We start from the raw sequence: 144,179 nt of genomic DNA, 5'->3' as shown, positions 1-144,179 counted from the left end.
CATTAGACGAGGACAAAGAGGTAGGGAAATAACTAAGTTACACAGTTCAATATATGCAGTTCTCATTCATTATAGATGATTACATGAAGTTGTACAGCCAGTTTTAATTAACAGTCTACAATCAAGGCAAAATCGATCTGGGGATAATAATGTCCCCAATGTTGTTGTGCCATGGATCAGCCAAGTGGGTTGCCAGATTCTCCAATGGTCCCGTTCCTGGGTAAGCCAACTGTTGGACGCAGAAGCCCACAAAGGCCAATAAAGCAAGACGTCCTGAGATAAGCGAACAAATAGAATGGTTAATAAAAAGTAAATGAAGATGTAGTATTCAATAAGGTAAGCTAAAGAGTCCAAGAACAGAACCATTTTTGATTTCCTTGATTTTGTATTCCTTGAATTTGACTGGGTCCTTGGAGTAGCCCAGTGGGTCAAAGGCACCACCAGGGTACTTCTTCTTCTCGGGGTCTTTCTCCATGCTGCGTTGGTGCTCCACAAAGGCGATCGCAAGGAACTCAATGACCAGGATGGTTGGGAGAGTGCCCCAAGGGACCGGGTTGCCCAGGTAAGTTGCTTGCCCACCAGGCACTGCAGCCCACTCCTGTGCCTTCACCCAGTTTCCTAATCCAAGTGCCTCTGGCACCAAGATCCCTGGCTGTAATCAGAACTCAGAAGGGCCAACAAATTAGTCTCTGGACTTCAAATTTTTTTTTTTTATTTCTAATGTTTAAAAAGAAAGAACAAACATAGACATGCAGAGAGCAAATTAACATGCATTGTTTGAGTTAACTAATCTGTTTTACGTATTTTCACTTACATTTGAAATTTTCATCATTTCTTTTATGCTGTGTTTGGTTTAAAGGAAAAAGTAGGAAAGGAAGGGAAATGTAGGGAATTACAAAACTTGTATAGGTTTCCTTACATTTTCCTTCAAACCAAACATAACCTTGTGTTGTATTTTTTCCCTCTTTGACGAAGGAAGATCGGACCAGACCAGATCTTTCAGGAAGGGGGAAAAACGAAAGAAAGTCGGCAATTGAAGTAAATAAACATCCTTTCTTTCTTTCTCATTTCCCCCTAGTTAATTTCCTCGGTTGGCTAAATGTTTTGTCTGTTAACAACCAGAAAGTTGCTGGGGAAAAAGGAAAGGAGCACATCTAATCTAGTAGAGTTAAAATTGAGTTTCTAGTATAAATCAACTTACCACTGCAAGCATTGCCCATCTGCAGTGAATGAGTTCAGATTCCTTGAATCTCTCGAGGTTTTCAGGGACTGCACCAAGTCGAAGAGGATCGAACCCATAGTCACTGAAACATAAAACGGGCAAAACATATGGAGATATCCACAGTTAATGTTTTATTACAAACTGCTAGCTAATTGGTTCAAATCCATTATCTCAAGCCAAAAAGAAAAGATCAATAGGAACTTAATATAAAAGAATCACGCTTTACTGAGTTTGTCTATCCACATTACCCTGGTGCGGAGCCATCGAGGTAGGGCGGGCGAGGCTGACCGGGCATCCATTCGGCAGACATGGTGAACCGCGAGGAGGCATTGGAGCAGGCACCTGGGAGGGAAACTGCAGTAGCGAACTTCGATTTAGAAGAAGAGAGGACAGACGGGAAAATGGCTGCAACACCGCAGCTCCTCAACGCGGTTGACGCCATTGCCGGAATTGAAGCTGCTTGTGGAGGATGACTAGAGGAAGCGGATGAAAGAATAGACCGTGCGAGTCTAGGGCTAAGCCACCGGTGGTAGTAGTAGAAGAAGAAGAAGATATAGGCGAATCTGGATATTGATTCTCATTGGCCAATAGAATTTGGTTCCTCCTTTGTCATTGGGCCAACTATGAACTCTCAATCCGTTCGACGTTCCACGTGGAATATTTACTGGATTAGGTTTCATTTATGCGGCCGAGGATGATTGCATGGCCTAAAAATCGGACAGGATTATATATCTGTTGGATATATTGGTTGGTTCTTACCCAAGATGCCCCTGTATCGGATATTTTATTATTTCAGACGTTTTGGTAATTTAGTATTGATAAATTGTCTAAAACTCATCTCATCATTTCTTTTAAATTCACCATAATATTTCAAAATATTTAAAATTTACTATATCACTAATTTAACCTTAAAGAGACTAATGGGTGTTAATTTATTATCATTTTAACCTTCATAAAAAATATAAAATATATACATATATTTTAATATTTAGACATGAGGAAAAAAGAAAAAAGTTTAAAAAATATTTTCAAATATAAAATACATAAAAATACAGAAATTATAAAAAAAATATAAAAATACAGAAATTGTACACAAAATAAAAAATTATTTTCAAATTATAGAAACTATAGAAATTGAAAAATAAAATCAGAAAATAAAAATTATAGAAAAAACACCAAAAATTATAAAAAACACAGAAATTGCAAAATAACAAAAAATATAGGAAATTTTATAGATTGTAGAAAATAGAAAAATGTAAAAAAAAAAACAGATTATAAAAAACATTGGATATTATAACAAAACACTAGAAATGAAAAAAACAAGAAAATTGAAAATTGAAAAAGACCCTTTTCCTCTAACTCCTGTTCAATAGTGATTTGGTCATAAAAATTGTTATTTATGATAACGTGGACGCCTCTATTAAGAAGCATTAACGGTATACTAACGGAATGTAAGTTTTGGAAAATAAAAACTTACTGACATGGTGAATTTTTCATATTTTGAAAAATTATGATGAGTTTAAGAGAAATGCCGAAAACTCATGATGAGTTTTAGACAATTTTCTTTTAGTATTTATGTTTAGGATAAATTTTTTAACTATTTATATTGTTTTAAAATATCCTACTGTTTATATATTATTTTAAAGTATCGGACTCTTTCTAATAATTGACTAATTTTTCCCCTACCAGGGTTCGTCACAATATGTCATAATTCGCTCAACGTGATTGTTATATTTTAAAAAATGACAATAATATTCCTTTCTTCACTCCTATGCCCAATGTTTGTTATCTGAAACGTGGGGGTGCCGGTGCCTACCGTCTGAACTTGCAGAGTTGCTCTTCTTCTCAATATCTTTGATTTAAGGAGAAAAATGGCGGTTTTCGTCCAAACTAAGCATGTAACTGATCCCCTCAACGACGAGGTGGGAGATTGTCAGAGATTGTGCCGGCCGAAAATGCCACCGACGCCGAGACCTGATTTCTCTCGTACGGTCCTCAGACGCGGTCAAGGCTCGGTGGGTCAAGAGCTACTTCCATGAGCTCGTTTGGGAGTGAACGCCAGTCTTCCTCGCAAGCCATTAATCTAGGTCAAGTTCAGCCCAAGCGCCCACTCATCGCACGATCTACTGTAATGATCGAGAGAAGACAAGAAAGTCGTCGGAGGGTCGCCATGTCCTCTAACGCGGTCATCGCACGATCTCTTTCACTTTCGTCGTGTTGTGTCCATCTCCACCATGTCCTTAGACTCTCTCTCTCTCTCTCTCCAATCTGCAACTACCGAGTTCTCAACCAAAATGGTTAATTTCGCCCAACGATTTCCCTGTGCCGTGTCCTCAACATCGTCGTCATCATCCATTGACCGACAAATCAGAAGGCAAGGGTTTAAGGAGTTCTCGCACCTGCTGGTGTCAACCGTGGAAACCCGACTTGGGTTGCAACTCCTGCCGGATCCCCTACCCCCAAGACGCGTGCAGTATTACTAGAACGCCGCCGGAACTTCTCAAAGTGTGTTTCACATTAGAGTTTATCAACCAAATTCCGACATTACAACCCCAGCCATATCCTGGATTGAGGGGAAGAGGGGGAGAGGAAGAAGAAAAAACAAAACTCGGGAGAAGGAACTACTGCTAAGTTTAAGGTGGTGATGAAACAGGGGAAGTAAAGGAACGAAGGAGAAGAAGGAGAGAGATCCTTCCAACCCACCAGCCATTGTTGTGGAAGGCGCAACTTCGTCAAAACAGGGAAATCAGACTTAACGTCAGGAGGGGCGGGTGGTTTTATCTTGGAGAGAATGCCAAAGGGAAATCATCAATCATTTGAACACGGCCACATTCTCACTATTCCTTAAATTTGCTGCTGTAGAGAGAGAGACTATTACTTAAATTTGCTGCTGTAGAGAGAGAGAGAGAGTACCTCAGGTACCACCGTTGTTTTGGTTGGATAATTTTTATTGCGCAGATGAGTAGCGGAAGAGGATCCTGACGCGGTTGATTGAGAGAGAAACTCAAATGGGTTGTAGGGGAGAGGTTGATTGAGAGGTTGGGGTCTAATACGGCTGAAGGTCATGCGTGTAAGATTCTTTCCAACCCATACCTATTTCAATGCAAAATCTTAACTGAAGCGTTCTTCAAGATTCAATGGCTACCGATAACGACAGTGAAAGCGTAGTGGTCGTCCTTCAGAGCCTCCTGCTTGGCCTCCTCGGTAACTTGAGCAGCAATTGAATCCTTTTTCTCTTGTTTCTTCCATTTCTTATCGGATACAGTGGACCCGAAAACAATCTATGGTCAAGTATTGGAGAACGGGTTGTAGGGGAATGTTAGCATTTTCCGGCCGGCTATGCCGGTGTTCGCCATGCAGTGCAGGTCCATCGGGTTCGACGTTGTGTCTGATGGTACTGGTGGCATTTTATCCGGCCGATGACAATTTCTAAAATGGTTTAGCTTTAGTTTTTTTTTTTTTTTTTCATTTGAATTAAAATAAAGGGCAAATTTGATATTTCATTTTTTACTTTAGCATTCAATAATAATAATAATTGTCAAAAAAAAATAGGGATACTTTATGAAAATATATACACAATAAGGATTGAATTTGTCAATTAGATAAATAATAGAGATAGTTTAAGAAATTTGTCCCTTATTTTTATGATTTCAAGCTGAAGCGGGTTATACTATTGAATTTCTTAACTTTTAGCCTAGCTGTTACAAGTTCGGAAGTTATTATTCATTTGGGCGATGTTAGAGCTGTCAATGGGTCGGGTATATCCAATAGTTCCGAACCAATTACGTCAGTTTTGGTTTAAAATTCTACCCCGTTGGATCGGTTTTGGTTCTTTATTGTGTATTCCGATTATTATTGGTTTGGGATTGATTTTGACTGTCCCAAATCGATTAAATATTCAATAATAAGACAAGTACTTGTTATTATCTTCATAGCTTTCATGGCATTCTTGAACTTGTATATAGTAATGTCTATAATTGTAGCAGTTTTTATCAGTTTTTACAAAAAACTACAGATTTCAACAGTTTTTAAATATTCTTTATTTACAGGTCATTGAATAAATTGTTCTTTGTTTATAAAAAAAAAATTACAGATTTTAACAGTTTTTAAATTTAATCAGTAATAGGGTCTGGTTCGGTGCTGGGTCTATTGATTTAACAATCAGTTCAGAACGGTTCTACCTTGTTCTAAACCAGACCCAAACTGTTGACAACCCTAGTAACCCTTCAAACCCCTTCTAAGTAGAGATTCGATATTAATCAGTTATTAATGACCCCCTTGAAGTTTTTAGTTGTTGCTGAAACCTTTAATGAAGTTTGGTAATTGTAATTATCTCCCCTGAACATTCTGACATAATAGTTGTATGTAAACGCCATCTGTTTCCTCTCAAAAGATGGATGAAAATATCCAAAAATACTCATTCAGTTAATTATCACCAAAATGTTTAGTTTCCAAATTTTTTCATATGAGTCCACGGCTCAAATCCTTCCAATCTTTTTGTCTGAAATTGATTTTTTTTTTAAATTTGCCCTTCATATCAATTGCTCAACATAAAGCTGCAACTTTGAATTCTATACTTTTTTTGTTCTTTATCATGTTTGTTTTGCTTTTTATTAGAAGTCGGCCTCAATTGTAATTATCACATGGGTATTTTAGACATTTCTATGCCTCTTGTTAGAGGATTTCTAACGGAAGGGCTGAAGGGGTCTACTTGCAACCATGTCAGGAAGTTCAAGGGAGGTAGATGCAATTACCAAACTTCAAGGGAGGTTTTAGCAATAACTAGTAACTTCAGGGGAGGTTTCAACAACAATCAAAAACTTTAGGGGAGGTTTTAGCGATTTACCCTTGGTTTTTAAATGTTAATTCTAATTTGCAGCATATATGGAAATCACCTTGGAAATACCAAAATAGGGAGGGCAATTTTCCCCATCCCTAGCAAGTCCCAACTTCCCCGACCTGATGGGATTAGGGATGGGGATTGCTTTGGCGAGGTGGGGACGGGGATAAGGATTAATAGGGATCCCTGACTGGGGTGGGGGTTAGGGATGGGGAATGAGATCGCCACCTCACCCCAACCCCAAATATATATATTAAATATTATTCATAATAAATATATTATTTATATATCAAAATATATTTAAAATAATAATTATATTTTAAAAAATATATTTATTTTTAGTAAATTTAGAAATATTGTTAACTAAAAATTTGGGGATTTGGGAATTGGGGTCAAGAATGGGGAATATGATCCCTGCCCAGTTGCCATTCCTACTTGGAAATTGAAACCAACCTAAAGCAATGACATTGGACCCAATTTAGGAAAATAGGGCTGCAATTTGGGTGGGCTTAGATTGGCCATTTGGAAAATTTTTGAATGTGTCTAGGTGTAAATTCATCCAATCAGATAACCGACTTTCATCCCTGAAAACTACTATTTTTCTCTGTTCTTGGGGATTGACAAGGAAATTGAGACAAAAAGTCGTGATTGTAGCTTTTCTACAATCCCAATTCCTATCCAAGGAGACTGTTTAGTTTAGCATTAGAGAGTAACCTTAGTTCTTTTTAGGGTCATTTACTAGAACACTCCTATGGTTTCTAACCAAAGATTTACTTAAACCTTATTTATAGTTTTTATTTGGGCAAATTTCTTAAACTACCCTTATGGTTTAGCTAATTAACTAACTATTTACATATTTTCTTTAAAGTACCCCTACTATTTCTGATAATTGTCTAAAACCTCCATTTTCGTTACCTTTCGGTCATACTTTGTTTACATGTGATATCACGTGACTAATAATTTTTTTTAAATTCCTAAAATACCCTTCCTATCATGTGTTCATCATCCTCAACCTTGAGATGAAGAGCAGAGCCACAAGGTGTGGTGGACCCACTTATGTTCTCTGCTACGTACAGCGGCCCAGATACTACTCCCCTGCAAACCCAAACCCGGTTCCTATAGTAGACATCGTCCTGACCGTCATTGGGCCTTTCATCGTTGGTCCAATTCCATTTCCAGAAAAAGGTGAGCATTTCTCCACCACCTCTTCCTCTTCTTCTTCTTACTCTTTTCGAGTCCTTAGATGGGCTTCTGTAGTTTGAAATGCAGAGCATCCACGAATCTGAAACTATCCCACTTGTTCTTCTGGCCTTCTTTCTTCTTCTTTTTTTAATGAAAATTTGGTCTTTACTATAAAAAATTTCAAGATACAGTTGCCTCCATCTCTACAAAATGTTCATATTTGATGAGGGCGGATTTGGCCCTCCAATGATATTGTGGCACATGGCACCTCAGAACAACTAGGTGACACCCAGAACCACTTTGGCAACAACTTGCCTTAGCCAAGTTGATGGTGTTCCACCTAGCAGCCTGGCACAAGCGCAGCTTGGCCCTGGCACGACCTGGCCCTGGCACGAGCTGGCAGCTTGGCCCTGGCACGACCTGGCCCTAGCACGAGCTGGTAGCCTGGCACTGGCGCGACCTGGCGGCCTGGCCCTGGCGCGAGCTGGCAGCCTGGCACAGGCGTGACCTGGCGGCCTGGCCCTGGCAGGACCTGGCCTTGGCACGACCTGGTAGCCTGGCCCAAGCGCGACCTGGCGACCTGCAATACGTGCTCACCGACAAATTCGGCATGCATATCCTAACACTCCCACAATCCTTGGAAGTTGGCCCACGTGTCGAACGATCCGGAGGGTGGTCAACGTGCATGACGGTTACCTCCAGGAATCTCGAACCACTTAGATGACCTCGCAGAAATCTCGGATGTGGTGCGTGAAGCCCACGCCAAACAATGCCTATATAAAGGTACCAACCCCAATGGCAAGGGGCAAGCGAGCAAGTAAGCAAGTAGGCATATCCTAGCTCTCATACTTTATGATTTTTTAGCTCGTAGTCTACTATGAGAGTACTGACTTAAGCATCGGAGCGACCTCACTGGGTTAGCCACTCCGGGTCCTCTGACATTTGGTTCCTTATAGGTCTCTAAAGAGCAAGGAAGCTCGTCAATCTAGCTCGTCACCAGATAGCTCGACACCTGGTCAGCCCGGCACCTCATCAAGGTAGCTCGCCACTAGGCAGCTTGCCACCAGGCAACTTGGCACCATGCAGCTCACCACCAGGCAGCTCGGCACTAGGAAGCTCGCCACTAGGCAGCTCGGCACTAGGAAGCTCGCCACCAGGCAGCTTGCCCCTAGGTAGCTCACCACCAAGCAGCTCATCAAGGTAGCTCACCACTAGGCAGTTCGCCACCAGATAGCTCACCACCAAGTAGCTCATCAATGTAGTTCGCCACCAGGCAGTTCACCACCAGGGAGCTCACCACCAGGCAGTTCACCACTAGGTAGCTCGCCACCAGATAGCTCGCTACTAGGGAGCTCCACTTCAGCCTATGAGTCACAGGCCACTTGGGAGCATACATCACTAACAAGGTACTTAGCCAAAAAATTTGATACATCACGAAAAAATTGATACATGACCAGAAACGGTTACATCATTTGGCGCCGTCTGTGGGAAACGCTACAAAAAGCTAAGTTCTCCTCCTCTAAAAAGCTAAGTCCTCATTTCTTAGAAACTAAAAGCTCTCGCTTTATACTTTCCATTTTTTATGAACTCAAAGACTATGCTGGGAGCTAACAGACTAAGCAGCTCTACCAACTTTACTTTCAATCCAGATAAAACCTCATCAGTCCTCTTCATGAGGTCCCCTCTACAAAGATGAGCTCTTCGTGGCTTCCGCGGGAGTTGGCGGCCAACAGACTACATGGGGGCCTTTGCTGGTCGAGCCTTCCAAGGCTCCTGTGTGAGTTGGCGACCTAAAGTTAGTAGTGTTACCCCCGAAGGTCGAGCTCCTACTAGCTTCTTGTAGGGGTGGGTGACTGGCATTATGAGGCTGATGTAGCACAATCATAGCTCTAAGGCGCCCACCTGGCGGCTAGGTGCAGCCTACGCACGACCTGGCGCGGCCTGGCAGCCTGGCACCTGCGCCGACCTGGCGCGACATGGCACGGGAGCGACCTGGCGGCCTGGCCCAGGCGCGAACTGACGAACTGATAAAAGACTTCCTCATCACATAAGACCCAGTCGCCTCTTCGGAATGGACAAAATCAAAGATCAAGGAGAGTGGACTACGAGTCGCTCCTAGAGCCTAAAGGCTAAAATACCATATAAGACCCAGTTGCCTCTTCGGCATGGGCAAAATCAAGGAGCGGACTGCGAGTTGTTCCCAGAGCCTAAGGAATTGAATCGATGCTTACGAGCTCATCGAATTATTCATTCCGGGCCAAAAGGAGAAATCTACTCCCTTCGCCGAGTTACTTTCGGCTCGGGAGGGGGCCAAATGATGAGGGCAGATTTGACCCTCCAATGATATTGTAACACATGGCACCTCAGAACAATTAGGTGACACCCATAACCACTTTGGCAACAACTTGCGTTAGCCAAGTTGATGGTATCCCACCTGGCGGCTTGGCCCTGGCACGAGTTGGCAGCCTGGCCCAAGCGCGACCTGGCGGCCTAGCACAGGCGCCGACCTGGCGACCTGCAAGACGTGCTCACCGACAAATTCGGCATGCATATCCTAACACTCCCACAATCCTTGGAAGTTGGCCCACGTGCCGAACGATCCGGAGGGTGGTCAACGTGCATGACGGTTACCTCCCGGAATCTCAAACCACTTAGATGACCTCGCTGAAATCTCGGATGTGGTGTGTGATGCCCACGCCAAACAATGCCTATATAAAGGCACCAACCCCAATGGCAAGGGGCAAGCGAGCAAGTAAGCAAGTAGGCATATCCTAGCTCTCATACTTTATGATTTTTTATCTCGCAGTCTACTATGAAAGTATTGACTTAAGCATCGGAGCGACCTCGCCGGGTTAGCCACTCCAGGTCCTCTGACATTTGGTTCCTTGCAGGTCTCTAAAGAGTAAGGAAGCTCGTCAATCTAGCTTGTCACCAGGTAGCTCGACACTTGGTCAGCCCGGCACCTCATCAAGGTAGCTCGGCACTAGGCAGCTCGCCACCAAGCAGCTTGGCACCATGCAGCTCGCCACCAGGTAGCTCGCCCCTAGGCAGCTCACCACCAAGCAGCTCACCAAGGTAGCTCACCACCAGGCAGTTCGCCCCCAGATAGCTCACCACCAAGCAGCTCATTAATGTAGTTCGCCACCAGGGAGCTCACCACTAGGCAGTTCGCCACTAGGTAGCTCGCCACCAGATAGCTCGCTACTAGGGAGCTCCACTTCAGCCTTTGAGTCATAGGCCACTTGGGAGCATACGTCACTGACGAGGTACTTAGCCAAAAAATTTGATACCTCACGAAAAAATTGATACATGACGAGAAACGGTTATATCAGTATTGTTTGTCATTCCAACATATTAAACCCATGGATTCTAATCACAAGATTTACTTATTATGCGTTTTAAACCCACCACTCTTTGATCGTCTCCGTTTTTCTTTTTTGATGGATACAAAAACATATTCAATGGACACGGCACACATTCTCTTCTTATCCTAACCCAACTGATTTTTGCGCATTTGAGATGCCTTCAATATCAAAGAACTGGTAAAAATATGAGTGAAAAAGCTCAAGTTGCAGGAAACATTGTAAGCTAATGCAGGAGGAAGAGGTTTCACAATGGTGTCAATGCTGAACACCCTTTAAAGAAACTGAAAGTTCCTCTGGTAGCTGTATCTAAGCTATGGATCAATTTCCGGAAGCAACTTGTCATCATCTTCGGTAGATTTCTTATGAGGGACGACATACATGGTAGGAGTCATCACAGGCTGGTTTGTGGCTCTAGATTAGCATCTTACAACTTTTCAGACTTTCTTTCCCTCCATGCCGCAGAGGTAAAGAGCTCTTTCTTCATCTTCAACAACAAGAGACCCATTTTTCAAGCATTTAAATTAGATAAGTTCTTTGGTCCCTGGTCTCTCTTAATTCATGGCTACTCCGCTGCTCAAATGTCAGCAGATTCTACTCCATTCACTTTTTAAAGAATAAACGAATAATTGGTGCTCAAATGTCAACAGACTCTACTCCTTCACCTTTTAAAGAACAAAAGAATCATCGGCGCTCTCCATCTCTATTTTCAATACATCGCTTGCTATCATCCTGCTGCATCTACGTCCGGCGATCCGGCGCGAGCAAGTAAATGAAGAGAGGGGTCTTCCGAGCTTCTTTCTAAGAAACCAGTACGGGATGAAATGGGCTGGTGACAGCTACATTTTGCTCTCTCTCTCTCTTGTTCAGGAAAACTGGGAATTGCTTTTTGGTATGTCCAAACAAAAATGATTTAATAGAAGTCCATTTGATGGCAGGAGAAATCTCTTCAATTCCTGGCTCCTCACCGCTATTACTGCCCAAAATCGTCTCCTTCTGGTTATTCTTCCTCGACAAACTCGCCAAACTCTACATGTTTTTGCTTTCCTTAATCCCTTCCTCCACACCACTTTTCCACTCAGCCACCGATTCCCATAACTCGAGCCGGTCACCTTCTTGGAGTGAAAGGTGAAGGATGGATCAAACAGCAAAAAAGGAAGATGGAAGGGAAGAGGAGGGAAAATATTTTATCAATTGAGTTTTATTTTGAAAATTTAAAAAATAGTGGAAGATAAATTCAACATTTTGTTTCTTTCCATTAGTACTTGCTCATAATATCAATTGTCAGAAACAATAGGGGTGCTTTAAGATAATATGTAAACAATAAGGGTAGAGTTAGTTAATTTGCTAAACTACAAGGGTAGTTTAAGAAATTTGCCCTTTTTATTTTACTAAAATACCCTTTATAGTTTGCAACCTATTTACTTAATTGACCTTTCATTAAGAACTATTTATTTTGCCATTTTAAAATAATAACAGGATCACCTAAAATGAGTGGAAAATGTTCAAGGGCATGGGACTATTGTTTATTCCAAAAGTGCCCCTAACACATTTTGTAAAGAAAATAAAATTTACCAAAACAAAGCAAAATAGAGTGATTGCCCATGTTTTTATTAGAGGCAAAATGATATTTCATTTTTATTTTTATTTTTATTGAATTTATTTGAATGGATGTTAGCACCAAAACTGTCATTTTCCGCTTTCATCTAATTGAAAGGAAATTGGCTGCAAAATATATGGGATGTTTTAATAAAATGCAAAGTATAAAGTAGATTTTAATAAATCTATGAAGGTATAAGAGAGTGTTTTAGTAAATGACCCTTCTTTTTATATTAGGGTTTCCAGATTTCAACAGGATATTGTAATGTGTATTGTATGCATATTGACATTTTTCTAAAGAAAAAAAAAATAGAAGGTGCCAACTAGCATATTGGTGAAATCTTTGACTAGTTAGAGTGAAAGAGATGGGATCGGGTCCCACCTTCACCCTCAATAGGGGGTATAGGCCTATATGGGTTTGGGGAGGGCTATCCGAGGTTGTGATCTTTCAAAAATATATAACATATACAAAAAATTTAGAGGAAACAATAACTCTGATTTCGAAAACACATCACTAAAAAATTAGGAACTTGTAGGAGGCGTTCTACAATATGAATGTTTTTGTATTCATTTGTTTTTGGAATCGCTACATCAGCAAAAAAACAAAATATGTTCTTAAACTATGTTTTTGTTTTCAAAGGGAAAGACAAATTGATTTTGTTTCAAAAAACAATACATGTTTTTTAAATCAATCAAAAATTGGTTTTTAAAATAAAAACAAAATTTCTAATATATATATATAGAGAGAGAGAGAGAGATTATATGATTTATGGATCATGATGTTGAATAATCAAATGAAAACATGTTTTTGAAACCAGATTCAAAAACATGTTTTTGACTTCAGTTTTGAAAACAAAAAACATGTTTCTTGTGTTTTTGTTTTAAGAACAATATGTTTTCAAACAAGATGGTTTTGATTTGTCTTTAAAATTATTAACTAATGTTTTTGAACTACCGTTGATTCGGACAATTAGACCGTTCGATTTACTCCAAACCCAGTCCCTGGCCAAAAACCATTGAACTGGTCAATGACTTGTTGACCCAGGCAGTTGAACCATCAACCAATTCAACCCATTGAATGGCTTTTTGACTGTTTTTTATTTTTTTTCATCAAAATGAATCATCTGTTTGAATCGAACAATCAAACCATCGATTTAGAAACTGATAATTAGAACGGTTCCAATTCCGAGTCAGTTTTTAAAATTTAATTCTTTTTCAAAGCCGAAAGAAGGTTCATTCACCAATCCTCGATTGAAATGTACGTTACAATAGAATTACAAAGGAAATCTATAATACAAGACCAAGTAAAAATAGAAGTAAGAGGGACCCATAAGAGCTATAATATGGGTAGTAGCGTTAGCTCATTTTAGCACATTTTTCATCGAGAATGACAAAGGCAAGCAAATAAACTTCTGCAGTCGGCTAAGTATGCCTGTGTGTGAAGCGTCCGCAATACATAGTTCCTCTATAACCATCAACGAAAGTCAAACAATTACAAAAGCATCAGCTTCAAGAATTACTTGAGAAAACTTCATGTAATGAGCAAAAGAATAGAAAATTTTATTTGCATTATTGCTTATTCATAAATATATTATATACATATTTTATATAAAAAAGTATGTCAAAATTTTTACTTTAAGCCATTTAAAAATGTTTTCAAAATCAGACTGGACTGAAAAAACCGGGAATCAGTTCCGTTTTATCCTAGAATCATTATTTCCTCAAAAACCATTGATTTGGTAACAAACCGCTGACTTGGGCGTTCAACCGTTCAATGGTTTGGCCATTTTTTTAATTTTTTTAATTTTTTGTTAGAATGGGCCATCCCTTTGATTCAAACGGTTAGACCGTTCTACCCGGGAGGTGGGAACCAGACCCCTGACCGGTTTGTTGTCTGCTTCGGCTTTAAAAACTTTGATTTAAAAGAAAATGCATTAAACATAAATGTGTATTTGACGCCTATTTGGGAGGGTTTTTAGGATATGACTTCTGGCATTCTGAGTTGGGTCTCACACGGGGACACTGCATTAGGGCTGTCAATGGATAAGGTCCAATATGACGGATCCAATGAACTCAAACCAATTGGGCCAGTTCTGGTTTCAGAAATCAAAACCGATGAATCGATTATGGATCTTAATATAGTGTTCCGATTATTCGGAATCAGTTCCACCCAGTCCCAAACTAATTCAGATCCAATATTAACTATACTAATATTATATATATATATATATATATATATATTTAAGACTAATTCAATAGGTCTGATCTTCGACATTGGTGCATCAACTTTCAGTTGCCATTAATGAATAAATGTAGGGGTGGCAATTCTTCACCCAACCCACCCAGTATATAACCCGCCCATTTACTTGGCGGGTTGTGTGATCAACCCGTCACCCAACTTGCCCATTTAAATGGGTTGGGTTGGGTTGGGTTGTGAATAACCGTTGGGTTAACCATTAAAACATTAGTATTAATTTCTTAGCCTTTTTTTTTCATTTGAATTAAATAATTTATAATTAATGCATTAATTTTCTATTAATTATTGACTAAATTTAGTTTTGTCTTGAATCAACACACTTCACCCAACATAAATCCAAATCAATTTGACCCAAGTCCAGACCAGTTCAACACGGTCTGACCCGATCCAGCATATATCGATTCGGGTCGACCCAAATCCGAAATGGATATTATTGCTTATTCATAAATATATTATATATATTTTATATAAAAAAGTATGTCAAAGTTTTTATTTTAAGCCATTTAAAAATGGTTTTTAAAATCAGACCAGATTGGAAAAACTGGGAACCGGTTCCGTTTTACCCCAGAACTGTTATTTCCTCAAAAACCATTGATTTGGTCAACAAACCGCTGACTTAGGCGTTCGAACCATTCAATGGTTTGGCCATTTTTTTTTATTTTTTTATTTGTTGTCAGAATGGGCCATCCGTTTGGTTCAAACGATTGGACCGTTCAACCCAGGAGACAAGAACCGGACTCCTGACCGGTTCATTGTTTGGTTCGATTTTTAAAACCTTGATTTAAAAGAAAATGCATTAAACATAAATGTGTGTTTGACGCTGTTTGAGAGGGTTTTTAGGATACAACTTCTGGCATTCTGAGTTGGATCTCACACGGGGACACTACATTAGGGCTGTCAATGGATCAGATCCAATACGACAGATCCAATAAACTCAAACCAATTGGGCCAGTTCTGGTTTTAGAAACCAAAACCAATAAATCGATTCTAGATCTTGATATAGTGTTCCGGTTATTATTAATTCGGAATCGGTTCCACCCAGTCCCGAACTAATTCAGATCCAACCTTAACTATATTAATATAATATGTATTATATATAGTACATTGTATAATATATATATTATATATAATATATAATATTGAAAACTAATTCAACAGGTCTGATCTCCGACATTGGTGCATCAGCTTCCGGCTGCCATCAATGAATAAATGTAGGAGTGGCAACTTTTCACCCAACCCAGCCAGTATCTAACCCGCGTTGGATTGGGTTGGGTTGTGAATAACCGTTGAGTTATTTCAGACTTGGTGAAATTTGATTTATTTCAGACCTTGACTTGAAGATTTGTGATATGTACACGTGGAGATCAAAGGATGAGAAGAGGGTAACCTGGAGCATATCATAGCATGATATGGTAGTAGTCATTTGGAGAATAAGAGTTAGTAGTAAGTTATGTGGCTGCTAGTTAGTTTGTTATACGTGTTAGGAGTTTGTGGTAAATGCTTGTAATTAGTAGGAATTGTTATTTAAACTAAGTTGTTACGTGTCCAGTTTTAAAGGAAATAAAGGAAAATAACTCTTCTGTGCAGGGTTGCAGCATGCTAAAGTAGAAAGAGATTCAAATGGACCGCCAGGACTACAGGGAAGTTCTTTTTCTTTCGTTTTTTTTTTTTTTTTGAGATTTGATGCCTGTGCTTTATACTGTTCTCTTTGAGTTTTAGGCATTTTAGAACTTGATAGATGTTTTTGAGTTTAGGTTGTTTGATAGTGGGTCTGCTGTAGTTAGTTTTGATAGTGGGTCTGATGTTTGTGCTTTGTTGTTCTCTTTGAGTTTTAAGCATTTTAGAGCTTAGGTAGATGTTTTTGAGTCTTCTAGGTTGTTTGCGGTAGTTAGTTTTGACAGTGGTTTCTCTTTCTATTTCAGTCTTTTGGTTTTCTCACAAGGCTTTGTGTACAGGATCTGTCATGGGAGTCAAAGGATGCAAGAAAAAGGAATTAAGAAGGTTGGTGGAAGACCGACTTTTTTCAACCCTTGAAGAACAGTCAATGAAACATCCAACATCTCTTGAGTTAAGGAAAGGCAGCAGGACCTCTGTGATCAACAATAACAGTGAGAAGAAGGTGGAAAATAGCCACCAAAATGTGATGATAAGCAAAAAGGACAAGAAAAAATTTGGCTTTAAAAACACTATTGGGGAGGCGGAACCCCTTGAGGCAATTCTTGAAAAGGCAAGAGAATGGGAGGTTGAGAGCAAAGCGGACATACAGATGATGGGGAACGACTTCTTCTTAATTTCCTTCTCAACCACGATACAGTTAAGCTATCCAGAACCCTATATCCGACGGTTTGCGTGAGGGTGAACCTGACAAGGCCTTTCATCCTAGAAATTCCTGTAACTTCTTCCTAACTTCAGGAGGAGTTCAAAATAACATCAGACTTTTCTATGATAACATATTTGATTTATGTATAAATTGTGGGTGGAGAGGGCACAAGGCCCAACAGTGCACGAAGTCTTCTGATAAAGATCACGGTGGGGTTGGACCGTTGGAAGATTGTTACTAGACGTAAGAAGCACGACCCATATAAGGAGCAAAGTGGAAGTGTGTCGGCGGGGAGACTAAATGATCGGTTCAGGCACAAACCGTGGTTCAACAAATATGATTCTCGATCCCAAAACAAAAGCTACCATTTTGAGTCTCGTCGAAACCAGGCTATTGGAGCTTCGAGAGCGAAATTTATCAATACTGGACATGCAACGATTGAGCCTGCAAGAAGCAACATCTCTAAAGGAAAATGGCTCCGAAGCGAGGAGGTAAAATCAATAATTAAGAGGAAAAACAATACCTTGCCAAATCTATCTAAGAATTGTAATTTTCTTGTAATTCATTTGTAAATCATTGTGATCTCTTTCCCTCTTCTAACTTGCATGATTTGCAGAAAAACAATATGGAAACAAAGAAGGGCAATATATATGGTAATAATGAAAACGAGGATGACTTGGGTGAAGGGAACTATGAAGATGGTGAACAGGACGGGGATGGCATGGAAGAGGACTGGACGGACCACCACCAAAATGAGAGGAACGGAACAGAAGTGGAAGGAAGTCGTTCAAGCAAGGGACACAAAGAGGATAATGAAGTGATGACTAAGGACAACATGGGTCCAAACAACTCCAATGGTTACAATGAATTTCTTTAGTTGGAACGTTAAGGCAAATCAGCCCCCAGTTTCCCACAATGTCCTACAGTACATTCTTACCGTGTATTGAGAATATCTCTCGGTGATGTTTCATCATTGGAAGATATTCTCAATACACGACGGGAATATACTATGGACGTTGTGAGAAACTATTTTGGAGGGGCTGATTTCAACTCGAGTAGGCATCACTTGCAAGTAGACCTTATTCGGCTTCATAGAATTGGTATTGTTCTTTTGGTGGAAATAAGGGTTAATCCGGAAAGAGCAAAAAAGATAGTTATTTCATTGCGTTTTGATGGTTTCTTACTTATTGATCCAGTTGGCTTTTGTAATCTTCAGATTATCTTTTCAAATGATCGTTTAATTCATGCTAGGATTAATGAAATCTCTTCAAACAAAGTTTGGCTCTTTACCTTTGTGTATATAAGCTTCTCCAAATAAGATTGAACAAAGACGTGTGTGGTGGGATTGGATAAAAGAAAATTCAGAAACTATTAATGAACCGTGGTGCTTAGTGGGTGATTTTAATTCATACAAATCTAGTGAAAATAAAATGGGTGGTAGGGAAGTTATGCCAAGCCAAAGAAGGGATTTTAATAACCTCATTAATGAATTGAAGGTGGGGTGATGGATTTAAATATGGTCGGCAACCAATTTACTTGGAAAAATATAACTACATGGGAGCGTCTTGATTGGGTTTTAGTGAATGAGAGTTGGAAAAGAATGTTCCCTTGCGCTATTCTAAAGAATTTACCATTCTTGGCCTCTGACCACTCTCCACTTGTGTAACAAATTGATCTGCCTCATCCGAATGGCCCCAAGCCATTCAAATGTGAACAACGTGGTGTCTTGACCCCACGATAAATGATATTGTCGCCCAAGCCTGGAATATTGAAGTTGATGATACCAAGGTGATGCAGTTCATTAAGAAAAGAAATAAAGTGCTTAACAGCATGAGAAATGGGAATAAGAATCATTTTGGCAATATTTTTAAGAAAAAACTTGACATCCTTAATTCCCTTGAGGATGTTCAAAACAAGCTAATGGAGGATAATAACAGCAGGTCCCTCTTTAATCTAGAAAGGGCCTATCAAAATCAACTTAACAAAATCTTAGAGAGGGAGGAAGCTTATTGGACTCAAGAAGCCAAAATTGATTGGATTAACATAGGAGATAGGAATAATAGTTTTTTCCACACTACAAACACAATCAGAAAGGCAAGAAATCGAATTATCTTAGTTAAGAAGGATCAGGAAGTTAGGATTGAGGATCAAGAAGAGATTTCGGCTTTTATTAGAGAAAAATTATGTCATAGATTCCAAACAGAAGGAGCTAAAGGAATTGAGAAATTTCTAGGAGATATTAGACCTTGCATCACTAAAGATCAAATAAAGAAATTGTGAGAGAGGTTACTACAAACGAAATTTATGACACTCTCCAAACCATTAAGGGCTTAAAAGCTCTAGGCCTGGATGGTTTAAATGCTCTTTTCTTTAAAAAAAAATTTGGAGCACTATCAAAGATTCGGTCAACCAAGTAGTTAAAGATTTCTTTCACTGTGGGAAAATGAATCATATTCTTAACAAAACCATTCTGACTCTTATCCCAAAAAATGGAAATCCAGAAACAGTTAATAATTATAGACCAATAAGCTTGTGCAATGTCATTTATAAAATTATCTCAAAAATTCTGGTTAATAGAGTAAAATCCTACCTTGGTAAAATCATCTCTCCATATCAAAGTGCTTTTGTCCCTAATAGACAAATTAATGACAATATTCTTGTTGCTCATGAGATGATTCATACTATGAGAAGGAACAAAAGGAAAATCAGGTATGTTGGCATGCAAAACTGATATGGAGAAGACTTATGATAGAATTGAATGGACTTTCATAGAAAAGATTCTAATAAAGTTTGGATTTCACGGGTAAATGGGTGGAATGGGTCATGGAATGCATTAGATTAGTGTCTTACCAAGTCCTAATTAACCCAACAAGAGAATTTTCCCCTATTAGGGGGATTAGGCAAGGGGATCCACTATCCCCTTACATTTTTGTCCTTTGTGCTGAACCTCTTGCTAGGAAACTCGAGAAAGAATCAATAATTGGTAATAGCAACATTTGGTGTAAAGCAGCCAAAGGAAGCCCCAAAGTGCCAATCCTACTATTTGCAAATGATTGTCGTATCTTTCCTTAAACAACTATTCCGGCACGCTTGAAGATTAAAGAAGTTCTTTCTAATTATGCTCTTGCTTTAGGTCAATGCCCAAATTTTACTAAGTTAACAATTCAATTCTCAAAAAACACCCCAAAAAGGTTCCAAAAGATTCAGGCAAAAATTTTAAAGATTCCTATCCAAATGAGCTCTGATACTTATTTGGGTGCTCGATGATAAATGGTCGTGTGACAAAGAAAACTTTTGCAAAATTAAAAGAAAAAGTTTGTAGCTAACTTGCAGGGTGGAAAAGAAATTCCCTTACTATGGCAAGCAAGATGACTCTTCTCAATGCTACCACCAGTATGACGCCATAGTTTCTCATGAGATCCTTTAAACTGCCTCAGAACATTATTGAGGATATTGAACAACACCAAAGAAATTTCTTATGGGCAAACTTAAATGATAAGAGACCCCTCCACCTGATTGATTGGAAGAAGGCCTGCACCCCAAAAATACTCGGGGGGTTTAGGGTTAAAAATCTCCATTGGGTTAATGAAACAAATTTAGCAAAACTAGGATGAAAAATCCTCAAAGAGGAAGACAATCTTTGGGTTAGAGTTGTCAAAGGCAAATATCTACAAAAAGATAATTTTTGTAATATGAAAGAAAAAAGAATATCTCATGGACGTGGAGAGGTATCTTCAAATCTAGAGATCTCCTCAAAAAAGGCATAGGATGGGAACTTGGAAATAGAAGGTCAATAAAACTCTAGAAAGATAGGTGGGCTGAAGATAGTGTTTGAGGAGAATATCCCTTAAGAAACGATTAATGATAATGAGCTTTTAGTAAGTGAGGTTATGGATGAAGAAAGGAATGTTTGGAGGGAGAGTAAAATTAGGAGTATGGTCCCCGCAAATTTGTGGAATAAAATTAGAACTATTTTCATTCTTGCGAATTCAAAAATGATAAATTAATCTATAGACTAAATATAGATGGAAAATTCACTATCAAATCGGCCTACAAGATAAAATGTAGTTCGATTAGTAATGGAAATAATAATCTGAATTTGAATGCTTTGATTTGGAATCTAAGCTGTCCCCCAAAGCTGAAAACATTCATGTACCTATTTCTCAATAGGAGACTTCCCACAAAATTGATGGAGCATGCAGCTCTTGCGGATCACATTTTTAAAAGATGTGAAATGACCACAAAAATATGGAGTATGATGCCCTCTACCTTTGCTAATCCAAATGATGTTGATTCATATCTTGTAGAGTGGTGGGTTAAAGTGAGGGATAATGATTTAAGTGGGGTTCTTAATTACAAAGAGAAATGTGTATTTATTTTATGGATCATTTGGAAGAATCGAAACCGAAAAAATTTCAATAACATGGGTATCCCTCCTTAGGTGACTATGGAAAAAGCATTAAATGTTCATAAGGAATATGATAGCTCTCGAAAAGGGTCGCATCTTGTGCATCATAAATCATGGAAGCTGATGAGAGCGGATTTAGCTCTCCAATGACATTATGACACCTGACATCTCATGACAAATAGGTATAGCTCGCCACTAGACAGTTCGCCATCATGTAGCTTGACACCTTATAGACAGCTTGGCACTTTACAGGCAGCTCGCCACTAGGCAGCTCGCCATCATGTAGCCTAGCACCTTACAGACAAATCGGCACTTCACAGGCAACTCGCCATCATGTAGCTTGGCACCTTACAGACAGCTCGGCACTTCACAGGCAGCTCACCACTAGCAGCTCGCCATCATGTAGCCTGGCACTTTACAGACAGCTCGGTACTTCACAGGTAGCTCGCCACCAAGCAGCCTGGCACTTACAAACAGCTTGCCACCATGCAGCCTGGCGCCTTACGGGCAGCTCGCTTCCAAGTTAGACCGACCACCGCATGACAACCCCAAGGAGCTCACCACCGTACCCTGCATTTTACGGGATTATGACTTGTAACGGTTATATTAGCTCACCCACTCCCCGATTCAGGTGGAAATGGGCAACCTTACCGGTTGGTGGCTTTATCCCCACCTAACATGAAAACAGGTCCCATCACAGTGGGAATCCATGAACTGCTCCACCAAACCCACAAGGACTCCAGTATATAAAGGCCTCACCCCCCAGGGGTGAAGAGAGATGCGTAATCTTTGCTCTCTAGCTCTCTGACAATCTATTATCATCTTTAAGCTCTCTACTAAGTGCTAACTTAGCCATCGAAGTGACCTCGCCGAGTAAACACCCCTGGGTTCTCTGGTTCATCTCTTGCAGGCTCCTCAGCTCCCGCCGTTGTTGGTAGCCAAATCATCTCCAGCAGGGAGCAGCCGGATTGCGCTACATCAGAAGCTCATTACTTGGAAGGCTCCAAAATTTGACTCTATCAAAATCAATTTTGATGCCTCTTACTCTAGTAATAGGAGATGATCCATTACAGCTATTGCAAGGAATCACAAAAGAGAGATCACGGATTTCAAAGCATACACTTTAGGGGATACTACCATCAATATGGTAGAGGCGTGGGCAGCTTGAGAGGCTCGTAACTTGTCGGAAAATTTCTCCAACAACTCCATCATCATTGAGGGTGACTCAAAGTTAGTTATTCCTGCCTCAATTTCATCTACAATCCATCATGGTTCCAGAGGAACATTATTCGGGAATGCTCAAATTTGAGGAAGCCATTGAATGAGGACTTTCACTATAAGCATGTTTATAGGGAGGCAAATCATGTTACGGATTGGTTAGTGGACTTTAGTCTTGGTAATATTCCCCAAGATTCAATTTGTATTTGCTCTAGTGACATTAAGGGGAGTGCTACCCCTCGGCTCGTGTAGCACAACAAGGTTTTATAAAAAAAAAGTTGTTACGTGTCCTTTAAATAGGGATGAATGAAAGAGTAGAGGATGTATGATTTTCACTTGAAACCCAATTTAAAAAACTATCCAGTATAATTCTCTTATTTCCTATTGTTTTCTCTCTGAGATCACATCTCCGCCCCATAGCACATCCCGTCGTGTATTATGAACATCTCCCAATAATGGTACTAATTCCGATGATGATATCATCGGGAGATATTCACAATACACGGCGGGATGTGCTGTAGGGTGGCTCCTTGTGGGGCGGAGATGTGAACTCTTTCTCTCTTGGTTTGATACAAGATTCTCAAGGCAATCATAAATATTTGTCCCTTATTTCAAAAAGGATTTACAGATTCACGACATTGTACTTGGATTTTACATGAAATATGACAGTTTTGGGAGGGCTATGAAAAACGAAAAACATAAACACGCTACCTCAGTCTCACATCACATGGAAGATGAAAATGAGCCACACAATGGAAATCAACCTGGTTAGGAGACTCCAGATGATAAATGGTTAATGTTAGCAAGAGATAATCATTCATTAGGGTTAAATAATGTACACACTACAAAGTACAAATAGAGACGAAGAGCAAGGAGACAAATCAATACATATATGATGTGAAAGTGTCGTCGAAGAATAACAAAGCAGATTGTCAATCACCTCCTCGTATAAGATGTAGATACTGTGGGGTAGCGTTCATTAATGACGATTCTTGGAAAAATGGGATCACTGTAACTTTGGAGGATAAGCACTAAGGCGCATCTGAAAACACTGTCTTTAGAACGTTATTTGCCCCCACTCAGTTTCACTGAGTTTGCTGTTGGGTTACAGGCAAATCCGTTCCCAAGATACAACAGAGCCTTGGGCGAGAATCTGTAACCAGCAAAGTTGAAGAATCTCCGAAGAAACCTTCTGTGAGATTGTAGCAGATCGGACTAAGAGAGAGAAAGTGGATTTCGAAAATGTGTGTTTTTGAAGTCTGATTCATGCTCCTTAAATAGTTTATGAAGAGGTATGAAGAAAAGGTAGGTGCTAGTTCAGAGAAGGCACCTTGAACAGTCACAATTTCAAACATTGTGACTGTTTAAAAAGTAGTTAACTGTTAATGACTGCTAACTTTGAATTGTGCCTCTTGATCACACCCGATCGAATCGTGACTGTTGATCTCATCAACGGTGATCAACAGTCAGCATCGCACCAAAAGCAAGTGCGAGCAAAGTGCGCCTCTAAAGCGCTTCATTGCGCCGCACACACGTGCATGCGCGTTGCGCGGTATCAAACCCCCATACTCTCCTCTACTATTTCTAAGGAGTGTAAATCAACTCCTATTAAAATACTAAAAACAAAGCTTATAATTTTCCAATGTGGGACAAGTTTAAAACTGGGTTTTTGTAAGAGAAAAACTAATTTTTCAATCAATTGTGCGGGTGCAATGTAATTGACCAATCAAACCTATTGGATTTAATCTCTTATGATATTAAAACCCAACAACGACGACGAAGTACAAAGGCCAAGAATGAAGGAAGACAAAGAAACGAAATAGAGAAGAGAAGTTTACACAAAAGAAAATAGAGAGTCATTATAGCTAAGAGCTTGAGACCTGAGAACAGAGGATCAAGGATCCTTCTACATCACCGAATCTCGACATTGGAAGACTCTCAAACCTCTCCACTTCGAGCTTCTTATCGCGATCTGTCCAATTTGGAGGAACCCCTGATATAGAGTTGAGAGACAAGAGAGATAGAGAGAGAAGGAACTATGATGACCTGCCATTACCAACCGCTATCACCTCAAGACATTAGCGTTGTCAATGAAACAAGTTTGAAGTTCATGAGACTAAAACATCTCATTTGTTTCGAAACCCTAACACTAGTAATTTTTTGTGACTTTTTTTCTCATTCTTTTCCCTTCTTCATTTCTTCTCACCTTTTCATTCTCGGTCCATTGTCAATGTTGCCGCCAAGATTCTCCTCTTGGAGGTGGAGATCCTCCCTATTGTCGTCGGTAGTGATGAGGGATAGTCCCGCTCATGGGGGATGATTGTTATCTTACTTACACAACGGGGACAGAGGGTAATATTGGGTTTTAAAAAAATATATATGTCATGCATTGTAATGGATGCTAATGGGAGGGGTAGAGTTAGTCAATTGTTAGAAAACTTAAGGGTACTCTAAGACAATATATAAATAATAAGGTTACACTTTGACAATTAACTACACAATAGGGATAGTTTAAGAAATTTGCCCTAATATTTAATATATTAAACATATTTATTCATTTATTATAATCGAGTCCATTGGGTCAAACCCGATTATCCCAATAACCAATCAATTTAGTTCTAGGTCTAAAAATTATAGACCTTATTGGGTCCGATTCGATTCTGGGTCCTCAATATTTCCTATTGGGTCAGTTCCAGTTCTAACTGATCCCGACTGAGATCTGATCCATTGACAGCCCTAAGTTACATTTGGTGAAAATCCAGAAAGTGTGCCACTGCATTTTGAATGCCAAAAATGCAACTATAATATGAAGCTACTCTAGGTAGCTTCTCCAAAACGCAAGTGCTCAACCGCCATGACTTTGGCATCACAACTCACCTTGAACGTAAGTCGTACCAAATGGGATCTTATCGTAAAACCCACATTGCAAAGCCAACAGCTGCTACATAAAAAAAGCTCTTCTTAACAAGCACTAAAGCTCCATTTGGGAGTGCTGAGCCAATGGCTCCACTAAGCTAATCTAGTTGCTTTGGAGTGCTCTAGATAAATTATTCAAAAGATTGCAGTGGACAGCTCTTTAGTCTCATTTGACACATCTTTTTCACGTGGGTGATCGGTTTTTTAGAAGCCCAACAGTCCACTTTTTCGTCTTTTCCTGTTTGGTTGGAAAAAGATCTAATCACCAAAAGACGTCGCTTTGAAAAAGCACATGAAATCCATTTTGAGCTATTTTCAAGAAGTTCCTAATTGAAATTTTCATTTTTTTAACTCATTTTTGCATGGCAAGACGTGTTCAAAGACACACCTTAATCAAACGATTTTCAGGCTGTCAAAACCTTAATGCAAAAAGCTCATTATATCTTTTGACTGTAAGAGTTTCCGAAAGATCTTTCAAAAAAAGGCTTGCCAAACGACCCTTAATATTAGCTGATCTAGGCTCTCTAGATTTTTCACCAAAAATAGCTTATAGGCTATCTTATGTGGGATCGACCTAAAAACAAGCGCCAAGTCCATTGGGAGAGTAGTCATGACAGATGGATATGTGGAAAGTGAAAATTATGGTATTCTGATTTTAAGTAGATGAATCTGCAACTACATTTTTTAAGATGGGGTTTGGAAGCGTGGGTGTATTTGGGGACCGATTTTCAAGAAAAAACACCTATGCTTCCAAGACCCGTTTTGTACAAAAAAATGCTTTGATTTTGTTTGGGAGTGTTTTCTGCCACGTAGGCAGTGAGTAATACTATGTGGTGAGGTGATTTTCATCACCGTTTTTCATGTATGTGCTGACAGGTAAGCACCACATAGGATACACGTAATTGCCAATCAGTCAACCGTTTGGGGGTCCTGAACCCGATTTACTAGGTATGCCCACTGTTCAAGCATTTTTTCAAAAAACACGTGAACCAAACAATCATATATACGAGTATTTGTAGAAACGCCTATATGGATCTAACGTGGCACCGTTTTTCAGAAAAAACGGCCATGGTTCCAAACATCCTCTAAACGTTAAAGTTGAACCGCCATACTGATGTGGCAGCGTTTCAAACCTCAAACTATTACTTGTAACCAAATCAGCTCTCTTGGTTATTTAAGAAACGGGTGGTAGACAACTCTTGACCGCAAGAAACGAGTCATCTACTGTGAGTATAACATAGCATACGCTCCTGCAATGTCCGCCATTCGTCGCATTTTCAAATTGTCAGGCATTTTATATTGATAATTAACCATCCCCATCTCCCAACCACCCAATATAAAACCGCAGCAAGAGCCATTTTCCACACACTGATCTCTCTCTCTCTCTCTCTCCGATGGCTGTCGCTGCAACTGTAGCAGCGGGAGCGCCAAATCTGCGACTCTCTATTACCTGCTCGACTCGCACCACTTCAACGGTAAAGGAACATAAGCAACGGGGCTTCATCGGCAATTTCAGCCACTTGGCTCAGGTGGTACGCAAGGACGTGGAGTTCTTGAAGAAAGGATTTAACCAGGGTGTCAGCTGGGCCAGTGATGCACTTCACCTCCCACAGCTCTCCAAGACCGTCGATGACTTTATATGGCTTCATTATCTTGAAGTTCCCGACGCTTCCCCCGAACCTCCTCCGTCGTGGCCTCAACCTTCCTATCCAGGTTCCTCAGTCGTCTTGCTATACACTGAAATCTTATCCTCTTCGTTTTTGATTTTGCTTTATTTGAGTAATTATGTGTTTAAGTTAGACGAAATTGGCGGTTTCGATTGAATTCTTATATGCTGCACTAAATTGGGAATGCTTGTTATAAAAAAAAAAACATATTTCCTTGATATTTTGAATAAGGATAAGCAGAAAAACAATGATGCTCATCGAGTTCGTTTGGAGTGGAGAAAATAAAAAGTCATTTTGGTTAAATCTGTAATTGATATTTGATAATCGGCATTTATGAAAATGAAAGGCTTGGAGAGATATTCGGTTCAACAAGTAAATTATGGTAGGGAACATGGAAAAGTATGCAATGGTCAACATTAGAGGAACCACACAAGTAAGAGATGATATGTTCTGCCCAAGAAGGAAAAGGAGCAGAGAGGACAATTATTTCTCCCATTCTGTTCCAGCATGAGATCCCTGCATACGATTTAAGTATGACTTGGCAATTCAGTGATGTAAGGGAATCCTCCCACCATAAAAAAGGTCGTGTCATCACTACCGATGGTAAATGCTTCAACATGAATGGGACCGAACAGTTTATAATCTTATTCTTTTACCTAATGGCTGTTGTAGGCCACATACACATTTTAATCCTTATTTTTAGATATTCAAAAGGATCCAGCTACAATATATATGAAGATCTGTGCTCTATTTTAGTGTTTTTAACCCACAAGACATTATGTGGTGGACGTAAGGTAATCTAGCCTAATAATTTGCACATAAAGCATCAAATTCCAAGTTTTAAAATATCCACTATACCTTAATTTTCTGTCCAAAGTGAATGCAATTAATTCCATGTTCTAATTATTCCCAAAATTGTAGCTCCTGAAAATATAATCCAAGCAATAGGCTTTGAAAGATTGTTTAGAAATGACTAGTTTCCATGTATTTGAATGATATGTCCAAAACACTAACATGCAGTCATAAATTTGATACTTGGGTATAAAGGTTATATTAATATGTCAAAAGATGAAGGGGACATAGCTTTCAATACAAGGCTTATGGGAAGGAAGGATCAACGTTACCTGACTTATTTCCCTTTTCACCAGCCATATTTTGATTGAAACAAACCAGAAGATCTCGTCTGCTTAACTTCTAGATTTTCTACCAGAATCAACTATTCCCACTGCAGCTATATTACTGTAACGCAGTGGTGCAGGAAAAGAAGCTAATACTTAGTTTATGAATTATTTGGACCACAACCTGAATCCAAAGAGAGAACTATCCTAAGTTTTCCACTCAGTTTGTGGCCTAAATTTGAAGAGTCAAAACCTGCCTGCTTTCTGCTGTTATTGGGCTTTATCTAAATCAAGCCTAAGATTGTACAATTTAGATATTAATTTAGCAAGTTATGGCTGATTTACAGATAGTCAAAGAGTATTGGACATATCTCTTTATCTTGAGTTAGTTAAAAACTTAAAATGTTGAATTAGGGTTTTATTAGTTTAAAATTATTTGGTACGTTTTGATTTTAGAAGTTATTTCTTTTGAGAAGTTCATGCCAAATTTGTAATGGGTCAAAAACCTATATTTAGAGATGTACAGGAATTGATTTTTTGGGGGGTCAGTAAAGTCCCAAATTGAAGCTACAAATATAGGAGCACTTCATAATTAATTGGCATAATTCATTGTTGGGAATTGGATGAAGCCTTTTTTTTGTTTGGATATTATGATCAAGATTTTTTCTTTGGTCTGACTTTATTGAAGGCATTGTGTTGGGTTTAATGTGATTGCATATTTGATTCAGAAGGAGAGGTCTGACACTTCTAGTCTTCTACTATTTATCTATCTATCTTTTATTTTTCCCCATTATTCTGTCCTTTTTGTTATTTGTCAGAGATCTGATCATCCTGAGATTATCTTACATCGTAGCTTATAAATTTTTCTTGCATACTGGTATTATTCTCAGATTTCTCTTGTCATTGATCAATGAAATCAAACTGTTTTGCTACAAGTTTATCCAAATACAATAATGACTTAAATTGGAAATTGTCTGTCACATGAACTCAGTTGTACAACTGCAATGTGCATATTTTAGAGGTGACTTGTAATCATCTCTCTTCCTTGTTCCTTTGGCCCCACCCTGATGTTTGACTTGTCCATCATTTGGTAATATGATCAGACCTTTTTCTCTGTCAAAGCTAATTCATTTTATTCTGACAGGACTGTCTGGCATGGATTTGGTCATGGCTGATCTCAAAGCTTTGGAGGCATATACTAATTACTTTTACCATTTATTCAAGATTTGGTCCAGGCCGCTTCCTGAAATCTACGATCCACAGGAAGTTACAGATTATTTTAGTTGCAGGCCTCACTTGGTGGCCTTACGACTTGTTGAGGTATTTCAGATACTCCATTGCATTATTGTCTCTGTAGTGAACAATTGACTCTCTTTGGCGATTGGATTCTGAAAGGTTAATGGTGGAGGCAAAATTTTGAAGCACAGGGGTTATCCTTTATATTAGAAAAATAGATTGGAAACATTCCTCTTGTTAAATTTCCCAAAAAAAAAAAGGCTTTTTGGAGAGGGTGTGATTGGGTAGATCTCTTTTTAATAGAAGAGACACACCCATAATTATTAGTCAAAACATAAATGTTCTGAAATACAAGACTACCTTTATTTATGAATATTTATCACAATAAACAAGGATACCTTTTGATTTTGATTGGGGATGGTACCCCACTAAGATTTTGGATGTGTGCAATTCATTCCTATTATTTTAAAAAATAGCAACTTTTGTGTTCTCTTGGTTGAAAAGGATTGATTATCACCCTCAAAGCTCTGGCTGGAAACAATTACAGTTTTGATGCATGTGGCAACACAGCCACTACTTTCCTTTATCTTTCTGTTTTTTTTTTCCTATATATATATTTCTTTTTCTATCTTTTTGGCCCTTGGACTTAGCAAACTACCTTTAAGGGGATCTATTTTTCAATAGGAAATTGCTATTCTACCCTCTAGGTGGACTTTCCCTGTGAAAGAAATCTGGTGCAAGCCTATTCCCCCTAAGATCCAAGCTTTCTGTTGGGAAGTATTCCTTGGTAAGGTAAACACTTGTGATATGTTGCAGAAAAGAAGGCCATACATGTGCCTTTCTCCTCATGTGTGTTCACTGTGTAAGGAAAGTAGTGAGATCCTTTTTCATTTAATGATATCTTGTTCTTTTGTACATCGAATTTGGGATTTCTTTTGTACTCTCTTTGGCTATAGGTGGGCTCCCCCTCAAGATGTGGTAGGACTCTTCAACCATGATTTCTTGAGACAAAGAAAGAAAAGAGGGATGGTAATGTGGAAAGCAACAAAGGCAGCAATTTGTTGGGTAATATGGGAAGAGAGAAACAACAGAATTTTCTTGGAAAAAAGTAGAACAATAGAGGAAGTGATTGATAATATCAAGGTGAAAGTAACCCATTGGGTAAAACTCTTGGACTGCTTTCAAGTCTTCTCAGTCACAGGTATTCTAAGAACATGGTCTGAAGTAGCACAATCTTCGAGAGTAAGAGATAAAGTAAAGCTGGAGTGGAGACTGAAAGCTGAAATGCTGTAGCCGAAGTAGTAGAAGAGAGGAGAAGACCAAGAGATGATGAGAATGTCGAACTGAATGACCCAGTCGACAATACTATTATTTATATTAGAGTATAGTACAATGTTACAGGAAATGACTGGAATGCCCCTGATTAGTGATGGGACACCCAGACAATTTAAAACACTAAACAAACTTAGGCCCATTAACGCAGGCCCAATACATAACAACTTAAGCTCAAATACAGGCTAATAAGAACTCTTATCAGCCGAACCATCAATACATGAAAACCTTCAACCTAACACTCCCCCTCAAGCTAAGCATGGATGTCAATCATGTTTAGCTTGCCAAGAAGGTCCATTAACTTTGCTGCAACCAACCCTTTAGTCAATACATCTGCAATTTGCATCTCAGATGGAGTATAAGGAATGCAGAGTTCTCCCGAGACTATTCTCTCTCTAACAAAATGTCGATCAATCTCAATATGTTTTGTCCTGTCATGTTGCACAGGGTTATTTGCAATGTTGATGGCAGCCTTGTTGTCACAATACAGTCTGAGAGGACCCTTAGCTTTAATGCCAAGCTCATTAAGAAGGGTCCTGAGCCATAGGAGTTCAGCAACCCCGTGAGCCATAGCTCGATATTCTGCTTCCGCACTTGATTTAGCAACTACATTCTGCTTCTTACTGTGCCATGTGACCAGGTTCCCTCCCACAAATGTACAATATCCTGAAGTTGATTTTCTGTCTCCAACAGAACCGGCCCAATTTGCATCAGTATAGATTTCAATTTCAATTCTATTGTTTTTCCTGAATAGAATTCCCTTTCCTGGGCAAGTCTTCAAGTACCTGAGAATCCTTTCAACTGCTTTCATATGAGGGATCTTTGGAGAGTGCATGAATTGACTGACAATATGCACAGCATAAGCAATATCTGGCCGAGTGAGAGATAAGTATATCAGCTTCCCTACCAATTTTTGGTATCTCTTTCTGTCACAGTAGTCCTCCCCTACTGATTCCTATAGGCCATGATTCTGTTCTATTGGAGTATCTACTGGCCTACACCCTATCATGCCTGTTTCCTCTAGGAGGTCAAGAACATACTTCCGTTGACATATGTAGATTCCTTCTCTTGACCTAGCAACTTCAATCCCAAGAAAATATCTCAAATGGCCCAAGTCTTTGATCTCAAAATCCGAAGCTAAAAACTCCTTCAGTCTTTTTATCTCTTCCAAGTCATTCTCAGTAATCACCATATCATCCACATAAACAATGAGTGCCGTAAGTTTGCTATCCTGTCTCCTTATGAACAAGGTATGGTCTGCACCGCTCTGAGTGTACCCCACTTTCTTCATGGCCCCACAAAACTTCTCAAACCATGCACGAGGAGACTGTTTCAAACTATATAATGCTTTCCTCAGTTTACACACCTTTCTACCAAAGTCATAGCCTGGTGGAGGTTCCATAAATACCTCTTCATGAAGGCCAATTGTGTTGAGCTTTGCTACTGGGGCCAAGGTTTCTTTGTAGTCAATTCCTTCTTTTTGAGTAAACCCCTTTGCCACAAGTCTGGCCTTGTACCTTTCAATGGACCCGTCCTCCCTGTGCTTTACAGTAAACACCCACTTGCACCCAACAGTGCTCTTCCCCTCTGGCAGATCCACTAATTCCCAAGTTCTTGCTTTCATTAGGGATTTCATCTCTTCATTCATAGCTTCTTTCCACCTTGGATTAGACACGGCCTCTGAGTACCTAGAAGGAACACGTACAGAGGAAAGAGCGGACACAAAGGAGTGATAGGCAGGGGATAAATGTGAATAAGAAACAAAATCAGCAATAGGGTGCAGTGTGGTACAAGAACGGATAGGCTTATGGAGAGCAATAGGAAGATCCAAATCAGAAGTATGTGAGTTGGAATTACCTTGGATTGCAAAGACAGATTGATCCGAGTCCAACTGGTTGCTGTCATGAGGTTGAGGGCCCTTTTTCCTTCTGTTGTATGTGAGTATCTCTTTCTGTTGCCTACTGGAGCCTTCAGGGACATCTGTAGCATCAGGAGAGGTAACCGACACAGTGGGAGCCTCACTAGGTTGACCCGGGATGCCACAACTAGGAGTAGAAGAAGAGGATGAAAGGCTCGAGGCAGATAGGGGAACAAAAAATGAGGGAGAATGAGAATCCTCTTCCATCTCACTAGTCTCTCCCTGAAGAGGATTCTGAGAAGACTGAAAATAGGGTTGAGACTCAAAAAAGACCACATCTCTAGTGACATACTTTCTCTTGGAGACAGGATCATAACACTTGTACCCCTTTTGTGTAGGAGAGTACCCCGAAAATATTCCCTTCGTAGCCTTAGGATCCAACTTGGTCTTCTTTGGATCATTCACATGTATGAAACATTTACAACCAAAGACCCGTGGAGGAAGAGGAAAGTCTGGAAGAGTGGGACACAAAACAGAGAAAGGGGTTTTCATACCCAACACCTTAGATGGCATCTGATTTATCAGATATGATGCAGTAAGTACAGCTTGAGACCAGTATTGCCTGGAACTTTGTGCTGGAATAGTAAGGCTCGAGCTGTCTCCAATAGATGTCTATTCTTGCGCTCAGCAACCCCATTCTGCTGAGGGGTATTAGCACAGGATGATTGATGTAACATGCCAGCATCTTCCATGAATAAGTTCAAGGATTTTTCAAAATATTCAGCAGCATTATCTGACCGGAATTGCTTAATCTTCTTATCAAACTGTGTTTCAATCATCTTGCAAAATGCCATAGTTATCCGTGGTACTTCATCCCGTCCTTTTAACAGGTAGATCCATGTGCATCGAGAATAGTGGTCAATAAAACTGATAAAGTAATGGAAGCCATCAATGGAAACAATGGGTGAAGGGCCCCAAACATTAGAATGAGCCAAATCAAAAGGAGCTTGAATTTCATTACTAGAAATTGGATAAACAGTTCTACATTGTTTTGACATTTGACATACTTCACAGATTAAACTCTGACTTGAAATGCCCTTAAACAATTCGGGAAACAACATTTCTAATGAAGAGAAAGACAAATGACCTAGCCTAGCATGCCACAGATGCAACCTAGCTATTGACTCCACACTCTCCAGACTACTAGCAGCAGATGCTTGTAAGGCAGAACCGATGTCTGCATCAAAATAGTAGAGGGCTCCATACTCATGACCGCTCCCAATCGTTCTCCTCATCAATCTGTTCTGGAAGACACAATGATTAGGAAAAAAGGTTATACTATAGTTCAAATTTTTGGTAAGTTTTGAAACAGACAAAAGATTTGAGGTAAGACTGGGAACATGTAGAACTGATTTAAGAGAGAGGTCCTTGCTTAGGTCAACCACCCCCTTTCTAGAGATGGTGGAGAAAGACCTGTCAGCAACTCTCATCTTATCCTGACCAGACAACAAATGATATGAAGAGAATGAGGAGGACATATGTGTCATGTGGTCAGTTGCAACGGAATCAATAACCCAAGAAGTAGAGTCAATAGAGCTAGTTGCGCTAAAGGCAGAGACTGTACCTGATCTAGCTAGAGAGGTGGAAGCAAAAGAATTATTCCTTAGACGGACTAATGTCTGGCTAAGGACCTCTACCTCATTAGCAGTGAAGCCCAAAGCACCAGCTCCAGAGGAATCAACAACCTGCCCCATAGGAGAAGAAGACACTGTTGGTATATTCTGTAAGTTGTCACCATCGTTGCTGGTGACAAGATTCCCACTTGCCGCATGACCCTTCTGTTGCTTCTTGTCCTTTCTCAATGCAGCTGGCTTCAGGTGAGGATACAGGACCCAACACTTTTCTTTTACATGTCTCTCACCACCACAATGAGTGCACTTAAGGTGCTTCTTGTCTAGATGTCTGTTTCCCTTAGTAGAGACCAGGGCTGAATGTTCTCCAAATTGTTCAGTCGGTTGAGTTTGAGAGTCAACTTGCATCTCCTTTCTCCTGACTTCTTCATTCCTCACCAGATAATAAACATGGTGTAACTCAGGCAATTCATCTCTCCCTAGAATTTGTGACCTTATACCCTCATACACTGGGTCCAGGCCAGCCAAGAACTTAAAGGTTATGCTCTCTTCAATCTGCTTATCATGTCTCTCCTTGTCCCTGGCATTTTCCCAATCCAATATCAAGTGATGGTCAAGTTCTTCCCAAAGACCTTCCAGAGTTGCAAAGTATGTTGCAACTGTCATATCCCCTTGCCTTAAGGCAGCAATGTCTTGATTCAATCTGTAGATTCTAGCATTGTTTTTCTTCTGTCCATAGGTCTTAGACACCTTTTCCCAAATCTTGGCTGCTGTAGGAAAGTGATGAACAGTTCTGGCAACCCGAGGAGTCATAGAGGCAAGCAACCAGGACATAACTGTGGCATTCTCCTTGCGCCACACAGCATACTCTGCACTGCCAACCTTAGGTTCCTTCTTGTTCCCATCTAAGTAGCCTGCGAGATCACGGGAAGTAATAAAAAGCATTGCAGAAACAGACCACTCCCTGAAGTTGTATACATCCAGCAGCACACTTGTAATCTGCAAGTTGTGCAGATTAGGGTTTTCCAGATTTGAAGACCTTGCAGCAGGTCTGTTATCCCTAGAAGAAACCTCTCCGGATATTGAAGACATCTTGACTGCAGCCTCTGTGTAGACGACATTGTTTAAGACTAGCCGAAGAGATCACAGTGCTGAAAAAGAGACTAGTTGCAGAATTGAAGAAGGTTCTGACAGCTCGCAACACTGTTTCAGACTTGCCGAGACTGTCACAGTTCTGAAGCAGTTCAGTTACAGCAGCAAATGAGGTGTTCTGGGCTGGTAACTGACCTGAAACTGAGGGCTCTCCACCACTGTGCTATGCAGACTTCACTTGAGCTTCGAGTACTGCAACTGTAAAGAGAGTTCTCCCCCTTACGGCCAATACTAGGACTGCTGAAATCAGTCCTCAACTAGGTCTGTCCTATACAGACCTCTCTTAGTAGCCGAATAGCTACTAACTACTAGAAACAGTCTAGTAGGACATCAGCTTCTGGGTCTTACTTCCCTTGCGCCTTACAACCAAGGGAAACCCTAGGTTCGAACCTTGTGTTGTTCTCCTACAACCCTAGGGTTTCACGGCAGCAAACCAGATAAAAAAAGAAAAGAAAGACAACAAGAGAGAAGAGATGGCGTCGGCTATAACCAGGAAGGTGCTTAATGCTCTGATACCATGAAAGCTGAAATGCTGTAGCCGAAGCAGTAGAAGAGAGGAGAAGACCAAGAGATGCTGAGAATGTCGAACTGAATGACCCAGTCGACAGTACTATTATTTATATTAGAGTACAGTACAATGTTATAGGAAATGACTGGAATGCCCCTGATTAGTGATGGGACACCCAGACAATTTAAAACACTAAACAAACTTAGGCCCATTAACACAGGCACAGTACATAACAACTTAAGCTCAAATACAGGCTAATAAGAACTCTTATCAGCCGAACCATCAATACATGAAAACCTTCAACCTAACAGAGACCACCTGAAGGCAATAAAGTAAAGCTGAATTTTGACGGGTGCTCATATGGAAATCCAGGCATTTCAGGAATAGGAGTATTAAGAAACCCTGACAGGAGGATATTGGGTATGCTCTCAGGGCCGATTGGCAACAGTAACTCACTGAAGGCTAAACTATTGGCATTACTACAAGGGTTAAAGCTAGCCAAACAACTAGGATGCAGACATGCTGAAGTGGAAGGGGATTCAAAAGTAGTAATTTCATGGGCAACAAATAGCAGCCACACCCCATGGATGTTTAAACATGTGATTAGGGAAGTGGAGAAGATTGCCAAGGAGGTTGAGGCTGAATTTAAATGGGTCCGAAGAAGTGCAAATGGGCTAGCTGATGGATTAGCAAAACAAGGGGCATTGAGACAGCAATTATTTTGGGCTACACTGTAATGAGGGATGAATAGAGTGAGGAAAAGGGATCAACAGTCCCATCATCAAATTGTATAAAATGTTTACAATCTGAATTTTAATAAAACACATATTTACTGATAAAAAAAAACAATAGGAAATTGCTATTCTGATAACATAATAAAGACGAGAAATTTTTTGCTTATTGGCATTTTCTGCATGATTTTCAGATAGGTAGGATTCACCTTAGAGATTTCATCACCTATGATTGATTGGTTTGGCATGCTTCACATGGAAGGGGGTTTGTGCCACACCTTGAAAAGTTTTTACATAAATGAAAGAAATCAAAGAAGGAGAGATAGAGATAGAGATAGAGACAGATTAATTGTATTGCCATCATAAGTTTTAATGAAAAATTTCTATTTACTTATCAAAAATATTTGTATTGCCATCCGAAGAGAGAAATTGGATTCCTCTTCAATGCATAAACTTCAAGAGTTGCAGAAAAACAAACTTCATTTTTCACTGACTTTAGAAAAAAAAATGAAAGGAATCAAAGAAAGGAGAGAAAAGAATGAGAGATAGACATAGAGACAGATTAATTGTGTTTCCATCAAAAGAGAGAAACAGGACTCCTCTTCAATGCATAAACTTAAAGAGCTACAGAAAAATGAACTTCATTCTTCACTAATTTTTGAAAGAAAATACACACACACAACTATCTTTGATCAGAGGCCTTAGAGACGTGAATCCCATGATGCCATTTTGTTATAGAAGTCTCTTGAGGAGTTTTCTCAAGCCCTACTTCATTGGATCAATGTATATGGACTGCTTTCCCTTCAGTTGTTTTCTCTTATGCCTATTTTTTCCGTGCTATGTCCTCTTCTTCGAGCCTGTCACAGTTGTTTTCAGTGAAAGAAATTTGGAGCTGACCAATACCTCCAAAGATTAGGGATTTTTTTTGGGAGGCTTACCATTCAAAAAATAATACTTGTAAGAACCTCCAAAAGAAGAGACCCAATTGGTGCCTCTCCTCTCATGTTTGTGTCTTATGCTTTTCTAGTGGAGAGTCAACTCACTATTTACTAATCTCCTGTGGTGTTATAGCTAGCATTTGGGAGTGGTTTGTTTGATGCTAATTTGATCACTTTGCCTACTAGAAGAGGAAGGGTGGTGTGGAGAACTACTAGGGTAACCATTCTATGGTTGTTGTAGATGGAAAGAAACGAAAGAATCTTCAATGAGATATCAAGGTCAAAGAGCTGACTGTAGAAAATATCAAAAGATAATTATAAAGGTAGCACATCAGGTAAAGACAATGGAATTGTTTGATGCTCTCTCCTTTGATGGCATCATAAGAGGGTGGACTGAGGTGGTTAATGCGGCTACAACCAAAAGAGGAATGATTGTGTGATGGAACCCATTGACTACAACTCAGCGAAAAAATGGATTTTGATGGATACAGTTTTGGGAATACTAGATTATTAGGCATTGGTGGAACTTTTTTAGAGATGCTAATGGAAGCATTGTAGTTATCTTCTCTAGACCAGTTGGTATTGGCAATTCTTTAAGGGCAGAACTATTATCTGTATTGCAAGGATTAAGATTGGGAAGAAACCTAGGGTTAAGGAAACAGTGGAAGGAGACTCTAAGGCGGTGGTATTGATGAGGAACAACAGTTAAGGGGTATAGCAGTGTAGGTTTGTACTGAGAAAAAGATTCTTGCTGCAAGAGCTTGTGGCTTCATTCCATTGGGTTAGCAGGTTGGCAAACAGCTTGGAAGACTCTTTAGCCAAGCAAGGGGCAACAAGGAATAATTTATTTTGGGCCAAGTTGTAATATAAATTAGATGCAAGGTGTTAACATTGTACATATGTAAAACTAGAAAGGGGTGCTGGCACTATGCACATATCTTTTTCTGTTAATTAATAAAGTTTTAATGGTTTACCCATAAAAAAAATACAACTATTTATAGAGAGAGGAAAACCCTAACCCTATTTAATAGTCAAACAACCAAATAAAATAAATCAAAAAATTAACATGAAATATCTTGGGGCACATTCTTGAATATTCTCTTCTAGCTTATTTGTTTTGCTCAAACATGGGCCAGGTTGAGAGGCCCATAAGCCTTAAATGAGGGGATTGGCCCCAATAGTGAAGACCTAGGGCCTAAAAAGGATGGCTGGGTGATGTTAAGACTTGAAGGCCAAAGGATGAGGTTAGGAGGGGAGGGAGGGAGGGAGACCTATTAATGGGTCGGGCTCAAGCTTAGCTTTTATCAAAATTTGATTGGGCCTGGCCCAAAGCCCAAGCCTGAAACAGTGTAAAGCCAAGCCCGAAGCTTGGTCCATGAATGGGTCTATTTGGGGGAATGAAAGGATGTAAGGACATATGGGTGGTGTAATGATTTCTTGAAAGATAAAGAAAGAAAGTATAGAGAGAGAGAGAGAGAATCTGCTGGAATCACTCAACATGGTACCTATAATCACTCTAGGTCTAGGGCATGGAAATCACTCACCACAAATAGCATATTCTGTGAGATCTCAAATAAACTTCGTTCATTCTTGTTTAAAATGTCCATACATATTTGTAGACTGGTAGACCCATAAGAAATACTAGTAGGACTCAAAATAGAAAATTACTGAATTGCCATTTTCCTATTTCAATTTGAAGATGACTTAACAACTCTTAAACTATTTATTCAATGATTCTGAAACTTTAAACATAAACCAACTATAACTAGACAAATCAGACCCCATAAAAAACTTGTAAAGTGACTTAAACACCCCTAGTGTCCAATTCAGACCAATTCCCTAGTTCCATTAATGTGCCATATCAGGACCTGCTGTAGGGCCTTACTTCTAGAATAAGTCTTCGAGGGTGCTGAATAATCCCTACTACTGGGCCTGTCCAATTGGGCTAGGCTTGGGTTTTGGGATGGGCCTACATCAATAATGCTACCACCAAAACTTATTTAGTTTTTGGACTTTCAAATATTGCAACACAAAAGAAGCTAAAACACAGTAAACACTAGAATATTCAAAAATAAGGCTCAGCCAAAGTACTTTTGCTAGAAAGCATCATGATTAAAGTGGCTAATTGGTTAAATCCTTGAAAGCATTTCAATCCTCCATGGACAATATCATTCGAGACTAGAAGAAAGTTGCACTTTCAACTATAATTAGGGCATAATTTTGTTGTAGTTAGAATTTGTCAGCCCATTGTATCATCAAGCTAAGTTATGATGAATACTGTTTAGACAACCTCGATCGGTTGTGTGCAGGGGGAGTACTTAGAAACATAAATGGGAGGATAATGGCCATATTCTCTGGGTCTATTGGCTGCCATGACAACTCAACAAGGGCAGAACTGTTGGCTGTTTTGCAAGGTTTGAAGCTGGTGAAAACACTTGACTACAAATACCTATTAGTAGAAGGGGATTCAAGTAGTTGTGAACTCGTTAAAAATAATGATAGTGGTTCTGGGTTTACCAGCATAAAGTGAGAGAAATATGAGTGGACTCAAAGATCTACTAATAGTTAAGCTGATTATTAGCAAGGCAGGGGCTAATAGAAGAGTACTTTTTTGGGGAGTCCCCGGAGTCATATGTAAAATGAATGCTTGTAAAAGGGGGTGAGGTAGCAGTTTCTAGCCTAAATTCCTATAGCAGTGGTTGGCACATGTTTTCCTTACCATAAATTAATGAAGTTTTCTGTTACCAATCATAAAAGAAAATTACTGCAACACAGAACAAATCAATGTTTTGGATCTTCAACTGTTGCAACATGACATGCAAGTCCTTTAAGTTACACAATGCTAAACATATAGATCCTGGTGCTTGGATCTTGTAGGTGAAACCTATGGTGGTGTGGCCCCAACAATATGATGTGCTTCAGTGGTTGTTAAGCTATCCTAGGTTCTAATTGAAAATTTGAAATGTGCTAAGATTTACCCAACCTTTTTACTGTATTGGCCTGAAACTTCTTTTGAAATGTTTGCTTTATCTGATCAACATGAATGAGCTATTAGGGACAACAATTTCTAGATTGACCTGAGCTTAAGTTTTCTTTATCTCTTGCCTTGCATAGCCTTCAGGTCTTTTGCTTGTGATAAAATCTCTGCTTTAATTAGTAAAGTTGCCTGGATTGTGCTCTAATCGGATGTGATCATGTGGAATTGGAAGGTTTTTTCCTCCTTTGCTTCTGCTGCCATTAAATTGCGGATATCAGGAATTCTCAAGTTCAACAGGTGGGATGTGGATAAAGATGGTAATGATAATACTTCAGAATACTACTTTGGGAGGGTGCTGAAAGAAACACTGCTGAATCTTGGTCCAACTTTTATCAAAGGTTAGTGATGGTTTAATAGACAATTGAAACAAATATTTAAGTTTTATCTGATCATTTCACCCTTACCATTCACTTCTTTTTTCTTGCTTTCCATAATCTTCTACAATTAACTTTTTTGCCACCCACAAAAAGAAATAATAAACTTAAAATTTTGTGTTTGATATTATCATAGATGTCTAGGGGACTAGACTATTTTAAATCCGGTTTACTTCTCACTCTTGTGGCCCCTTCAACTGAAATAACCATAGTACTTTTTTTATAAATTATAACATAGTAAAGGCGTGTTATGCAACAAAAATTAACATAAAGAGATGGACATAAAAACTGGTACTGCATAATGCTCTTTATCCAAAGATCAGCCAATGAGCTAGCAGATATGGGGGGGGGGGTGGTAGGAGTGAGATGTTTCAGGGCCTGGTTTGGGGCCCAGTCTTTCCAGTTTAGGGGCTGCTGGTCAGCCTGGATTTCTTTTCTTTTCCTTTCAGGGTTTCTTGCTATTTCTATACTGTTCCCTTTCTTGCTTCTGTTACTAAAATTTTCTCGATATGTTGTTACCAATGGAAAAGAAATCTAACAACACTTAATTGAATAGTTTGTGAAAAGAACCCCAAAACAATCATATTGTTTTTTTTTTTTGAAATATAAAAGATTCATTGATTAGAGGGTTTCAAGGAATAATGTTGTCCTGGGAACATGCACTTAAAAGTTATATAGTCAACACTTTATATGCTTTATAGTATATTGTGGTTTTAGTAGAAATCTGCTGAATTAAAAAATATGAAAGAAAATTCATCAAAAAAAATATGAAAGAAAAGTAGTTTCTTGAAGAGAGAAGGAAGAGAGAAGGAGAAGAAGAGAAGAAGGGAAGTTGAAAATAAAAGAGCAATCATCTGGCTGCCTCCTTCACTTATTATTTATACTAAAAATAATGGAGCAGTACAAAGACAACTATGCCCTTATAGGGCGGAAAAACATAAAACAGCATATATAACACTCAAAAACATAATAAAATTTGGACTCACATAACTATTGTGGTCCCCACCTCCTATCTAACAACTAACATAAAACATCTACTCAAAAAAACATCATAAAATTGATTAATCTTCAACACTCCCCCTCAAGTTGGGAGTAAATGTCACACATTCCCAACTTGTGTAGATCATGTTTAAGCTTGTTCTTTGCCACCCCTTTAGTGAGAACATCAGCCAGCTGCAACTCTGAAGAGACATAAGGCAAACAAACTTCTTCGGTTGTTACCCTTTCTCTTATAAAGTGTCTATCAACTTCAATGTGTTTTGTCCTATCATGCTGAATTGGATTGTGGGCAATATTGATTGCAGCCTGATTGTCATAGTATAACATCATATGTTCCTCTGCTTTCACCCCAATCTCACTCAAAAGAGATCTAACCCAAAGAAGCTTTGAGACACCATGAGCCATGGATCTATACTCAGCCTCTGCACTTGACCTTGCCACAATTGCTTGCTTCTTACTCTTCCAGAAGATCAAATTTCCACCTACAAAGGTGCACACTCCTAATGTAGACCTCCTGTCATCTAAGCATTCTGCCCAGTCTGCATCTGTATAGGATTCTATCTTCAGATTCTCATGATTTGAGAAAAGAATGCCTATACCAGGGTGCTTCTTCAGATATGCAAGCATTCTCTCAATAGCTTCTCAGTGCTGAACCCGAGGTGCATGCATGTACTGGCTCACAACACTGACAACATAAGAAATATCTGGTCGTGTCATACACAAATACAGCAGTCGGCCCACCATTCTTTGATACCTCCCCAAATCCTTTACCAACTCACCATCCACGCCATTAATTCTGTGATTTGGATCAATAGGAGTGTCTGCTGGTTTGGTCCCCAGCTTCCTAGTCTCCCACAGTAGGTCAAGTACATACTTTCTCTGTGAAATGAAGATCCCATGCTTGGATCTTGCAACTTTAATCCCCAAGAAGTATTTGAGCTTACCAAGATCTTTGATCTCAAATTCTTGTTGCAATGATTTTTTGTGATCATCAATCTCCTCCAGATCATTTCCTATCACCACTATATCATCCACATACACAATCAGAATTGACACCAGAGCATCTCTCCTCTTCACAAAGAGGGTGTGATCAGACTGTGTTTGTGTGTATCCAAAACAGATGAGTGCCCCTCTGGACCTGTCAAACCAAGCCCTAGGTGACTGTTTCAGTCCATACAGAGATTTTGAGTCTGCACACCTTTCCTTTACCAACATTTTCATAAAAGCCTGTTGGAATGTCCATATATACCTCCTCTTGTAAATCACCATTGAGGAAGGCATTTTTGACATCAAGCTAGAACAAGGGCCATGAATGGGTGGCTGGTAGAGATAAAAGGATACGAACTGAACTCATCTTAGCTATTGGTGCAAAGGTTTCCATATAATCAACACCATAGGTTTGAGTATACCCTTTTGCTACCAACCTTGCCTTGTACCTCTCTATCTTGCCATCGGCCTTATACTTCACTGTGAATACCCATCTACATCCGACTGTCTCCTTATCTGAGGGGAGGTCAACTATTTCCCAAGTTTGGTTTTTGACCAAAGCATCCATCTCATCTTGCATGGCTGTTTTCCACTCAGGTTTGGAGAGAGCCTCAGTAACATTCCTAGGTATAGATACAGAATCCAGGGAAGAAAGAAAAACACGGTAGGAGGGTGATAAGGCACTATAGGAAAGATGGTGTGAAATGCAGTGGGCTATACACTTTCTCTTCCCCTTACGAAGTGCAATGGGAAGATCAAGGTTAGTGGGATCAACTGCAACAATGGTGATAGGGACAGGAACATTATCATCAGAAAACATAACAGGCTCAGGCTCAAGAGGAATACCTGGAACTGTATCTGCCGAATCTAGAGTTTCAGAAGGACTGACAGAGAGTGGTGTGGGTTGAGGATGTGTGGAGTCAACCATCATCTGTCGGCGCTGATATTTCTGTGAGGCTACCTGTAGTGGCTCAGGTAATGAAACTGGAGGTGCAGGTGCTGGCTGAACTGATGGAGGTGCTGGTTGAATTGATGGAGGTGCTAGCTGAATTGATGGGGGCACCAAAGAAAAAGGAAGAGGAACAGATTGTGAGTTCTCCTCCCTAAAACTCTCCCCTTGAGGAGAACCACTTGAGAAGAAGAGGGTGGATTCAAAGAAGGCAACATCCATAGTGACAAATCTGCTCATCGACACTGGGTCATAACAGCAATACCCCTTTTGGTTCTGAGCATACCCAAGAAAAACACATTTCTTGGCCTTAGGATCCAATTTCTTGCGATGAGGGCTAAGAATGTGAACAAAGGAAACACAACCAAAAACCCTCAGAAGTATATGAAATATCTCCCCATCTGGAAAAAGAAGACTAAATGACACCTTAAACCCCAAGGTCCCTGAAGGAACACGGTTAATCAAATGCACAGCTGTAAGAACTGCATCTCTCCAGAACTGCACAGGAACTGAAGCACACACCATAAGACTCCTTGCCACCTCCACAATGTGTTTGTTTTTCCTCTCAGCAACTCCATTCTGTTGCAGTGTATATGCATAATTGCTTTGATAAACTACACCATGTTCTAAGAGATATGTGGTTAGGTCCTTCTCAAAGTACTCTCTGGCATTATTTGATCTAAAAGCCTTAGTTCTCACTCCAAATTGTGTGAGAACCATCTGGTGGAACTGCCGTACCAAGTTAGGAACCTCATCATGTAATTTCATCAAATATATCCAAGAATATCGTGTATAATCATCCACAAACAAGAGAAAGTAACGGAATCCTCTCATGGAATATGATATGGCCCCTATACATCAGTATGAACAATATTAAAAGCAGAAGTACTTCTTTTATTACTTGGTTTAAAAGATTGTCTACAATGCTTTCTTAACTGACAACTCTTACACTCCAAAGTAGATATCTGAACAAACTCAAACAACTTTGGGAAAAGACATTTCAAAGAACTAAAAGAAAGATGTCCCAAGCGATTGTGACAAAGCATAATCTGGTTCACTGACTTTGACCCACTACTACTGCTGCTACTAACTTGATGGCCCTGATGTCTTGGAATCCCATCTAGAAGGTAGACTCCATTCACCTTACGACCACTCCCAATCATCTTCTTTGACTCCAAATCTTGCAAAACACAATTACCAGGAAGAAAGGTCATAGAGCAATTCAATTTTTTTGTCAAAGAACTAACAGATAGTAGGATGGTATGAAGTCTAGGAACATGTAAAACAGAAGACAAAGTTATATCATTGGTCACTCTACTGTCCCCTTCCCAGCAATGGGCATATGTGAACCATCTGCTGTAGAGACAGTCTCTACTAGAGCACAACTGATATGAACTGAAAAGGGTAGGGGCATTAGTCATGTGCTCAGGTGCTCCTGAGTCTATAATCTAGGGAGGTCCCTCCTTACTTGAAGTAGATGCAAGATTTGCAGTTGCATATGAACTACTTGTATGTGCAAAGGAAGTAGTATAGTTGGCTCCTACATTCTACTGTCCATTTGGAAGGCTAGAGCTAGGTGAATCTTTCTTACTCATAAGCTGTCCAAACCTCTCCAATTATGTTCTCACTGTTGTTACTGCAACGAATTCCCAATCAGTTTGGGAAAGAGGGGCCGAAGAGTCTCCTATAGTGGTTACATTTGCATTTACCTTCTTGTTTCTTATCCAACCAGGCATAAGATTTGGATGAAGCTTCCAACAAGTGTCCCTAGTATGCTTAGGCTTCTTGCAATAATCACACACCAAGTCCTTCTTATCTTCCCTTCTAGTCTCACTACTCCCCTTGTCTCCATTTGGCTTAAGTTTTGTTGTACCAACCATAGCCGATTGGTCAATCCCAGGCTGTCTCAGCATTACATTCCTCCTACTCTCTTCTCTAGAGACAAAGGCATAGGCCTGAGAGAGTGTTGCACCCTCCCTAGAAAGAATATGCTGCCTAGCAATGTCAAATTCAAGGTTCAGCCCTGGCAAGAACTCAAAACCCTATTCCTCTCTACCAGTCTGTGATAAGTTGCTTCATCATTTACACTTTCCCATACTACAGTTTCTAAGTGATTTATTTCCTACCATAGGGTTTTCAGCATGGAGAAATACATAGCAAGAGGTTTTTCTCCCTATTTCATACTTATCACCTGATTTCTTAACCGATAGGTTCTAGTTTCATTTTGCTTCTGAGAGTAGGTTTCAGTCACTCCATCCCAAATCTCCTTAGCAGTATTAGCCCATAGGAAATTTGTTGCAATATGAGATAACATAGAATTACACAACCATGACATTACCATGTAATTCTCCTGCACCCATCGGGAAGAGTCTGTATCAGGTTTCTTCTCCTCCCCAGGAGATACCCTAATTTTCCACGGGCACCAATAGCCATCTTAGCTGATTGTGCCCACTCCAAATAATTTGTACCGTCAAGTTTTACTGTAGTAATGATCCCAGATCCAAAGATATCACTACCCCCTCCAACACCCAGTCCCACAGTACCGGTAGATTTCATCTCGGTATTCCAACTCTCCATCTTACTTCAAATAGTTCAACAGTAAGAAAAAATAGATTGGAGACCTTCAAAAAATAATTTAATATCACACACATAGAAACCAACCCTTCCGGAAGAAGAAAACCCTAGCTGGAGAGAAATCTCTCTCCTCTCCACGCCTCCCAACAGAGAGGAGTGAATTGATCACTCCGGGAGGCTCAGAAAATTCTAGAAACCAAACCTCCCTCTTCAAAAAATCAAAAGAAAACTAACAATACCTGGGCGCCCAAGATTAGATCAAAAACAAAGAGTCCAACTTTTTTGGGACTCTTCCCTGTACTCTAGTTCTTCCTGATTTTGATGCCGAACAGTAGATCACCTTTCTGATGACTAGATCCCACCAAAAAATCCAAGAACTGGGCAATCTATAGCAGATCGATCAGCCCTTTACTACTTCATGCAGTCGGCTGATCTAGGGCTGCATGAAAATGCTTCAAGAAACCCTAGCCGATGCTCTGATACCAAGTAGAAATCTGCTGAATTAAAAAATATGAAAGAACAGTAGTTTCTTGAACAGAGAAGGAAGAGAGAAGGAAGAGAGAAGGAGAAGAAGAGAAGTTGAAAAGAAAAGAGAACAATCATCTAGCCGCCCCCTTCACTTATTATTTATACTAAAAATAATGGAGCAATACAAAGACAACTATGCCCTTATAGGGCGGCAAAACATAAGCAGCATATATAACACTCAAAAACATAATAAAATTTGGACTCACATAACTACTGTGGTCCCCACCTCCTATCTAACAACTAACATAAAACATCTATTCAGAAAAACATCATAAAACTGATTAATCTTCAACAGTTTTAAATTTAGAAAAACTGTTCCCTGGTTACTTAGTTGTCTGATAAACTGCCCATAAAGCAAGGTGTTTTTCCATTCTCTAAGTCGCCTAGATGCTCCTTGCTTGGCCATACTTGTGCTGCTTACATGGTCCATTAGTTACTACAGGTCTTATATGCTACTTACATGTCTTTGCTTGCCAATGCAGTTGGTCAGTCCCTTTCTACAAGGCCAGATATCATCGGTCCAGAGATTACCAAGGTTAGATTCCAGATTTTCCTTGGAGCTTATTTTTAATTTCTTTGACACCTTGCATAACTGTGCAGTATAACTTCTTTCTTTTGGTATGCATGAATTTGCTTCTTTCTTTAGTGAATCTACTTAGATGATTCATAAAGGGAAAATTAATTGCTAATAGGTTTGAATAAAATCATGATGTACTAATTCCTTTTTCTTCTGTATTATCTTTTTCTTCTCATTCTTCTATAGTTATATTATTCATATTATTTTTTTTCATTTCTTTCTATGTTTGTTAAATGAGTTACTTTCTTTCTCTATACTGTTTTAATATGTACTTTTTAGGTATTGATTAATATTGACCTTTTTATACCATTAAGGTTGTGTATCACTCTTAGAAACTAAACTCTGTATTTAATTATTCCTTAAGTTACAGTGTTCTTTCTTTGACTTCTATTCAAAGTTGTTTGTACACTATCCAGCAATAGGCATAAAATTACGGAAACATGATCTATTTTGGTATTTTTCTCTTTGAGCCATAATTGCAGGCACTGTCTGAACTCCATGATCAGATAGGCCCTTTTCCCAGAAATGTTGCCATGCAGATCATTCAAGAAGAACTAGGCTGTCCTGTAGACAAAATCTTTAGCTACATCTCTGAAGAACCTGTAGCTGCTGCTTCATTTGGTCAGGTAATTCTTCCCTCTGCAATTGTCCAATGATGACAATAAATACATATTTGGCAATTTATTTTAACATTTTTCTTTTTTAATTAAAATAGTCTCTATGTATTTTTGCAACACATGTAACAGGTGTATCGGGGGACTACTCTTGATGGGGATAGTGTTGCTGTAAAAGTTCAGCGTCCCAACCTGCGTCATGTTGTTGTGCGGGATATTTATATACTTCGGCTTGGGGTTTGTTTGAGCCATATCTCAGTTTTATAACTATGTCCTCTCTATCTATAAATATACTGTCTGATTAGTCTGAGATAAATCATAATTTACTCTTTCAGCTAGGGCTAGTGCAAAAGGTGGCAAAAAGGAAGAGCGACCTTCGCCTTTATGCTGATGAGCTCGGGAAAGGTTTGGTTGGAGAATTGGATTACACTTTAGAGGCTGCAAATGCTTCTTTTTTCAAGGTATATTATGTTTGGATTTTCTTTTGGTTCTACTTTGTATGGGGAGGGCAGGAAAGTTTTGAATGGTTAGCTTCAACTCTATTGCCATATGTGGGTCTTCTCATCCCTATCCCCGTCTCATTTTTATCATTTTAATGATATAATCTGTAGTGAGAATGGGTTGAATGGGCCTTAGTGGTTTTATTTCTGTTAAGTTTATGTTCTTTTAGTTATGGACCTCTTTTTGTTTATTTTATTAGTTCTTTAGTGTTGGCTGCCTATTAAGGGCATCTAAGAAATTGTACTCAGTTTTACATTAAGAAATAAAAGATATCTTGAGGGGGCTTGAGAACAGATCGAACATCTTCTCTTCCCTTTTCCTTCCTCTTCTTCTTCCGCAAGCTTTTGCTGAAACCTTCCATTCATCTTTCTTTCTTTTCTTTTTCTATATTTTGTGATTTACTGCAGGTGTGCTTCACAGCTTGGTGCCAGAGCGGGTTCTCACCTTCAACATCTTTTTTCTTTCTTAGCCCATACATAGTGTGTATGGAGAACTGATCGGCTGATGGAACCAATTATTTAGCTTGGTCTCAGTCAATTAAAATACATGTGTGTAGTAGAGAGAAGTGGGGGTACATTACCGAGAGCAAGAAGAAATCGGAGGATGACCCTACTTATGAAAGGTGGATGTAGGAAAAGTACAAAGTAGTGGGTTGGTTAGTAAACTCTATGCAACCTTTAGCTATCTACTTCTCCATGTTGAAATCTCTTTGGCAGGAGATTGATTTGATGGAGACTGTTGTTTGGGGTTATACAAAGGATGAAGAAACACATAGGAAGTTGGTGGAGAGAAATCAGGTCTTTGAGTTCCTCACCGAACTCAACCCAGAGTATGATATTGTGAGGCAGAATGTTTTGGCAAAGGATGAGGTGACTTTGTCTTAGGCTTATGCTATGGTGAGTAGTGAGGAGAGCAGAAGACAGGTTCAGTTTGTAGAGCCGCAAGTTGATCACTATGCTAATGCTGGGATGAAGCCAAAGGTTAACACTAGGAAGAAAGATGTTATCTGTGAGTACTGCAAGAAGCCTAATCACACTAAAAACACACTAAAGACACCTGTCGGAAGTTGCACCTAGAGCTCATTCCTGCCAGACTCAAGAAAGAAAACAGTGGAAAGAGGTTTGAGAATGGAAAAGTTGGTGGAAATGCAAATGTAGCCACCTCCTCACAGAGTGAACAGGGACATAGCCAAAGTGGTGAGAAGTTGGTGGGAGGACAATTTGCAGCATCCAGGGCTGAGTATGAGAAATATAGTCAAATAATCAATCACTTGGAGTCTACTGCTACAACATCTACTTCATCATATACCGTTCCTTTCTCTGCATATACACACTCAAGTATTTGTTCCATTGCAAATCATGCTTCTATCTCAAGTACTCATAAAACCCCTTGGGTAATTTATTCTGGTACCTCTGACCACATGACTAGTGTTTCACACATGTCCATCTCTTACCAACTCCTTTCTGGCTGAGACAAAATATCCCTTGCTAATGACTCTCTTGCCCTTATCACAGGAAAGGGAAACATCAAGACATCACATGCCCTGACCTTATCATCTGTTTTTCACGTGCCTAAACTTAATACCAATTTGTTTTCAGTTAGTAATTTAACTAAATCTTTAAATTGCAGTGTGACCTTTTATCTTTCGTATTGTGTTTTTCAAGACATGGATTCTCAGAAGGTGATTGGGAGTGGCCATGAGGCGAATGGGATATATCTGTTAGACATACCTGAGCAGAGCCAAGTACAACCTCAAGGAACTGCTTTTGTTTCCAAGCCCACTAGTCGTGTCATGTTATGTCATTATCGTTGGGTCATTTATCTTTTTTCTTCATTAAGTTAATTGTTTCCAAAATTATTTAAAGGAATAAGTCTGTCGAGTCTACATTGTGAGTCTTGTGAGTTCTCAAAGCATTGTAAGAATGCTTATCCTACAAGCAATAAAAGATTGACTATTCCTTTTAACATTGTTCACCCTGATGTGTGGGGCCTTACCATTTACTTGTATGGGTGTCTAGAAATATTTCATCCTCACTCAATTTGATACTCGCATAAAAAATATTCCAATCAGACAATACTAAGAAATATTTTGAGGACCTTACCTCCTATCTTGAAAAATTTAGGGTTCATCAAAATTCTTGTGCCCGTACTCCACAACAAAATGGAGTAACGGAGAGGAAAAATAGACATATTGTGGAAGTTGCAAAGAGTATTCTTTTTTCTACCCGTGTTCCTGTAAAATTTTGGAGTGATGTAATTTTAACAACCACTTGTCTTGTTAATCGTATGCCTTCCCGTGTCTTGGGGTTAAAGTCTCCTTTTGGTGTCCTCTTTCCCAATGTTGAGGTCTTCTCCATTCCTCTGTGTGTCTTGGGTTGTACATGCTATGGCCACATTCCCAGTTCCAAGAGATATAAGTTTGAACCCAAGGCTTGGAAGTGTATTTTCCTTGGTTATGCCTCCACATAGAAAGTATACTGTTGTTTTGATTCCATTAGTGGATCTCGATTTGTTTCCATGGATGTCACCTTTGTATAGTCAGTTTCCTTTTATAGTCATTCTTCTGAGGGGAAGAGTTCTGAATTGTTTTCTTCATCCCTTTGCTAACTCCGGTTGAGTCTTGTGTTGAGCCTTCCACAATTACTCCCATTCCCATTGGAGGGTTCTTCTTTTTCTAGATCTCCTATTCCTGTTCCTCCCCCTCCTCCTGCTAGTCCTCCTATTTTTACCACTCATCCTATTCTCTAGAGGTGGTACCAGTGGCAAAGACTAAGGGAGACACAAGTTGTTCCCGCATCTCCAGTTGAGTCTCAAGCACTCTCGACCACTGAAGAGAGGACATGTCTGACATCTCTACCACCAACACCCATGTTTCCAGACCTTGACCTTCCCATTGTTGTGAAAAAAGGTAAGCAGAAATGTACAACTCATTTTATTTCCAAACATCTTTCTTATAGCATGTTGTCCTTGCCTACTATTCCTTTCTAGCCTCCATTTCCTCTCAACCCATCCCAAAGTCAGTAACCGAAGCCCTAGCCAAACCAGAATGAAAGGATGCTATGAGAGCTAAAATAGAAGCACTCTATAAAAATAATACCTAGGACATTGTTGATTTGCTAGCTAGGAAGGAACCTGTTGGGTGTAAGTGGGTTTACACTATCAAGTATCATTTTGATGAGTCGATTGAGAAATATAAGGCACATCTTGTTGCCAAGGGATATACCCAGGTGTATGGGGTAGATTACACTAAGACCTTTTCTCCAGTTGCTAAAATGGCTTCTGTGAGGGTTCTTTTATCTTTGGAAGTGAGCTATGATTGGCCCCTTTATCAATTTGATGTTAAGAATGCATTCTTGAGTGGTGACCTCACTAAAGAAGTATATATCTCTCCCCCCTGGTTTGTATGGTAAGGAGATGCAAGGCAAGGTGTGGAAATTGAAGAAGTCACTTTATGGTTTGAAGCAATCTCCACGTGCTTAGTTTGACAGGTTTGGGGCTGCTTTTGTTTAGTTTGGATATGCCCAGACTCAATCAAATCATACCCTCTTTGTTAAGAGGAGAAATACTTTGGTCACATTTCTTATTGTTTATATGGATGATATTGTTGTTACTGGTAGTGATACACAAGAAGTTCCTTAATTCTGAATTTGAGATCAAAGATTAGAGGAGTTGCGATATTTTCTGGGCATTGAGGTTGCTAGATCTAAGGTGTCTTCATTTCTCAACGAAAATATGTGTTGGATCTTCTTACTGAGATTGGGAAACTTGGTGTTAAACCTATTGGTAGGGAGTTAAGACATTTTACCTCCCCCTATTGTAATTAAAGTTTCACAAAGCTTTGCATCATTAATAAAGTTATTGTTATTGATAAAAAAAATTGGTGTTAAACTTGCCTCCACCACTATTGATGTGAATCATAAACTTTCAGCTGGTGAGGGAGAGCTTTTAGTTGACAGGGGAGTGTTTCAGAGATTGTTGGAGTAACTTCTTTATCTTTGTATGACTCATCCAAACATTTCATATGTTGTTAGTGTAATAAGCCAGTTCATGCATGCTCCTTGAGACACACATATGGCTGCAACAGAAAGGGTATTGTTGATTGGGCAGGCAATGTTGATGATAGGAGGTCTACATCAAGTTATTGTGCTATGGTAGCTAGGAATATTGTTTCATGGAGGAATAAAAAGCAGACAATGGCTGCTAGTTCTTCAGCTGAAGCAGAATGTAGGGCTGTGGCCCATGGGGTTTCTTAGTTGTTGTGGCTTAGATCTCTCTTTGATGAGATGGATGTCTCATGTGACAAGCCACTGGTGCTATATAGTGATAACCAGGTTGCTATTAACATTGCTCACAACCCGATTTAGCATGATAGAACTAAGCACATTGAGGTAAACAAACACTTTATACGGGAGAGGGTGGCCTTAGGAGAGGTGTGCCTTTCCTTCATTGCATCAAAAGAGCAGCTAGCAGATTTCTTAACTAAGGGAATTCCAAAGGCAAAGCTTTAACATTAGTAAGCAAGCTGAGCATGATTGACATCTATGCTCAGCTTGAGGGGGAGTGTAGTGAGAATGGGCCGAATGGGCCTTAGTGGTTTTATTTCTTTTTGTTTACTTTATTAGTTTTAGTGCTGGCCGCCCTATTAAGGGCATCTAAGGAATTGTACTCAATTTTACATTATAAAAGATATCTTGAGGGGACTAGAGAAGAGATCGAACATCTTCTCTTCTCTCTTCCTATCTCTTCTTCTACCACAAGCTTTTGCTGAAACCTTCCATTCTTCTTTCTTTATTTTTTTTTCTATATTTTCTGATTTACTGCAGGTGTGTTTCACAACTTAATCATTAATTAACTGTCACATATTGTAGCGTCTATGACATGACACCTTTTCGGGAATGAAGAATTGCGGATTACCTTCTTTCCCCTTACTTTTGCTACTATAGGTTATGTTTTATTTTCCTTTTCCTCGTTTGAAAATTGAAACTTAGTATTAACCATATGACCTTTAATGGCTGTACAGAGAAAAAGTTGCCAGAAATATATAAAAGATAAATGATTTAACTTAAGTGATCAACAAATTTGCTACTGTTTTTTGATAGCAAAGGTACAATTTTCATTGAAAAAGAAAAAGATTACAATCCAATGGTGATGAAATTTCACCTAATAGCATAAAAAATGTAAAAAACATGCATCACATCTCTTTTACAATTCAGTTATCCCATAATCTTGACCCAAAGAAGACCATAACCCATCCTTAAAATATCAGCAACCGGCTTCCTTCTTGAATGATGTTTGTCTTCAGAAATGAACTGTTCCTTTATTTCCAAAATGTTCCTAGAAACAACAAAAAATACCATACTTGAAACCATATGCCTTCTTTGAGAAACTATTTTCCTCATGTACCAAAAGGAAGAAATGTTGAAATGTGAGGTTTTTCTTATCATGATTATCCCTCCCCCCTCTCAAAATGGCAGGAAAGATATATTGGTATGGATACATCATGCATGGGACCCTTGTTATGTATGTCCTTTCTTTGTGCCACTAATATCTGGTTAAGCAGGTTTGAATTGCTTTCTGGTATAACCTGATGATGCAAAGGTAAATAACAACATAATACTTGATTACATGCCATTTTAATTCATGCCTCATTTGTTTCTGCTCTCTGCAGGAAGCTCATTCCTCCTTTCCTTTCATGTTTGTTCCAAAAGTATATAACCACTTGACCCGAAAGAGAGTTCTGACCATGCAGTGGGTGGTTGGTGAAAATCCAAACAGTTTACTTTCTTTATCTGCCAAGATATCAACTGATGATGGCCCTGGGTATTTGGATAGACAGAAAATTGAATCTCGAAAACGTCTTCTTGATCTGGTAAGTAATGGTTGATTGTTACAAGAATCTTGTTCTCTTTATTGCTGGAACTTTTGCACATGGCCTCTTTTTGGAGATGTGGGTGTAGGGGCTCTAGTTGAGCCAAGAAAGTCCAGGAATCTGATTAGAATTGCAAAAAGTTTTATTTTATTTTTTTTCTGTTTATAGTTAAAGTAAAAATTGTATTAAAGAACGTGAGGGAAAAAGGCTCCTTTACAAGAAGATAAAAGTGTGGCAGTATGGCTCATATATGATGAATGTACACCTTAACAAATGATGAGTTATCCAAATATTATACTAAAAATTGCAAATATGATTAAACCTCCATGAAATCTGATAAGATGGAAGACCAACATGAAATTGTCCTTTAAATTTTCCAGCAAATTGAATTTCTGAGCCCTTCTAACTCTCAAAAACTGTACTATTATGCATTTGACACGAAGCAACAAACTTTTGCTAGGATTTGGAGTAACCAACTCTAATGCTGCAGGAATCTATTGTCATTTACACCAGAATATTCTTGAAAGCAAGGTTTAATTAAGAAGATTGCTGACCTAGGCAGCCTGCAAATTCTTTTAGCATTATGATCTTTCCTAATTTTGGAACATTGGATTGTGGTCAGCAGGTTAATAAAAAGTCAACTTCCCAATTTCTCACGTGGCATCTAAAACCAAGGGACTAGACCCACAAAGAAGCAATATTGGTCCCAAATCACCATAACCACTTGGTAAACAAGTTTTTGCTCATAACTTGTCAAGGCCCAAGAACAATCGGATCCCATTTTACGATGTGAAACTTCTTCTCTTCGTTAGGATAGTCCTTTAGGAAATCACTTTCTCAAGAGTGTCTATGACCTCAGCTGGCAAGGACGAAAGGAACATACAATAGATGAAGATATCTTCAGGTTTTCCCCCCTAAAGCTTTCTGGTTATTTAGGGGAAAAGGTTGCATGAATTATGATTTTTTTTATTTGTTTCATATGTTATGAAATTGGTTGCTTGGTTTGATTTGAATTTAACAATGGAGTTGGAACCATCAATTCCACAAATTTCATATTCTGTATTTGGGCCATTTTGCAGCATTATGGAATTCAGAAAAATTGGGCTTTCTGGCCACTAAATTCTGTATTTTAGAGGAATTGGAAATGACATGAGAGGACTAATCATTTTAAATCTATGGAATCAAGGCAGAAATGGTATCCAAATCCAATTCTGCTCACACAATCCAAATGCAACCCTTGTAGGAATCTAGAGTTTCTGGATAAGAAAAGTATTCTAAATTGATTTATGTAGTCTTCTGTGTCTTGATATTAGAAAAGGTATTGCTCTTTGTTTCTTTTTATAATTGTAATTTTTAAGTTGAAAAACCCCTGCATTATGATTCAAGGTTGACAAAGGAGTGGAAGCAACACTTGTTCAACTCCTTGAAACAGGCTTATTACATGCTGATCCACATCCTGGGAACTTGCGTTACATGGCTACAGGACAAATTGGGTACATTTCTTTCCTGCCTTCTTATCCTAAAGATAATCAGCTGCAATTTCCACTGTTTCTCTTAAAGTTGGTTTTGCTTTTGATAACTCTATGTAAAAGTTAATATACAAAACCAGAATTTCTACTTACTAGCTATTGTTTACTTCTCTCTGTTATGTCCCTGACAGGTTTCTGGATTTTGGTTTGCTTTGTCGGATGGAAAAGAAACATCAATTTGCTATGCTTGCATCTATTGTACACATCGTAAATGGCGACTGGGCTGCACTTGTCAATTCTTTGACAGAAATGGATGTTACAAGGCCAGGGACTAATCTACAACGTGTGGCTATGGTACTTCTCTAATTTTCTTAAGTTTTATCCTCCACAACTATATCAGTAATTTTTTTTGTTGCATTATGTAAAATATTCAATAACTTGATAACAGGAAACTATGACCTGTTCAATATTGATGTAATTATTCAATAATTGGATAGTAGGAAAGCATGATCTGTTGAGTATTATCATCATCTGCTTCTTCTGGTTTAGATGTATTTATCTTCTCAGTGCTTGCTTTATGTGGATCTTTTAATGAGGTTGTCAGCTGTGTCTGAGTGTTGTGGTAAATTTTGTGATTCAGGATTTGGAAGATGCCTTGGGAGAGATAGAATTTAAAGATGGAATTCCTAATATCAAGTTTAGTAGAGTGAGTATTGCATCTTAGCAACACTTTTAGTGTGTAATTTATGTTACCAATATCTCCATATCCATAGCACTTTTCTTTCTCATATTGGTAAAGCTGTATTCTTTTACTATTTACTAGGGATCCGTTTCTATTTAATGTTACTTTGGACAAACTGTTGTGTTCCTTTTTCCTTAATGATATTAGCAGCGTTATTGATTAAAGCAGAGAAGTGTTGGATGTCCAATTTTTCTTACCTTTATTTTATGCATTTACACCCATTATGGAAATTCAGGTCCTTTAATCGAATTATTAGGATCATCTATGCCTATGCATTATTTTGGGTGGTGCAAAAGAATTTGGATAATGGTGTATAGATAAACCTTTCAGAGATTATCATCCAATTGGTGAGGCTTTGACCTAGGGGATCTTGTATTGAGTCACACTGAATAGTGGCTTCCAATTGTGTTTTGAAGACAACCTGAAGTACCGTATTTTATATTTTAGTACTATTGATATTGATTGAAAAGTATAATACTATGTTATGACCCAGAAATTTGACACGCAGTTCACAGACTTACAGCAGCGTTCACACACTCGAACATCAACAAAAGAGACTAGTATTCATTCAGCAGAAAACATAAACAGTTGGTCGGTTCTTCGAGAGACCGCTGGCTCTCCCAAACACTCACAATATTCTTTACTCAAAAAAAAAAAACATACCACCCCCATCCCCCAAAGCCCCTTCTTATACTCTACTGATAGCATAACTGACTCCCTCTATAAATGCCCAGCTGGCCTAGTTATAAATGCCCAAAAACTCTTCTTATTCATAACTGGCATAGCTATAAATGCCCCAAGACTCACCTTATTCCCTCCAGCTATAATTGCCCTCATGTGATTAATTGTTCAATTATTTCCCCCCCCCCTTAGTTGATTGTTGACCTTTCCTCTTCCTGGCATTAATTGGGGCCTATCATTACCCGCCGCCCAAAGTCTAACCTTGTCCTCAAGGTTAAAATGTGGAAACTGGTCTCGAAGTAAGTCAAAAGGCTCCCAAGAATCTTCAAAATCAGGCAGGCCAAGCAGCAGGCCACGTACTGATATGTCCCTGCACAGGCATATTGGATGGATGCACACCACGTACTGATATGTCCCTGCACAGGCCAAGCAGCAGCGTCGCCCAATGCACAGATGGTGTGTCTGCTTTGTCACCTCTTGAAGCATGTCTATTTCCTCCAGCTTCGTGTTTCCAACCTTCTGCCTCTCCATGATCATCCACAGCCATCCTGTCCCCTCCTTGCATAGTGTGCACTGCCCACAAGTTTCATGCTTATAGAAATAAGAGAGCCTAGCAAATGCACCCACAATATCAGTTGACTTGTCCATCACAATTACAGCAGCTGTCCCTAAACTCGTTTGGACAGCCTTGAGTGCATCATAATCCATCAACACATCATCACATATGTGCTTTGGAATCAGGGGAACAGAAGAACCCCCTGGTATCACTGTAAGCAAATTATCCCATCCACCTCTAACTCCTCTACAGTGCCTCTCTATCAGCTCCTTCAATGGATTAGATGCTTTGCGAGACCTTCTGCGCCTCTTGCTCTTCCTGTATGCAAGCAACCAAATTACAACGGCCAAAGTTCTGCAAAGGATCATCCCACTAACAGTTGCAAGGATGATAAGATACTCCTTGTGGCGGCGCAGGTGGTAGCATGCGTTCTCTATATCAAGCATACAGATGAACTCATGAGAGTTGTTGCATCTCTCACCCACAAGGGTTGGCTGGCCATTAGTCACCAAAGTACAGGTATTGATCAGATTAATGCCTTTGCATGATGAATTGGAGCAATTGGAGTGAGGTGCCCCAGGGAAGATGGACTCATTCCAATGTGTTGCATTGTCAGACCACTTCCAACTAAAACCACCTGTAGAATTGAAGCCTCTTCCTCCAACCCAGCAGCCTCTTGCTGTATTAGTGCAGAGTTTTCCAGCAAAACTTAGTTCCTTGGCTGATGTCAGTGCTGCCAAGTGCCCATTATAATCCCTACATCGGGACTCGGATTCATCCCAATAACTGGAGTTTTCTATCAGCCCAAAACACTTGCTCTTATTTGGACTGATTACCCAATCATCAGGGCAAAGTGACTTATTTGAGCTGATCTCCCAACTAGTATGGAAAAGTTCTGCTGATTGATAAGCCCAAAGGGCCTGATTCTTATCCTCAATCTTCTGGACCGCAACCATTTTCCTGATCAACCCAACGGGTTCCATCTGTCGGAGTTTGGCCTGGATATCTGGGCGCAACCCATTCACAAAGGCTGCTTCAGGGACTGATTCTAGCAGGTCACGTAAGGGGGCAGAAAGCACCTCGAAATGGCGACAATATTCCTTGACAGTAGTGGATTGACGTAATGATAGAAGCTGGTTCTGCAAGTTTCCCTCCTGAGTTGATCAAAAACGTCCGAGGAGTTCCTTGAATTCTGCCCAACTTCGAAAAGGTCGTCGACCATCCTCCCAATAATACCATGCCAATGCATCACCCTCTAAACAGACCACTGCTGCCCGCAGACATTCCACCGGAAGCAAGCCATTAATCTCAAAATAGCGCTCTGCGCGAAACAGCCAGCCGTCTGGATTTTCCTCATCAAAAATAGGCAACTCCAACTTCCGAGGAAGTGAATCAGAAATACGTTCCGGGACTGTCATTGAAGGGGACGTCGGAACAGCTGCACTCTTCTCTTTGTCAGCCGCACGACTTGATGCGGATGCAGGAGGAGCATTGTCAGTTGTAGTCAAAGGAGCTGACAAGGTCTGTTGCTGAAGCAACAGATCAAATCGTCTTACCAAGTCTTGAACGGCTCCTTCCAGAGACGAGATCTTCGAAAGTCCAGCTGCTATCTCATCACGTAAGCCATCCATCTCCCACGAAATTCAGAATGCAGAGAAGTCAAGCGTTCTTCGAAACCCTCCACTTGCGATGCCACTTCCTTGCTGTCACTATGGCCGAGGAAAGACGCGCTCTGATACCACTGTTATGACCCAGAAATTTGACACGCAGTTCACAGACTTACAGCAGCGTTCACACACTCGAACATCAACAAAAGAGACTAGTATTCATTCAGCAGAAAACATTAACAGTTGGTCGGTTCTTCGAGAGACCACCGGCTCTCCCAAACACTCACAATATTCTTTACTCAAAGAAAAAACATACCACCCCCATCCCCCAAAGCCCCTTCTTATACTCTACTGATAGCATAACTGACTCCCTCTATAAATGCCCAGCTGGCCTAGTTATAAATGCCCAAAAACTCTTCTTATTCATAACTGACATAGCTATAAATGCCCCAAGACTCACCTTATTCCCTCCAGCTATAATTGCCCTCATGTGATTAATTGTTCAATTATTTCCCCCCCTTAGCTGATTGTTGACCTTTCCTCTTCCTGGCATTAATTGGGGCCTATCATACTATTAACAATTGTAAGATTTTTTATTCATTCTTCACCTTATTTTTCTCTCTTTTTTTTTTGGGGGGGGGGGAGGGGGGAGGGGGGAAGAGGATTATAGGATTTATCTATTTGTGCATTGTAAAGAGACTGGGCCGAATGGGCCCTAACAGCCTTTCGTGTGATATCCTTTATTTTATCTTTTATTTTATGTTGATGGGCCTCACTTAATGGGCATGTTATTTGTTCTTATTTTATTTTTTTTATGTAACTGCCAAGCTGGCCGCCCACTTAAGGGTATACTTGTCATCATCAATTTTTTAGAGATTAATAAAATAGGGTTAGAGGAGAAGGGTGATTAATTCGATTTCTTCTTCTCTTACCTCTTCTCTTCGCCATCTTCCTCTCTTATATAGTTTTATTCAGATCTGTTCTATTCTACTAATCACTAAGTTTAATCTTGATATTAGAGGACTGATTTACATCTTGGTACCATAGCAGGTTCAGTTCCTCTTCCTTCTTTATTCTTTTGTTTCTGTACACTCTAAAATCAAGAGAGTGTATGGAGAGATAGGTTCTCTATAGTATAGAGAATCACTTGCCTAGTTGGTAGAAGGGTTTAGAGAGTTTAGTTCTGGCCAGTTTTTTCCAAGAAGTGATGTTATTTTACTACTACCCAAAACCCTAGCCGACTAGAGATTTTCAATGTTACCAAGAAAGGTGAAGCTTGGGTGTGGCGCTCTATGCTTGGAAGGTGTCTTGTGACTGCTAAGGGAGGGCGGTTCAGGTTTGGAAGAGTTTGGGTTAGTCTGGTGGGTGCGACAGTGTCTTCTCTCTTCCTCTCATCTGCTGGACGGAGCAAAACCCTAGTTTACATAGTCAAAATTTTCTGTTCTTTGATTTCCGTTTGATTAATGGAGGCATACGGAAACCTGCTTCATTAGATTTCATTTTGACTGGTGTTACCACAATTAAGCTAGATGGGACGAACTATCTTGCTTGGGCACAGTCTATAAAAATCTATGTTTATAGTAGAGGAAAACTTGGGTATCTCACAGGTAGCAAGGTGAAACCCGAAGAGGCAGACCCTGAATTTGAAAGATGGATGCAAGAGAACTATACTGTTATAGGATGGTTAGTCAACTCTATGCAACCCCATATAAGCCAGCACTATCTCTGGATGTCTTCGGCTAAGGAGATATGGGACAGTGTAACTGAGACCTATTCATAGAAACTGAATGTAGCCAAAGCATACAATTTGAAAAGTGATGTGAAGAACCTGAGACAGGGGGAGAAGAGTGTGGCAATCTACTACTCTATACTAAAATCCCTATGGCAGGAAATTAATGTTATGGAGACAGTGGTATGGGAGAGTAAAAAGGATGCTGAAATGTATAGAAAACTAGTGGAGAGAAATAGGGTGTTTGAGTTTCTCACTGGACTCAACCCTGAGTTTGATATTATCAGACAGAACATTTTGGCCAGGGATGAGGTTACTCTTTCACAGGCATATGCTATAAGTAGTGAGGAGAGTAGGCGGCAGGTGCAGTTGCAGAGTCCATCTACAGAACATTTTGCACATGCGGGAATGAAACCGAAGGGCCCTACTGAGAAAAGAGAGCAAATGTGTGAATATTGCAAGAAACCACAGCATACAAAGGACACCTGCTGGAAGCTTCTTCCTGATAGGTTTAAGAACAATAATAACCCTAAGAAGGGCAGTCAGGTGGGAAAATCCAAGACTACTAATGCTGCTACAGTGCCTGAAGGGGGAAGTAAGAAAAGCGAAGAAAAATCAACTATTGAGCAGTTGGCTGCAATGAAGCTGGATTTTGAGAAGTATGGGAGGCTCCTAAATCACCTGGAAGCTACGGTTTCTTCAACTCACCCTTTCAACAGTACATCATCTTCATCGGATTTTGCTCACTCAGGTACTCGTGCTTCTACGAATCATGCTTCAACTTCAGGTAATCATAAAATCCCTTGGATTATTGATTCCGGTGCATCAGACCATATGACCAGCCTATCTAACCTGTTTTGCTCATATCACCTCCTCTCTGGGAAAGAGAAAATATCCCTTGCCGATCGGTCCCTTGCCCCCATCTCTAGTAAAGGTGATATAAAGACCTCTGACACCCTGTTCTTATCTTCTGTTCTTCATGTCCCTAAGCTTAACACAAACCTCTTATCTGTTAGTAGCTTAACAAAGTCAATGAATTGCAGCATAACTGTCTTTCCCACTCATTGTGTTTTTCAGGACCTGCAATCTCGGAGGATGATTGGGAGTGCCCATGAGGCGAACGGAATATACTTGCTGGACACACCAGATCAAGCTTTGGGACCACCTCATGGAGTTGCCTTAGAGTCAGTCGTGTCAGTCTGTTAACAAAATTTTATTATGTCATTTTCGGTTTGGTCACTTGTCCTTTTTTTCTTTGAGTCATCTGTTCCCAAATATGTTTAAAGGAGTGTCTTTATCGAGTCTTCATTGTGAATCATGTGAGCTGGCAAAGCATTGTAGACATTCCTATTCAATTAGTAATAAAAGATCATTTTCTCCTTTCCATATTGTTCACTCTGATGTGTGGGGGCCATATCACATGCCAACCATGGGGGGTTACAGGTACTTTATCCTTTTTATTGATGATTATTCACGTTACACTTGGATTTATCTCATGAAATCCAGGGATGAAATACCAGCTATTGTGAAAAATTTTCATGAACTCATCCTCACCCAGTTTAATACCTGTATCAAAATATTCCGCTCTGACATTGCTAAGGAGTATTTTGAGAGAACCCTCTCCACCTATCTTGAAACTTTTGGGGTTATTCATCAAAGTTCTTGTTCCTACACTCCACAACAAAACGGGGTGGCGGAAAGAAAGAACAGGCATGTGGTTGAGGTTGCCAGATCCCTCTTATTTGCATCCCATGTTCCTATAAAGTTTTGGGGAGATGCTATTCTTACTGCTACCTTTCTGATCAATCGTATGCCCTCCCGGGTCCTTGGCTTTAAAACCCCTTTTAGTCTTCTCTTCCCGGATGAGGGTCTCTTTTCTCTTCCTCTCCATGTGTTTGGGTGTACTTGCTATGTGCGTATTCATAGTCACCAAAGGCACAAGTTTGAACCTAAAGCTCATAAGTGCGTGTTTCTGGGATATGCTTCCACATAGAAGGGTTATTGCTGTTTTGATCCAGTTCGTGGCACCCGCTTTGTATCTCGGGATGTCACCTTTGCAGAGTTGACTCCCTTCTTTAGTATTCTTCCTGAGGGGGAGAAATCTGATGAGTATTTTTCTATGTCTCCAGCTGTTCCTCTTCCCATCCCTTGTGAGTCCGATCATGGGGTGTCCAACTCTTCCACTGGACCTACCCCTGATGTCCCTGCTCCCCCTCTTGCTTCTGCTCCTGCTCTCCAAAGGTGGTACCAAAGGCAGAGATTCAAACATGTGCAGGTTGTTTCCACTCCTTCAGAAGAGCATCTTGCCACTCCCATCATTCCTGAGGAAACAGGTCAGCCCTCTACTGACCCATCTCAGACTGTTCCAGACCTTGACCTTCCTATTGCTCTTTGCAAGGGCAAGCGGAAGTGTACAGCCCATTGTATCTCCAAACACTTATCTTACAGCCTTCTCTCCCCTTCCTACTACTCTTTTCTTGCCTCTATTTCTTCCCATGTGATACCCAGGTCTGTACCGGAAGCTTTATCTCAAGCTGAATGGAGGGAAGCTATGATGACCGAACTTGATGCATTGCATAAGAATCATACTTGGGATATTGTGGACTTGCCGAAAGGGAAGGAACCAGTGGGTTGTAAATGGGTGTTTATTATTAAATATCACTCTGATGGCTCTGTTGAGAGGTTTAAGGCTCGGTTGGTTGCTAAGGGTTACACCCAAATGTATGGCATTGACTATCTTGAGACATGTGCTCCTGTAGCTAAGATGACTTCAGTCAGGGTTTTACTTTCTCTAGCAGCTACTTTTGACTGGCCCCTACACCAGTTCGATGTTAAAAATGCCTTCTTGAATGGAGAACTGCATGAAGAGGTCTATATGTCTCTACCTCCAGGAGTGTATGGGAAAGAAATGAAAGGCAAGGTGTGTAAACTACACAAATCTATTTATGGTCTCAAACAATCTCCTCGGGCTTGGTTTGAGAGATTTCGGGCTGCTCTTGTCTCTTTTGGCTACATTCAAATACAATCTGATCATACACTGTTCTTGAAGAGAAATGACTCTCTGGTGACCTTCTTGATTGTTTATGTTGATGATATTGTGGTCACGGGTAATGACATTGAAGAGGCCAGTAAACTAAAAGCATTTCTCAACTCTGAATTTGAAATCAAAGATTTGGGAGATCTTCGGTATTTCCTAGGCATTGAAGTTGCTTGATCTAAGGATGGTATATTCATATCTCAGCGCAAATATGTCCTTGATCTTCTTGCTGAAACTGGTAAACTTGGAGCTAAACCCATCTCCACTCCCATTGATCCTAATCATAAGCTTTCTGCCAAAGATGGTGAACTTTTGTCTGATAAGGGAGTGTTTCAGAGACTGCTTGGGAAGCTATTATACCTTTGCATGACTCGGCCAGATATTTCCTATGCAGTCAGTATTATCAGTCAGTTTATGCATTCTCCCAGAGATACTCATCTAGCTGTTGCAGAAAGGGTTCTGTGCTACTTGAAAGGTACTCCAGGGAAAGGTATTCTATTTGCTAAGCATGGTCACATGAAGCTGTAAGCCTTTACTGATGCAGATTGGGCAGCATGTATTGATGACAGAAGGTCCACCTCTGGTTATTGTGCTCTGGTTGCTGGGAATATTGTGTCTTGGAGGAGTAAGAAACAATCAGTATTTGCTAGATCCTCAGCTGAAGCAAAATACAGGGTAATGGTTCATGGTGTGTCATAATTACTATGGCTACGATCCCTTCTAGAGGAATTGGGGGTGGACTACGAGAAACCAATGATGCTCTATTGTGACAACCAAGTTGTTATCAACATTGCACATAATCCTGTTTAATATGACAGAACTAAGCACATTGAGGTTGATAGGCATTTCATAAGGGAAAGAGTTTCTTCAGGAGAAGTTTGTTTACCATTTATCACATCAGAAGAGGAACTGGCTGATATCTTGACCAAGGGAGTTCCTAGGGGGAAATTGACACACTATATAAGCAAGCTGGGCATGATTGACATCTATGCTCAGCTTGAGGGGGAGTGTAAAGAGATTGGGCCGAATGGGCCCTAACAGCCTTTCGTGTGATATCCTTTATTTTATCTTTTCTTTTATGTTGATGGGCCTCACTTAATGGGCCTGTTATTTGTTCTTATTTTATTTTCTTTATGTAACTGCCAAGCTAGCTGCCCACTTAAGGGTATACTTGTCATCATCAATTTTTTAGAGATTAATAAAATAGGGTTAGAGGAGAAGGGTGATTAATTCAACTTCTTCTTCTCTTACCTCTTCTCTTCGCCATCTTCCTCTCTTATACAGTTATTCAGATCTGTTCTATTCTGCTAATCACTAAGTTTAATCTTGATATTAGAGGACTGATTTACATCTTGCATCATTCCTTTTCTTCAGTTTCTTTGTCGTAATCTTATGCATGTGCTTCTTTTTATTGCCTGAATTTGACTCACGACTATAATTATTTTTGAATTTTTTTGAAGGTTCTAAGTAAAATCTGGTCCATAGCACTCAAGTATCATTTCCGTATGCCACCATACTATACACTAGTCCTGCGATCTCTAGCATCCTTAGAAGGTAAGATGATGCTGAATACTGTATTCCTTAGAGTTCTCATATTTCTTTCATGGTTTGTGCACTTTATTGGAATTTCATTTTTTACAAAGCCATCTGTATTTTTTCTGGCTTCAATAAATCCATCTGATTTAATCTGGTAAAATTGGAAATATAGAAAAGGCCATTACTCAATGTTGGCTGCAGCTATTTGGGGTCTTGGGAAGGGTGGGCTGGCCCCTTATAAAATTAGAAATTTGTGTACTATATATATGTATTTATCAATGATACCTGGACAAATGTATGTGGGTGCCATAGATGAATAAATGTTTTGCAATATGTACTGGTGTGATCTTTTGACCATAGATTATCAGTAAGTTCTGTATAGAATACTAAGCAAATAAAATGTCTATAACAGTAAGCAAAATTAAATACCAAATCTGCATTCCCTGTAAATTTGAAGTTCTATTGTAGACACCACAGGTTGTTATAGGTGGTTACATACTTGCATCCAGATCTACAGGGCAATCATAAAATACCCTGGTTGGACAATCACTGCCTGAAGCTCAACCAACACAACTTTTTCCTGTGGAAATTTGTCCTTCTATAGAGTTTAATGTTATGAGTCTCTATGAAGCTAGAAGTATCTCCATATTATTATATTAGATATTTAGTATGGTCTTTATGTGGGTCCCAGAACATCACAATCTTGAAGTAAAAGTGAAGATGGCCTCAAGTCTATAACTTTGCCTACAGCCATGGATTTTCATGTTAGAACATGCCAAACACCTTAATTTTGGTATCTCAGAATTCGGAAAGCTTAATAGATTGCTTACTTGAGGAGTGCATACTATGTGATTGGACATGATTTTAGAGCATTGTGATCAACTTGTGGACAACACATGACTTCGTATTATTTTTGGGTTGTTTATCTTTTATTGTTGCATCTAATAGGGACTGGTTTTGGTAGTCATTTTATTGTAGAATTTGGTAATAAAGTTGTGATGATAAAAAAATTAGTAAAATGTTCTACGTAGTCTTTGTGTGCTTTGAAATTTCCATACGAGGCCCATAAAATTGCGAGAAAAAAAAAATATTGACAAAGAATTTGTTTTCCTTTTCTTTCCCTTTTTGGTATGATTCTGACTCCAGCCATGATAAGTTAACTCTCAAGAACTTCCTTGATAATGAAACTCCACCAAGGCCTTTATTCGAGAAGAGGTGTGACTCAGATTCTTGTGCAAGAAGACAAGATAATTACAATTTATATTAATGCTTTTTTTTTAAAGACAATAGAGATCTTTGTGAAAATAAAATTGGTAGTGTTGGAGGTATATTAAGTAGCATTGTAAAGGTAGTGCCCAGAATGAAGAGGGGAGGGATCAGAATAGTTAAAGCAGGATAGGGTTTAAATGCCAAATTCCCTTTAGTTGAAGCTTCCTTAAAAGTTGAGCTGGGAGAATTGTGACTATCTTCTTTAATTTATGCACATAAAGGTAGTGCCCGGAGTGAAGAGGGGAGAAGTCAGAATAATTAAAGCAGGATGGAGTTTAAATGCCAACTTCCCTAGAGTTGAAGTTTCTTGAAAGGCTGTTTCCAAGATGCAACCTGGGTGACTGGGGTTCAAATCTTGGAAACAACCTCTTTGTATGTGCACGGGGTGAGGCTGCATACATCTCTCCCTCCCCAGACCGCATTGGCAAGAGCCTCCATGCACTGGGCTGCCCTTTTCTTTAATTAATGCACTTATAGGTTTCTTTAACAAAGAAGAGGATATTAAAGCAAGGAGAGAAGAGGCTCCCTAATTGTGTACTGTCATAACCATCAGACTTGGCTACCCTAGATGATGATATTTAGAACCCAAAATATTAATTATTTTCTACATAGCATGATGTGCATAGTTTAGAACATATCTTGTTCTCAAAACTTGATATTAGGTATATTCTGCTATGAAACTTTGGGATAAATAGTAGTATGGTGCCTATATTTAAGAACAAAGGTGTTATAAAAAGTTGTAATAACTATCAAGGGATTAAACTCATGAGCCACACTTTGAAACTTTGGGAGAGAATAATTGAACAAAGATTATAACTTGAAATAAGTGCATCAGAGAACTAATTTGGTTTTATGCCAGGGAGATCAACCATGGAAGATATATTTTTTCGAGATGATTGATAAAAAAGTTCAGAGAGAAGAAGAAAGATCTTCATATGGTGTTCATTGATCTAGAAAAGGCTTACGAGTTATGATAGAGTTCCTAGAGAGATAGAATGGTGGGTCTTGGAAAAGAAAGGGGTATATAGACCTAATTAAGGATATGTATGAGGGGGCAACAATCAATGTTAGAACACTAGTGGGAGAGACTTCAGATTATACAATTACAATGGGTCTTCACCAAGGTTCAGCACTTGGCCCTTATCTATTTGCACTGATCATAGATGAATTGATTAAACATATTTAGGAAGAAGTTCCATGGTGCATGTTGTTTGCTGATGACATTTTTTAATTGATGAAACTAATGAAGGATTAAATCAAAATTAAGCTTATGGACAAATGCCCTAGAAACAAGAGGTTTTAAAATACATAGGACTAAAATAGAGTATATGACATGTGAATTTAGTAATAATAGGAGTGTAAATCATGATACGCTTAAGGTTGGAAACCAAGAGATAACTATAACTCAATGTGATCATTTCCAGACCTTGGTTCAATAAGTCATAACAAGGGAGAGATTGAGGAGGATGTCACTCAGAAAATTAGAGCAGGTTGGGCAAAATTGAGGGGTGCATCTGGACTTTTGTGGATAGGAGAATATCACTTAGATTAAAAGGAAAATTCTATAAAACAGTTGTAAGGTCAGCTATGTTGTATGGAGCATAAGTGTTCTGGCAGTCAAGAAACAACATGTTCAGAAAATGAGTGTGACAGAAATGCGAATGATAAGATGGATGATTGGAAAACCTAGAAAGGAAGGATAGGATCAAGAATGAAGCCATCTGTAGAAACCTAGGAGTAGCTCCAGTAAGTGATAAAATGAGAGAGAGTAGGCTAAGATGGTTTGGTCATTTGCATAGAAGACCACCAACAGCTCCAGTTAGAAGAAGTGATTTGTTACAAGTGGAAGGGGCTAGAAGAGATAGGGGTAGACCACAAAGGAAATGGGTAGTAGTAAGAAATGATTTAAGCACTAATAATTTAACAGTGGATATGGTTTTAAATAAAATGGATTGGCGAAACAGGGTTCATGTTGCCAACCCCATATAGTTGGGATAAAGCATGGTGCATGGATGATGATGATGGTGATGATGATATATCCTGCTGGAAGCTCTTTCTTTAGTTTTTTTCCCAACTCCCTTGCATTGTTTTCTTGATATATCTTTGGTTTTGCTTTATTTCATTTGATTTCCCTCTCCCTCTCATATTTGGTTTTGCAATCATTAAACCCATCAGTTTATATTCATTTTCTTTATGGGACCTCTTCAGGATTGGCTGTAGCTGCAGATAAAGATTTTAAGACATTTGAAGCTGCATATCCTTATGTTGTCCAAAAGCTTCTCACTGATAATTCAGCTGAAATGAGGAGAATCTTACATTCGGTATTACAGACCATATACTGATTACTCTGTCTTTCTATTAAGTATCAGATGACATTTGTTACTGAGCCTTTGTTCAGGGATGATTCCTACTTCTGGTAATATTGATAAGGGTTACTCTATGATCTTAATATTTTAAAGGGGAGGAATTCGGGCGCATCCCATTTCTGTTCCACTATAACCAAGCTCGTCATGAACCTGATATACATGCAAGCAAATTACGTTCATATCAAATAATTGCTTATATCTTACCTCACCATGGTTATCTGGATTATTTGAAGTCTCCTTAATACCACTTTAAATGAACTTGGGATCCATATTTTGCTTAGAATCAGTACTAGAGGTTGCCATATTCTCCTTTTAAATAAATAAATTAATAAAACTCACTAATGGAATTATCACCACCAAAAAGCAATTAAGAGATCAAATCCAGATCACAACCCAATGAGGGGGTGATACTAGAGAGGTTAACACTAAAATAGAAAAAGAGAAGAGTTAAGTGCTTGCTCTCTCCATAAAATGAGACGCCACTTGATTCCATAGATTCAGAAAATCATAGGGAATCAAAAAATACCTGAGCAGTAACTTGATTGAATCCTAGACAACATCAACAAATTGAAAACTGCAATATCTGATTTTTCTTTCCTAATTTTTGGGGAGCAAACTCTAGGATTCCTCATAAGCTCCAAAAAATTATTTGAGTATCTCCAAGAATCTCTAAAGAATTTTATCATTCAAAAATAAGTGGTTAACCTTCTCAAACCTCTGCACAGTCAACTAATCCTAGACCAGAATGGACTTCAAATTGAGAAAAGAAAAAAATCACAGGAAGTTACATGCTCCGATACCAACTTTCTGTTTTTAGATTGATTTGATTAGGTTAGAATAGAATAGAATAGAATAGAAGAAAATAAGAGAAAAGAGAATAGAACACCTGGTTTGGGAGAAGAGAAATAGACTGATGTGCAGCCCTCTTTCACCATCTATACGCAATACATATTTCAATGCATTCTTTGGACAAAAGAAATGAAATTTGTGGATTATCTATAAAATACCTTGGTCAGATGTCATTTTTTTTAAATTAGTTTCTGATTAATTTCTTAATAATGAGACTTGACCCTGAATGCATACCATATTTTCATGTTTTCATTTTCATCCATCTACAGGAGTGATATTATAATTGCTTCATTTGTTAATATTGAATTTGTTGTAAATGCTATCAAGTCAATTGATTCCATTATTTTTCTATCTGTTTAATTTCTTTGCACTTGTTCAGGTAGTTTTCAACAAAAGGAAGGAATTCCAATGGAAAAAGCTAGTTCTTTTCTTAAGAGTAGGCACAAATAGGTAAATTATTTTCTATAGTCAGGTAGTTTTCAACTACATGTCTTTCCATCTTTTTAATACTACTTGTTGCACTTGAATGTCTCAAGTAACAAGGACTAAAAAGTTACTATGTTATACGAAAAGCTAATCTGTTAAGGCTAGTTTATTTTTATGGTCAGTTTTATTTGAAAATAAACCTAAAGAAAAACCACTATACTTTCTTGAATATAATACAACTATAAATAAAAATACTACCCTTAGTTTTCCTATAAACATCACTTTTGTACTTTTACTGGTTAAAGAAAAGGAAAACAAGTGTAGCTTTTCTTTTTTTTATTGTACTACTCTGGCTTAAACAAGAACTCTATCTCTGTAGCTTCAAGTTACCAGTGTGGTCTCATGATTGTGTATTTTCCCGATTATTGCTCCTGCTACATTTATAGTATATTATGACTTTTATTTGTTCAGAATCACAAGTTTCTTTTGTGGAGGCAAACGAGTGGTATGTTGGGTGGGGGGCATATAAGGAACTCCTCTGGTTCACTTGCCCAAAACAAAAGAATATGGAAGCCAAGATATCAGGCATAATTTTCTTTTGGAAATAAGTGCTAATTGGTTGCTTCATATGGACTTTTGAATGTGGTGTCTGGTTTGAGTTTTTCTTACAGGTAGACTTTCACAATATTCTTTTCTAAAGTTCTATTTTACTATGTGCAATTCAGGAGAGGTTTGCACAGGATGACAACATCAAACCCTACTAATTCGCTTGCATGCACCTCAAATGGACACAGTGGTGTATTTGATGTTGCAAACTTCGTTTTCAGGCTTTTACCATCTAAAGATGGTGTTGTGCTGAGAAGACTTCTGATGACTGCGGTGTGTCTCTTCATCTGTTTCCCTCCTAAGAAATTTAGCACTTATTATATTTGTAGGGGAATGTTACCAAAGCTTGAGCAGCATGGTCCAATTATCAGGGTATACATGTGGAGAAAAGGACAAAACACCAGTCCCTTTTATTGACAAAATTGTCCCTGGTGTATTGCCATTTTCACATACGCATAGACAAAACAACCCTTGGACTGCTGTTACTCAAGTTTCCTTAGTGTTCTCCATGTTTTGTTTTAGTACTCATTTTTTTAGGGTCTAGAAAGTTGTATAGTATAAGATGGATCATGAAATTTCGGAGTACAGATCTGGTCTCAACACAGGGTCCCAACAACCGGTCCCAAGTCCCAATAGCTATTGCAGCCATGCATTGGGAACATCTAAGGACAAGAGAGGTGCTCCCAATGCATGGCTGCACTGGCTGTTGGAACCCCGTCTTGGGACCAAATCCAGGCTTGAAATTCCATGTCCACCATCCAAAAAAAAGGGAAAAGAAATGAAAAGAAAAATAAACACTTGTCGAACAGTCCAATATATTTCTGTTAGACAGGACCATTAGATTTGGTGTCTTGAGTCTGGATTTCTTGAAACATGCCAACTATTTGCATTATCTGGACCATTCCCTGTGTGCCATGTAGCAAGGGTGGGAAATCATAAAATTTGTTTTTGTTGCTTCCCATCCTGAAAAGCAACATTATTGGGTGCTTAAAACTGTGTGCCTGTTTTTTCAATTAACAGGATGGTACTTCATTAGTCCGAGCTATGGTTTCCAAGGAGGCAGTTTTCTTCCGCCAACAAGTCAGTAGGGCTCTTGCAGATGTGCTTTATCAATGGATGGTAAAAGCTCTCGGACAGGATGACACCAGAAGCCAATATGCTTCATATATTAGATCCACATGTGTGCCCCAGAGAGAAGTGCTAACATCTTCTGGACCATCCACTTTCGTCTACGACTATCAGTCTTTCCTCAAGGATCGTCGGTTTAAAGTGATCTTTTACAAGATACTAGCCTCTGCAAGAAAAGATACTTTGTTAATGGTCAGGCTCTGCTGGGCTTCTTTTGTGATTCTCGTTACAGCTTCAGCCTCAGCTTGTCGTCGGGTTTTACTTTCCTGGTCGGAGACTTGCAGGAAATCTGTGTTATTGGCTCCCAGGCGGTTGGCCATCAGCAGTTAGTGTGTGGGTGGGTGGTTGGCGACTTGGCGCCTCTCAAAATGCCGACTCCATGTGTAAATTGTAAAATGTTTCATAGAATCTTCAGCAACTCTGACTCACCTTTTTGTATAGTAAGTTTTGTAGTGAAGCCTAAAGCGGCTATCGATGAAGGTCGAGTTTGGTAGATGTTCCCATGTTCCACAGTAAAATGCTAGACAACGTGTGTAAGTTGTAAAATGTTCCAGAGTCTCCTACTTCTACGAGTAGAGCTTGGACGAAAGGATGTCGAGTGGATATCCTTGAATTGGTAGATGTTCCATTTATCTGTACATGCATTGAATAGTGAGAAATGATATGGGGATTGAGTCCGTCTGGAAAAATAGACTTTGTCGTTTCTCTGAGAACACTAGCCGTTGCCATAATATGCCAAACGTATGAAAAGTGGCATCTGATTATTGAAGCGGATTCGCAGGTGATAGTGGGATGGGGTTGGCTGAAGGATCCGGAATTAACAAGGAATATGACAACAGAGTTCAATGGAATGGGTTGGCAGATCATTAAACTTAGCTGATTCACTTGCAAAATAAGGGGTTTTCTGGGATTTTCATTTTGGGCTTCCGTGTAATTTCCTATTGTAATTATAATTCTTTAATTAGTTTTAAAGGAAATGTTGCATCTTGTGCCTTTGTGCCTTTTCATGGGTTGCATATAATAAAATCTTACTCATTTATCAAAAAGAAAAAAGTATGAGAAGTGACTTTTAACTATTATTGCAAAAGGTTTGATTGGGATACAATCCACTCCTCTCAGGATCTGGATGTTACGGCTGCAAATGATCGACATACAAGTAGATCCAAATTTCATTCACTAATATTAGGATTTGAATTGAACCTTGCCCATCGGATTTGTATCAGATTCCAATCACATTTCATTGCAATTTTTTTGTAAAGTCTCCAAAGGCTAATCCATTTGACTTGGTTATATAAGGAATCAGAAACAAATTTCATTCACTAATATTAGGATTTGAATTGAACCTTGCCCATCGGATTTGTATCAGATCCCAATCACATTTCATTGCAATTTTTTTTGTAAAGTCTCCAAAGGCTAATCCATTTTACTCAGTCATACAAGGAATCAGAAAATCAGATGCTACAGTACAGATCAAGATATATAAAAATGACTTTGATATTATATATTTTGAACAAAATGAATTTGAAAATAATTGTGGCAGTGGTATATATAATATACTGTGGAGCAAGGCTTAAAGTATCGATACAAGGCATATTGGTACTTTTTTAAGTTTTATTTATTTATTTTTTCACAACCGGTTCAAAGGGGTCGGTTTAAGGCCCGGCTACCTTCTAAACCAATGTCTGACCCGATACAACCCCTGGAGGGATGTATTGGTAAGCCATTGGCACGATTCGTATCAGGCGATATGGGCTGATATGTATCGATACTTTGAACCTTGCTGTGGAGTGGACCCATCGATTTCATCACCCACTGGGTGTGCGTGTGAAGACCACTTTTGTATATGCCACCTGTTCATGAGTTGATTTTTTTCAAGAGTTTTTCATGTATTTTTTTAGCTTGACTTGGGAAAAGTTTGATTTAGCTTGTGGTCTAAATTGAGTTTTGAGCTTAGTTCGAGCCAGTAAAGTTAAGTTTATGAGGCTCGCAAGTTTAATTGAGCTTTTATTCCTTAATTTTTATATGTAAAATAAAAAATATTTTTTTATTCTTATAGAATGTTTGGCTCACGTTTGAGCTTGAGTTGAGCTGAATTCAAATTTACGAGCTTTTAGGTTAAGTTGAATTCAAACTTAAACCTCTAATTTGAATGAATTGGGATCTGCTCCTTATAGAGAATCCTCAAACTGATCTCACAGTCCCATCCCACCATATATTAGCATCTCTCGTGAATAATGACATACAAGTACAGGAGATGCTTTCCATGTAGATCTGGAACATATTGTGAGATTGGTGTCAGGAGCGATTTGTGAGGAGCATATTCGAACTCAATTGAAATCGAGCTCGAGCATTTTTTTTGGCAAGCCAAACCTGAATAGATAGATATTGTGGCTCGGCTCAAATCCACACCTAAATTTCGCTTCTCAAGTGTGAGCCCAATGGGATATGGGACCGATGTTAAATCCATCCTGTTAGACCGTTAGAGCTAGTGAACCCAAACCAAAAACTATTCTCAATTTCTCACCCATTTCCCTTACGGAAGAGAGTATTGCCATTTGCTAAACGCCAAAGCTCAGGGTCTGCAATTCATGATAAAACCAAGGCAAGCTTCGAAGACAAATTCACTATCTCTGTCTTTATGAGTGAACTAGACTTAGGCCCTGTTTGATTTCACTTAGAAGCACTTGTTTTAATAAGTGCTTATTTTAAGTGTTGGGACCACACATTAAGTGGTAAAGAAGTACTTATGTGTGTTTGGTAAAAAAGTCGTCAAGAAGTAATTTTTTAAAAAAGTACTTATAAAAAAAAGTAACCTTAGGTTTTTTTTTTCAACACTTCTTGGAGAAGTGCTTTTTCAAATCGAATATAACGATCCAATCCCTAAATATTTTTTTAATACCAGTTTTACCCCCAAATGAGGGTTTTCTTCCCTTTCCTCCTATTTGAACACAATAGACGCTGGGGTTAGTGAACTCAGTTGCAGGTCCACTGGCGACGATCCACGATGAAAAAAAACGGGCGGCAAACCTATTGTTTTGCCGTTTTGACTCTTTTTGTGCATATTTTTTTTATTTAAAACACTTTGAAGGTTTTTTTTAACGCATGAAACCTCTCTATTCTCCATGTTCGCAGATTTGTGATTAGGTAAGTTTAATGGTGACACCCCACAGTCCAGCTGCCAGTGAACTAATGTTAGTTCGCCCAAACTCCTCCCCTCCATGTTTGATGTTATTTTTTGTTTTTTTGGGTGAATATTTGTCTAATTCAATTTTTTCAGATTGTTTAAGTGAGAATTCCGAAATATTTATGTTTTTTTTTTTGCATTGTCTATGTGATGGTTCCTATGCATAAGTAGGATTTTTTGCATTGTCTATGTGATGGTTCCTATGCATAAGTAGATTTTGTTTTGCATTTTTTTTGTTGAAAATCATGCAAAAAATATGCTGAAATATGTGGGTTACAGTTTTTCTTAATTTTTTTTGTATGAATAATTAGTTAAATGTTTATATTTTCTTGATTTGTGATTTCATTTTTCTTTATTTTTATATGAATAGTTGTGATGTTTTTTATATATTGTTATTATTATATAATAATAATATTATTATTGGTATTATTATATATTATATATTATTATTATTATTATCATCATCATCATCATCATCATCATCATCATCATCCACATGACACTCCATATGTGGGTCCATGTGGGCTCTCATGTGCATATTTTTCTGACTCTTTTTGTGCATATTTTTTTTATTTGAAACACTTTGAAGTTTTTTTTTTAACCTAAAACCTCCCTATTCTCCCTGTTCACAAATTTGTGATTAGGCGAGTTTAACGGTGACACCCCACCATCCAGCTGTTGGCGAACAAATGTTAGTTCGCCCAAATTCCTCCCCTCCATGTTTGATGTTATTTTTTGGTTTTTTGGGTGAATATTTGTCTAATTCGATTTTTTTTTCAGATTTTTCAAGTGAGAAATCCAAAATATTTATGCTTTTTTTTGCATTGTCTATGTGATGATTCCTATGCATAAGTAGGATTTTTTTTTTTGTTGAAAATCATGCAAAAAGTATGCTGAAATATGTGGATTACAGTTTTTCTTAACTTTTTTGTATGAATAATTAGTTAAATGTTTATATTTTTCTTGATTTGCGATTGCATTTTTCTTTATTTTATCTATGAATAGTTGTGCTTTTTTTATATTTTATTTATTATTATTATTATCCATGTGACACTCTACATGTAGGGCCATGTATATAATTATGCGAAAAGTATTGTTTATATGTATGAGTGAAATGAGGATTAAAAGTGTTACTTATGCCAATTTTGTGTTTAACACAAAAATAATTGTGATTTGGCAAGTGTATCACCAAACAGATTATTAAAATAATCACTTAATAGACTCTTCTCAATGTTATTTATTAAGATATTTCATTCTCTGCCATTTGTGTTCTTCCCTCGTTTCATTTCATTTTCAATAAATTCTTTTTGGCAGACGATGGAGTTGGAAAAGATGAGCAATACATTTCGACAGGAGCAACAGTAGTTCGTCATGTTTCTTTTGGTGAACAATCGTTTTGATCACCGTACTGAAACAACTATGCTCTCCTTTAGATCTTCTGTCCATCTGAAACTTTACGGGCTCGATCTCTGCTTCGGAAGCGCCTATGACGAGACAAATTTCCTTTATCTTTTCCGGTTGCAGACAGAAAACAAGGGTGTAAGAAACCTACAACGAAGTTAATACTTTTATCACTCTAAACATATCCTCGTCGCCGGGATACTGGGTAGCCCATCTCCCGTCCCTTTACGTCCTTAACCTCCAAACCCTGGTGGGATTTGATGCCAGGTCTCTGTTCCAACGAGTCGGAGATCATACCAGTTAAACCACCGTCAGACGTCAGTTGGGATGGATAGGTGGCGCATGTGAGGAGGATTGTGGCCTGTGGGGCACGAACGTGTGGGTAGAACTGTAGAAGCATATTCGAAACCGTACGATAGACAAAGTACAAAGAAAACTGTACTATGATAATCATCGATGTTCAATAGTCGCCCAGGAGCCCAAGATTCCAAATAACATCATATTAATCGGCCTGAATCTCTCAGAATCTGATCCAACGGCTGACAGCTCGAGAACGCGTATCTCCCGATTTGTGAATTGTGACTCACCGCCATCGAGGGAGTACGGGAGTCATACAAAACGTAAGGTGTATCGTAATTTCCTTCTCCTCGTTTTGCAGTTGCAGCCTTGCAGGGCAAGGAGTGAGCTACTGTTCCGATAACATGGCCGTCGGTGTCCTTGCTTTGCAGGGATCTTTTAACGAACACATAGCAGGTCCCCCCCCCCCTCTCTCGCTTTCTTGTAGAGTTTACACGTCGACGACTTGATGCAAGGTCATGTATTTAACTCCGTCAGCGATGGTTTTGTTGTGCAGTTCTCAGAAGGATCGGAGTGAAAGGGATAGAGATAAGAAAGCCCGAGCAGCTCCAGAATGTACATGCTCTTATAATTCCAGGAGGGGAGAGCACTACCATGGCCAAGCTCGCTGAATACCATAACCTGGTTGGTTTTCGTTCCTATTACTTATTACTTTTACTTTCAGAGCATTTGTTTTTGGTTCTCGATATGCATCGATTTCTATTGGAAATATACTGGTGAGCTACATGCATAGATGTAGAACTCAGGGGGAATATTTTGGCTTATTTGTTCTTCTCTTTCTCGACGTATAATTTCGGTGCTCCCATAATCGATCCAAATCTGTAATTCAGTGAGGAAAATAATATGTTGTACTAAATAAGCAACCCTATGGGAAAGATTATCGCTGTTTGGTAGAACTCTGCAAGAAACAATAAACATTCGACCGTTTCCTCTGTTAATTGCAGTTTCCTGCTTTGAGAGAATTCGTCAAAATGGGGAAACCTGTGTGGGGGACCTGTGCGGGTCTCATCTTCTTGGCAAACAAGGCCGTCGGTGCGTGCTTTTTTTGTTCTTTTTTTTTTAACAGAAGGAAAGAGAGGAAGGGAAATTTTACCCAAGTTGTTTGAAGTTGTGACCTGAACTTCGCTTTCCAGGACAGAAAGAAGGAGGACAGGAACTCATCGGAGGGTTAGATTGTACTGTCCATCGGAATTTTTTTGGCAGCCAGGTAAGTTTACAAAAGCTCTGCATTTCTATATCTTTCTTTATATAAAAACTCAGGATTGGATTGATGTAGGAAGAGAGGGAAACAACTTGTGTAAAAAAAGAGTTTTTTCATGTATTTCTTGCGACAGGAAGCAAGAATATCATTTCCTTATTGCCATTTATTCTCATCTTTTGTAAGTAAAACCAGAGGAATCAATCTTAATGGAAATCCAACCCATTGGTGCCCCCAGTCTTTACTTTCTGCTGATTAACTGTGGACTATTTCAACTCTGGTCTAATATAAAGAGGTTGTTTTCTGCAGATTCAGAGCTTTGAGGCAGAGCTGTCAGTACCGGAGCTTGCAGCCAAAGAAGGTGGTCCTCAAAGTTCTCGTGGAGTTTTTATTCGTGCTCCAGCAATCCTTGAAGCAGGCCCAGAAGTTGAAGTCTTAGCTGATTATCCCATTCCCTCGAAAAAATTGACAGATTCAAAATCTGTAACTGGAAACCAGGAGGTTTGTCCTTTATGTTACTTTAACTTTTACTTCAGTACATTGACGTTTGGAAGCTGTAATTGTACAAGAAAGAAGATGGTTCTACCATTAATATATAAGTTTTACTGCAAATGTACAAAAATAAGGTACCATCTGAAACCAGATTTGTTGGGATGGACTTAAACCTTTTCCTATATTGTCCAATTATTGATGATATACATCAGCCATTAGACTCCCTGTTTCTACTCATTGTTCTTGATATATGGTGACATTTATACATCCATTGACACTAACATCAACGCACAAAAACATGTGGATATAGTCACTTTTTTGTTTGTGTGCATTTTTTTTTCATCTTTGAACTTACATGTTTTAGTTAATTTTCCATGTTATGCAAACTAGGAATGCAGTTCATTTCACCCCCAGATTCTAGGGTACTAGGACTGAACTAAATTGGTTTCAGCAATTGAGTATTAGTGGATGGGCACCAGTAAGTTGCAAAACAAATAAACAAATTTCAAGCAATCAAGCAAATTATATCTATCACAATAAATTGCATCCACTGTTCTCAACCAATAAAGAAGGCACTCAACCACAAAGTATATGGTTTGAGAAGATCTATAATGATATCTTATAGAGAGACAACCACACTTTCTTCTCTCTATTCTTTGGTAACTAATGATGGTCCATCTAATACAATTAAATGGATGCAGACTGGTCATCCCCTCATGTAAACACTTTCTGTGCATATGATACACTTAAGTTACCTTTTCAGTGGATAGAAGGGAGATATACTTTGTAAGCCTTGCATATAACCAAAACTTTAGCTTATAATTGCACTATATTATATCAATACCAGTTTGCAGTTTTAATTATTAATATTTCATTCATGGTTGTTCTTGTCTGCACCTTCTGGCTTTGGTTTTGTGGCCTGAGTCAGACCTATGAAGGAAATTAAAGAACCTGGCACCATAAATTGCTCAGAAAGGAAAACTTTCCATTTTTGAAGGTCTAAACATTCTACATCTGTGTGTATATATCAATTGGATTCTTTATGCATACAATAACTTATATTTACTGGTGGAGGGTAAATAATGGGTTGTCACCTCTTGTTTAGATGAATGGTAATTCTGAAACCTTTGTTAATTTATACTGTAAAAGTGTGAAACTATATACCATTATGGAATTCTTACTAAACACATTTTATTTATCAAAAAAAAAATACCATTATAGAATAATGCACTTTCAAAGAATGATTAAAACAGTGCATATAAATTTGTGGATATATATTGGAATAATGTAATAGTATGTAAATATTACTAAAAGATTCTATGGACAAGCAAAGAGCCAAGCTCCAATCAATATAGTGAATATACTAATAGTAATCTTATTCTAAACCTTATATGTAGAATTTGAAAAGATTATTGAATTAATGATAGGATCAAATACATACAGAGTTATGGACATGATTGTCAAGATACCAAGTTTTTTTTTCCTGCTCAACAAAGATTACTGAATTAATGATATAAGATCAAATGCATACAGAGTTATGGGCATGATTATCAAGATAATAGGTTTTTTTTTCTGCTCAAAAGATGGTAATGGTTGATGAATAAGCCCATGTTTGGGAGCGCTTATTGTTAAAATAAGTGCTAATTCAAGTTGATAAAAAAGTGCTTATTCAAATAAGCACTTACTAGTGTTTGGTGAAAAAGTGCTTCTTCCAAACGGGGGTAATATATGTATTTTAAAAATTATGTGGCAGGCTAAGATGAATCAGAAAGCAAAAAGTGCTTAAAAATAAGCACCTTCTTGGGTGCTTATTTCCATGAATAAGCACTTATTGGGGCTTATTTATCAAACACCAATAAGGTGTGGTCCTGGCCTAAAAAAAAGTGCTTAAAAAAGCACTCCCATACATGGGCTAAGAAACTGATCCATATTCTCCCTACCACGGAGCAAGCTGTTTTATAGGTGATCTTTGAAAAGTAAAATGGGACTTCTTTTTTTTCCTGGGGACGTAAATGGGATATCTATGAGTTTGTTTCTGTACGAGTCAATTTAGCTTTCATATATTTCTGGGAATCAAGTTTAATGGAAGTCATAACTGATGGTAATCCCAGACCAAGGAGGAGCAAATTTTCATATTGGTGGCCCTAACCATTGCAGAATTATATTCATTGGCATTAACTTGAAACATTATGGATTTTAACTATGTTGTCATCTGTTAGAAGCTATGTCTAATTTGTACATGTACAGCTTCTGCTTGCACCTTTGTGGTCTTTGACTAACACTTGTGATATGGGACCTATTTGTAATACTTATGGGGCATGCGGCTCATTTGGAGATTTCCATGTTTAGGTGAAAATTGGGTCCAAAGATAAAGTAATTGTGGCTGTAAGGCAAGGGAACTTGCTCGCAACTGCTTTCCACCCTGAATTGACTGCGGACACACGATGGTATATATTGCATGGTTAAGTAATTAGCTTTAAGTGCATCTCTTACATATCTCACTTGTGCTCCTAAAATTTTGGTTTTCCAGGCATAGTTATTTCTTGAAGATGATGGCAGAATGTGGTGATCAGGGTAACTTCTCTACCGGAGGAGATGATATCAATGACAACCAACAGCAGCTGAGGAATGATCTGCCCATATTTCAGTAGTAGCAAAGTGGCACTGATGGTTGTTTTCCCTGCATTTTACTTTGATCTCTCTTCAAAATGCATGTTATCTGTTAAGGCATTATTGCATATAGAACAGAAATGTTTTTCTTTTGGTTGGTAGATTTGTTCCAGAACAGCAGGGTTAACCTAATTCTGCAGGTTGTTGTTGTATATATTAATGAAGCAAAATCTCATGATATTTTGCTTCCACCAGGAAATGTTTTTGGCTGTCTACATTCGACAGCCTATGCTGTCCACAAAGCTCTCCCTGTTGTATGGCCCGTTGGTCCATGGTAACTCCACACCAACTACATGCAGGCATCATGCAATAATAGCATTCATCCTTGGAGGCATGGTTATATGGACCGATGATGTATCATGTGGAGAGATCCTGTCCACTTCACAGGCTGTCGAACGTGTGGAGATTGAATGAGGGAGAAGTATGAGAAATGAAAGTGAAAAATACCCTTAAGAATGTGACTGGCTGCCAAGAAAACCCACTGAAAAATGAACCCAGAGAGGGCTGTCAAGAAGTCAGATTGAATCTGACTAATCATATTCTGATGTTCATATCATGGTTAACAAAATCCACTGAAAAATGACTTTCATGAGGCTTGATCTAACAACACTTAACTACTTGAGAGAGAATAAGAAAAAGAATACATTTTATATAATTAAAAATATTATCTATGTATAAACGGGGTTATATATTTTGTATATTTAAAATTTAATTGGACTTATTTCTTTTTCTTTTCACTTTCCTTCTTTAGATTTCAAGAGAAAGAGCTATTTATTGGAAAGAAAATCTAAAAGAAAAAAAATATTTTTCCGGGTTTACCTACTTTTTTCTGTTGTTTTTTATTTTGTTAGAACTTATTATCACTCTTTCATGCCAACCAAACGTCTTTCAGTCCTCGTTAGAGAAAAATCATTAATCAACCATTTTCTTTGAGGATGTCTGCCACTCAAAAGAGCCTTAGCGACTAAGCTTTCCAAATTCAATAAGCGTATTATGCGCTTGGTTGAGAGGACGTTGCCATATTTTCTTTTTGCGAGATAAAAGGCTCACCTAGAAAGCCTACAATCATTTTTTGGTGAAAATTGAAAAACCCAAAGCACCCAAAGATTATTAGGAAAAGTTCCGATAGGCCCAATGCAGATATCTGAATGCAGATCCATAAACATTTCAAATGTCAAAAACCCCCCATTTTATACATCAGAGCCTGCTTGTGAATTGGCATCAATTCCGAGCTGGCACCTACCCCATCTATACTTTGGGCCTAAAAATTCTGACCCTAGGCTAAATCGTCACTCTTCCAAGATTATTTTCATTTTTCAGCCACTTAAATGTCCTTGGTCTCTATAACTTTGAGCGTCCATCTGGGAGGGTTTTCTAGGGTTTCTGGCTTTACAAGGTGGGCTTCACACAGAAAGCTGAGAATCTATGTTTGATGAAAATCTGAAAAGCTTAAATATACTTCAATTCAATTAACAAATCAACTCTATGCTGAAACTAGTTCTATTAGCTTTTTTAAAATGATTCAGCGGATGCTCCTCAATCAAAACTGAAGCCCTTCCAAACATGTTCTGAATAGCCATAGAAACCGTTGCACTGCATTTCAGACCGAGGGATGCAAGAACTGCAGGGCTTGAGGCCTAACCCAACCCTAGTCCAGGTCGAACACGCATATAATGTCTTTACAACAGTAGTTAATAATATATAAAGCTCAGTTTGGAAAGAGCACAATACATATGCATACTAACATACAAAATAATACAAAATATAAGATTTTGCACTTTACATATTTGTATTTTTTATTGCTCCATTTAATAAGAATATAAATGCAAATATATAAAATGCAAAACTTTGTATTTTATACTAATTTGTATTTATACTATACATATTTGCATTTATACTCTTTCCAAACTAAGCCTAAAGAATTTCTGTTTTTTTCTTTGTAATTCTTATATATGGCAGATGTTTAAAAGAGTAAATTTCATAGACAACACATAACATAATTGTGGTTAAAAACACTTGGTTTATAAACATATAAATAATTTACTATTTTGTTATCATTTTTATTAGGAAAAAAAACTATAATGTTGGAAAAATATGATACCAAAAGAGCTTTGATCAATTAACACCCCCCCAGTGAATTATGATGAATACCCACCTAATTGGTTACCACTTTTTGTAATGCTGATTGATTGGTTACAAGTTTTTTTTTTTTCCAATATCATGTTTTTCCGACATCATAATAAAACCATTTTTTATTAAGTTGTATTATCAAAAAATGAATATTTAAGTTATTATTAGTATATATAACTATAGATGTTAAGTATAATTGGGTCTAATTAGATCAAACCCAATTAGTAATTAGAGCAGACCCAATTATCCCGAGTAACAATTAGGATGGTAGGGCTGCAAATAAGTCAGATCAAATCTGATTCGAATCCAGTTTTTTTATTCGATAAGAGTCGGATTTGGATATCTCCCTTGATCCTAACAAAAACGATTTGGACCGGGGAAGTCGACCTGTTTAGTTAATTGATCAAACTCGGATATATGCCCGACCTGATCCATTAGTTATGAAATATTATATATTATATAATTTACATATTATATGTATGTTTTATATATCATTTATATAATTATATATTATGTATTATATATTATAATATATTATTTATATTATATTGTAAGTTTTTTATTACATTTCTAATAGAATTGGATATCTGATAAGATGTTTGAATTTGAATTCAAATCATACACTTGAAAATCCAGCAAATTTTTATGGGATTCACATTGGTTGGATACTTGGATATATCCTTTGCCAAATCTGATCTGATCCATTTGCAGACCCATGGGATGGTTTTGGGTCCATCTAACATCTTGGGGATGTGAGTGTGTGCATTGGGAACATCTCCCGTGTTTGTCATTGGGAGATGTCCATGCTCCCAATTCATAAGAGGGATGCACTGTGGAGTTCACATTGGCACCACATAGAGTATGCATGCCGAGATATGCATGTAGGCCACTAATGTAGTCTCCAGCAAGGTTTAAAAAATCGAACTGGATATGGAACCATTTTGACTATCAGTTATTAGGTCAAATGGTCCAAGTGAACGAATCATTCTGTTTAATAAATAAAAAGGCCAAAAACTATTGTTCAGGTTGACGGTTCGACCACCTAGATTAATGGATTTATGACCAAATCAATGGGTTTTTTGGCCTAGAAACACTGAAACAGTTTTAAGGTGAAAATGGAACCGATTGGCTGACTGGTTTTTAGGTTAACCGGTCCGACCGTCTGGTTTGATCCGGTTTTCAAAATCATGATCTCCGCTACGTGGAGAGCCCATCCTGTGTCGGAGACTGATACACCTGTACTGGACCAGACCCGACCCGTTGAAAACTTCCCAAAGAACCCGTTTCTGATCCATCAAAGGCGATTTCTCAATTCTCATTTCTATAGTCTGACTCACGAGTCACACGACTTGCGACTAAAAACGTGGTCCAGTCTCGAATTATCGAGCAAAACAATGGGCAGTAAGTGGCCACGGTTCAAAATCTCATGACCAATCTCTTGGTTCCTGCCTTCCTGGTGGGTCCAATTCGATGCTTAGTCTAGATCTTCGGGGATGGCAGGATCCTCCATATTCTTAGATTTGTGACGCCTGATTCATTTAATCATCTATAATACAATGTGCTCCGTGTCTAAGACCCGAGGCCTTTCCTAATATGATAGCTCGCGCCAGACTCGATTACGCATGTGGCTCTTAAAACCGTACGGCCTCCGGTTTTGATATCATCTGGGGAAATTACGATGAAATCCACCTTCTCGTCTTAGCGGTTAAGACTTTAGCCATAGGACTCAGCACAGCTTTGGTACTTCGTCTGACTATTGCACAGCCACAAAGAAGATCTGAGCAAGGCGGCGAAATCTGGTAAGCAACAAGGGAAGTCAGATCACCGGCTGCAACGATCGGGAATCTCCGGCCATGAGTTCTCAGGCGGTAGGAGTAAGTGCGACGCTTTCTCTTGAAGTCAGATCACCCTCTCCATGCATGTCTTATACGCTTCAATTACTTACATTTTTGAAACCCGACCAGATTAACTAATATGTTTCTAGCTAGGGTTTAATGGAGACCAGAACCTTTGAATTCACCCTCCATTTTCTCTTGAATTTATTTCCTCCGTCGTGCCGCTGTTATTACTTTGTTTCTTTCTGAGGCATCAATACGAGATGATTGGCATTATCACCATTGGATCTCTCGCCCACTGGTCTCCATTTTCTATTCTAGGCCGAATACGTATCTCTTTTATCTTTCTATGTGTGCATTTACATTTCATGTAGATTTCCTTCAGAAATCAACATTCACGAAGAAATGCAGATGCACCGATCTCATAGTTAAAAATCTTTTTTCTTGCCATTCTTGTATTTATATTTTGTCCCTTCAAACTCAGTCCAGAAGTCCACACACTTGAAGGATATATGTCGCCAATAGTCCTGCTAAAGAATTTAAGTTCTGGATCTAAGGAACCTATTGTGTTAAATCTTGTACTAGCGTTACCCTACTTTGAGATAGCTGGGTTTAAGAGGTTGCGTCAAAGGAAACAAATGGAAGAATACTTCACCCCTTAAGCCCTTATCAAGTAGGCCCAATATTCGATGATCCATTTGGTTATGGATCCCATATAATCATATTACATAAAAATAAAACATCTGTTTATATAATATTAGTGAAAGAAGCTTTTAATCTTTTCGAGGAGTTTGGCTTCCTTGATCAACTTTGAGGGCGATCAACCTTTGAAGTCGAAGCTCAAGGAAAAGTGAAAACACAAAACTTTTGGCTTCTTTTGGCATAAAATGTCCAGTGGTTCTACTTGAATGTATGATAGAGTAAACAACTCCAATCCAAAAATGAAGAATATGGAATACTAGAAAAACTAGGTTTAAATAATTCTCCCACCTTGGGTTGGAAGTACTCTGGAAACTTAAGAAATTTCTCCTTGGATCTCACCTTCTTGCAAGTCTGTATAGGAACTAATCCAAAATGACGTTTTTTTTTTCTTTTTTCTTTGTTTTTTCCTTGAACCTTTGAGAGTGCCCTGTTTGAGCATCAGACTCAAGGATCTAAAATTGAGTTAATAATCTTCAGTAATTTTTATTTATTTATTTTTATATTTGCTTCTTTTTTATTGGTACCAATGAATGCAGTTTCCCATAGATGGATACCAATTGTTTTTTTGCCCCAAGCGCCAACTCATAGGATAATCCCATTCAAATTAGGAAAAAAAGACCTACCTGGGCTGCTTTTATGTTGGTGGAATCCTTCCTTCAGTACCTTGTACTGCTCTTTGACCCATTTGAAATTATGTCAAAGATATTCCCCCGAAAAAGGTGCTACCCTTGTATGCTACTATGTGTATTTCCTTGGTGTGGTGCACTTACGCTGCAACTTGCTTTTTCATCTTTATTTCTGCAAGAGTCCTTGCATTTATAAGAATAACTCAGATTGTTATATAGTTTTTGCTGTCAGGGCTCCAGCTTTTTCTCCGGATTTACTCGGCTATCCAAGGGCCTTGCTGCAGTACTTGTGGGTGGATATGCCCTAATCCAGATTTTCCCTCCTGCTGTTACTTATCTCGCACTTATTCCTGCAAGGTACACTTTAATCATGACTATAAGAGACTTCCTCTGATAAATAATATTTTATGGTACTTGAAGATGCTTCTCCCAATAAAAAAAATATTATTGTACATGTTCATCTAGTAATTTTGTATCGTAGGTTACATGTACATGATTGCTTATCTCGCACTTATTCCTGCAAGATTCCTTTAATTATATGCTTATGTTCACTGCCTGCCTTCCTCTCTCACGATGCAACAGCTAGTAATAGGATGTACATTTAAGTTCTACCAAAATGCCCAAACTGGTGGTTGTTGTAGAATACCAACTACAAGCATGAAGTACATGCTCAAGTTGTAGTGCTAAGTCAAAGTAGTTCCATTTGATATTTGGAGTTTACTTTCTTAAAAGATGCTTTGAAGTACACTACTTAGATGGTATTGTTGTTCTAATTTTCTAGATAGTATCTGCTATTGGTTCTATAGAAACTCCCTTATAAACTTCAAGATCAATAGGGGGAAAGTGTAGTTTCATATCTATCTGATAAAATGCTTGAATATAGTCAATATTACCTATTATTTCCGAAACAAATTGGCATGGACTAATTTAACTTCTGGTTTTTATAATGGCCATACATAGTAAGTGAAGCATATAAGCAGGATTTAGAGCAGCTTCTTAGTTCTTACATAATAGAAGGTAACTCTACTGATCAGAGAAAAGGTAACTCTCCTTCCAGAATGTGAACTTCAACTTTTTCCTTTGTTTTTCTTTACAAAGAAATTAATTAAACTAACCAAGAAATTGCATAAGTCATAAAGTTTCTCCCCAGACCTGACATAGCTAAAATATCTGCTACTGCATTCTATTCTTGAGGGATCTAGGACGAAGTTGATGGCATAAAGTTGAAGATGCTTCTGATCTCAGTCAACTACTGTGTCATTCTCCAAGGTCCCAAACCCATCCATATTGGCCCACATTTTTTTCCTTGGATATCCCAGCCCCTTGTGTGGGATGCCACCTCAACTCTAGTAGTATCTACTTCACTTACATAGTTACTTTCTAATCCGTCCAGAGAATCATCTTCTAATCCAATATTGTCAAGCTGAGTGAGAACACTTCAGAACATTTAAGCGTGTAGTGTGCAGCTCAAATAACTAAAATGGTCCAAAAAATCACAAGATTAGGATAATATTATTAAATTGTAAATAAAGAACTGACAAAGGGAAGGATGAACTCTGATTGCTAGCAATGAACCCTTATTCTGCTTAGTCAATGTCAACCTTGGACCAATTCAAGCAGTAGTGTACCGTTAAGGGAGATAGTAAGCATGGCAAGGGAACTTAATGCCTCGTCCACATGAGAATTTTCTTAATATAAAGATTGTTATTAAAAATAAAGAAAAAATGAGATTTTTCTTTCTCTTCTTCCTCCTCATCCCCCCTCCTGTTCGGGAGGCTTATGCCTCTTACGTTCTGAACTACACCTCACGCCTCTATGTACTGGAATGTCTCGTGTCACGCCTCTGTGTTTTAAAACATTGGCTGTAACTCTGTATTTAATTCTCTTAATTGAATAAAATTCTCATTTTGCTGATAAAAAATTGTCAACCTTCACAGCACTTGTAAAGATGTATGGTAAAGAGAATCTACTGGTCCCAGACCATTAGAACTCCTTAAAAGATCACTGAAGAGCTGTTGACTAAGTGGAGGACATTTTGAATGGGATAAATGCCAAAACCCAACATAATAATCTTAGTTGTCAAGGCGATGCCTAGGCGACAAGGCGCTCTTGGAGGCTCGCCTCGCCTAATTGCCAAGTGTGTTATAAAATATTCATTTTGTGTGTTTATATACTCATCCCTTTTTATTATTTTTTATTTTTTAGAGTTTATTCAACACAAACATTGCTAAATGCTGTATTGAGCCCTCAAAAGACTTCAGAACCTGAACCAATAAGCAAAGAAGAACTTAAAATGTTGTTTAATCAACACATTTTCTTCTTTCACATCTTTTTCTTCTTCTTCTTCTTCTTCCACCTTTTCTTTTCTTATTTTTCTATAACAAAAATAGGGTTTCAGCCCCTATATTTTTGAATTTCTTTCTTCTTTTTCTTTCTCATGAATATGTTGGAATATGTTGATTTTCTATACTTTAACATGAAGTTTATACTTTTTTTTTATGAAAATTATGGATAATCATTAAGGAAATATGGTTATGGAACCTAGTATACTACCCTATGATATATGTTTTTTACTTAAAAAATCCATTGCCTAGGCGACTAGGCAACAAGACTCCCTCCGGTTGCCTAGCCTCGCCTTGGCGCCTTGATAACTATGATAATAATCATTGTATGAAGTGTGAACAACTTCATCCTTGAGGAGGCGATTAAGTTTGCCATTTAAGTTCCTTATCAGGCTTTTCTTGTAATAGAAGTTCACTTGTCACTTTTTATATGCAATTTTGGCTATAATAATTGGACTACAGTTTAATGAATTTCCATTTGTTAAGGAACTGCACCAAAGAGAATTTAGCCACTTGAATTTCCATTTGTTGCAGTTCACTTGTCACTTGTCACTTTTTATATGCAAGTGGTTGATTTCCATAATCCCCAAAGTGCTGGTTGCGGGACTTGATTTCGCGTAACAAACCAGCTAACACACCAACGAGCCAGCCCTCAGTTGCTATCGCTATTGAGTTGAGTAGAACTGTGGAAATTTATGTCTTTGTGAATTATGCGCTTTGCCTCTTTTAGTGGTTTGTATACTTACATTTTTGGTATCCTTTGATTAGATGGAACCATGTTGCAACTCTACTTACAGTTAATGTTTTCCAGTAGATACCTATATAACAGGGATTGTCCTAAAACTAGGAGTTTGATTTTATTACCTATAAGTGTATTTGCTTCTGATGAAATCATAGGCATAAAGGCCTTTGTCTTGGAAAAAAGAAAGGTCAGCTATACAAGAAATCAACCACTTGACAGCAGCTTTGACTCTTTTTTTTTTTTTTATCAGCAAAAGAGAATTTAGCTTTTTATTAAATTGAAAAACAGATTACAGTTTCTTTATCTATTCTGCACTCCAGTGTATTACAATATACAAATAAACCCAGATTATGTAGATCAACAACCCACTGTTGTGATACAGCCAGCTACAATTTAGCCCAAAATAGAGGTCTATGAACTCCCTGTTTTGCTAGAGTATCCTCCAGTCCATTCCCTGTCCTTTTAACCCATCCAAACGTGGAGTTAAATCTTTTAGCAAGAGAATCGATCTCCCTGAATGCAAATCTGTACTTCCATGGTGCTGAGTTTACCTGCTTAGCCCAAGAAATAACCAGAAGCGAGTCCCCCTCTACCTCCAATTCTCTAGCTTCTTATTGGTTCTGCTAATATCAGGCCTTGTAGGAGTGTCACTGTCTCTGCCTGAACCGAGCCTCCATACCCAATTGGTCCTGAGTACAATGCCACAATTTCCCCATTTTGTTTCCGGAATACTCCTCCTATTCCTGCTCTCCCAGGGTTTCCAAGGGAGCTGCCATCAAAGTTCAGCTTCAATTTATTTGGTTCTGGAGGTTTCCAATCCATCTTAGTAATCTCTGTATGTGTTCCCATCTGAGTCACTTCCTTCAATTTTCTCATTATTATCATTTATTGAGATATCTTTGAATATGTCAATAGTTTTTACCCAGTGTGCAGATCTGATTTTGATTGTTTTAATTACTTCCTCTCTTGACCTGCTCTTCTCATTGAAAATCCTCTGATTTCTTTCTTCCCAGATGGTCCAAACTACAGCTGCTCTTGTTACCTTCTATAAGCATTTCACCCTTTTTTTCTGTAGCCGCATAGAATTAGAGTTGAATAAGCTATCCGCATCTTGTGGGGGTTCCCATCTGCAGCCAAAGAGTGAGGAAAAGTAGTCCCAAATGCAAGATACAAAAGAGCAAGAGATTAGTAGATGAGGTAGGGTCTCACCACTAGCCAAACAGAGGATACAAACATGAGGAGACAGGCACTTAACTGGCCTTCTTTTCTGAAGCAAGTCACAGGTATTAACCTTTCCAAGGAACACTTCCCAACACAGGGTTTGCACTTTAGGAGGGATTGGCTTACACCAAATTTCTCTTACTGGAAAAGTCTCCCCCAAGGGATCTAAATGGGTAAGGGTGTTGAAAAAGGATATTGATAAAAAAAAAAGGGTGTTGAAAAAGGAGGCACAAGAGAAGTGACCATCCGGGGATGGAGACCAAACTTTCCTGTCCATAGAGTTTTGGTCCAAGAAGACTTGTTTCAAATTTGAAATCTGAAGAACTAGGGATTCACATTTGTTGTCCCTCAAACCCCTTCTAAAGCCAAAGTCCCAGTTTAAACCAAGTCTAAGAGTAATCCAAACCTGGCAACAGGCTTAGTCTTATAGTCTGACAAAGTATGGAGAGAAGGGAATTGCTGTTTAAGGGGTGAGTCCCCCAGCCAAAGGTCTTCCCAAAAAAGGACTTTGTTTCCACACCCCACATCATACCGAATGTAATTAAGGAAAGAAGGAAGTGCCTCAAAAATTGCTTTCCAAGGGGAAAAAGAAGCTGCCTGAGGTGCTAGTCTTGCATCCCAGCCATTGTCCGCTACACCATGGATGCTTTCAATGACCTTGTGCCACAACCTTTCACTTCCTCTTAACCAGATTTCCTACACCAAGTCCTCCTTGATCCTTGCCTTTACATACCTCCAAGACAGCAGCTTTGACTCTTAGTAGTAGGAAGCTATCATCTCTTGCCATGAATGCCAATATGAGGCCCTTATGAGCCATAATCTCTGCTCCAGTAGAATCAATTACTGTGTCCTTTCTGGCAAAAAGAAATGAATCCCCAAAATCTGTGACTGCTCCTTTTTTACTTTTGCCTTATTAATGATTACAAATTAATCTCTTATACTTTTTATGTAAATCCCAGTGTATATACATGGGTTCTGGTGTATATTTTGATCCATTCATAAGTACAAGAAAAAGCTACACTTTGCCTATTCACATAAAAAAGCTTTTATTTTGATAGGTCAAAACAAGAAAAAAAACTTCCAATCCCTGATAGTCCATGAACCCTAAGAAGCTTTCATCTGAATTGAATTTGACCACTACTTCAGGAGGGAGGGTGGTGTCCTGGATCAACTGCACTCTCCTGGAAGATAAGCTGGCAATAATAGATCAACTCCTAAGAAGGGAGTTCAATCAAGTTATCTCTGATTGCATCTCTTCAGAACCCAATAGGTCATTCTGATAGAGAGCTAGAAACTGAGTGAATAAGGTGGAGAAGGATTCTCAGGCCGTGATTGGTTGGATGAGGAATGGGTCAGATGATGTGTGATCTTTGAGATTCCTCATAGAGAGAAGGGCCTTATCTTCCAAAACGAAGACCTTATTCGGATGGATCCCAAGGTCTGCCATCTCTGACTGATAATTTATCTAGGAGAGGACTTGATAAGTTTCTTTTGTTGTGGTGCTAATTTGTCTTGAAAGAGTCATTCTTCTTTCTTTTCTTTTATAGCTTCCCTCTGCCTTTTGTCTGAGTTGTGGTAGAGAGGATGTTTGAGTTTTCTTCCCTTTATTTTAGCCACTAATGAGATCTATTAATAGAAAAGAAATCATGAACTTTGGGCAGTACAAATACTACAAGCATGAAATATGGTTATTATGAGACTAACAACTATACATACAATGAAATAAAGGAAGTATAAATGAATTCTGGTGTGGTGGAATTAGTTCCCTTGTCGCACCACAAGATCTTGTACTAGTGACCAACTGATCATATATCAATGCTGTTTTTAATCTTGCCCTGAAATTAAGAAACTTCTTTAGCACCTGAGCTTGCTAAATTAACCATTTCCCAAGTGATTGAATCATTAGGTTCAGAACACATGAATATCTTCCACTACATGCTCAGTGAAACTGTGAAAAGGGAAAAGCATTAGTTCATTATAACAAAACTAAAATCAGACTGATGCTCAAACTCCAAAAGCAACTATTGCACTTGGCAATATAGTGGTTGGATGTTCATTATTTGGAAAGTAAACCTTTGCTTGTGTTACTTGACTGAACTAAATGAAGCATTTTCTAAGAAATTGTTTGAATGTTCAACTGTAGCCCCCTATGGTGAACTTTTCAGAGCTCCTATGAAAGTGCATGTTATGCACAAAGTATTGTATCTTCAAATATTTAGAAATTAAAAGTTCATGAAGAAAGATTCTCTTTCAGTTACAATCTGCATACCTATTTGCATTCAAGTGCATCCACAGGCACAGGTTCATATTCAATGAAATTAGATCTTGTAAATATGGTAAAGAACTTGGATATAGTCTCAGATGCAATGGTCCCTGATCCTGTATTCATCTTTACTCTGTAATCCTAACTTTTTCACTGAGGATATTCACCAATTTGGAACCGAATTTGCAGGACAATACCTTTTGCTTGGAACCTTATAACAGCTGGTTATGTTGAGCAATCAGTTTTTGGGGTATGCTTTTTTTGTTGTAAATGATGCAATTGTACTTTCACAATCATCCACTTCCTTAAAACAACAGGTCTTGAATCTACACTTGTTTTCCAGGTGGTCGTAGGCACCGTTGGTCTTCTTTTTATTGGGAAGCTGCTTGAACCCATATGGGGTTCTAGGGAATTCTTTAAGTTCATCATTGTAGTTAACTTCCTAACTTCTGTTTGCATCTTCATCACAGCTATTGCTTTGTACTATATAACAAGGCAGGAGAATTATCTGTAAGTATCTCTTATTATCCAAATACAACTGTTTTGTCATGTTTTACTTACAGTTTTTCTTGCTTAATTTTCTTTCTTAAGCATGCTATTTGTCTTTGGTAAAAATTTCATTTTCTTTTTGCAGTAATAACTAAGAAAATTATCACCCAAGCCTTGTACCAATTATATGGGGTTGGCTACCGCTACATGAATCTTGTTTTGCCGTTCTGTTCTGTTAAGTGCCATATCATTGTTAAATTTTGAATCCTTGAATCATTCCTCGCTACCTCAACCTATGTCCTTTTTTTGTCCCTATCTCTTCTAGCTCCTTGCACTTATAACAGATAAGCAGGTGAATTTTCTTTTACAAAATATGGAGTCCTAGATAATAGTTGAACATGGTTTAGTAGCTGACCAAAAAGTTGGATAAAGCTTGTCTAAGAACAGTGCAAAGCTTTTTTCCTTGACTCACATGAGACAATTGATTATTAAGTACGGAAAAATAGAGTACTTTCTCATAAATAGGAACAATTTTGACAATTTTGAATGTCAATTATTTGCTATTTGTTTTGTAAATGCTTATTTAACTGCATTCAAAGAACAAACATTGTCATGCAATGGCTCGAATTTGATAGATCCTAATCCCTGTGCATCTGCATCACTTGAAGACACAGGTAAAACAGGGAGTGCTTTGCCATCCTTTTATTTATTCTGGCTTACACATTACTGTGTTATTAACTTTGTTTCACTCTTTTTTTAATCAGTAGCTGCTTTTTTTTTTTTTCATTTTCTATCAGTTTTTTTCCTGTCATCAACATCAAGGAGGATCAACCTTCGTTTTGATGAAATTTCTTTTCTTCTTCCTTTTTTTCTTTTTGTAGCTATACACCTCTTTCTGGCTTCCACGGGGTCCTTTCAGGTTTCCTGGTTGGCATCAAGCAAATTGTACCTGATCAGGAACTGGCTTTATTTTCTGTGTTAAAAATAAAAGCAAAGGTATGATTGTCAGTTTGTCACATGTGCTCTAATTTTCTGTCCATAGTGGTGGCCATTATTTGATATGAAGTTCCCACAACTGAATATCTAACTTACTTCTGCCTGCCATTGCTTACACTATCCAGTGGGTGCCTTCTCTTCTGTTGTTTCTGGCCATAGCTACTAGTTTCTTCACAGAAAATGCAGCATCATACCTTCCAACCTTGATATTTGGTACATACACTAGTTGGATATACCTGCGGTATCTTCAGAGAAAGCCCGAAACAAGCCTCAAGGGGGACCCTAGTGAGGAGTTTGCCTTCTGGACATTTTTCCCTGAATTTTTACGGTAACATGAAATTTTTAGTTTCTACTCTTAAAAGTTTAAACCTCTATTTTTTTTTTCTTATTCAACAGTCTCCTTGTCATTGGCATTGCAGGCCAGTCATTGATCCTATTGCATCAGTATTTGATCGGATGCTCTGTGGAAAATCTGAAACTTCTAGTCAAACCAAAGGCTATACCTTGGCTGCAGAACCATTGCCTGGTTCTGACCCTATTGAGGCATCACGGAGGAGGTAATTTCTTCATTTCTCACTTGCATATTGCATAGAGAACATTGGGCATGCAACTGGTTAGATGTCTGTTCTAACAATGTGAAGGTATTTCAAATCCCAATTGGTCAATTGAATATCCCATTTATTGGACTGGTCAAAGGTCCAAAAGCCATAACTGCTGGCGGTAATGAATTAGAAATTGAACAAATGCTTGGATGGTTGGGGGAAAAATCTCTGTTTATTGTTTAACAAAGGGGTGTGGAGAAGAATATTGGTTTCTGACAATGATACAAAGTGTCTTGCATATTCCTACAAGGCCTAAAACAAGGGTATTAATTGAATCTATGTAAAATGATCTGACACACATGTTGGTATTTGGGAAAAAACTAAAAATTCTATAAATGGTATGCCAGTAATAGTTGAGAGGAAGAGGTACATGTTAAATTAAATTCTCAGTAGAAGTCTCAGCATGACTAACATAGCCAAATTTCAGAAAATGGAGAATCCTTTTTTGATTATTTGTTACATGTATGGGAACTTATGCCTTTACATAAATGGAACTTGGAAAAATTGATGATTCAGTAGTTTTCTGATGGTTGGGAAATAAATCATACACTTCGTGAACCTGTTGTAAGTCTATATTTTTTTGTTATGGTCCATTAAGTGTTAATCTTGCCATATGGAATCATCATAATCAAATCAGCACGAATTTAAATCTGTGACATATCAGACACTGGACTTTATTTTATGGCTTTCCTCTACATGCTTTTTTGTCTCTTTCTTCATGACAATTATGTTTGAACCAAGGTTTAAAGTATTGAATATAATATGTATCTGCCAATGCAGTCTAATATTGTTTTTTTTGCTGTGTCAGCACATGGCATGGGTGGATCCATGCTGGCCTGTATTTGGTGTGCATCAGCTGATATGGACTGATACATGGCTGATACGGGTTGATACAGACCCATTAAATTTTCTTTTATACTTGTATTAATTGCCTTGTTCAATCCCCATTAATTTGTCTTTTTTATTTTTTAGTACACTCATATGGGGCAACTTTTTAGTCCATTAAATTACGAAAACTAATATGAGCGCAATTTCCAAATTTGAAGTCAAATCAAATTTTTAATGTTCAAACTCATTTAAAGAAATCACAGAACATGTAACAATGTGCTCTCAAAAAGACTTGAACGAAAAAAAGGACTTGAACCCAAATCTCCCATATGACTACCTAGAATGCTTATTATTTATGTGAGTTTTCCTAGCATAACCATATGTTTCCAAAGCAAATCTGGTTGTCTAAATTGCCTTTATACTATCACGTTTCTGATACTCTGAATCTAGGTTTGGACAATTAAAATTACATGAAAGATTTCTTCAAATAATTTTTTATGAATTTTAAACTTTTTTTTTATTTGCCATATTGCAGAGAAAGGGGAGCTCGAGCACTTGAAGAAAGATTAGCAGCAGAGAGGGCTGCAGGGGGGGGTACAGAAGACCTTAAACGTAGAGATGCTGTAGAAAATGTTTGAAACTTTGAGTGTCATTTCCATCTCAATACAAGTTGGGCAGTTCTAAAAATGTGTCTTTGCATTCTGGAGGAAGAGTTTTATTTCAGGTTGTAAATGATCTCATCAATCTTCATGTTATGAATATTACAGTGTTGCAGTTCACCTGGGAAGATTCATCAATATAATTGGTATACATGCATGGAAATTCATCAATATAGTTCTTGTAATTTGTTTTTCATCCAGGACAATCCCTGTTCGCATATTGGAAACTGAATTGGACATTGAACTTGAACCGCTAGGATCATGGTTCAGCAGTTTAACCGGTGTGCTTTGGATGATAATGAAAATAGTACTCAGTCAAAAAGTAAAGGCAGTTGAAATGGGATTTTAGGAGGCAAGTAGAAAATCTCAAAGCACCATTGTCCATTAAAAAAGAACATACTTTTTAACCATTTCAGCAAAAACTATGTAGTTAGACTGGGATTTTTTTTAAACGGTTCAAATAGATTCTTGATGCCTCTTGGCCGAGTCTATGGCTTTTAAAGTGTCACCCTTCGTTGGTAAGAAAGAGTTCTATGAGAGTGGAGGGAGGGAGAATCCTGTAGCGCACGCAGGTATAATAATTTGTTATTTTTTTCAGGTTCATTTTTATTTTTTCTTGGTGAATACAATTTTCTAGTGTAGACGTGATTAAACCAGATGACAGTTTCTATTGCTAGAAAATGTCCCACGATACAATAAAGATGAGATCGGGCATCATAAGCCGTCTTGCAGATCATCCAATCCAATCCAATAGAGCCAGCCCCCTGGTCCAGATTTCTTTTAGACTGCACAAAACTGATCACAAAAATTAGATTTGCATGAACCATCAAAATGTCTCCACTCCCAGCGACATGCATGACATGACATGGTCAAGGATCAAAGTATCAGTATGGATCAATTTGAATGCGGATACGGATATGGATACGCTTAGAAAAGGCATGGATACAGACGAAAAATATAGAAATGTTTGAAACTGCTAGGGAAATGCACAGAAATTTCATAAATATATTAAAAATATTAACTTTAATGTCAAAATAATTATAAATAATATATAAATACATAGGAGCTTTATATTTTAATAGTATATATGAAGAAATGTATTGCAACCAACATAGCGAGATGCATAGATATTATGCAATTTTATTGATAGTGCATCGATCAAGAATCTAAGACATATTATATAAATTCTTAGAAATTAATACATGCACAAAGCCATTATTATTTTATTTTTTATTAAATTCCAAGGCACAAAACATATGCAACTATTCTATTTGAATTACTATACCAATATTTCTATTTTACTATTTTTATTTTTTAAAATTAACAAAAAATTAATTCACAAATAAATATATTATTATAAAAAATTAATATGTTTTTTTCATTTAAAAATAAATAAATATGTTATTATAAAATGTAAAGTAAAGTATTAATTAATAATTTATAAAAATATATAATCTTAACTTAAAATATATCAAATCTATTAAAATTTTGAAGATATATATCGTATAAAATTCATAAATTTTAATTACTAAAATAACTATTCCATTATTAATATTTTTATTTTATAAAATTTCTAAAATATAAAATTATTTTATTTTTATATAAATGTGGATTAGTGGAATTGACCGATTCAATTTATGTTATATTCTCAAATATTTTGTAAATAATATTTTTATTTTTTAAATAGTAAAGACATTATTATTTAATAATTTATAGAAAATTGAATATACATACAATTTGTAAATTTATAAATTTTAAGTATTAAAATAAATATTCTATTAATAATAATTTTATTTGTATAAATTTCTTGAAATTAAAAATCAATTTTTGGTATATATGTAGATTTGATAAAATATTCATTCAATTGTTCATAAAATACTAATTTTAAAAATTATTTTTTTTTAATTTATAGTTGGAGTTGTTGAATATTAGTATATATTGTTTATTTGGGTTGTATGTAAACTACTAGACGTTAATGTGGATATATATTAATATATTTCTTTTATTAACAAAAAAAAAAATGGTTGAAGAGAGAGGCGGGTGTTGTTTGTAATTTGATGAAACATGGTTCGAATCACGCCATTCTCAATTTTTTAAACTGAGACAGTAGGCATGGACGCGCGGTATGCTGTTGTACCGGTGCGTATCGCTACCGATACGCGCGACTGCAGGTTCCTACATGGGTACAACTGGGGCAGGCCAAGGGCGGTCGCGTACCATCGCCTCAACCGTGTGGTTGACTGTTGAACCCAACCTTTGATTTTATTTTTCTTTAATGTAAAAAACGATCCTTTGATGTTTGACGAAGGATTCATGTATTCTGTTATAAGTCTTTCAAATCCGATCAATATAAGATGTGTCATAATCGATGTCTTAAAACATATATGAATAATGACAGGGAGCTTCAATATAACTACATCACATTCACATGAGTGCTGCTTTATCGAAACGAAAGCGAGTAGTACAGCACTGCAGCTAGCTAGCTAAAACCTAAAACCCTGGCTTTTCAGTTTTCACTACCTGGAAAGATGCGTGTGTACCGTGTAGGCCTCGCAAGCTCTAAACTATTTTAAGAGGTACTCCGTACTGCAACTTAAAATCCAAATCGCCTCATGTGCCTTCCCTCTATTTTATTTATTTTGGATTCATTAAGTTGGTTTCTTTACTTTAAATGCAGGTCTTCTTTCGAGTCATTGCTACATAAATGCTACGCTTATACGTCGTACTACTTAGGCAGTTGTCCATATGAAGTTAGTAAAATCTTCCGGTTTAAGATAGTGCTACAACTTGGCGGGCTTAACCAGCGACTGACCCGACCCATCCCAGGTTAGGCCTTAATTTTTGGGCTACGGCTACGGCTACGGGCTGTGCCTAGGCCACAAAACTCATGCTTGACCTAAATTTGGATTGGTCTTGGGTTGAGGCCTCAAGTAGCTCGAGCCCAGCCCAACTCAATCTACAGATGCATTTTATTTGTATAAATTATCTTTATACATAAAATGAAATTTGTACATATTTTTAACCAGTTCTACTCCTAAATTGAACCACAAAGCCGAATATAAGATAACTTTGTAAAAATATATTGATAAATTCTCTCAAACCTGGTCAACTCACCAAATCCCGAACTCAACCTTAGGTGTTGGTTAGCTTCAGATTAAGCCTGGGTTGATAAATTTGGACGTGATCTCGGGTTGGGCCAGGCCCAAGCCTGAGATTTACACTTTTAGGTTGGGCCTGGATTGACCTTCAACCCGACCCAACATCACCGTCCAAAATTTCCATGTAAGTTTTAGCTTATTTCGTTATCAATTCTTCAACATCCCCTTGGGCCTTGGCTTTCAGAGAGAGAGAGAGAGAGCAACATCCATGCATCAACCGACGCGCGCGAAAAACTCATCTTGGCAACTGGCAAGCAAGTCCTACATTTTCCATATCATAAGCAACTGGTCGGCTGCCTACTTATTGGTCAACCTCATAACTCAAATAGAAGCAAGTATTACTCGCTGGAAGAGAAAAGCAAGCTCACCCAGCTGTTTGTTTGTGGCGGAGAAGGAAATTGCATGTGAAATAAACCCAAATCCAAGGCTTTCTTCTCTCTGCTACTGACTTATATATAAAGAACCACCCCCATCCCATTTCATCTCCACTCTTAAGGACATTTGGCATCAACAAGAGGGGAGGGTAGCAGATAGAAAGAAAAGAGGTGTAGTGACTAGTGAGAAAACTAGCTAGAGATGGATAGAAGGAAGACATGCCTTTTAGTGACCACCTTTCTTATTGTGTTTTTCTTCATGGAAGCCGACTTTGTTCAGGCTCAAGGCAAGGGTAAAGGAAACGGAAATGGCAACGGGAACGGGAACGGGAACGGCAACGGCAACGGGAACGCAAAGAAGAACCTCGATGCTGCATCGACAAATTACATGGTACTGACGCCAAAGAAGGGGACAGGGCAGGAACGAGCACTGTGTATGGCAAGAGGGCGTTGCTATCTCAAGATCCTTCAGTGCCCTGCCCAGTGCACTCTGCGGAAGCCTAAGAAGAACAAGAAGGTCAAGGGATGCTTCATCGACTGCAGTAGCACTTGCGAGACCACTTGCAAATGTACCCAACCCTTACTTATTGTATTTAATCTTGCTACTTCTCTTCTGCTATTCATAACTACTTCTATTTCTCCATCTAATTAATTTATACTTAGCTATACCTGCTTGCCGTTATCCTCACTAATTCTTATGAATGGGGAAAGGCAAGTGCAAGATCACTCGCTCACTAATTCTTATGAATGGGGAAAGGCAAGTGCAAGATCACTCACTCACTCACTCTTTAATGTATGTTGCTCATCTGTCTGTTTTTGGCAGTCAGGAAACCCAACTGTAATGGATATGGCTCGGTCTGTTACGACCCCAGATTTGTTGGTGGTGACGGTGTGATGTTCTACTTTCATGGAGCTAAGGGAAGGAATTTTGCCCTCGTATCAGACGATGAGTTTCAGATCAATGCACACTTCATTGGTACCCGACCCGCAGGGAGGACCCGCGACTTCACCTGGGTGCAAGCCCTCTCCGTCATGTTCGGCTCTCACACTCTAGACCTTGCTGCAAAGAGAGTTTCTCATTGGGATGATAACGTCGATGCTCTCATTGTCCGATGGGACGGTGACACCGTTCAAGTACCCACTGACGGAGAAGCTGAGTGGAGGACTCACGATGATGATGGGAAGAGAGAGGTTGTGGTAGAGAGGACCGATGACACCAACAGTGTAAGGGTGACGATAACCGGATTGCTAGAGATCGACGTGAAGGTGACGCCAATCGGAGCAGAAGAGAACCGGGTACACAACTACCAGTTGCCAGACGACGATGCCTTTGCTCACTTGGAGACTCAGTTCAGGTTCGCAAATCTGACGGACTCAGTTGAGGGTGTTTTGGGTAAAACCTACAGGCCAGACTACGTCAGCCCCGTCAAGGTTAGCGTCCCCATGCCAATGATGGGAGGGGAAGACAAGTATCAGACCCCATCCTTCCATTCAACCGTCTGTGCGGCTTGCAGGTTCCAAAGGGTGCCGTCTGTGACAACCACCATCAACGAGGTGGCTCAATACTAATGAAAGGGGATAACAAAGACTATTCTACTTCTTACCCTGATCAAACTTTATGAATTTATGATCCCACATTGTTCTGTTTAAAGCTATATATGTTCTCTGATTTAAACAATGAAATAAGGGCCCGAAGTAACAATTTGCCCAATACGTGTACTATTAATAAATTCCATCTGAAATTTTAAGCACAAAATTCTCTCTTCCATCAAAAAATTAAATAATGCAAAGCGTGAAGGTTACGGGTATAATGTGAAATGGAATAAAATGTTTTTTTAGATTTTTTTTTTCTCTAAACCAAAAAGGTTGTTCTGTTATTGTTCAAGCGGGTTTTATTGGTTCGACTATAATGCTGAAAAGACGGGATGAAAAAATTGGGCCCAATTAGATCAAATTAGGAGATAGACGTAACAATTTTTTCTATACTATAGCCACTATAAGGAAGAGCAGAAATAGGACTACAAAGATAAAAAATAAGGATGGTGAATGGATTTGTGACTAAAAGAACATAGTTGAATTCCTAAGTGAAAATTTTGAAAATAGATTTGAAGCTGAAATTTCAGTTGATAGGGAGGATTTTATTGAGGTAATTAATCCGTGCATATCCAGTGAGCAATATATGTCCATTATTAAAGAGGTAACAGATGAATAAATAAAAAGACACAATTTTTTCTATGAAGGACCTCAAGGCCCCGGGTCCTGATGGTCTTAATGCTTTATTTTTTAAAAAGTATTGGTACATAATTGAAAATTCCATATATGTGTAGTGTGGTGAAAGCTTTCTTCCATTCTGGCAAGATGAATAAAATTATTAACAAAATTTTTATCACACTTAATTCTAAAATTTTCAATCCATAATCGACAAATAACTATAGACCCATTAGCTTGTGTAATGTCATATATAAAATTATCTAAAAAATTTTGGTTAATAGAATTAAGTCATTTCTTAATGATATTGCCTCCCCTTTTCAGAGTGCTTTCATTCCAATAAGACAAATAACAGACAATGTGCTCATTGCCCATGAAATTATGCATTCTATGAAGAAGAAGAAGAAGGGAAAGATAGGGATTATGGTTTGTAAGATTGATATGGAGAAAGCATATGATAGGCTTAATTGGAACTTCATAGAAAAGGTCCTCAGAAGATTTGGGTTCCATAATACTTGGGTTAATTGGGTCATGGAGTGTATTAGGACAATGACTTACTAGATTTTGATAAATGGTGTTCCTGCTAGGGATATCACTCCTAGAGGGATCAGGTAGAGAGACCCTTTATCTCAACATATTTTTGTCCTTTATGTGGAGGCCCTCTCTCTAAACCTTATGAGTGAAGTTTTTGCTCCCAAGAGTCCTATTGGTTGTCGAGTTTCTAAACAAGGGCCATCCATTCCAATTCTGCAATTTGTAGATGCCTCGGGCCAGGCTCCTAATTTTTCCAAATCAACATTACTTTTCTCAAAAAATATTCACCCAAAATTCAAGAAAATCATGGCTAAAATCCTTAAGATTCCTTTACAAATAAAAAAATGAGAATTAATTGGGTTCTCCTGTATTTAGCAACAAATATAACAAGGACACCTTCAAATTTTTGGGTGAGAAGATGGAGAGTAAACTGGCAGGTTGGAAAAGAAACTATCTCTTCCTTGTTGGTAAAACTACTCTCATAAAGGCTTTTAGCAACATGATTCTTCAATATATTATGAAATCATTTAAAGTTCCGAAAGGTGTTCTTCAGAATCTCGATAAAAAAGCAATTATGGACCAACAATAAGGAGAGGAAACCCCTCCACTTCAACCATTGGGACCAGGTCTGCACTTCTAAGCTTTGGGATGGGCTGGGCCTAAGGAATTTAGGATGGATGAATAAAGCATGCCTAGCAAAATTAGGTTGGAAATTACTAAATGAAAAAGATAACATATAGGTTCAAGTTGTAAATAATAAATATTTGCAGAGAGAAAACTTTTGGGATGCTAAGCCAAAAAAGAATCATTCATGGGCTTGGAAAGGCATCCTAGAATCCTGAGACTTGATTAAGAGTGGTATAGGATGGATTATTGGCAAAGGCAATGACACAAAATTTTGGGTTAATAGGTGGTCAGATGAGGATCCCCTTATCAACTTGATTAATAAAATAGAGATTAATAATTTGGACCTCCGTGTTAGTGTAATCATTAACCAAGAAAACAGTACTTGGAAGGAGGATTTGACAAAAAATTTAGTGCCTTTGAGTGCATGGGAAAAAAATTAATACTGTTTTTATTCTATCTAGAGATCATGAGGATAAACTCGTATGGAGGCCTAACCTGATTGGAAACTTCTCAATCAAATCAGCCTATAATGAGACTGACTGGATGCATGGAAACCCTACTAGGGCGATAAAGAAAATCAATAATGTTTGGAGACTAAAAATTGCTCCTAAGATTAAAGTCTTTTTGTATCTCTTACTCAACAACAAACTTCTTTCCAAGGTAGCCCTTAGAAACAGAGGATTTGATGCTGACAGATGTTATGATTATTGTGGTGATGAGGAGGATTCTGTTCATATCTTTTTAAAGTGTCATTTTACTAGACAAATATGGCTCATCCCGAGAGATTCCATCCCATCTCCTCCTGAGAACAACTCAATGCTTGAGTGGTGAACTTCTTTGGATGGTGATACTAAAAATACTAAGGTTCCGCTTGTGAAAGAAAAGATTGTTGTTTTATTGCGACATATTTGGAAGAATCGAAATAACAAGATTTTCAATAACAAGTCAATTCCTCCTCCCATAATCATTGATAGAGCTAGAAACTCATTTATGGAATTTGCTTCGAGTTTTGATAGTAATTCAATGAATGATCCTAGTAAACAGTTTATCCCATTGAAGTGGATAAATCCAAAACTGGATGAAATCAAAATTAACTTTAATGCTTCTTGCATTAACAACCGATGCACCATTGTTTGTGTGGCCAAAAACCACCTTGGCCAAATTTTAGACTTCAAAGCATATGAAATAGGAATTATGACTATCAATCTTGCTGAAGTTTGAGCTGCTTAGAAGGCCCATAATCTTGCCCTCAATTTCAACGAAAAATCCATCATCGTTGAGGGAGATTTAAAGTCAGTTATTGACAGTTTGAAGAGCCAAGTGAATCCTCCATGAAAACTTAAAAAGATCATCAAAGGTTGTAGGTAGACCTGTTCATAGGCCGGGCCGAGCTTTTATTCATCATTAATGGAAATACGCTAGGCCCGACCAACGGGCCTATAACTTGGGCCTGAGCCTGGCCCTGATAAAAAGCCTGAAGCCCGACCTAATAAAAAATAATTACAATTTTCCCTATTCAAATTAGAATTAAAAATTCAGATGTTTTTTTTTTCCTATTTAAATGAACAATGGGCCTACAAGATGGTTTTTTCCCTTTCTTTAAAGTTTTAAAATACAGTTTTACATTCTTAAATAAAAAAATTTATTCAAATGGACATAATCACATAACCCATTTTAAGTTTAATTTTAGGTCGGGTTGAGCCGGGCTTGGACCAGGCTATTTTGACAAAACCCGAGCCCGGCTTGAATTTATTGCAGGCCAAGCTTTTTGGCCCGAGTTTATGCCCACAGGCCTATTTCAAACCCATCCGGGGGCCGGGCCGGCCCGTCAGGCCACCCGGCCCATGAACGGGTCTAGTTGCAGAGGTCTTTGGTCGAGAGGATGGATGGCATAATCAACCTATCAGGAAATTCAGTTGCTGATTGGCTTGCTAACTGAGCTCATTCCAATCATATGTCTTATCCTTCGTTGCCACATTCCTTAAAGGTTACGTCTTGTGCTGACATTTGGGGAAGAGCTACCCCGCTGTATATAGCTACTCTTTTCTGGATTTATTTAAAAAAAAAAAAAAACATGATGATACCGATAAACTATACCGACATAAGTGATCAGGTGTCCTTTCATCAAAATTCACGGGGTTTTACGAACGATAACGAATAACCGATACCCGAATTATTTTTAGCCATTGGATGAATTGACGTTTTATGGACGAATATCTGACCATCTCGGAAAAACTTGCTGTTTAATGGTTTTCTATTTTACCTTATCTTTTCCCCGGATTGGACGAGTACCTGACCGACCATTCGGAAAAAAACTTCGACGTTTTATGGACGAATACCTGACCATTCCTGAATCCTGAACGCACAGAGAGGTGAGAACTCTCAGTTCCGAGTCTCGACCACTTTCTTTTTCTTTCTTTAGGACTAGAACACCCCCCCCCCACCCTTTTCTCCCTGACATTTATTAGTTACAATCTTGTATGAGCTTCGCATCGTTAAGCCCCCAATTGGCAGCAACAACTCTTCATGCACAGGTAGCTTCTACTGCAAGACTCTTTGTTACTCCTACGCACGGATCACCGAAGCTATCAATTGAAACTGCAATGCTGCAACTTTTTGATCCAACGCAAGCCTGTTGCATTTACATTCATGAGAACAAACCAGTAAAAGAGAGCAAAGATCAAATAGGAACTCATCGAACAATGAAAATAAAGATAGCGATTCGGTAAAGACTAGACAGCTAATAATACCTGCTGCACAATGGCAAGAGCACTGGTGCTGCTACACTTCCCCTGTTTGAAACTCCCACAAGCCCCACGAGGAGTTCCAAAGCTTGCAAAATTGATTGAAGAGATGACCTGATTAGGAAATGGACACTCAAGCTGAAGCACCGGCCCTGATTTCTTTCCCGTCTTTGTATCTGAATCCCATGTATCCACAGGAGGTGGGTGCGACTCCGACACGTGGGAACACAAGCTTCCTGTCTGTCTCGTAGCAAAAGATATCTGCGTAGGATCACCTCCCACCTCCTCAAACAAAACTAGAGTGTTCCCACTTGGTTGGATCCATGAACGAGGCACATGATACCTGTGAAATCAAAAGATGTTAACCAAAATTCTTTCAAAACGGAACAATTCCCCCACGGCAAAAGCTCTACACTTACAGATTCTGTGATGCCTTGCCGCAGTTCTTGTGGCATTTGTTTGAATTGTAGGGTCCTCTGTAATCGCAAGAATCTGTGCAACCACTCTGGGGAGAGATATAAGTTGGCCAATAACGCCCAATGCTCTGGCCATTCACCCAGGCCTCACCCTTCCCCATTCCCGTGAAGTCGAGTGCAGTTGGGTCATTGCCACTAGGAGCATCAAAGCTTGTCTGCATTTCCGGTTATGCATAATAGGGTTACAGTTTTGGGTATTTAGTTTAATAGCATGTAGGGATGTCAATTGACCGGTTTTGGGTTGGACATGTCCAAATCAAAATCAATTTGGACGGATTGGATGGACCAATAAGACATATTGAATTGGATTAATCTAGACTTAGTGGTCCAAAGCATTTATTGGATTGGATTAGACTTGATCCATCCGTAATAGATTTATATTGGATTGGATTGGACTTATCCAATATTCGATCCATTGATAGAAGATATGAATACAGGTGTCAATGGATCAGGTTTGGGTTGGAACCAATCTAAATTAAAACCAAATTGAACTGATTGGACCAGTCCATAATATTCATTGGATTGAATTGGACCTCGTCCATCTGTAATGGATTTATATTGGATCGGATCGGATTGGACCAAACCCGGTCCAATTGACACCCCTAAATTTAGCATGCAGAATATAAGATAATCTAATAACCGAGTCAAAGCTTTTGATAATGCAATTTACAAGTATTGTAGAAATTAGGTCTCTCATTTCAGATTTTTAATGTCCCACATCTAAGACACTGCAATTCGCATGAAGTTTTTCATTAAAAAAGAAAGAAAACAATAATTGCAAGAAAGGAATTAAGAATCCTTGATATCTACATCCACTTTTTATAGGCAACAAAGAGAGTTCGGATCTACTCCTCACAGAGTGCTCCTCACAGCATGTCCTGGCCGCACATTGAGAACATCTCCTGTACTTGTATTTATTATTCATGGGGAGATGTTCCAAATACATGGTGGGATGTGGCTGTGAGGTCGGTGTGAGGAGCAGATCCTAATTCCTACAAACATCTGGCATAAATTTCCTTTTGACAAGACTTTGGTAGGACAAACATTCACAACATGACTTTTTTTTTCTCCTAAAAAAGGGCTTCTGGAGCAATGTAAGTGTAAACAATAACTCTTTTTCTTAGTCGTTTCAAACTTGTCAACCCTCCCCTATGATTGCTATATAATCGGTTCGGTTGATACAGGAGGTTAGTAAACAGATGGGTTAAGAAGCAGAAACGGAGAATTACAATTGTAGTGCAAAATAAATGAGGTATAGCAGAAGTTATTGGATAAGGTTTCCTACACATACAAAGGGTTTCTAATTGGACTTAGAACAAACTCCTCTGAAAGTAATTTAATTTGATTATAGTTTTTTAACCAATAAGAGGATTTACAGGATCTGAATAGGCTCCACCCCCAATCCAAAACCCAACAGGCTCAACCAAGATCTGAGATCATCAACCCCTACTGATTTCTAATATGAGTCTAGTCCTGGTAAACATTTTGTTGTTTAGACATTTTTTTCGGTTAAAATTTTTGTTGTTTAGACTTGGATATATGGTTGACTAATGTCCATAGATGTACATGGAGTTCAAACAAAGAGTTGTAGGATCAGGCCAAGTGCTTCATTTGCTTAACGAGATTGTTAAAATTCCAAGGATTTTATGAAGTGGTTCACAAGTCATCATCACAATGATTAAATTGTTTAACCTGGTTTCTCCAACTTCAAAAGCTCACATGTTATTTGGAACTCCAGGCCCTTGGCGTCTGTACTGTCATATTTGGAAGCAAGGTTTTTGGCTAATAGTATGAATACCCTATTTGGGTAGGTACAAAATCAGAAAATGCTCTCCTCGATTTACTTACTAGAGAGAGAGCCCATAGACAGGAGTTGTATTGGATGGTGAGACCTCTCAGGGCTAGGGATTGATTCAGTGATTCTTGTATTGGAGGACCTGTATGCTAATTGGCAGGGAGTAGCTAATAGGATGATTCTTTCATTTTTGCTATATTGGGAAGAATTGTACTCTTATGGTGTCTTTGTACTCGTTTCTTTTATTTCTAATAAAATTCTCCAATCAGTTACTGATCAGATGGGAATGTCATCTAGATTCAAAGGAAAAGCAGTAACACTTTCCTTTAGTAGTGTATGGTCGTGGCCCTTGTTTCTGCATGTGAATAATCTGAAAATATGAATGGTAAGGTTCTATAGGAGAATAAGTAGAGCTCATTTTTAACATAGGTCCCATGAAGGGAACATGTGTGGATGGAATTGTTGCATGCAAAAGTGAAATAATTTACCAACATATTACCAAAAAAGAAAAATTACCAACACATATTGTCTCTGAGAAAAAGGGGGCATTGCTTAGTGAAGTGATAAAATCTCAGGATTATGACTGATGAGAATAAGAAAGTGGGTTCAAGTCTAAGAATGACCACTTAATGTAGGGAGGAAAAAAAAACAATCTGCACCCAGCCTACCCCTCCCAACACCCCAAATTACTGGGAAAAACATTGGATAATACCTTTTTATCTCGTCTCTTAGAAAACTAGGAAGATCAACACCCTCAAAGTGAAATTTCTCTCACTTGTTTTACTTAAAGCCATATCTCCACTGAGACAGGAACATAAACCAAGTACACAAAATTGAATAGCATTTTACCTTATACCATATCAAGGGTTGATTCTTAGGCAAGTCAGAGAGTGAAACCCATTGTGAAGAACTTGCAGTAGAAAGACCTAATTCTTCACCTTTCAGTCCAATCTGCACTAAAAAAACTGAAGATAAGACCCTTCTCTGACCAGAATCTTAAAAAAAGAAAATCAATGTAAAGGCTGCAAGGCTACAGATACAAGCACAGTCCACATATTTTTATTTGCTGACATAGAACTCAAGAACAAATATGTATTTCTCCACAATCTCAAGTTAACAGCTAACTGCTAGCTGCTGTCAGACAAAATGTTTCCTTCAGATATTTGTGTGTGTGTGTGTGAATGTGTGTGTGAGAGAGAGAGAGACCTGATATGTCCACTGGCTTGATGATAGATCAACCGTAGTGCCATTTTTTGAACCTTTTAGCTTTACTGGACCAGTAATTCCAGCACCCCATTTGTCAAAGAATGCACCATAGTTCTTAAAAAAAAAGATAGAGTTTAAATTAGGCAATAGTTTTTCTTGAGTATTTATGCATGCCAATTTGTTCATCTAATAGCTGAAAAATCACTCAAAAAGGAACTAAAAAAAGAGTGTACACAACCATGGCCGTAAGGAAATTGAAATCCAATGCAGATATTATCCCTTCCCAAAATGAGAAGCCCATAGAATATCTCAATTAGGGAATGGTTCAAACCTGCAAACCCACTGTCAAGCTAAGGAGATCAATGGTATTCTTTCCTGGAATGAGTGTAATAGGTCTCTCCAAGGTAACCTTTGCATTGCCACTATTCCCTGATCCACTTCCTATAGATGGCACAATTAAAAAAAAATAATTATAAAGGTCACAGTTTTATAATCTCAAAATTTCAAGACCAAGGGCTAAATAACCTAAGCACAACAATGCTCTCATATACATATTGATTTAGGGAAACTTGATTGAAGCTGTCAATATCTTTTAATGTTACATGGTACAAAATAAAATGCTATTTTGAACTTTAATTTAATAATATCAAATCAGATTTTAAATTTTGAACTGTAATTCCTTTCCTGTTGGTTCTTAAACATGCTGGAAGTTTTTGTAGCTCTGCTTCTTCCTCTTTTCACAGTCATACCTTACATAATGAATCCTATTTCTTTGATAGGTAATAATAACAGTACCATTAGGAACTGCTATGTCACTTGATTAAAAAGACATCAAGAAAAATTTTTTCCTATTCTATAATGTCTCAATTAGGATACACAATATTATCTCTGGGTGGGAGTTTATAAAGTTGCTTTATTTCATTTGATCACTCATGCCTATTTGAAAGCCTTATTGTTTTCCTTCCATTGTTTTTTTTTTTTTTTTTTTGTTTCAAACCTTCTCTGTTTTTCCTCTATTGGCTAACGTTGTCTAGCCAAGAAATGTCATAAGGAATGTGAGCTTTCTGCCTTGAGGTCCATGCCACAACAGATCAAACTTAAAGTTTATTGCAATTCTATTTTCTGAGCATTAGCACAAGAAATGTCAGGTCAGTGATTGCATTAAATGTTCCAAACAAATATTTGTTCTTCATCTGAAAAGATGAGTTTGTAATCCTCCTTGGAAATTTTAAATAAAACAACAAAGTTCACCAAGAGCATGACAAATACAATATAGCATGACATGATCATTAGGCTCCTATAAGTAATTGTTATCTCACATTACCTGCAAACTTCCCATTTATAAAAACATGGACGGCATGGCCAAGTGATTCCACATGAATACGACTTTGATATCCATCTTGAAGGAACGGTTCATCTCCTTGAATTTCAGTACTTCAAGAAAAACGGGGAAAAGAAATTGCAATGTTGAACAAATCAAGTCCACTGATCTCAAGGGAAGAAAGAGCTTAAGGTGTTGAATGAAATCAAGATTCAAGAGATTGCTATACCTCAATGAATACCACAGGTAATCACTAACATCAGCTGTTGTATTTATTTGCTCGAGTAGCCCAAGTTTCATAAATGCATTGCTCCTTGAGATACCAACAGGCTCATTAAACCAACTCCAGCCGGACTGGAATGCTTCAGAAGAGTCAACAGTATCCTTTGAGGTCTGAGGTTCAAATCTTAAATTCATGGCTTGGGAGTTAATCTGTCACAGTACATTCATTTGTTTTCATTATTGTGTTCAAAATGATAAAAAAGATATTTACTATCACATATTTTCAATTTATTCTACATGATAATGCTTTTCCAACCACACACTTCTTAATGCATGAGAATGCTATCGAAATCATTTGGTGAGGAAAGGCAAAATACCATTTGGTGCCCTGCCCATGTGTTGATATGAAGGAGAGAAGCATAGAAATGAAATACCAGACATGTGAGTGTGTGCACATATTAACAAACCTTTGCAGTATTGAACACCACATTCTTGCAGTCTGGAAGGATGCTCACAGACCATGCAGGTAAAGTATATGAATTGCCATTGAAATTCACAGTTGCGGCAGATTGGGTACCCACGTTGGCAAGAAAAGCAGCACATACCCCTGATGTTTTATAAACATGAGCCTGAAACGAGAATAAATCCATTTCAAGCAGCCAAATAAAAAGAGCATTAGAAGATACTCCTCTATGATGAAAATAAGTAAGAGCATGTGGTTTAACTTTCAAATTTTAAACTATTCATTGTTGGTATTGGTATCTTATCTTATGCTTAAAATTCTAGTACTTTATCAACACCAGCATGTGAGAATCGAGGGACATAAGTAGATTTTTTATGACTCTGCATCCTCTGCTAGATATATGATGCAAACAGTGGATAACATATGCTGTGCAGAAATGTCATGAACTATAATGATCATAACACCAAAGTCTTTCCTTTTCATAATTAACTCTTTAATACATTCCTAATTGGACCTAAATTCCCACAAAAAAAAGTTTCCTTTTCTTGTGTGTGCTGGGAAGGGGTGGAGGGTGGGGGAGATAATCAGGCTTAAAGCAGATCCTGTCCAGAATATTACATTATAATCTGTCACAGATGTAATCAACAGTAATAATGACATCTTTGAGCTTAAGGGGAAAAGAAAGGACAAAAAAAAACTCTTTTATAGAATTGGCATAGAAGCAAGCCACTAAGTTGGTTCCATTCCAAATAGAGACAAAATTGCAAGTCTCAAAAAGTAGGACAGACTACTGAGGTGTCAATAAATTCTACATGTTTTTAGGTGAATGCTAGCAAAAGTGGAAGGCCCTTCATCCCTTATGGATCCAATCATAGAAGCAAAGGCCTTGTCTTCAAGTATGAACAGAATGTTCAGATGGACATTCAAATCAGCAAGAGATTACTTGATTTTTAGTTAGGGAAGGATTAGGGAAAGTTGACTTTGTTTGGAGGAGCACTGGACCCAAAGGCTCATATTTAATGTTTCAATGTACTAGTTATCTCTTGACTTGATTTGTTGGCTATGCAAGATGTATATCCTAGTCAATGTAATACCTCCAATGACAATATATAAGGAGAGAGATAGAACATAAAAAACCATCTACCATCTGATTCATATCTCAGAATACCAACAAAGTAATCAAATAAACTGAAAAAAAAAGACGAAGAAAATTCACCAGGCACCAAATATTCAAGGTTTATAAAGGGTCATTACCCAATGTTAGTACTGGCTATCTAGGGTCTTGGGAAGAGTAGGCTGGTATGAACCTACCCTCTGGCACATTTTTGCATAAAGTGGCTGCTCTCATAGCCAAATCTGCTTTCTTATGCTTGCCATTTTCCATCCCAATATTTTACCATTACTCTAAGCAATGGCCCCTAGGCACCATATATTCAAGGTTTGACCTTAATAAACCTAGTTGTATTTTCCAGGTGAAAATTATACAGAAATGCAACTTAAATCTAATCAATTTAGGTGAGCAGAATATTAGATCTTGTGATTAATGTTAACCTGTTATTGTCTTACTCAAAATATAGATAAAGAGAAATTCTACCTGGATCGACTGGATGACCTATTGATGGAATTATGGAGAAAACTGCATGCTTGTATGCCAAGTATTTAAAACACAAAACATCTCATCCAGAGGCTATCTTATTTATTTTTTGTTTCTAATTTCTTCCATACAAGAAAAAAGAGATATCTTCTAAGAGGACTCGAGATTAATTTTACTTGCCAACCAAATAATAGAAATCTATGCATAACCAGCTTGGCTATCTATACCTTGAAATTACTCAAGATAGTTATACTTTTTAGTAATAATTAAGAAGTTAATAAGGGCTATACCTCCAAATTTGGACCAAGAGAAGTGAATGTTGGATCAGTGGCTATTAGTGCTTCTTCACAAAGTTTAATGGCCTTGTGCAAGTCTTTTAGGTGGCCCCACTTTGGCTGTCTAACCAATCCTGCAGTACAGACAAGAAAAAAGAGAGAGAAAGTCTTTTAGAAAATATGTCATCTTATAGATATTATATCAGTAGACACTTAAATATTGCTATATCACTGTTTTCACAGAGAATAACCTAAAGTGTACCATCTCAGAGCCACAACATGTAGGAATTCCAATTCATGAACATATAACAAGCTTACCATATTCATCAATTGGAGCATCATAATCATAACTAGTTGCAATGAAGGGTCCACCAGTAGTTCGACCAAAATTGGTCCCACCATGGTACTATGCAAGAAAAAGAAACAAATATTGGTACAAAAAGTATCAGTCCATAAATTCTTCTCGGTTCAAAATTCTAAGTTCATAATAAGTCAAGTAGTTCTCAAGGAAACTTTTGTGAAGGTATAAATTTTCAATGTGTACCATATAGTAATTCTGAAATGTTCCACCTCGTTGGAAGAATCGTGCAACAGCAAATGCAAGGTCCTCTACTGGTCTGTATGGCACAGAACCACCAAAGGAAAGAAACCTAACATTGTAAATAATTTCATGTGAAGAAAGGGAAAATGATCATAGCAGAACCAACTGTTATTTAAATTAAATAACTGGCTCAACTAAGGAAAATATTGTTAGAATCTAGAAGCGAACACCTTACCACCCACTCCAGTTTTCAGTCCACATCTTAGGTTTCTTTGCAGAATTTGGAGTGAACTGATCACAATAAAATCCATTGCAAGTATTTATCTGTAAAATTTTAATTGAATTGTTAATATTGGCCGGGAAAAACAATTGTAACATAAAGGAAGCAAAAGGAACTCCACTTCATTGCTAAAAAGTATTCAGGAAATTAAAGCAATATAAAAAAGTTGCAGAAAATGGATTCATCTTAGCACCTAGGAAACGAGTCTGACATATAATTTAATTTTACATTGATATACTACAGTTTTGTATTGAAAGAATAGAAATTCAACTTACGATTGGATCAGGAGCATCTGCTTGCTGGCACATTACCCAGGGCACTCCTGTATCTAATGATGTAGCCATCCCCGCTGCCCAGTTGATATAAGATTTAGCAGCTGAACCATAGGCAGAATCAATGTTTCCGTACTCATTTTCAATCTACAATTGAACAGAACCATTAAGGTTGAAGACTAAACTTTGTCAACCAGAAAGTATGGGCGGAAGGTCCACAAAATACCAGGACGCCAATGTAGAAGTAACTCCCATAATATAAGCTTTGTCCAAATACAAACTAATATCAATCAGATACAAGGGGGAAAAATGAATAGAAGGCAACCTGTGACAATATGATGGGTCCGCCTTGGGAAGCATAGAGTTGTTCTTGTTTCATCATATCTACAATTTTAGTTGTGAAACGCTGCATTTCCATCTGTAATAGAGCAACCAAAAGTGAATAAATCACACAAATGCAAACTGAGCAGGGGAAGGCGGAAATTAAAACCTTGAATGGCTCGTTGTCAGTCCTGAACTCAATTCCCGGGATGAAATGCAACCACAGTGGGAAACCTCTGTACCGGCATCAAAGCATAACAAACCCCCATTTCTTTAGAGCATAAAGAAATTAAAAGAAATTTTAAAAAATAATCATCATTATGTGATATTATAGCGGAAAATGTGAAGAAAAGCAAATAGTATAAATTCTAACCCGTAGTTCCATTCTGCACAGACGTAAGGGCCAATTCTTAGATGAACATAGAGACCAGCTTCTGCAACTGTCTTCACAAACTTGACCAAATCTTTTCTACCTTCGAAATCGTACTGAAGTCGAGAAACTAAGGTCATTACTACTACTGCTACTACTATTTGGTTTAATAATTTTCATATCAAGAAACGAATTAGGAACTAAAGAGAATTAAAAGAAACCGAAACCAGGAAATGCACACAAAAAAAAAAAAAAAAATCGGATATGAAGAGGAGAAGCGGTTACCTGGTTCCGAACGGGTTCGTGTAAGTTCCAGAAAACATAGGTCTCAATGACATCCAAACCTCCCTCTTTGGACTTCTGAATAAGGTCTGGCCACATCTGCACAGAGTTGCTTCGTTATAGACAGAGCAATAAGAGAAGATGAATTCACTTGAGGCCAGGTGAGGACATTCTGGAACTTAAATTCTGTCTACCATGCCATGTTATAAGCAGAGCAGAGAAGAGAAGTAACAGACATTCTCTGCCAATGTTAGCTTACCTCGGGAGTGCTGCGCGGGTAATGTATGGAGCCGGAAATCAAGACTCGACGCTTGCCATCGATGAGCAACGTCCGGTGATCGTACGAGACGTCATAGCCGAGAACCAACGCCGACAGACCGGCGAGCACAGTAAAAAGAAAAACAAGAAACGCCAGCCACCTCATGGCGCACCTTCTGTTTAGGTTTTAGTCTTCTTTAATGGAGCTTTCTTCTGGTTTTTCGCAGCTCTGTAACGTCATTAAGAAGAAGAAGAAGAATGAGAATTAGTGGTGGTAGAAGGCAATATATATATGTAAAAGCGTTTAGTTGGCTTGGTTGATGTTCCAGAATGGATACCTTTGTCTTGCTTGGTCGCTTTGTAGAAGGAAGGAAGGATCAGAAGAAAGAGAGCTCTCTCTCTCTATATAGATAAATGTGGGTGGTAGCTATCCTACGCCCGGAGAGTAGTAGTACACGCTACCTCTTACCTTTGCCTCCCGCTTGGGTGAAGAAGAGAGAAGAACGTATCACGTGTCGTCTACTACTTCATTTTGTCTTCTTCCTTCCCATTTCCATTTGTGCAGTTGATATTTGTTATTGCTATCTATGCTTCTGCTTCTGCATTTATCCATTCCTATCCTTTTCCTGTCTCCCTCCCTCCTCTACTCAATACTCCCACCCAAGCAAAACTTCGTGGTTTATCGACCTCAGCACTCAGCAGTCAGCCGAGGGATCGATGGACAACAGGAGAACCTCTTTCTCTTCCTGACTTTTTTTTCTTCTTTCTTTTTGATTTTTTCAAGGGACTATTAACAGTAAAATTGTAAAAACGTGAAAGGTGAGAGAGAGAGAGAGAGACGGTGACATGGACACAGACAGGATCACGCACGTCGGACGATTCTCGGGTTTCGGTTGCCTTTATATCAACTTTATTTGAGAGTTCTTGATCCGCGTATCCTAAAAGACACATTGGTCGTTGTTGCTGACAAACCTGGCGCCTGTCGCTGTAATGTAATGTAATGTAATGTAGGGAAAATCTATGTAATGTATGTAACACTTACATGCGAGAAGAGAGGACGAGCATTTCTCGCATGCTCCCATCAGCACCATCGGCATCGAGTGAATTTCTCCGAAATTAGAATCCACCCTGCATTCAACAGTCCTGATTAACTGCGCTTGATATGTTTTAACCAATTCCAATAGTAATAATAATAACGCCACACTTCAGCCATCAATATTCAATTGTAGATGCCCCGGCCCCACAACCACAGCCATTTGATTTGCCCCTTGCGGGAAGCGACTCTTAATTAGAGCCGGAAATGTGGGGGCATTACCAAAAAAGAAAAAAAAAAATAGCCGTTTGATCAGGATCTTATCCCTGTGCTGTTTTAAAGAGACTGCATCACTACACGACGACGGTCAACACAGAGTAGAAGTTGCGATAGCCGTCGCCGACAGGGCAATTTTTGGCTTGGCCGAGTTTTATTATTATCATCAACGGACAACGGACTACGGTGGGAGGGAGCAATTCCATATTCCAAGGAGAGGACATGTGGCAAGTCATGATCATGATGGGTATTTTTATATTTTTATTTTGATAAACAATCATGATGGGTGGTATTAGATGGTTTCTCAAATATAATTATAGATAAGATAAAATCATAAATACGAGGGTCGAGGGATTGAGGGGAATCAGGAGCATGACTGCATGAGCATGGTCACATGGTCCACAACTCCACATACTCCATTCCAGAATGAGTGAAGGAATGACCTCACCTCAGTCTCCTCCAATGTCCAGTTAGGGAGGGAAGGGTGATGCTCATGCACTGATGCACGCACCGGAATTAGCATTTTAGGTAGATGGAATATTATTAACCTATAATGTCCTTATCAATAGCTGTCCTGTCCACAGTCCATGTGACTTGAAGGGCCAAAGCCAAAGTGGTGGAATGACCGGATGAGGATGGATGACAGGATGACTCCCCTTTATTGACCTCCTCCCTTCCCTTAAATCCTTAATGTTTTGCCTGTTTGGGGTAGGTTTGTATCCATCGACTATTTTAAACACTAAAAGAGGAGGAGTTGGAGGACTCACCAAAACCAAATCCTGGTGAATCTTGGTGGAAGTGGAACGGTTGATCCACACTCACTCACTCCTAATACCACTAATTAGTGCTCGATCCTTTGATTTTTATCTCCTCCTCCACTCCAGTCCTCCATCACACGTTCACACTCACACCTTTTCCCTCCTCGGTACAATCATTAATTTATAAGGCTTAATTTCCGGGCAACTTCTTTCCCTGGCTTCTACAATTAAAGCGGTTGCAGTTGAACCATAATTAATAAGTTTTAATTACAAGGGCCCCTACAACTCCAGAAATAAGCTACCACATAAGTCATTCCTCTTCCTCAACAAAATTAAGTTACAAAGCAATAACCAACCCAACCCAACCTCAACTAAAGCTAAGCTAATGTTTAACCCCTTTAAATATCAGTTGAGCATTACAATATTTCTCTTTGTATTGTGGATATTTAGAGTGCCGATTTGTTCAGGCTTTTGTCTGTGTGTGTTCCAATATGATGATACTTAAAACAGTTCTTGGGCCTACCATGTATGGCATTTTGCATCATCAATAACGGATGAGGAACCTACCGACCCACCGAGCACCGACACCCAACACCAATCGCAAAAATGATGACAGAGAAAGGTCAACGGCTGTGATTATCTGACAAATCAAACATGTAAGAACAGATATATTTTCTGGCTCCACCTAAATGAGAAATAATGAGACCGAATCAGCCCCCACAATGTCCCACAGCACATCCCCACTGTGTATTGGAAACATTTCCCGATCATGATATTATCATTTCGGATATTATTATCAGGAGATGTTTCCAATGCACGACGGAGATGTGCTTTGAAACATTGTGGGGGCTGATTTGAACTCGTAAATAATGGTCCAATAACCAAACTGTGCTTCGGATTCAATCCGAGGCTCTACTGGTAGAGAAGATAATTCATTATATAACAAAAGTTATTTAAACCTAACAGTCCAATCCTCCTCCTCGTAATTGTCTCTAATTTACCTTCATTCTAGCTAGGGAAAACAATTTCTACTTACAATATTCTTTTGGTACCAATTTCTGCTTACAATTACGCTGTGTTTGATTTGAAGAGATTAAAGGTAGGGAAGTATTGGTTTCCCTACCTTTCCCTTCAAACCAAACATAGCCTAAAAGGTTAAGTCTAATTCTTAGCAACAGGGAGAGAAAGAACTTGAGCTTCAATTTGTTTTCCAATTGCACCGTGACTTTTGTTTATTTATTTGTGAAGAGCAAAATAGGAAGAGAAACTATGTAATCCCCACCTTATAGGGAACAGAATGGGAATTTGTATCCTCCCCACAGAATCTTCTTTACACCCATATCACAGCAATTGCAGTCGCATTGGGAACATCTCCCTGTGAATGAAAGCATGAAGTATGAGAGATGTTTCTTGATGTGTAGATGCAATGTGCTGTGAGGTGGGTGTGAGGAGGAAATCTGAATTGATCAGTTTAAGGTAGGAGAAGGGTTATTTGTTTGGTGGTGAGGCAGGAAGCAAGATAACGTGGCCTCCGTTTTAAACAAGAGACTTAATGAATGAGGAAGGTGATGCAAATTTTGCATCAGCTAGTTTTTTAGATGCGAAATTTTCACTCTCAATGAATGCAAATGAGAAAGAAAAAGAAATTTTTTTTTGCATCAAATAAGAATGCAAATCATAATTGCTAACAGACGAATGTAAGCGCGAACCAGATGCAATATTCATATTCGGTTCAGATTTGAAACACAAATAAACAAATCCTAGGGCTCCATTTGGTAAGAGTGACAAAGGTGAAAATACAAATATGTTATTTCTAAACCTTATATATTTGCACTGTACATATTTGTATTTCCACTCTTCCCAAACCAACCTAAAGAAACATTTTGCTATTTTGTTTGAAATAACACAAAATGCGTTTGTTATATATAGGACTTCGGCATAACGAAAACCAAGTACAAAGAGTTTCCTTGCACTATTCTTAGATGGCATAAGAAATTAAAAACATACATATTTTTTTTTTTTTTTTATAATTTCCCACCTTTCTACATACTCTCCACAAAACCCCTTTACCTAATATTCCATAGTCTATCTTTGTCGCAACTGGGAAATCTATATTCAAGTTTAAAAACACAAAAAGAAAAGAAAAAAAAAAGAAGAAAGAAAGAAAGAAAGAACACCTCTATCCCTTAATAAATTATAATCTCTCTCTATCTCATGTCATTTTATAATAAAAAGGGCATGCCCTAATTACTAATAAAAATATTTTCTTTTTGAATTAATTTTATCATTAGTAGTAAATGTGTTTGTGCATTGTAGGTGATAAATTCAAATGATGATGATGATGATAATACTAAAATTTGAGTGCTTTTATTAGAACTTATGTGAGAAAGACAAGTAATCAAAACATAGTGTGTTGATGAATTTGTTGCCCTTCAACCTAAAGACCTAGCTCCAAATCTTTTACTTGGTTTATATCAATGTTTTCAACTTGTTATTCAATTGGCCAATCGGATTGATTGACCTGCCACTTGGACAACTTTCTAAGTATGTTTCAACCCAAACCACTTTGTTGCAAAAAAACCATTGATTTTGAAAACAACCAAATGCTCTTATTGGTTGAATCTTTGACCTATTTGACCAAGTCAATGGGCCATAGGTATAATATTAATTCTCACTTTTATTTTTTATTGTATTTTAGCTATTTTCATCTTTAGCAGCAATAATTCTTATTTTTCAAATATTTTCTATTTAATATGAAGAAAATATAATATTAAAGACATGCTAAATTTTCTATAAATTTTACAAAATCTGATATATTTTTTTTATTATTTAACTTTTTGGCATCACAAAATTGACTTGTTTGATTGGGAGGGAATGAAATTCCAATTAATTTATAGAATTTTGGCTTTTATCCTATGGTCAAATTAATTGGTTAGACCAATTGGCCCATTACTTAACCAAAATTTTGGATCCATTTACCATCAAACTACTTGCCTATAAAAACCATTAACTTGGTTAACAACATGGTTAAATAACTAATTGAACCATTTGACCCACATGGGGTCAAGGGCTAGATATTAATTCTATTTTCCCCTAATTTTTTTATTTCATTTTCATTATTAATAAAAACAATTCTTATTAAACACACTTATTTTCTAATGTAACAAATATAATGTGCTCATTTTTTTTTTACAAATTTCTATATTTTGTAGAACTTTATGCATTTTAATTATTTAATTATCATATCATGGGCTAACCCATTTAACTTGGACAGTGAAACCACTAGTCCACTACTTAGATGAAAAAAAACCGTTTTTGCTTCTAGGTTGATTTCAAATTCTGTATTCTATTTTCGTTATTAACAAAACATAATTCTTATTTTCATGCATATTTTTGTTTAATATGATGAATATATAATATTAGAGATGTGTACTAATGTTTTCTACAAAATTCTTGTATATTTTGTGTTTCTTTCTTTTTTTAAAAAAAAAAATCTTATTACTTAGTTATAACATCATGAGTTAACCCTTTTACCCCAGAAGATTGGACTATTGATTAGCCACCTAAATACAAAAATGATTTTGTTTTTGGATTGGTTTTAAATATATCATTAATAGAAAGAAATTTGGCTTACTATGATTAATAATATAATATTAGAGATGTGCCCAAAATTGTTTTATAATTTTTTGTACATTTCTATTTTAAAAATTTTATTTTTTGATTATGAAATCATGACTCAACCCATTTGACCTAAATGGTCACTTACCCACCACCTAATGAAATTTAATGTTGAGAAACAAATACATTTTAAATATAGGAAGAAATGAGAGAGAATGGGAGTTAATATCTTAAAAATGAGACTTAATAAGAAAGAATTAAATGAGTTGAATAATAACACTTGAATTACATTTTCTGTCTTCACATTTTAGTCAAGGAACAGTCCAAAAATCTAAGACCTAATTCATGAGAGAGAATGGGAGTTTCCACGTTGCATTTGCCTTCATAGACTAGTAGTATAAGTATAAAACTAATGTCTTCTAAGCCATCTAACCTCCTGTTTGGGAATGCTTTATAAGTGCTTTTTCAGGAAAAAAAAAAGCACATTTTGAATCAGCTCAAAGTTTTGCCTCTTTTAGACTATTAGTATAAGTATAAAACTAATGTCCTCTAAGCCATCTAACCCCCTGTTTGGGAGTGCTTATAAGTGCTTTTTCAGGGAAAAAAAAACACATTTTGAATCAATTCAAATTTTGCCTCTTTTCTTTTTTTTTCAAAAACACTTAATTGCATTTCTGGCCCATCTTGACCCATCATGTAATTTTCAAAATACCTATATAACCCTCATTTGAAAGAAGCACTTTTTTTAATCAAATACTCATAAGCGCTTATTAGAATAAGCACTCCAAAACAGCAGCTAAAAAATGGCACAGGGACATACAAAATGAAGCCAATCTTTTTGAACTAAATTTCAAAAACAATTAATTGTTTTCGATGACAACAGGCTTCAATCTCTGTTTAGTGGGTTAGAACAACGACCCCAAATGGATCATTATTAGATCAACATAGTGTCCACAGTCCACATGACCTCTTTCGATTTCGATGTGGCATGCCAAGTGCCTCATTTTTTAAAGCCTTCTTTAATTTTAATAGAAGAAAGCAAAAGCCAAAAATAATAAATTGATGGGCTATTAACCAACCATATATCAATAAAATGAAATGGAAAAAAATGATGCAGGAAGAAACTTGTCACGTGAATACCCAGAACCATATAGGCTGCTGCCATCAGAATTCATCACACAGCCCAAATGTACATCCTAAAATTCTTACCAGAAAAAAAAAATAAAAAGATGGGTTTTTTGTAATGCAATACATATGTGCTAAATGTTTTAGCAGCCAAAGTTCAGATGGTTTCAGTGGCATGGTCCACAGGCAGCTTATTCTGTTAACACACTGGAGAAGGGGGATCCCCATGGACCACGCCATTGAACAGCGAATATCTGAATTTAAATGAAAGAATTGGAGATTTGCATTTAGTGAACATTATTTCCGAAAAATGTGAAAAAAAAGGTCCAATTAAGTGGCAGAGAAAATGAAGCCCGGGTAGGCTGGAGACAAAATCATACACACCGGGCTGGGTTACATAATACCTAATACAAATGAGGGCCCACATTGAACACAGGCGTGTTCAATTGTGATAAGTAGCCCGGCCCAGTGTGTAGTATTTTTGTCTTCAGCTCATACGGACTGGAGAAAAATGGCAACGGCAAACCAAATCAACTTTTTTGTTTCTTTATTTTGGCAATGGCAGCAACTCTTTCATTTCACACTGTCATGATGGATCCTACTCTGAATGGCTCAGAGTTTCCTCTACATACATCTACATGCACCTTGGGTAGGAATGAAGCAAACATACAAAACCCAGATTTGGGCATAAAATTAGCCTCGAACAATTTGGTATTGTCAACAAAGCCGACAACACGAGCCCCTGTATAAGAGAGCCAGGTACAATCATGAATCATGTTAAGGATAATAAATTACTTAGGAGGCAAATGTTGAAAAGGCTGAAAATTTTGACAACACAACTCCGACAAAAAAGATCATCTAATGGCCATATTAACGGCTCTATCCGCCATATGAAAAGACCAAAGATGATGCCCCGCGTACCGTGTAGCTAAGAGTTCTTCCAACATGGCAGCATTCCCACCAAAATAAAAAAAGCAAAAGCAAATACACTCTGAATGTACTTTCAATAAAACAAATGAACATGGTTTGGTGAAAACCATTCTGATATCAATGTATCTTGCTGATATGCAAGAGCAATTTCCGTTATTCCTTTCAGTCGTCAGAAATATTGTAGTGGCAGATGGCCATTTCGTATAACCTGTGCATGTTTGCTTACATCCTTGCTGCTCCCCCTTCCTCTCACTGCTATAACTGGCAATTTATCCCTACCAATATACAAGGGAACCCATTGGTAATCTCGTTGCAAGGACATTGAGTAATGGACCCAATGACTTGATAAACTTACAACGTACTCAATCCTGGGAACCCATCAGATGGAAACACCTCAAATACAGTCAGATTAGCAAATGGAGATGAAACCCTGCAACAAAAAATAAAGAACTACCAACCAGGCCTGACAATGGACTTCTAATTGGCTATTGCTTATAACTGGAACTGCCAACCTTGCCTGATAATAGTGGCTTCTCCTTTGAACTGGAACTTAAAAGAGTCTCTGAACTGCTTGATTGGTTTTCAGCATTTCCAGGCCTTATCCATATTTTCACATGCCCTTCCCGGCACACAGTAAGAACTGACTCTTGAGTGAATATCAAGCCAGAGAGGGGTTCTGCATGCACGCGGTGAGCAACTAGAGGTGAAATCTTTGGCACATCTCTCATGCTTGGAGCTGGTTGGAGAGTACCCACTTGGCAAATGCTGTCCCAATGAGAGGACTGGCTTCCCGTGCTATATGTGGGGGATCCACCAGGAGGGCATCTTCGCAGGGGCACCACAATTTCATCCATTATCAAATCCCACAAAAGCAATTGTGTATCCTGCACTCAAACATGGGTTGCAAGAAAAATGGATAATAATATATTACTAAATCTAATAATTTCCAAAAGCCAATTAAGAAACAGAAAACTAATAGTAGAGCGGGATAAGCATCATCAAACAAAACACAAGGAAAATCCTCTTAAAGGACAGAACTATTCTATTCCAGATCAATCCTTAGATAAGCAATCCATGGCCATCGACAGTATATTATAGTAAGTAATAAACTAATAATAACATTTTTTATAGATAGTAATTATAACAAGGAGATAACATTAAAAAAAAAAGCTGCATAAAAGTAATGCAAAAAGATTTTTTCAAAAAAAAAAGATAGGAAATAAGCAAAACCAAATGAGGCCGAAGAGGCCTTCCAGTACAATGCATTACTGCCTGAGAACAAACTCAATTTACCACTAAATTGCCTTAAAATCATAAAAGAAAAAGAAACTACTATCCAATGTCAGGATCATTTATTTAAAAAAAAAAATCCATTTTCTCCCAATCATAGACCAAATCTCAACCTAGAATATACCCTCCCAATGAACAAACCAAATTAGATGATCAGATCCCAGTTAAGCTTTGTAGAGATGCATAACAGGATATCTGGTTGTATTTGGTTTCTTCAAGGCAAGGTGTTCATTAGATATACTAGGTTGAAGACCATGTCTAGTTTATGTTCATGTTTATTATTGGTGTTGGGAAAGGATTATCTATTAGAGGCAATTGGATCTGAATATTATTAGGGGGTACAACCCACAACAGAATTCTATTGATTCTAAAAATTTTCTTTTAAATGGCAGTTTTTTCTTCCCTGACAAGACTATCTGAATATGAAAGCAAGTCAAGTATGAAGTCTAAAATGGGTGGTTAGGGCCCACTAACTGCTACCATTCTTAAAGTTTTCTATAAATTTTTTCTTCATTTTCTTTCACTTTCATATACTCTCTTCACAACTAAACAGATTTGTTTGGTTTTCTTTTTGTACAAAGTGTGGATACAAGAGGTATGGTTCAAAGATTCTCATATCTTATATTTTCTCACAATGGTGGAACTTTGATGCAATCTTTTGTGGATGAAGGCTACCAAGGCACACCACATTAATCTTCCTTTTACTGTCTTATTTCTCTTTTCCTGTTTATTATTTCATCTCTATAGGTTGACAGACATGTTGATCATTTTGCACATCAGTCAAAAGACGAAAATTGGTTCTTGGACAGCTTTGAAAGTCCATCCAATGACTGGAAAAAAAGGATTACAGAATAAGTTGACTAGCTCAAGAATACATGGACCAGGATAACCTTAACCTATGGAATCATCTTTTAGTCACAAAATGAATATTGCTTAATTAAATAGTTGGAAATGAAGATAACTTTGATAACCTGTTCTGCTTCATCTTTTAATCACTAAATAAGTAGTTTACATATTCTGCACCTAAGTTTCCAAATGAAATTACAAGCTATGGTGACCTGTTCTGCAACGCAGCATTGCAGGTCTTGGTTTTATATCAAGTAAGCATGTAACCCTTGCCTCTCCGAAAATAAAATAAAAGAGAGTAGAAATCAAGAATTGAAGCAATTAGATAACAATACAAAATTGACCATACATTCCCAAGTGCACAGGTTGGAATAAAATAATACCATGAACATCACATATAAGGATCAAAGTTTTTTTGGGGGGTAATAGATGACAACTAAATTTACCATCTAATAAATTGAAAGGAAATAAATAAAAATTCATCCCATGGAAATTTTACATACTTGACCAACAGAACCAAACCGGTACATAACATTTTCCCCTGAGCCATCATTATTGGGTGATGACCAATATGAGTCAAAAGCAACTCCACTGACCTGCCAGTCACCCAGTCTAAAATCTGTAAGATTGCTGATGGCAGTGCAAAAGAAACCATAACAAGAACAATACTAGCAACTTACCCAAGAGCTGTGCCCCTCACCCCATGCTACTACCTTCCGATCTTCCATACTCCAAACTTGTACTAGATCATCTTCGCCTCCAGTCAAAATGTATTTCCCATCCATGCTGACAAACAGCATGCTGATGTCAGTTGCTATTATCTTTGCAAAGGCTCTAGAAGTTGTCAAGCAAGGGGAGGATAAACTAGGGAAAACTCAATTCATAAAAATATTAAAAGCAAGAGTCAGAGAAAAATAATCGATTGAACAACCAATAATCTCCTAAAGTATGGAAACTTATGCAACTTTGCTACCTCCATGCACAACATAGTAGAGCACCATAGTAGCTTTTCCCACCGCATATCAGCTGTTCTCTAGAGTAGTCAAAGACTCTTAAGTAACCTGCATGTGATATTTGATCTCAGCATGTCTGGATTATTAACATTTCATTAAAATTCAACACGAAAAGGTACCATTGCAATCTAAAGATTATCAGACAAACACAATACCATCTCTTCCAACAGTTGCCAAATATGTTCCATCTGTTGAGAAAGCAATGCTATTGATTGAACCTTGACAAATGTGCCATCTAGCAACTGGATTACTCTGTAAGTAATAAAAAAGGGTCAACAACCATAAGGTAGGAAGCTCTCCTATTTGAATCACATATTCTCCAACTGAGAGAAACATCTAATTTTCAGAAATAGAAAGTCCACATACACACACACACACTGATAATCACTGACAAACAAAATATGTTTTAGCATAATGCAAAATTGATCAACTATTTTAGAGCCCTCAGGCCAAAACTTGAGTTGGTAACCTCTAAACTTAAAACAAGTTGCCTTTTATAAGATAAACATAGTGGCTTTGACTGGATCAAAGAATATAATACTAGATGTCATGTCTAAGATCACCATCTAGGGATTTGGGTTTAGGATTTTCAATTTTGAGATCAAGAAATATTTATGAAGGAATTTTCTAGTGACAACCAAAGGACGAACATTGAAAGCATTAATAGATAGATGAAGTGGATAAAAGAAATTAAGGTCAAAGGTTTAAGACTATTTTAAGAATAAGATCAGGGAACCAAGAAATCCTAGAGCACAAATAAAATGTGGCATAGTTAGTTACTATAAATAAATAAATAAATACAGCATATTAAGGAATGTAATAAGTTATCTGCAGTGCCATTTGCAGAGATCATGATTTGCTCCAGGGTCTCAGACTCTCAAAGTTGCTTCATATAAGGGCTTCAACTCCTCGAGAGATTGCTTGTGGAAAGAGACCTAGTAGTAGATTCCAGTTGGTTTGTGCAAAAAAGTGTCAAAGGTTAGGACTGTGTCCTGTACTCCTGTCCACCCCTCCCAACATCTGAGAGAGCTTGGACCAACATTGGTCCTTGTGACCTTGTGGCCTATAATTGCCCAATATCAAATGAGTTTGCCTTAATAAAACCTGTGAGAACTACATAACATACTCAAGAATAAACAACATAGCTGCTCCCAATAATAACCATATCCATACACAAACTAAATATAATGCTGATTATGCAGTCATAACCATTAATGGCTTCTCAAATGTGTATAGTTATTGCAATGTATTATTCTTGTCCCCTCCACAGATTACTTTCTGATATAAAAAAGAAACTAGGACAGCATCTAACATAAAATGAGCATCATAAGTCAGCAGTTTTAGAATGCCAGTAATCTATTTAATGATATTATTTGTCAAAGGACTGGGTGGTAATAGTCATATACATCACTAACATCCTCGGTCCTCCCATTTACACTCTTTGCTTTCAGCAAAATACAAGCTCCTTACCTTCTAAATGATTAATATCAAAATTACCTTGCTAGATCGGGCATGTGCAACTGAAAATTGTGTTTGATCCTTGATAACAGGGAATGAAGAGTCACCAGTGCCATCCTTGTTCTACAACAAATAAATACCATTTAAGCTCCAAAATGTCAAAAGCACATGGACTTTAAGCATGAATTAGTTGAGGCTTAAGGCGTTACCTTTTCATACACATACAAGTTTCCATCAGCATGAGCTACAACAAAAGCTCCATCACCATTAGGTACCCATGCAATACTAGTACATCGACTGTTGAAAACGACTAGCAGTTAAAACCAAATTGAAAACCATAGACAAGTCAAGGTATTTAAAAGCTTTTCATATCATAAACAATATCAACAGGACTAAAAATTCTTCTGTATTGAACCAATCTCTCCCAAAAACTAAATTTGTTTTTATATTCTATGATAATAAACTATTATTAGTACAAAAGCAGCAATAAAACACATGACAATATATAAAGAAGTAATCAAAGAAGCAAACTTATAAAAAAGAGCATACCTAGGTTGAGACGCAAGGCAACCTAGGTGCACACCTTCTGAAAGGGGCATCACTTGCATTCGAGCTAGGTGCATGACTTAAAAAATGTGCCTTACCCATGCACTTAGGTGTGCCTAGCACAAGGAGACCTAGGTGAAAACCTTTTGAAAGGGGCACCACTTGCGTTCAAGCTAGGTACATGTCTACATGACTTAAAAATGTGCCTTACCTGTGCGCTTAGGCATGCCTGAGGCACACTTTTTAAGAGACTATGATTCACCAAAATATAAAAAAGCACCTATGGTAAGAAACATCTATAACTCCCTTCTACATTTCCACCAATATTTCTTATAAGACATTCCATTTGGAATTAGAGCACAGGGCAATAAAAAGATGCTCAACATCCTATTAAATAAGCATAAGGTTCAGACTTCAGAGTACCGATACACCTCTGTGTATCAGTACTTTAAGTGATGTGCCTTTTATTTATTTTAGTTTTTTCATTTCAGTTTTAAGTATAATTTTATATATATTATTTAATTAAAAAAGGGGTTCCTGACATCTAGAAAAAAAGGTTCCCGGAAACACCTGTAAACAAGTGTGCCGGGCACTCAAAGGTACAATATGAAACATCCAATACAGGGTGTATCGTATTGATACTTTAAACCTTGATTAAGCAACCACAAACCCTCTCTAAAGACAGTAAAGTATTGTACTGAAGGGAGAAAATGTATGACCCAGCCCCTGTACAACAAAGATACTATGCTATGGGCAATAATCAAAATATACATCTTCCATTTGTACATTAATTACAAAAAAAGGAGTTTCTATCAAAAAAAAAAAATCAGTTGTGAACGACCACAAGCTTTGCTTAACCATTTCACAACATAATTCCAAACACCATTTCAGTTTCCTAGCACCTCACCAAGAATTCATACTATCTCCCCTATCTGAAAGATTTGTAGTTGATGTAGCACAAGCCATAGGAAAGGAAGCACATTCAGGCCCCAAATATAAAAACAGTTCTTGTCTCACTAAAACAAATGTAAGTGGATTTTACGACATTCACAAGCTAATGCTTGGGGTAACTTATTGCAGTTTAGCTTGCCATTGTAATTTTCCCACTCCGAGTTTGCTTGTTTTAACCTCCAAACTTGAGTTTTAAACTTCTAATAAGCTTTAAGGGCTAGTGCTAATCTCATGCTGACAAGCAAGAGGATATACCAACAACTGCTTTTCTGGTATGGACGCAGCAGTAGGCAAATCTTTGACAAAGGATAAACTAATGGGTAGAGGCCTATCTATCCAGGACCCAATATGTGCTTTGTGTAACCAGGGTCCGGAGACAGTTGATCACTTGTTCATGCACTGCCAGATCACCTACAAGATCTAGTTCCGTTTCTTCAAAGCAGTGTGCTTGAGGTGGACAATGCCCAGATCAATATTAGATCTCTTGAATGCTTGGCTTTGATACCTGAATATCTGTACAACTATCTGTACAACAGTGCCATGTCTTGTTGGATACTCCAAGTTTTAGTGTAAATTTCATATTCAATACTGCATCTTGCCGTGTCCTTGCCATACCCATCCAGGTAACATAGACATTCAGTGCTTGAAAGGTCTCAGTAGCAGATGAAAGATTGTTACGACATTTATTTGAACTACAGTTAAACGGTCAATTGGACAGAAATATGAGGTTTTTCAAAAATAAGAGTTCGAGTGAGGAGGAGATTATAAGTCAAGATGTTGGAAGGATTGGATTGTGGATATTTGTAGAAAAAGAGTTCACACTTCACACTAGTATCACCACCATGAGTTCTTAAATGAACAAAAGTTTGTTCACTGAGTATTAGTAGTCAATCATGATGGGTGTGATCTTTTCGTTTTTGTATCCTGCTTTGGGTCTTTCTGTTGTTCAGTTACAGTGCCTTACTGTCATTGGTTTGAGTCTGAGAGCAGCCATTTTGTGCAAGATAATGCTGAATTTAGGTCTGCATCCAGCAAACCCCTCAAAGATCCTGGATAAGTGGGAGTCTGGTACAAATTGGATAATGGCCCATTTTAATTTCTAATAAGTTTGATGATCAAGTAATATCCAAAGTGGTTGATTAATCACTGTTGGTTTTATTTATTGACAGGAAGCCAAAGATTGAAGATGTTGCAGGAGTTAAGAGCTAGGTGGGTGAAGCGAAGACGTGCAAGTAAGGTAGTTCTTAAACAATGCATACAAAATTAAAGTGAAGCAACATTTTCTATATGACAACCAGATCAACCATGCTTCCTAGAACATTGGACAACTAAGAAGCAGCACATCCATAAGGTAATAATAATAGAAACAAGATGTTAAAAAAGACAAGTTGTAAGACAATTATGGATGAAAAAAGAAATGAATGCACTAGTCAAAAGTAGGTATTTTCATAGTTATCAGAACCCAATTCTAGTCAAGGTATCTCTCTTCTCTCAATCTAAGGTCTGAATAATAATATCTACCTGTCCAGTGAGGCTCATCAAATCCCCCATAAAAGAAATTTAGTATGTAACCAACTTAGGAGTTCAATTCAAATCATCCCTAGACATCATCTAGGCCCTTGAAACCCTTTGTAAAGCTTTAGCCAAGAAGTCGACTATTTGCCTATTTGGCCTCCTGATAGAAAAAAGATTGCACATTTATATGTTTTTGAGCTATATGACATGGATTTAATGATGGCAAATTGGACCTGGTCATTACTCATTAGATTCCCCAATGTCAAAAACCCTAGGGTAGAAAAAGCACCCCCTTGGTAAACTGGTAACCCACCAAAATGATCTCAATCTAGACCTCAGAAGATTCCTACTTGGATGGACCAAAATGACTCAATTTGGTCACTAAGTCCAAATTTGTGAACAAGATCAAACTAGCTTTCTACATACACTAAAACCCTAGCCATTGATAAGGAATAGTCTTTTAATTTCTATCACAAAAATCAGTTAACCTAGACTTCCTCTACTCTTACAAATACCTCTTTTGGAATTTGAGCCAAAGGACACATAAATATCCCTCCAAAATCCAAACTCTTTCATTTCTATGCTAACCCCAAGTGTCAAGAAAATTTCAAAGAGAAACAAAAGAAATGGAAAAGAGAAAAGAAATAGAAAAAAAGTCATCATTAAAGCTTCAAGGAATAATTGTCAAACTATGCAATTCATGCAAATAATTCAGCATTCAAATCTCTTTGTTGGCACCAAAATTTCGCCATAAGAACTTGATGTAGGCACATACGGCAGGGTCCTGGATGGTGCCACGTGGCATCAGCTGGATGAGATCCTGGCTGTCCACCTCCAACTGCCTCCAACCACTCCATGGCAAGGTCAAGTATAAAAGGGGTGCCCAGCTTCAAGATAAAACCATCTAGTCCACTCTTGCTCTCTAGCTTTCCTTCTCTCGAGTGACCTTGTCTGAGCCCTTGTCTCAAGCCTGGTCCGACCCCTCTCAAGCACTTGACTAACCTGACTGTCGGAGTCTCCACCCCTGGGATAACACCCGGGACCTCTGACATGTGCTCTCTCCTTGCTCTCAGGTTGGACACATCGGCCTCGGCCAGAAGCGAAGTTACCTTGTTGCCCTGGCCCCATCCTAGGCAGCAACAGAACTCAAATTCCTACCATACATTCAAGGTAAAGCCTCCCCCAATGTTATTTTTTTCACATTTTTTATAAGCTCACTTTAATTTGATATTCTTCATGTTTTGGTAGTATGTTTCTTATTTCTTCTTTGTTCTCTTGGTTGCATGCATGAATGCCCTCCCAAAACAAGGTTAAGAATCTTCTTAGTAAGCTTTGTTGGTTAAAATGGTGCAGAGGATAGGAAACCTAGATACTCTACCACTCTTTCTAAACATTTCACTGAAAATGAAGAAACCAAGCTTAGTTTTGTATTTTCCTTTGTTTTGTTTTCTTTTTTTTTTTTGTTGAATGATCTTTTGGGTGAAATTCTAATGGTTAGAGTCTACTGACCGTTATTTTTTTTCAGGTGACAAGCAATTCATCTTTGTAATGAGAATCATGAGAAGGGGATGATGCAACCACACCATACAAAAGATTGGCTAAGCATGTACTGAGCCCCGTATATAAAAAAAGCAACCAAGTCGTCCTTCCCTAAAATAAATGGTCTCTATTTACCCCTCGCTTGGACGGTATATCAGTCAAAGTTTTTGCTCATCTTTGTATCCAAGCATAAGCAACTTCCATCCCTCTTGTGAACACCCTTATCTCTTTAAATGTGTTTCTGTAGTGCCAAATTTTCAAGAACAAGAGCAGCTGTATTGATTCTGTTTTTCAGAAGATTTTGGGAAAATGTTTTCTTGGTTAGCCACACATAAGTTGTTTAGAAACAGAAGTTATAACTCCTTTTTTCTACACGACAATATTTTTTAAAAATAGAGTTTGAGGGTATAGTGCTGCAGAGACAGCTTTTTGTATATTCCCTGTGTACAACATCTTGTTGTATACCATCTTTCAAAAAACAGATACAATAATATGCAAATATTAATTAAAATAATATTTCAAAAAGTGCATTAGCTCAATTGACATTGTTATTAATACGAAGGTTATAGACTTGTATATTCAAGTCCTACATAAGCTAAATTGTCTAAACTCAACTCTAAACATCACATGTAGAATCTGCTTTATAGCAATGTTGCATCGACTCTCCTAAATGAACACAACACATCCATGTTGGACACACATCAGAGTCCGACCCTCCACAGATTCTTGTGGACATGTCTATGTAACATATTCTTTCTATCTCTTAGCTTATCTGACATAAATGAACAGATAATGTACAAGATGAATGCCATTTTTCATATCAAACATTATTTAGTAAAAACACAACATTTTTTGCAAGTATATAGTGTTAGAATTCAAAAAAAAAAATATGAACTATTTTAATAGCATATATTTTTCTGTAAACATCCTCATGAGCCCATGTTTTCGCATCTTGTTGAGTCACTCTTGGACATGTATCAGATACTGACTCCCATATCCATGTCCATGCAAGACTGCTTTATAAAATATCTATTCAGCATCAAATTCGAGGTTAATTCATCAAAACATTGAAACAACCATGTGAGGAGCCCTTACCTAGGCTCAGGTGAAGCACACCCAACAAAATAAGCCTCTCCCATGGAGATCAACTTCCCTCAGGGCAAGTCCGTGCCCACACCGTTCCAACCAACATTTGCAACCTTGCATTGAGAATATCTCCCTATGAAATTAAGCACATAAGTATGGAAAAATTCTCAATGCAAGGCTGTAAAAGCTGCTCTAATGGGCTTTGCCCTGACGGAAGCTGATCTCTCCCCCATGAGCCTAGGCACGTCTTTTAAAACATTAGCTACAACACATATTTTCTCATTATCAACTAAAGCGACTGTTTCCTTGGTGGATGAATTTTGTTCATTCATGCATTTATGTGGATGAGACTCCTTTCATGTTTGGAAACAGTCAGCTTTCAAAAGACACCTTGTTAAGTCAATTATTTACTTTTATTACCCTGAACTTGGTCAAATATCTCTTTTCAAGGTCAAATAGCTACTTCTATACTGTTGAGACCTATTTCAACAAGGAAATAGGAAGAAAAATAAAGGATAAAGAATCAAGTGACTGATTAGTAACAGGAGATTCATTAGATGGATCATTAGGATTCTTCTACAGCCCAATTTTTAAGGATTTTCTTTTCCTTATAGAACTAGTCATTGTAAGCATAGATGAAAATTTATCTATGATGCCAACATCATATCCTTATTCTCAGGCCCGATAGGGATAGGGGACTCTACAAGAGCTAAGATATTGGCTGCAGTACAGGGAATTCAGATTGATAATCAACTAGGAGTGGAGAGCTGAGATATTGGTTGATCATCTTGCTAAACAGGGATTCCTAAAGTGATTGTGGGCTGGCTATCAAATCCAGACTCAGTTGTTTGGAGTTATAGGGATCTCATCAAAAAGGTTAAATGTTTAACAAGGCACATAACATATAGATATGGGTAGGGAGGCAAATGCTTTGGTTGATCATCTTGCTAAACAGGGGTCTACTAGGGACCATTTATTCTGGGCAGCATTGTAATTTTACTTCTGATCTTTTGTAACAGTTAGGGGAGGCTGCATCTCGTGCCTCTCCAAGGGATTCTTGTAAAATCTTATTCCTATTGTTTAATGAAATCATTTTCAATTATCAAAAAAAAAATGATCTATGATGCCAAGATGTGGATACAGAAATAAACAGAAAAACAGGAAATGAGAATATAACTTTTTGGAGGGACCAAGGGAATCTCTTGACAATTCCAAGTGAGGCTGTCAATGTTTGGACTGCCTCCTCTTGTGCATCCTTCAATACCCTTACTTTTCACTGACTCTTCACAGGATTTCCCAGTTAGGGCTATTTGGAATGATCCAGTTCCACCAAAAATTAGGGTGGCTCATTCAAGGTTAGCCTTACTGGAGAACATCTTGGTTAGAGAGGTTCATTGGCTGAAAACACTAGATATCATTGCCCGTCCCCATGGATGATACTATGAGAGGATAGAAGCAGGTTGCAAAATCATCTACAGATGGACCTACACTTTAAATGGAGTCAAAGCCACCAAATAACAATCAGGTAAAAACTAAATTTTGATGGAAGTAGCATGAGAAATCCAGGTTTGGCCAGCACTGGAGGAGTGTTCAGAAATAACCTTGGAGAAAATAGTAGGAGAGTAGCCATGCTTTTTGGACCAATAATAGCTGGGAACTCAATGAGGGCTAAATTATTGGCTAGCCTTCAAGGTCTAAGGCTGAGTAGAAAACTTGGATCTCAGAAATATAGAGGCAGAAGAGGACTCCAAAATAGTGGTGTGTTTGTTAAAATATAATAGCCAAGTTCCGTGACAGTGTAAACATTTGATGAGGGAAGCCAAACAACTGATGAGTGAGGAAGGACTAGCTTCAAGTGAGTTTACAGAAAAGTTCAAAATTTTGATACGATACCCGTATCAGGTGTATCATATCGTATCAATGGGGCTCTGATACAGGAAACAAAGGGGATTTGGGAATTTGGGCATTTTCAGGGGGTAGGCAGGCCTACGACCAACCCCCTGACCAATTTTGAAAAACAAAATTAAAAAATTGATGTTTTGTTGTATCAGAACACCTGATACACCTGTTCATGCATATTGGGTGTATTGATACTTTAAACCTTGGTTTACAGATCACTCAACAGATTGGCTGATGCCTTGGCCAAGCAGGGAGCAAACAGGCAGCAAATGTTCCTATTTAATATGTTTATATCATGTTTTTTGTCAGTGTTATCAAAGAATTGACCCACTAGTCAGCTGAGGGCCAGACCAGCTGCATCACTAACTAATCAGTTTATACTCATATTGTGGTTGCCAACTGCCAAGAACAACTAAGCATCAACTAGGTCAGCTAGTTGATTAATGACTAGTCTACCTAGCCAACTGCAAAGTCATTTTAAAGATTTATTTGTTTGTTTGTATCTCTAATTATTTGAGATAATATAAAAATGTCTTTGTTTTGTTATATCCATGCTATTGCTTTTAATATTTGTGATAGAACATGATTGGAATGTGATATACAAAATAGAAAAATGGCATAAAATAAATGTAGGCAATGAAGGAGTTATTTTTAAGTTTTCTTCCAAATAGTAGTGTATTGGTTAGGAGTTGCCACAAACAAAGGGCACATAGAATAATCAAAGTTGCCCTCTTTCTTTGGAAACTTTTTTCTTTGTTTGCAAAACAAAGGCTAAACTAAATGTTGGATATCATTATTTTCCTGTATAATTGTAGTTTATATTAGCTTATTTATGAGATTGCATCAGCATCTTAAATTTAGAATATATTTTTTTTTATCAACTAGCCGGTGCCTATGCATCAACTAGTCATCATATTGACTAGAAAGGCCTAAACAACTAGTCATCACTTCACCGCATTGATAACACTACTTTTTTTATCTAGTTTTGAAGCTTAGTGTCATTTCTCAATACTTACATCTTGCCAAATTTAATTAAACTTTTAATATGTACAGGTTATAGTATGATTTTGTTAAAACAAGCCATATAAATATAAAAGTGTTAATGCTATAAAGCATACTTTAGAGGTTCCCTTGCAGCATCTGTTGCCATATCAGGCATGTATCATGTTAAACACTAGTATACTATACATTTATAGATATATTTTTTAAGAAAAATACATTTATAAGTATCTGGACATAAAAGATTTAGAGTTGCACAAAAGGTTCACTTTCAGTCCCTTCTTTTCCTTGCATTATGATAAACTGTTGTATTGATGTAAAGAGATCAAGATAATGGACTAAAGCCCAATTACAGGTAGGTGTATGGAGTGTGTCTATGGCATATATACATGGATATGCTGCCTACAGATCAAAAGATGAGTAAAAATTAATTTCAGGTAAATTTTACTAAAAAGATATGAAGCTAAAGACTATAAACCCCTTTAAGACAAATAATTGAAAGTTTATTGCTTAATCCTCTTCGATAGATACTGAAAACTGCTTATCTTTCAAATATTCTCCTACTTCTTTTCCTCCAAATGATGCAACATATAGCAAATAGATTTAGGTTTTGGTAAAGATAACATTCTAACTCTTTTCCTCCAAAAACTCCAATATAGCAAATAGACTTGGGTTCTAATAAAGATAACCCGTACAAGATTTTTTTTATGGGAAACGGTAACTTTCATTAATTCTTTAAAAGGCTTAGTACAACTGTCACCTTCAAAAGCAAGGTGACCCCTCAACAAAAATTACAAACACGCCCAAAACAGGTTCTCCCTACTAACTAACTCCTTGCTTTTCTAGAGTATCGGCCATTGCATTGGCTGATCTCCTATTCCATTTAAAACAGACTTCAAGCTCCCTTGTTAGTTGCATAATTTCCCTTAACAGGTTGTCTAAGGGACCCGTACAAGATCATAAAGAAAAAAGGGCAACCTCTACAAATAGAACCCTTTACCTTCCAAGATTAGATATTATTTTTTCTTTGAATGTAATTAAAATGTTATTTATAATTAAGAGACTATATAAAGATGTACAAGAAAAACCATAGCCAAAAAAGGTTACCTCTTCATCCAAAACAAAAGAATGCCTATAAACAAAATGTGTGTTTCTCCCTTTGAACCCATTAAGAACAAGAATCCAGTTCATCAAACAAAATAACAGGTATCGGCATAAAAAATTAACTGAATGCCTATGAAAAACATCAAATATTATCTTCTTTCTCTCTTTCTACACAGATACAGCACAACAAATGGCAAAAGGAACCATAAGTCATGCAGTGCCCACTCTAGCTACAAATTGACACTGTAACAAGATGGTAAAGTGCACCAGGAATTTCAAAAGAACGGGTAATGGAGCAAGATATAGGAGATAGACTCCTTACTACCATTACATAGCACATTTAAAATTTTTCATATTCATTTGCCTCGGGATCAAATGATCAACTTGAAGGTTTTCCTAAACACACTATCCACATATAGAAAATGAGACTTCGGATGGAAGACAGAGACACAAGAACCAATGCCATGTGAATGGAGTGTTATGTGAAAACTCCTAGATGGACACATCCAACACTCCACAGGACTTTTTTTATATAATTAGCACTCCACAGGATATTGAAAGAACACTTCTCCTTGTTTGCTTGACATAAATGAACATTCAATATAAAATAATGAATTTTATCTTTTCCCATAGTATGTTTTTAGGTAATAGAACAAACTTTTAGAATTTGGATTTACTCATAGAACATTCCATGGATATATGTTAATAGAATGAACAATATATATTTGTTAATAGTAAATACCAATTCTAGATGCATCCCCAAGTCCACATTTTTTCATCTGGTTGAATCAGATCCCTCGACATGTGTCGGATTCCAACCCAATTTACATGCCAATGCAACACTTGTTACATCATAGATGAACTCTCCTAAATGGATAACGTGACTTCATTGGACAGGCATGGGATTCCAACACTCCTTGGATTCTTAAGGGATGCTTCTCCTTATTGTGTTCTTTTTTCCTCGCTTATTTGATATAAATGAACATTTAGCATATATATTTTCCCATAGTCAACACTTGGCATGCATAATAAACTCCATCTTTTTCTTTTGTATTGCCTTTAGGTAGCAAATGTGAACTATTGCATCTACTTATGTCCTTCTATGGGTATATGCCACTAGAGTTCACAATATATCCAACTTTTTAAGCAAGTATTTTTTTTCTTAGACATGTCCCCAAATCCATATTCTTTCAACTCACCAAGTCAGACAGACTTCTAGAAACATATCAGATTCTAACTCCCAAATCCATATCCCCAATCCTTTTTTTCTTTTTCAATAGATGAATCCATCTCCATAATCCATATCCACAACCCCACTAACTTGAGCCATACTACCACATTCCCAACCATGACCTGTTAATCCTATACTTGCATCTTCAGATTTTACATGGCTGAGGTTATGGTTATTTGTCAGAAATCATAAATGAGATGAAAAACATTTTTAAATAAAGGGAAAAGAGACAATAAAGTCAATTGTTATTCAATCGAGTGTAAGTGGCCACAAAGTGCATCATGCTACAAGATAGTAGTAAGGATAAAAACTAATAACTACTAAGCTGAATCTGGTTAGAAGGGGAATGCAAATTCAAAATTTGGGTTGTGCGCTTTGTGGCCAAAATGAAGAGGACAACAACCATCTTTTTATCCATTGTCCTGTCTCAACAGCCTTGTAGGATCACTTTCTTTCTTCTGTGGGACTTTCCTGGGTCATGCCAAGTAAAGTGATGGATCTCTTAAGAAACTGGGAGCTTCAAGACCTCTCCAAGTTGGCAAAAAGTGTGTGGTTGGCTATTCCTGTAGCAGTGATCAGCACCATCTGGGCAGAGAGAAACAGAAGAGTTTTTCAAAACAAATCTAAGGATGTAGATAGTCTTGTATCTTGTAGTGTGGGGAAATTGGTGTCTTGGACTTCAGCTGTGAAAAGGTTCCAATCCAGGGCTCTTGGTGCACAGCTGAGGTCTAGAAGTTTGTTTGAGCTGTAATATAGTTTTGGGCTTGGTTCTCTGTTTCTAGCTCCCGTTTTGGAGCTCCTCTGTAATTTCTGTTGTTTTAATAAAATTACCTTACCTTTTTTCCAAAAAAAAAAAAAGAAAAAACTAGTAACTACTCCATCATACCATAATACATGTATGCGGAATTCTTAATTCACAAAATTAAGCAGCGTTAAAAAAGCTAATGATGAAAACAAAAAAACGGAATTAAGGTTTTGCCTGTTATTTACAGAACCGTCTTTGTTGTAATGTTGGGCTCCGACAAGCTTCTTTCCTACATCTTGCAGTTGCTGTCTCAGTGACACCGAGTATACTACAAAATGCACATACAGAAAAGAAAACAAAACATGTGTTTGAAATTCAGAAAGACAAGAAAATAAATCATGCCGGGGGCTTCAAACCTAAAACAAATTACCGTCTCCAGAGTTCAATCCAATAAGCAAGTCATGCCCGTCCTTGGCTTCGGGATCAAAAGTGTGGCAGACAGGGTTTGAATTGCTGAAATGGATTGATTTAATAGGATCCTGCAGCTCATATGTATAATTCTCTTAAAAAAAACAACTTGAAAAAATGGGGACCAAGCAGAGACCAGTAGTGGAAATAGAAGAAAGATACCTTATCTGGAGAATTGAAGTCACTGATGAAAATTGTGTCGCTGACATTAAATATCAGATAAGACCCCTTTCCGTCAAAATTCGAAGCAGCTGGTGAATTACTGGTACTCGAAGCCCCCAATGAACCAATCCTACTAGTTACCGCAACGCCTTTACTAGAACCATTTCCCCCTACAAAATTAAGTGTGCGGCTCCCATTCCCGCCTAAGAGCCTGGCAGCTGCTGATCTCATTGCGCTACCGCTGCTCAAGCTTGAAGTTGGGGCGGATGGCACTGGTGCCGGTTTATCCTTGAGATGCGCAAGGGTTACCTGAGAACCAAACAGATGGAGGAGATAATTCAATATAAATATGGGTATCAATTCCGATAAATAAAGAGAGGGGAACAGAGAGAAAACCCTTGAAATACATACCTGAGTAACGGCTTTGCTGTGTGCATAGTGAAGGAGACCGGCGGGATGAGTCTTCTCGTATTGAAGTTTGTAACGGCCTTCTGGGGTCTTGAAGTAGGTCTTCAGCCCAGGCGATTGAGCGTTTGCCGATGACGAAGACATTATACCGTTGCTGCTGCTGTTGATCATACCGGCAACGACAGTTTTCGACGCATGAGATCATGACAATGGAATCCTCTTCCCCCACTGTCTGGACGCTCCTCTTGGCTATTTATTCTGCTCCCTCCTCCTCCTCCTTCTCTATTGCTTTTATGAGATGACCAGATCAAGAACTCACACTCTGTAAAACCCAATTCATGAAACACTGAATGGCTGCGGCTTTAAGGACCGAAAATCAACCCAGAACCAGAAGCTAGTAATAAGCGTCTCAACTTCGTCTCCGCTGTGTTTCCTTCTTCTCTCTTCTCCCTGTCTTTTTTTTCTCCTCAGTCGCTTAACACCAGATGGAGCGCCCAACACGGACTCGACAAATCTCCTACGTTGATTTTTACTTAGAAACTATTAAATCAAATCAAGATGTACCGTACTTTACACAACTACCCCCGGACACACGTGGCTGGAAGCTGGAGCTAATTGTTCTTCCTATGACTCGACTCGGTCAGAACTTTTGGTAAGGTAATTGCCCTCTGATTGGAATTTTGATCACAATGTCACCCAACCAACGACTTGATCACCCATGAGCCGTTGAAGAAAGAACATCCGAACAATGATGATGTTCTTTAGCCCTCTGATTGGAATTCTAAGGAGAAGGTGCACATATGTAATGCTTCAGCCGCGTCAGAGGGAATAAATGTAGTCAATCCAGACCCGTCTAATCAAACAATGGACTGCGTGGATTGGCCGGCCAGGCCCAGGCATACAATCCATTCACCGTCGATTTGATTGAGGGGTGAGCCGGACAATTGTTAACCGTTGGAGCATCAGATTTTCAATTCCAAAGATCATAGAAGAAAGGCCTTGTTTTGCCACGTGGACATGGTGGGGTGATGTCTCGTCTAGTAAAGAGTAAAGACTTTATCTGGAGAATAATTATCAATTAATTATAATTAACAATCTAAAAGGCGGTGATGATCATATATATTAACTAACTTCAAAAGTTTTGTTTCCGTCTATCATGACTCAGAAGCTGTAGTTAGTTAATATTAACTGTATACATGTCATCATCATCCTCATCGTCAATGCCTTATCTCAACTTTACGAGGTCGGTTAGTAAATATTAACATTTTGCTGTTTTTCGATGACCTGCTCTGCACTCTCCATTTCCTCATGTCATTGATTATGATTGAGATGTGTTTTTTTTTTTATCTATTTGTTGAATGGAAGTTGTTGCCTTTGAGGCTTGAAAATAAAAAAAATAAAAAAAAAATACGAAGTCGGTTACTTAAATCCAATTTGTCATTTCGATATCTTTAATCAGTGGCGAAGTCTGAATTTTCTTTAGGGGTCAAGTTAAATAAGAAAAATGAGATAAAAAGTAGAAGTAGGATGTGAGGAAATATGGCATGAGAAGGTTTTGCTTTATTACATATTTTAAAAAAAAAATATATATATATATATATATATATATATACATATATTTTAATTTTGGGAGCTGGAGGAGTAGAGATTAATTCTTTACATTTTATTAAGATTTGACCCAACATCCACTTAGTCATGTTAACTGCATATAATCAATCGAGGGCTGGTTCATTGGTGTGATAGCTGATTTATTTCAATATTGACATGAAATCAAATCCTGCAATCAGTACTTTTGGGAAAAATGAGTCAAGGGGAAATAATACGTACCAAAAAAAATGTTAATTGCATATAAGTCGTCCTATATTTTTTTTTAACTGAAAAGTCATCCTATATTAGCATTCTAAATAGACAACGGCTCAGTAATAGAGCTGTTTCTTGGATTGGGTTGAGAATTTATCAAATTTTTAATGGGCCCAAACCTTAATACTTGCACAAGTGCATATATAACAGGTGCGATTGCACTAGTATATTACGAAGGTTTTACTTAATTTACCTTCTATCATGAATCATTTGTATTTTCAGAATTGGTCACATAACCTTTGAAAATGAGTGGAAAATGTGAAAGAGCATGCGTACGAGGAATTTTATTTTGAAAATACTCATAATATTTTTCACATCAACCTTTTTAGAAACAAAATCATTCTCACAAATTATAACTTAGTATGGAGAAAGGCATGGAATGTACATGATATAATAACTGATAAAGGTATTTTCAGAATAAATAAATAAATAAACTCTAGTCCTATGCTCTATCATATTTTCTGCTTATTTTAAGAGGTCAAGTGACCAATGGAAGTATAAATGGTTTTTAACTGAAGGTCGATAAGTAAAACACATTGCAAACAATGGGAGTCTTTTGAGAGACCGGATCTGCTCCTCACACAGGGCGCCTCATTCGCGCCTCATATGCACATTGTACCATGCATTGGGAATATCTCCCGTACTTATAAATTATTATTCACGGGAGATGTTCCCAATGCACGGTGGATGTGCATGTGAGGCGCCCTTGTGTGAGGAGTAGATCCTGTTCCGTCTTTTGATAATATGCAAACTAGA

General features: G+C 38.0%; 8 protein-coding genes across 13 annotated transcripts in view; 5 read left to right on the top strand and 3 right to left on the bottom strand.

Annotated features, from left to right (window-relative positions):
* Positions 1–84, top strand: part of LOC104594831 (uncharacterized) — a 3,826-nt gene extending 3,742 nt beyond the window's left edge. The window contains exon 7 of the mRNA XM_010255333.3: positions 1–84. This exon is cut by the window's left edge and continues 165 nt beyond it. The gene's annotated coding sequence lies outside the window, so the exon portion shown is untranslated.
* Positions 22–1,801, bottom strand: LOC104594830 (chlorophyll a-b binding protein 6, chloroplastic-like). The gene is made up of 4 exons (XM_010255332.3): positions 1,471–1,801; positions 1,202–1,304; positions 364–652; positions 22–273 (listed from the first exon to the last, which is right to left on the bottom strand). Exons 1-4 carry the CDS (start codon positions 1,662–1,664, stop codon positions 122–124), a joined length of 738 nt encoding a protein of 245 aa, XP_010253634.1. The 5' UTR covers positions 1,665–1,801; the 3' UTR covers positions 22–121.
* A 24,853-nt stretch (positions 1,802–26,654) lies between these two features.
* On the top strand, positions 26,655–73,492 carry ATATH8 (Protein kinase superfamily protein). Of its 2 annotated transcripts, XM_010255331.3 has the most exons (16): positions 26,655–27,037; positions 29,254–29,429; positions 40,705–40,870; positions 47,426–47,478; positions 48,003–48,146; positions 48,267–48,371; positions 48,470–48,595; positions 54,304–54,504; positions 55,891–55,997; positions 56,165–56,327; positions 56,614–56,679; positions 65,786–65,879; positions 69,339–69,451; positions 70,725–70,795; positions 71,497–71,650; positions 72,398–73,492. In XM_010255331.3, the coding sequence occupies exons 1-16, from the start codon at positions 26,719–26,721 to the stop codon at positions 72,833–72,835; spliced, it is 2,496 nt and encodes an 831-aa protein (XP_010253633.1). In that variant the 5' UTR covers positions 26,655–26,718; the 3' UTR covers positions 72,836–73,492. The 2 variants fall into 2 exon arrangements, 1 of the variants encoding a protein (XP_010253633.1); XR_016081991.1 differs by lacking the exon at positions 70,725–70,795.
* A 3,672-nt stretch (positions 73,493–77,164) lies between these two features.
* Positions 77,165–81,998, top strand: LOC104594827 (putative pyridoxal 5'-phosphate synthase subunit PDX2). The gene is made up of 7 exons (XM_010255330.3): positions 77,165–77,843; positions 77,944–78,071; positions 78,392–78,479; positions 78,581–78,654; positions 78,955–79,146; positions 81,487–81,584; positions 81,668–81,998. The coding sequence occupies exons 1-7, from the start codon at positions 77,792–77,794 to the stop codon at positions 81,786–81,788; spliced, it is 753 nt and encodes a 250-aa protein (XP_010253632.1). The 5' UTR covers positions 77,165–77,791; the 3' UTR covers positions 81,789–81,998.
* A 3,522-nt stretch (positions 81,999–85,520) lies between these two features.
* On the top strand, positions 85,521–97,413 carry LOC104594826 (rhomboid-like protein 19). Of its 3 annotated transcripts, XM_088898809.1 has the most exons (9): positions 85,528–85,811; positions 87,333–87,457; positions 93,858–93,918; positions 94,012–94,178; positions 95,039–95,153; positions 95,279–95,481; positions 95,573–95,710; positions 96,564–96,641; positions 97,119–97,413. In XM_088898809.1, exons 1-8 carry the CDS (start codon positions 85,791–85,793, stop codon positions 96,613–96,615), a joined length of 882 nt encoding a protein of 293 aa, XP_088754935.1. In that variant the 5' UTR covers positions 85,528–85,790; the 3' UTR covers positions 96,616–96,641; positions 97,119–97,413. The 3 variants fall into 3 exon arrangements, with proteins under 3 accessions (XP_010253631.1, XP_088754935.1, XP_088754936.1); XM_010255329.3 differs by lacking the exon at positions 96,564–96,641 and having other exon boundaries at positions 85,521–85,811; XM_088898810.1 differs by lacking the exons at positions 85,528–85,811; positions 87,333–87,457; positions 96,564–96,641 and adding an exon at positions 87,572–87,624.
* A 3,462-nt stretch (positions 97,414–100,875) lies between these two features.
* LOC104594999 (uncharacterized) lies at positions 100,876–102,530 on the top strand. Its single transcript, XM_019197299.2, has 2 exons — positions 100,876–101,343; positions 101,598–102,530. The coding sequence occupies exons 1-2, from the start codon at positions 100,977–100,979 to the stop codon at positions 102,341–102,343; spliced, it is 1,113 nt and encodes a 370-aa protein (XP_019052844.1). The 5' UTR covers positions 100,876–100,976; the 3' UTR covers positions 102,344–102,530.
* Positions 102,531–106,342: 3,812 nt separating this feature from the next.
* Positions 106,343–117,043, bottom strand: BGAL8 (beta-galactosidase 8). The gene is made up of 20 exons (XM_010255328.3): positions 116,902–117,043; positions 116,565–116,792; positions 116,309–116,404; positions 116,027–116,139; positions 115,823–115,889; positions 115,658–115,750; positions 115,336–115,479; positions 115,016–115,104; positions 114,784–114,889; positions 114,558–114,645; positions 114,255–114,373; positions 112,375–112,536; positions 111,915–112,117; positions 111,689–111,798; positions 110,696–110,805; positions 110,365–110,478; positions 110,008–110,109; positions 107,307–107,518; positions 106,894–107,230; positions 106,343–106,775 (listed from the first exon to the last, which is right to left on the bottom strand). The coding sequence occupies exons 2-20, from the start codon at positions 116,727–116,729 to the stop codon at positions 106,668–106,670; spliced, it is 2,538 nt and encodes an 845-aa protein (XP_010253630.1). The 5' UTR covers positions 116,730–116,792; positions 116,902–117,043; the 3' UTR covers positions 106,343–106,667.
* Positions 117,044–124,145: 7,102 nt separating this feature from the next.
* LOC104594824 (uncharacterized) lies at positions 124,146–142,070 on the bottom strand. Of its 3 annotated transcripts, none has more exons than XM_010255327.3 (11): positions 141,567–142,070; positions 141,156–141,464; positions 140,956–141,064; positions 140,760–140,853; positions 129,120–129,207; positions 128,950–129,033; positions 127,608–127,704; positions 127,413–127,500; positions 127,120–127,225; positions 126,943–127,035; positions 124,146–125,187 (listed from the first exon to the last, which is right to left on the bottom strand). In XM_010255327.3, exons 1-11 carry the CDS (start codon positions 141,732–141,734, stop codon positions 124,789–124,791), a joined length of 1,635 nt encoding a protein of 544 aa, XP_010253629.1. In that variant the 5' UTR covers positions 141,735–142,070; the 3' UTR covers positions 124,146–124,788. The 3 variants fall into 3 exon arrangements, with proteins under 3 accessions (XP_010253629.1, XP_010253628.1, XP_010253627.1); XM_010255326.3 differs by having other exon boundaries at positions 127,120–127,303; positions 141,567–142,064; XM_010255325.3 differs by having other exon boundaries at positions 141,156–142,064.
* Between the last annotated feature and the right edge of the window lie 2,109 nt (positions 142,071–144,179).

Source organism: Nelumbo nucifera, chromosome 2, assembly GCF_055504915.1.
Source record: "Nelumbo nucifera cultivar China Antique chromosome 2, China Antique-T2T, whole genome shotgun sequence".
Classification (NCBI taxonomy): domain Eukaryota; kingdom Viridiplantae; phylum Streptophyta; class Magnoliopsida; order Proteales; family Nelumbonaceae; genus Nelumbo; species Nelumbo nucifera.
This window is presented reverse-complemented; position numbering and strand designations above follow the sequence as displayed.

Excerpts from the sequence above, each read along its gene's own strand:
- LOC104594830 (XM_010255332.3), bottom strand. The coding sequence starts at position 1,664 with ATGGCGTCAACCGCGTTGAGGAGCTGCGGTGTTGCAGCCATTTTCCCG. Across the intron at positions 1,305-1,470 it reads CTCGATGGCTCCGCACCAGG|TGACTATGGGTTCGATCCTC; the intron begins GTAATGTGGATA and ends TTTATGTTTCAG. Across the intron at positions 653-1,201 it reads GATGGGCAATGCTTGCAGTG|CCAGGGATCTTGGTGCCAGA; the intron begins GTAAGTTGATTT and ends TTCTGATTACAG.
- ATATH8 (XM_010255331.3), top strand. The coding sequence starts at position 26,719 with ATGGCTGTCGCTGCAACTGTAGCAGCGGGAGCGCCAAATCTGCGACTC. Across the intron at positions 69,452-70,724 it reads TGAGGAGAATCTTACATTCG|GTAGTTTTCAACAAAAGGAA; the intron begins GTATTACAGACC and ends GCACTTGTTCAG. Across the intron at positions 70,796-71,496 it reads TTAAGAGTAGGCACAAATAG|GAGAGGTTTGCACAGGATGA; the intron begins GTAAATTATTTT and ends TGTGCAATTCAG.
- LOC104594827 (XM_010255330.3), top strand. The coding sequence starts at position 77,792 with ATGGCCGTCGGTGTCCTTGCTTTGCAGGGATCTTTTAACGAACACATA. Across the intron at positions 78,655-78,954 it reads GGAATTTTTTTGGCAGCCAG|ATTCAGAGCTTTGAGGCAGA; the intron begins GTAAGTTTACAA and ends TGTTTTCTGCAG. Across the intron at positions 79,147-81,486 it reads CTGTAACTGGAAACCAGGAG|GTGAAAATTGGGTCCAAAGA; the intron begins GTTTGTCCTTTA and ends TTCCATGTTTAG.
- LOC104594826 (XM_010255329.3), top strand. The coding sequence starts at position 85,791 with ATGAGTTCTCAGGCGGTAGGA. Across the intron at positions 93,919-94,011 it reads TTGAGCAATCAGTTTTTGGG|GTGGTCGTAGGCACCGTTGG; the intron begins GTATGCTTTTTT and ends CTTGTTTTCCAG. Across the intron at positions 95,154-95,278 it reads TGTTAAAAATAAAAGCAAAG|TGGGTGCCTTCTCTTCTGTT; the intron begins GTATGATTGTCA and ends TACACTATCCAG.
- LOC104594999 (XM_019197299.2), top strand. The coding sequence starts at position 100,977 with ATGGATAGAAGGAAGACATGCCTTTTAGTGACCACCTTTCTTATTGTG. Across the intron at positions 101,344-101,597 it reads TTGCGAGACCACTTGCAAAT|TCAGGAAACCCAACTGTAAT; the intron begins GTACCCAACCCT and ends TGTTTTTGGCAG.
- BGAL8 (XM_010255328.3), bottom strand. The coding sequence starts at position 116,729 with ATGAGGTGGCTGGCGTTTCTTGTTTTTCTTTTTACTGTGCTCGCCGGT. Across the intron at positions 116,405-116,564 it reads ACCCGCGCAGCACTCCCGAG|ATGTGGCCAGACCTTATTCA; the intron begins GTAAGCTAACAT and ends AACTCTGTGCAG. Across the intron at positions 115,480-115,657 it reads GACCCATCATATTGTCACAG|ATTGAAAATGAGTACGGAAA; the intron begins GTTGCCTTCTAT and ends GTTCAATTGTAG.
- LOC104594824 (XM_010255325.3), bottom strand. The coding sequence starts at position 141,734 with ATGATCAACAGCAGCAGCAACGGTATAATGTCTTCGTCATCGGCAAAC. Across the intron at positions 140,854-140,955 it reads TGGATTGAACTCTGGAGACG|TATACTCGGTGTCACTGAGA; the intron begins GTAATTTGTTTT and ends TGCATTTTGTAG. Across the intron at positions 127,226-127,412 it reads CTACTATGTTGTGCATGGAG|CATGGATGGGAAATACATTT; the intron begins GTAGCAAAGTTG and ends GCTGTTTGTCAG.